Source organism: Dipodomys merriami, unplaced genomic scaffold, assembly GCF_024711535.1.
Source record: "Dipodomys merriami isolate MVZ:Mamm:240054 unplaced genomic scaffold, mDipMer1.0.p SCAF_1, whole genome shotgun sequence".
Lineage (NCBI taxonomy): Eukaryota > Metazoa > Chordata > Mammalia > Rodentia > Heteromyidae > Dipodomys > Dipodomys merriami.
The window spans coordinates 32,707,762-32,851,940 of record NW_027202270.1 but is presented as its reverse complement, the minus strand read 5'-3'; the positions used below and the strand labels follow the sequence as shown (position 1 = coordinate 32,851,940).

General features: G+C 35.4%; 1 protein-coding gene across 2 annotated transcripts; it reads left to right on the top strand.

The window, feature by feature from the left end:
* The first annotated feature begins 46,692 nt into the window (after positions 1-46,692).
* Fsip2 (fibrous sheath interacting protein 2) lies at positions 46,693-123,788 on the top strand. Of its 2 annotated transcripts, XM_070019540.1 has the most exons (23): positions 46,693-46,889; positions 47,140-47,265; positions 51,355-51,516; positions 52,199-52,288; positions 53,111-53,238; positions 54,535-54,676; positions 55,294-55,404; positions 58,932-59,055; positions 61,245-61,319; positions 67,179-67,279; positions 67,986-68,031; positions 71,301-71,407; positions 73,794-73,869; positions 76,362-76,416; positions 78,193-78,229; positions 86,491-95,239; positions 98,537-107,934; positions 111,041-111,538; positions 112,633-112,733; positions 118,477-118,523; positions 120,147-120,190; positions 122,310-122,379; positions 123,592-123,788. In XM_070019540.1, the coding sequence occupies exons 1-23, from the start codon at positions 46,791-46,793 to the stop codon at positions 123,726-123,728; spliced, it is 20,523 nt and encodes a 6,840-aa protein (XP_069875641.1). In that variant the 5' UTR covers positions 46,693-46,790; the 3' UTR covers positions 123,729-123,788. The 2 variants fall into 2 exon arrangements, with proteins under 2 accessions (XP_069875641.1, XP_069875651.1); XM_070019550.1 differs by lacking the exon at positions 47,140-47,265.
* The last annotated feature ends 20,391 nt before the right edge of the window (positions 123,789-144,179 follow it).

Here is a 144,179-nt window from a genome sequence, read left to right as displayed (position 1 = left end):
ATCTACACTTATTAGAGAATGTTGTTCTAAACTTCATTTAAAACTAATGTGAATCAACTACTTATGACATGCAGCTTGAAATTATAGGACTTTCAATTTTATGCCCAATAATAATTTAAATTTGAGTGTTCCTATTTAATACTTATAGAAAATAAGGTTTAAATATCTTTTTAACTATTTTAAAATATCTTGAAGCTAGTATAGGTTAGATTCTAAACTTCATTTTTCTTGAGCCACCTTCCCAGGCCCTAAACTTCATTTTTCTATAACTCCCCCTCTTTTTTTTTGTTTCTCCAATTTCTGCTCTCTAAAATTAGCATTTCCTTAAAAAGCCTCCAATTGGTTGCATGAGTCCTCTGCAGCTGTTTATAGACTGAGGCTTCCCAAGTAGCCCTTCAAAACTAGACAAGATATTCTTCGTAATCTGTGAGCTTTATCTCTAGATGTTTTGCTGAAACACATGCTAAATTATAAGAAATGAAACTTTTTTGTTCTATTTGTTTTCCACTACCACTAACGGCTGCTTATATCTGGATGTCAGAAACTGATTCAGCTTAAAGAATGATAATATGAACCATTAGACAAGAGGATCTCCACAACCAAACTGTATTACTGCTTAGGCAGCCACCAGAGTGAACGGTCCTGGTAAAGCCTGGAACCTATTTATGCCCTCTAGGGAGGGCTGTAAGGGACATTGGATATCTTTGTTATGAAATATTAGTGGATATCTGGAATTGTATAAGGAGAAGAAATTCTATAGTTTTCTTTTTGTTAATTGTCTCTTTGGAAACCAGAGAATACATGAAGAAAAAAAATTAAGTATAGGCAGCAAATTGTGTGAACACCAGGGTTTTGATTATAGGTAGGTGTCAAATTAAGCATTTTTTGTTGTTCAGTGCTTGGAATATTGCAATGTAATTGCCAATGTTGTGCATTTAGAAGAACAATTGGAATATAAAGGTAAATGCATTCTATAATTGCACACAGTGGACACGATTACCAATAAATTATCTGACTAATAACAACTAGGCAAAAACAACTAGGTTAAAATTTAAAAGCCCCAAATTATCCTGATTATCTTTAAGAAGTAAACTAAAAGATGTTTTTACTGGCTCTGTGATTTAACTAGCAGTCCCCCAACTATGTACCTGTGCCCTTTAATCTGAGCTTTTCTCTGCTGCAGTCCATTTGTAATTACCTTGGGTTCCAGAAGGAAGAAGCAGATCTATCATTTTCTACCTGCTATATTTGATTAAAAAAAAACCCTGCTTTTTATTTTCTGATACTGATCAGAAAATATAGAAAGAACAAAATCCAAAATAGTAGTTTCATGTACATTTCCTCTCCTTTCTCTTTTATAAAATAGGTTTAATTCCTAACTAGACAAATAGAACTTTGGAGTTACATGGAAATTAAGCACAGCATACATATGTTGAGAGTTTCATTATGATTCAATTTGGATTTTTGAACATGATTTTCCAAAGTTTCCTTAGTTTTCCTACTATAGGAACAACTGTATATCCACCCAGTTAGAAGCAAGAGGGAAAATCCTAGTGTAATTTCATCTATTTGCTTATCGTAGACCTTTAACTCTGCTACTAGAACTTTCAAATCACAAATAGAGTAAGACAAACGCAATGTGGGTGCTGGGTTACTTAGCACTTAATGAATAACAATTTCATCTTGTTTGGGCTAGTAATCTGACTTAGTCTTTCTCCTGAGTTTTCATTTATGTTATAGTCTTTCATGCAAATGAAGAAACTACAGAAAAACAATTTGATGCGGCAGCTATCTCTGCAGCAAGTGAGAGGAAAGGGGCTTTTACCACGAGTGGATAACAGATATATTTCTTTCCTTACCAGTAATAGTCAAAGGATCCAGTTCAGGCAGATTTTTAAACGTTTTTCTTTCCATTGCTTCTTCCAAGCCAGAAGAGAATGTAATACAAAGTGAGTGTTTTATTTTTTTAATGAATTTGTGTGTTTTCCCTGCTTTTATTTTTCTTTGTGATTAGTTGGAAGCCTGAAGTCCTAGGGGAGTGGCACTTCAGAGTTTCTGCTGCATCCAAGGTCATTGTGGTCCCCTGGAACCCACCACTCCCCATCCACAGCCCAGTAAGCACAGCACATTGTTTCCACCTGCCTACATGATTTGACGTTAAGCCCTCAGAAATGAAAGTTGGACTCTTCGAATAAAAATAAAATGTGTTTCTACTTCTTCAGCAATACTCTCCTCAGACATAAATAGTGCCTGCTTCATGCTGGCTCCAGGTGAAACTGGGAACTAAGCAAAATTTGTCCAAAGCTGTTTTAATATTTCTCCCTGCTGCAAACTTCTTTCCAAGGAATTCAATTACTTTAGTTCAACATTAACTCATTTTGCATGTATTAAATAATTTAATTCTTTCCATAACTCTATTAAATAAGATTAGTGAAATCAGAAAGTTTAATTTAGACAAGATAAGTATATGATAACAGATTGAACAGTGGAAAAAAATGAGAGTGTTAATTTCATAAGAGGACCCATGATGATGACATTGTGTGGCAGACACCTGGGTTTATCACTAATTCTTGAATACGGTTATATGATTGGCAGTTTGCCTCCAGGAGACCAAGTTTTAAAATTGGTCAGTATGTATCCTATAACCTAAGAATGACTAACAACCAATGTTAAGCTCTTCCTATGTATATGTAATATGTAATATATTATATGTAATATAATCTCAACCCCAGAGGAGACAGGAAGAATGGATTTGAGGCTGGCCTGAGAAACATCGAGAGACTTTGTATAAATATAAATAAAAGTAAAAATATATTTTAAAAAACAAGAACAAAAAATTTCACTGTACTGCAGTTGCTCTTTGGAAATAGAGCATTATGTTAGCATCAAAGGGAATGATTCCTGTACTTTCAAACGCTTTTGAGTCCCATAGAACACTAGACGTTGAAGAATGTTTTTAGAATATAACAAATGCCAAGATAAAGGTAATCAGAAGGTCTGTGGAAGAAGAATCAAATTTTCTCCATACTCATAGAAAATGTTTACTTGTTCAACTCTGGCTCCATGCCATAATTCTTTTCAATATCCTGTAAACACTTTTTTAGTGACACAAAAGGGAAATATAGTAAGTACTTGGCTTTTGATAACTACACAAAAACAAACAAAATAAAGCAAGATAAAATAGTATGTCTGATTCTGAAAATAAAACATAACTAGGTAAAAGAGAGGAGAAGTAGAATTTAACTCAAATCAAAATGAACATGAATCAGTCTGCACATCTCTGTCTTTGAGCGTTTTTTAAGCATTGCTCTACGCTCTCCTCACTACTCCCCATTCACTGCTTCCTTCTCCTCTCTCAGCACCCACTCTTCCCTGCACTCTCTGACAATCAGAAGCCTAAGAATTTATTTCTGTGTGTGTGCACGTGTGCGTGCGTCCGTGCGTGCATGTAAGTATGAATCGAGAGCTCAAGATTTACCTCCAGCAAGTCATATTTCCCTAAACAGGAAACTCTTGCTCCCTGATAGAAATGTTGACTAGAACTCTTGAAGTCATGCAAGAAAAGATATGCAAACAGAAGATCAATAACAATTATATAACGATCGTTCTGAAAGGAAGAAAAGACTAAACATCAACATAATAGCTGAGGCGCTGAACGGGGTGGGGACACGCCTATGGTGCCAGCACTCAGGAGGTCTCAGTGGAGAAGCACGAGTTAGCCAGCTCAGGCTAACTAGCAAAATCCTGTAGAAATAATAATGACAATGACAAGAAGAACTGAATTCCAGGAGAGAAAAATCTTTCCAGAAGGAAAAGTGACTGTCAGTGTCAGATGCCTATGAGATGAAGAACAAGAGAGGAAACAAGCGATCGCCTCTGGCAACAGTGCAGTTAGAGCAAATTGCTGACTTCAGCAAGAACAGATCCAATATCATCTGTAATGCTGACCCAGTCCTCCATAAAGATTCGTCCTAAAGCACAAGCACAAGTACTTCTCACTCACAATGGGAAGGTTTCCTGAAAATCTCCAGTTAACAAATGGACAAATACTTTCACATAAAAATATCTTAGGCTCATTACCAAGCTGCTGTTTTTTATAAATAAAAATATTGCTGTTTGGATTGATATTTTTCAACAGATTAATGTGCACAGATAATCCCTTCGATTTGAAAACAGTTCCAGGACTTAATAATAACTGTTACATTTTTAAACAATTTGTTTTTTCTCTTCCCCTCCACAAATTATACCAACATCAAATACAGTGAAAACAGGAGTTATACAATGGGGGAGGCACATACAAAGCAACAAAGAAATCATCTTATAAATATGTTCGAAACAATCACAAGAAAGAAAAAACATTTGAAAAAAACCTTTCATATAATTGAAACATGAAACTCTCGTCAAAATTTTCATACATACAAATTACAGCAGGGAATATGCATATATTTCTACTTTGCTCCATGAACTCATCTAAGATTTAATCCCCAAGTTATATTTAATGGTTAGGAAGAGGTAAACATGAACTCAGTAGTGCTGCATGGTCCAGCAAGTGATGATGGTTAGATTGGCCATTGGAGTAAGCACTTCTGTAATTGGTAGAGAACCACACAGACATATACATGTTTGCACCTCTCTGGCTCTAGCCATCCATGGCATGTGTTCCCTTTGTGCTTCACCTGCAAGAAGACTATCTGTCATGACATGGTGAGATGCTTCTCATCATGTGAGAGCCCCCACTAGAAACTACATAATGAGGCTCAGGCTGAATACAGCTCTCCTCTTGATTAAAGTCAGCCTTCCTTATTTATTTCATACAGTAGCAGTAGGATAATAAAGTATCAAATAAGTTAACAAGATGATTCCCAATATAAGTATGACATTCCTGATTTACTGTCATTCTTAGGTATAATTCCAGATGCGTAAGCATCAGAAGCTTTGGGAGTGCAACTAGAATAGATAAATATAATTCAATTAAATCCTCATTTCTTTGTGAAATAATCTGTTCCCATATCTGAACTAATTGTGTTAAAATTAATCTATTCTTTGCCTGTTCTACTACTTTAGTCAGTTTATTTCTCGACTTTTATTTTCAATTTTTGACATAAAATTAATTATACAAAATAGTGGGTACTATTTTTATATCTTATGGATATATATATATATATATATAGTATATTTTGATTATATCCACTCCTCATTACCCTCATCTCCCACTTCTTTCCCACTTCTCTCCCATTCTCTTGATCCTCTTTTTTCATTTTTGTCAGTTATGGGGCTTGAACTCGGGGCCTGAGCCCTGTCCCTCAGCTCTTCAGCTCAAGGCGAGTCCTCTACCCCTTGAGCCACAGCACCATTTCTGTTATTTTTTTTTCTGAGTGGTTTATTGGAGATAAGAGTCTCACAGACTTTTCTGCCCAGGCTGGCTTTGAACCGTGATCCTCAGATCTCAGCCTCCTGCGTAGCTAGGATTACAGGTGTGAGCACTGGCGCCGACCTCTTCTTGACCCTTTTTATATAGACACATACATACTGCATAAACACATATATGTGTATGTATACCTGTGCATATACAATAAGGTAAAGGTCAGCACTTAATCAATTTAATATATTTTCTTTCAATCCAAAAATTCATATGGAACAATAAAAGACCCCGAATAGCAAAAACGCTCCTCAACGGAAAGAACACTGCTGGAGGAATATCAATACCAAATTTCAAACTCTACTATAAAGCCATAGTAATCAAAACAGCTTGGTATTGGCATAAGAACAGACCTCAGGACCAATGGAATAGAATTGAAAACCCAGAAATGAACCTACAGACCTATAGCCATCTAATCTTCGATAAGGAAGCTAAAACAATAGAATGGAAGAAAGACAGCCTCTTCAGTAAATGGTGCTGGCAAAATTGGTTAACTACATGTAGAAAACTAAAGCTAGATCCTTATATATCACCCTGCACCAGAATCAACTCCAAATGGATCAAAGACCTTGAACTCAAAGCAGACACTCTGAAAACATTACAGGATGGAATAGGAGAAACCCTAGGTCTCCTTGGCTCAGGTCGAAATTTTCTGAATAGAGACCCGGAAGCACAACAAATCAAAGAAAGGTTGGACAAATGGGATTGCATAAAGTTGCAGAGCTTCTGCAGGGCAAATGACATAGCTGGCAAGATCAATAGAAAGCCCACCGATTGGGAGAAGATCTTTACTAGCCATACAACGGACAAGGGTCTCATATCTAAAATATACTTGGAACTCAAAAAATTAAACCACCCAACAACAAATCCTCAAAGAAACAACTGCCCAATAAATAAGTGGGCGAAAGACTTAAAGAGAAGCTTCTCTGAAGAAGAAAGAAGGATGGCCAGTAGACACATGAAGAAATGTTCAACATCCCTAGCCATAAAAGAAATGCAAATCAAAACAACATTGAGATATCACCTCACTCCAGTTAGAACAGCAAAAATCAAGAACTCTAACAACAACAGATGCTGGAGGGGATGTGGACAGAAAGGAACCTTACTTCATTGTTGGTGGGAATGTAAACTTGTCCAACCACTTTGGAAAGCAGTATGGAGGTTCCTCAAAAGACTTCACATAGATCTCCCCTATGATCCAGCAATCCCACTTTTGGGAATTTACCCAAATGTTTCCAAACAAGACCACACTAAAGCTACCAGCACAACTATGTTTATTGCAGCATTATTTACCATAGCTAAGATATGGAACCAACCCAGATGCCCCTCAGTAGATGAATGGATCAAGAAAATGTGGTATATATACACAATGGAATTCTATGCCTCCATCAGAAAGAATGACATTTCCCCATTTGTTAGGAAATGGAAAGGTTTGGAAAAAATTATATTAAGTGAAGTAAGCCAGGCCCAAAGAAGCATAGGTCCCATGGTTTCCCTTATTTGCAATATCTAGTATAGGTATGAGTGAAGCGGAAAAGCTCAGATAATGTGATGTTAGGAAAATGAACCCTTAAATATGTATTTTAATGTTTTCGTTTCTTTCATGCATGTGTTTCTAACTCATTTATAAGATTATTTCTTTGTTGCTTTGTATGTCCCTCCCCCGCAGTGTAACGCCCGCTTTCACTATATTTGATGTCAGTATAACATGTGGAGGAGATGGGGACAAACAAGTCGTTAAGGATTCAGGTGGACCTGTTGCAACAATGAGAAATACAAAATGTCATGTCAAAACCAGCTTTACAATGTCGGTGTGGGGGGGGGGAGGGGGGTATAATTGGGTGGGGGGAGGGGGAGGCGGGGAAGGGAGGTGAAGGGTAAACAAAGGAGGAGGCTGCAATGCTTGGTAAGAAATGTATGCATTATCCTGCCCATGTAATTGTAGCCCCTCTGTACAGTATGTTCTCAAATAAAATAAAATAAAATTAAAAAAAACTGGAAATGATTAACAGAATAATTAAATACATACATTTTGATAATGTTAAAAAAAAACCCTGAATATGTAAAGAATCTACAAAAATAAACCCCCCAAATAATCTAATTAATAAATGGGCAATTGATTTTGACAATTCTCATAGATTGGAGGTTCTTCCAAAAACAAACAAAAATTAAGCAGAGATACCATATGATGTTTCAATACTGGGTACATATCTGAGGGAATGTAAGTCAATATACACTAGAAATACTTGCAATGCATTTTTAGTGCAGCATTAGTCACAATTGCTTACCTGTGGAAACAATCTTGGTAACAACCAATTAATGCATAGAATAATGTGGTACATATACACAAGTAAGTGTTATCTAACCATAAAGGAAAATTAAATGTAATTAGTAGAAAAACAGATGGGTCTGGAGATGGTTATATTGAGTGATATAGTCTAAACTAAAAGACAAATATCACATATTTCCACTTGTATATTAACCTTGACTTTAATAATAATAATAATAATAAAGTATTATAAAAAGTGACTGGCTGATGGGACCAGTGGAAGAGGAGGAATGAATAGGTTAGTAGAGGTTAATACAATTATATATATATATATATATATACATATACATATACATATATATATATATAGTTTGACAAGAAATATACTTACTACTTTATGTAACTGTCACCCTATGTACATCACCTTGGCAATAAAAATTTAAAAACCCAATTATATAATAATATGTAACGAATATAACAGAATAAAACCTAGTGACAATGCTTTAAAAAGGGAAGAGGAAGTATGATTGAGAAAAAGAAAATGAAGTGGGGGCAAATTTGACCAATATTAATTTTATGCATAGAAATAGCACGATGAAATTCCTTTGTACAAATACTTCATAATAATAAAAACCTAAATGAAATCAACTATATTACCAAAAATTGCTAATAAAAATGGCAAGCTGAATCTCATTCATTCCATTAGATAAATCAGTTGGTTTTGTCTAAAACCAGATGGCTACAGATGCATGATTTATTTCTGAGACTTCTGTTGTATTGGTCTATGTGCCATTTTCTTATGATTGTACTGCACTGTTTTGGTTAATGTAGCCCCAAGACATGCTTTTAACTCACATATTATTATACTTTTAGCTTATTTTTCTATTTAACCAAGATTGCTTGGAACATTTCAGTTTTGTCACAGAGAAATGATATCATTAATTGCCTATTTTAAAATTACTAATATTTTTAAATAACTAATTTATTGAATACTGCAAGAAAATTAATAAAATTTTATGCATATTTATTTTATATTGACTGATTTTACACATTTAAATTTATTAAATAACATTTGATCAAATGAAGAACACAATGAACAGCCGTATTTTCCTAGCATGCTTCTCATTGGTATTCAGAGAGCATGTTTGGATGGTTGGAGAGACGTAGCATGTTTCAGTGGAGAGATGGTTATACCAGAAATTATGAGGCTCAAACTGTAATTTCAGCCTTCCTTCAAATTTATTGTGTGCCATGTAAAACCATTTCCTCATAAATGCATGTTTTACTTCTGTAAAAATTCAATTTTCATCATGCTTGAACTTCTGTATCATTGCACAATTCACCTTACTATTTGCATCAGTGGCCTGTAGTGTATTGTAATATACAAGCTTTGCTTAACTGGCTATCTGAAGCACTAGGCTGTAGTTTTCCTATCAATATTTTATGCTTTCTGTTTTGTTTTGTTTACTTTTTTTGTACCTTTGTGTGTTCTTCCAGCACCACATCTGTGATTTATATTCTTACAGCTGGGTGCAATATTTTCCTTGGTGTAGCAGCCAACTCTTCTCCCTGAGCTGCTCTCACAGGGGCTGAAGGCTAGAGGGAAAAGGTGGGCAGCCTGCCTCCAACCTTGGCCTGCTCAGAGGTGCAAGCTCCCAGAGTCTTTTGTTTGCTTAACTAATCTTGTAGCAACAAATTAAAACAGCAGGCCAGACAAGCCTCTACCCTCCCCAGGGTGCTATGCTCACATTCACATATGGGCACATGCTCCATTGCCACCCTTTACAGTTTACTAATGACATCATTTTACTTAGTCTAGATGCCAGATGTGTTCTAAGCCTTTATGACCAAAATTCAAATTCTCTTCAGAATATTAATAAACTCATCTACTCTGAAATAATGTAGTTTTTAATCATCATTTCTTGCTGAATGAAAGAGCTACACAAGGGTAAATTTTCAGCCCTCACATTCTGGTTTTAACTCATTTCCTTCAATCCATGCTGAGAGCTGCATGGAACAAGGCACAAAAACAAAGATTTCTTCTATTATTTAGTTTACTTATTTGTAGAAGGCAGTTAAAAATGCTTTTTATAAGTGAATAAACCACAAAAATCTCTACAGTATAATAATGAATCTAAATAATAATAAGTTGATTTATCATTTAAGCCCCTGATAATCTCACCCCTTCCCCAGACAGTGATCTTTATGGCTCATTAAATAGTCCTCAGGTGAAAGGAAAGTACACAATGAGATTTTACTCTTTTGTTTCTGACATAGACAACATTCTCTTGTCTAAGTAACATTATCACTTTACAAATATCTGTTAAACTAGAAATGTTGTGAATGGTGATGTGTCTGAGCTTTTACCTACTTAAAGTTATCAACTTTATGGATGCTGAAACATAACTTGAAGGTAGTAGGTCATAGATAGGGCTTATTATTCACAGTAAATAAGACTGAACCTTGTTTAGACTTAGGACTTAGGATATCTAAGTCCTAATCCTCCAAACAAAGCAGAGGATAGAATAAAAGCATGTTGAAAAGACATCCAATTTATGCTGCATCTGCTTAACCCTGAATTTAGAGAATGCAAATTTATTCTAAAAGCTTGCAAGCTACCTGCTTAGCCTAAACCTGGATAAAGACAGTGAGGGTTTTGGCTGGAGCACATGTGAGGTCATTTTTCTTTTCCAAACCTTCAACAGTCATTTATGACTTCTGACATCTTTTATTACTAGGAGGAACCAGGCCTAGTTTCTTTTTCTTTTTAAAAATAATCCTTTCCTCAATTTTTCTCTCTCTACTCACATTTTATTATATGAGAAAGACAAACTATCAGGTAGCTGCTTCCACACAAATTGCTAAAAATGTCCTAACCATATATGTGATTTGTTACTGACAAGTTCTGATTTGCAGGACACACTTCCACTAATCTCACTGCACTGGATAGCCACCATTCCCCCTTTCCCACGTTTCACTGGTTCCCAACAGTTTAAACTATCTGTTTAATGCAATGTAGGCTTTCTCATCCACCCTCCTCCAAACTTCAAGCCTCTGCCCACTGCTAGATTTGAAGCCAGAGACACATTTTTTTAAAAATTTGTTTAGAGTACCACCCACTTGCAGGTGCCAAAATCTGTATTAGTTTTTCACTTCTGTATAACAAAATGCCAGAAAGTTAGAACTGAGATAAATACATGGGACAAGTTATCCATAGGTTAGCTCATTCCTCTTCTCAGGGATTTACCAAGCAGAAAGAAATCAAATGTGCGCCAGGATGGCACGATCATCTCTATGTCCTCACAAGTTGGCAGAATTCATTCCTGGAGGTTTAAGTCTCTGGGTTTTGATGATTATTGGTTGAGGACTTTTTCTGAATTTTAGCAAATATAGAAAAAATTAAAAGTAACAAATATAAGTCATACAGAAAAATGTAGAGAAAAGGTTAGAGATAACACAACACCAAGCAGAAGCTGCAAGGAGTACAACTATTTAAATATGAAAGATAGCAAGAATGCAAATACTCTTTGAAGTTCAATAGTGTAAAAATTATTTTTTCTTAGGATCTTATCATTTTGGTTAAAATCTGACAAAATAATCCTTTTGGCTTTCTTGGGAGAAGTATTTGTGTATTAAACACTCACGTATTAAAATGATTGCACAAGGATATATTTGTTTCTTTAAAAATAGTAACTCAGCTAACTGAAAAAAACAACAAAAAAGAAATTGAAATTGAAGGTGGGGAAAAATCATAACCAGGTTTAAATATTAAAAGTCAAAGGAATGCCATAACTGGCTTGCAGATAACTTGTCTCCCATGATGAGGGAGGTGAGTATATTCTTGGCAAGTAAAGAAGGAAGGTGATTGAGTGTAGTATCTTCAAATTATATTTTTGAATAGTAGTTGGAAAACAAATTGTTTTAATGGAGGAGTTTTTACTTAGAGAATGCATTTAGCATTATGCTCATGAACTGATTGCTTTTGGTAAATAAGCAACAAAATTTATATAGAGGCACAGAATGTTATCTCCCAGCAAAATTTCAGATAAACATCATAATTATCTGACTGTAACATGGGAACTTGTTCTATGTAAGTAGAGTAAACTAGCGAAATCATTTAGGAACCTAAAGATGAAGCAGGACCTTGGGAAGAGATAGTAAGAATTCTGGACAAATCCTGCTTCATCTGTGCTCTTGATTTCTTAGATATTTGAAATTTAATCAAAGCTTCTTCATGCTCACTAAATCCTACATGTAGTTCTGACTTAGCTATCTACTTCTGTGTCTAAGTCCAGAGACCCTGGAGGATCATTAAAAGTGCAGATAATTTAAATTTTGTTTCAAAAGGCTTGATGGAATTTTATCATATTTTATTCTGAGGGGAAAACATCAGAGGGTATGGGAGAAAAGCCAAACTGAATATAATTAGATCAGCATGTTACAAGTTAGAAATAGGTTTTGTATACCAAATGAGTGAATTTTGAAAGACTCCAAAAAGAAAATGGAAGAAGCGAAGGCCAATGCAGTAGCTTCTGGGTCATTTTTTGCAATTTCATAAACATGTATTAAACAATGGGTTTACACATTATCTACAGAAATAAGTAAAAATGATATTCCCAGGTGATATCTATTCTCCCAAATTTATTTTCTTCCTCCTCCCCCCTCCTCCTCCTGCCCCTCTTCCTACCCCCTGGCCCTTAAACTCAGTGCCTGGGCACTGTCCTTGAATTTCTTTTGCTCAAGGATAGCACTCTACCACTTGAGCTACAACACTACTTCTGGACTTTTCTGTTTATATGGTACTGATGAATCAAACCTTCCCAGTCCCCCATTCTCCCAAATTTCTTTTTTTTAATTTAATTTAATTTTTTTCCCCAAATTTCTGATGTTAAGTCTGAGTTTTGACCAAAGACACTCATTATGAATTAGCATTTGAGATGATACTCATGTAGTAAGCTCATAGATTGAATTTGAATATTAATACATTTTCATTAATACATGAAGTATTAAAGGAAATCAGGATTCTGTGCTAATAGCTATCTACACTGTTGTAATTGGTAATCTTTGTAGGCTAGTATTTTGTAAACATATTTGTGAAAGTGTAGTTTATTTACCATACAACTCCTAATTAAGTCTGCTTTTAGTGGGTTAGGGCTTTTAATATACAGACTAATATTCAAATAATACATGTCTGCCGGGCGCCGGTGGCTCACGCCTGTAATCCTAGCTACTCAGGAGGCTGAGATCTGAGGATCGCGGTTCAAAGCCAGCCCGGGCAGGAGAGACCGTGAGACTCCTATCTCCAATAAACCACTAGAAAACCGGAAGTGGAGCTGTAGCTCAAGTGGTAGAGCGCTCACCTTGAGCTGAAGAGCTGAGGGACAGCGCCCAGGCCCAGAGTTCAAGCCCCACGACCGCCAAAAAAACAAAACAAAACAAAAATCAAATAATACATGTCTGCTTTATTTTTATTTATTTTTAAATTTAATTTTTATTGTAAAAACCACATTTGTTTTAACATCCTTGTTAGAGAGGGAAAATAGATATGATAAATAAAATTCAGTCATATTTAAATATTTTATTGTTAAATTTCCATAATAAACTATATATGTATCATATAATAAACTATATGATATATGATACATGCATGTGGCTCAAACTTCTAAGAGCTTAGATCTCTCCTATTAGCTAATCACACAATTTATATCTTTATTAGTAACTTTTATTTCTCTATTTCAATTCATTGATATTATTCCAATTGAGCCTCAGAGTCTATGTACAGATGCACTATCCTTGGAGGTGTGTGAAATTTTTATAACTGCAAATGAATGGAGAGAATGGGCAGAAATAACAATATATTGCTTCTCAGGACAGGTCAGCAATATGGTTTCCACTTCAGAATCCTACAACACCAATTATGAACTCTGACTTCATTGAGCCCGACAAGCTGTGAGGAAGGTCAAATGTACTTCAATATGAACAAGTCATATAACTAAATAAAAGGAAGAGGAGTTGTCCGTTGATACACCTCATCTCATTCTAGCTTCAGACCATCTGGCAATAGTGTCAGGAAAGTGTATAAGATAGAAGAATCCATCCAAAACTTTCTTCAATTGTCGACTGGAGAAATCATAATAAATAATAAAATTAAAACAGGAGTGTGGCTCAAGTTGTTTAGCACTCACTGCCCATGCCTGTGGCTCTGGGCTCAATCACTAGTATGAAATAGATAAATGTATATATATGTCCATACATCCAAACATACATATTAAAGTAATGGTCATGTTTAAGAAACCAATTTTGTCTAGTTATGTTGTAATATCAGAAGATGAATCAGGAAATCTCTTTTATCCTCAGACTAAGCTAGTTATCACTTGGATAAATGATCATTGTACTAAGAGCAGAACTTAAATACTGCATCTTTGGTTGCTCAACTAGCCAGAGGTTGGTAGCAATTTGGAGTGCAATGAAATAGACTGCAGTTTGTCTGTGCTGGAGCTGATAACTATTCTAGACACTGGATTGTATTTCCCCAGAGGGCTCATGTCAGTATGACATTCTGAAGGCCTACTGATGCTCCATTAGCAAGCCTGATATCCTCCAGTTAGAAGTCTGATGCCATTGCAAAGATGATGCAACAATAAGCATATAAACTAAAGATGTGTCATTATTTCCATACGTTGAATCACTCACACAGCTAGCCTAGTAGGACAATGGTAAATGGTCTGCTCAGAAATGATAACTTGGGAGTGCTGTCTTTTAGGATGTGATACATGCAATACTAAATTTATGATTGTTATGTTTGGTGCTATGCACTTTATATTTAGAATGCACAGGTTTTGTACTCAAGGTTAGGAATAAGATTGGATTCCTCTCACTTCCAGTCACCAGTGTGTGAAATTTATGTTTGCTAGGTATGCAATTTTACACTGTGCCAGATTAGATATCCCAACTCATTAAGAGAAATATGCTTCAGCTCTGAAAACCTGTGAAGTCTGTCCCACTTCATAATGACAGCGAATTCAAAATGCATTCCAACTCAATTAATCTTCCCTAAGCATTATTGAGCATGGGTTTATATCTTAAAATATTTAAGAACAGTTCAACTCTACAAAGACATATTACCGTTATTCCTTCTTCTTGAAGCAGGCTAATAAATCTGACTTTAATTCCACATGACTCTGATGAGCTGAATCTATGGAGATTACTAACATATTTGAGATTTTTAATAAAAATCGGCACCTGGAAGGCATAGGGGGATGTTACCTTCTCCAGCTGGTGCCTAGGAATCTTGGGTCACACCATTTGAGTGAATAGTTTTGCCTGTAAATAAAAGCATACGATTATACCTGAGCATAGTTTACATACATCTGGAAATTCCACTTTTTACTAATTGTAAATGATAGTGATATTCATACTATGCATATCTAATATGACATTATCTGAAAAAGTAATTCTTTTGTATGTCGAGTGCTTTTTAGAACAGAACTTGAAGAATAACCACTATACATCACTTTTAAACTGAATAATTAGCACATTTTTAGTTGAAAGCATTTTTGGTGCCATCTGCCTTACTTGTGGCTACCACGATCGATGAAGTATCATCTGAACAGTTCCTCCTACAAAAACCAGAAAAGGGCAACAACAGTAGCAGAAGCAGCAGGATGAATACCAGCTGTTTGTGAGATTTGTTCAGACTTTCCTGGGGGGTCTGAGACACCTCTGCTTTTAGAAGTAGCTGTGATTTTTCCAGTCCCCTGAGAATTTCAAGGGACCGACCAGACTATCGATACTTATTGCAAATCTCTAGCATTTCTACATTATACACACTTTTGGTGATAGAAAGACAAAATAATCACACTTAAGCCATGTTCATAATTATATTTGAAGCATTATATTTGGAAAGTTCCAAGTTTGGGGTTTTTTGTAGTATAGGATTGCAGAAAAACATTAGAGTTAAATGGATTTGTACAAAATCATAGAGAATTTGTACAAAAGCATTCAGAATTCTAATTCTGAAAAAGTAAACAAGCTGGGTATGGTGCTACATTTGCTAGAGGACAGCAAATTTGTGATGGGGCTACATTGTGAGACCTTGTCTCAAGAAAAAGAAAAGCCAGACAAATATTCACATTGCATTGAAAAGGTTGACATTTATTCATAAATTCATGTTTACTAATAAATAGTTGACAATAAAGTATAAATGTACTTTTACTTACTTCATACAGTCTTATTTTTTTCTTTTTTTTGCATTTAGGAAACCCAATCAGTAAGATATGAAGTAACTTTTAAGAAGACATGTACCACATTAAGCTATCTGTGTTTGTACGAAATATGTGTGTTCTCTTTCCATATTACTACTATAAGTTATCAAAATTTTAATAAGTGAAATTAAGTTATAATGAATATATCCAGTGTCATCTAGAATTCTACTTTTGTCTCTCTGATTTCTGTTATGACCATAATGAAGGCCCGGTTTTATTTTGTACTTTCTCTTGCTGCTTTTGTACATCCTAATATGGGAATAAAAAAATCTCTATGAGGAATTTAATTTTGATCTTTTGTAGCAATAGTATAAACAATACGTTCTGAGAAAGGTAAATTGACCATGACTGTTCAGACAACACATAGATTCACACCAACTATCACCACTCCAGGAGTCAAACATCACATTACAGAGCTGGTATAAGAACAATGAAGTAAATGGAGTGAACAAAGATAAATGTCAACTTCATTTTTTGTGTGTGTGCTATCCTCTCTGGTAGTATCCAGATATTTAAGTAAAAATCAAGTACTGAATTATTCTTGTGGATTTTATACTAAGTATATACTCCATGTTGAATCATATCCTGACTATATAGAAGATATATTTCTAATGATAAGGGCTTATTTTCTACATTTGAAGCAGTGATTTTTATGGGTGTCAAATAAGTGTTGTACTAAGAAGTGAATTCAGTTCCTCTATGTATAAAACTTATTATCCAAAAAAATGTGTTACCACATTTTACTTAGATGGAATGTCAGCTAATAAAAATGTGAACACTGTCATTTTATCACCAATATATATTTTGAAATCTACATTACAATTTTATTGATTTGAAGTGCAGGGATAAACATTGCATAGGAATTCAGGGGGAAGTATTGTAGCTTTGTGTATACTAAGATAAATATGTATAATTATTTTATAATTAACCTATAAATGTTTATGTGATATATTAAAATGTATGAGCCATGGAAACATATATCTATATCTATATATATAAAAGAATTTGTTATCACAAAACTATTAGGTTAGGATAATGAATTTTTAAATTTTGTATGTAAATAGTTAATAAAACTTTAGATAGTAGTATAAAACTACTATTTTTGAGTCATTTTATTACTTAATCCAAGATTTAGCTTTAAAATTTTGAAGCTAACAAGAATTTAAAGAATATTTTAGGTGGGTAAAATTGGTTATTTTATGTTTAGGCTCTACAAAAAGGTAATTTTTGCCAAGATAATTTCACGAATTAAGCCCAAATTATTCATTTGGGCTTAATTTTAGTAAGCCAGGAGTTCACACTTAATAATCTCAGGCCAATAAGTTCTACCACATGTCTGTTGCTATCCTGGTTCACTGGGGATCATCTTTGAGCAGACACTGCCAATTCACAGATATATTCAATCACCACATAAATGGCAAGGGTGCAACAAACTAACTTTCACCCTAAGCTTATAAACATTTGCAGGCTCATGTAACTAATTCTGGGGATGGTGAATTCCTTTGGAGAGAGTATATTTTTTCTAATTAAACTTTTAGAAAAATAATTTCATTAAGATGGATTTCCATATCACTTTATATTGCAATTCAACCTGCTCCATGGGCCTCTAAGACCTCCCTCTCCAGTTCTGTAGGTGGATCACTCATTTGCTTTGTGGGCTCTCACAAATGCCTCAAATTTAGTATTCCAGGTTGACCCATTGTAACAATGAGTACAAGACACTATGTTGAAAACAGACATTACAACTTGGGAGAGGGATGAGTAGGGGAGGTGGGGAGGGAAGAGATGGCATGGGAAACACAAAGGAGGGAGTAACAATGCTCGATAAGAAATGTATTCATTACCTTACTCACGTAAGTATAACCCTTCTGTACAGTATCTTTACAGTAAAAAAAAATTAAAAGTAGGTGTTTCCTGATAATCATAACCCTCTCTCTAAATAGACACATATAAGTCAATTTCAGTCAATATTTTCAGGTAACTTCACTTACAGAACACATTTCTTGGACATACTGCTAATTTTTATTCAGCCGCAGATAACACCTTCTTTGCTTCCTATAAATCAATACCCTTATAAAGTAATTGTTCACACACACACACACACACACACACACACACACACACACACACACACACACACACACACACACACACACACACAGTGCTCCACATCCTTATTCCTGTAGTAAACACAGTGCTTCTAAGAGAGGAGTATGTCCTCAGAAACAACCTCAGGTGTTTTTCATGAATGCATACCATGTAAAACCAGCATCTTTATTTCTAAATATGGTTTTAAAATTCTCCTTACTAACCATATTTTAAAACTTTCCATTTAAATATTTGCTTATATCTTTCTCTGTATTGTTTTTAAATATCTATTTGCTTCCTAATGTCTATACTTACTTCTTTTATTGACAAATAACTTTAAAACCAAGCTGAGAGTTATTTCACTCTAGTCCAAGTACGTTTTCATTGTGAGAAAGGGTAGTATACCCTATTGTGTATTAGCCACAAGATTTGTTAACTCTTTACATTTTCTGCAGACTATGTCATCTTTTAAAATTTTATTGTAAAGGTGATGTACAGAGGGGTTGCAGTTACATAAGTAAGGTAATGAATACATTTCTTCTTGAATAGTTTTATGTCTTTATATTACTTTATTTCTCCATTTTTATTCATGTTAGTATTTACTGGATTTATAAAAGTTAATATAACATAAAATTTAGTCATTTTTGTCTCAATAAGATTATGTTTCTGCCTGAAATTTTTGGTCTTCCCAATATTTTGTTTCATTCCTTGCTTTGTTTGGAGTCCATCGTGTTACATTTTAGATGAGTTCTTGTCATAATCCACAGTATTCTAAATCCCTGTGTTTCCCACTTGTATTACTTGTAGGAGCATCCAGTAATCAGTGAAATTACCCACTTTTTCTGCTTTATATGTGGAATGTTTACTCCTAATTATTAAGTTAGAGAATGTCTCAGGCTTTAATTTAAAGTTGTACTTCAAAACTGCTTTACTATGTATAAATATTGAGCAATTGCTTTGAAAGTTTTTTCCCTTTCTAGCTTCTTGTTGCTGATAAACTTTCAAGTGTTTTATTTGACAATATGCCTTACTCTACGGGTCTCTATTTAATTTATTTATATCTCAAGTACAATCCCATAGTTCACTGTTACCCATTACTTCAGCAATAGGCTCACTATAAATTCAGTTAGGTAAAGTCTGTACATTTAAATAATAAAAAATTGTATTTTCAGATACATGTTTAATGGTTTTTAAAGTGTCAGTTGTAGTTACTGTTATAAAATTTACTATTCTTATTAATATGCTTTTATTGGTACCTATTTGTTCATATATTGGGGTATAGTTGATCCAACATTTTCCACCAAAGACATACAAAAATGAAAAAGTACATGAAAAAAAAGTTCAAATATCATTTAATGTACTTGATGAAACATTAACAGTAATTGATTTTTATTAAACCTTAACTTTTGAATAAAAATAATTTTAATTGTCTATGAAATAAAGTGAAAATTAGAATGAGACCTCTTTCTCATATGGAAATATGTTAATTGTCTCCAAGGGGGGAAAACACTTAAGAAATGAACTAACATGAATCATTTTTTTCTTTTTATTAGGCAAACTATGGTTATTTAAACCTAGACATTGATGAAGTGAGCCTGACACTTCAAAGGAATCAATGAAGCTGTTTTGCTAGTAACATAATATAAGCTTTTAAACAAAAACAAGAACTTTGGAAAATATGTGCACTAAGACTTTGACAGCTTACTTTTCTTAATGAGACTGTTTTGAAGAAAACAGTAGTAATATTAATGAATGTGGGTTTTGACACTGTATAATAAAATATGCTAATGATTAGAAGGCCTTCATTAATCACTGACTCATTATATTTCAAGTGATCAATGCATTATGTTATAAAATCATTCATGAGTAATGCATACATTAGCATTATAAAATAGGCCAGTAGAATTCAATATAATGTTGATATGGTTTTAGAATCCCCGTTGTGAGTATCCTTCAAGGAATAACCACTTGTTGTATTTGATGAATCATATCAAATTATTATATATGCATAATATCAAAAGATTACCAAAATAGCCTTCATTTATTCTCCTACCTTTCTGTTTAAATATGTGTTCTTAGATTCAGCTGAAGCAATATATTTTTTCAAAACAGTGGTTCAGGGAAGGTAGAAAATTCAGCTATCATGAAACCAAACATGAGAGCAATTTACAAAAGTATAAATATTTTCTCTTTAGTATTGTAAAATTTTCACATAGTAGTTATTTTTATAAGAATATATACATGATGTGGATAGAGAATGTTTCTAATTTTTAAAATTATTGAATACAGAATTTAAAAACTTTTCAATTTGAATTTCATTGATAGTACTTCTCATGCAGATAGTTTCATGGTCCTTAATTCTTTGTGAACATAGGTTCATGGATATTTAAAAAAAATCAGTATCATTGAGACTCTCTTAGAGTTCAGAAAAATAACTTAGGAATTATGAATCTAAAATAAAAAATGTATATAAGAGGAAATATATAGGGATATGTATGAAGAAATGATAGTTGGTAAAAATTAGCCAATATTCTATATTTTATATGTATTTATTTATACTCAAAGGTTATTTATTAATAAATAATATAGCAAGTAATATATTTTATAAAATATTCCAAAAGCATATCTGATACAGTTATGTTCATCTTGTTTGAAGCTTTAGTAGAACTATACAATTTATGTAGGAATGAATAGAGAATATCTTAGATATTTACCCCATTCGTCTCATTCATGTAAAGTTTATCAACCAATCCCATTCATAACCATTACATATAATAAGATGTGTGCTCAATGTTCAAACAGGTTAAAGAAGGATTTCGTTTATGTTTACTGAGAAGTAAGGAAGATAAGGTGCTTGCAGCCCTCATGAAAATGTGAGGTGCAGAAAGAAGGAACCTGGGGAAGAATCCTGCAAGATAATGTATCGTTGATAACAAAGGTCATTGTCGATTGAGCTACACTCAAGAGTCTTTGTAAAAGCAGTGACATACAACTGAGATATGAAAAATATTTAGGAAGGGTAGATATAGAGAGGGAAAATTACAGATACACCAGAAGTAAACAATGCTATTAGAAAGTTAGAGAATTTTTAAAGAATCTGTAGAGAAAAAAGTTACAGTGGCCAATAAAAACGTTGAAGAGTTACCGTACACATCATGAAATTTTATCAGTTACCAAATGGAAACCACTAATATAAGGTGTAATTTGAATGGAATCTATATTTAAAACAAAACAAAAGAGTAAAACAAAAGAGGCAAAGAGAACTTTCTCTGTCTTCTTTATTCTATTCGATCTCTTGATGGATTTGGTGATGCTCATACACATTAGGAGTTAGATCTTTACTCAAAACAGAGTGCTTCTCTTTCAGAAACACTGACATACACAGAACTAATGTTTTACCAGGCATCTTTGTCATTACTTATCTTCAGAAAGTGGATGCATACAACTCTCTGTGCTTTAGTGGAGTCAAAGCATGACATTAGAGTGATTTTGTTGGAGATTCGTAACTGAGAAACTAAACTGACCTAGAATAAATCAGGTGGTAACAATGAAACATTAAAATGTGAAACATCGGATAGTCTTAAAATATAAATATAAAGGCCCCATGTGTAGAAAAAAGGAAAACAGGAATGCAGTATTTTAGGATGCAGAGTGCCATACTTGTACTGCATTCAAGAAAAGTTAACTATATTACTTTTCTATTGCCTGAGAAAATACATAAGCAGGAACATTCGGGTATGAGGGAATTGAAAAAAAATGTTTGGGAGGTGATTTACTGGAAAATTCAAGGACTCATTGCTGGCAAAAAATGAAAGTTAGATCTCTTGATTTTATCTAAGAGGTGAGAATAAGCACTTGGACAGGAAGTTGTCATTGGTAAAGAAATACTACCCATTCATTTTAGCTAAAGTATAAAAAGATTATTTTATGGTAATAGTCAATTTTACAATCAGATATACAATGATCAGGTAGATAATGGTCTGGTTAAACATGGTCAGCTAGTATGATGGTCAGGTACACAAGCGTCAGGTATTCAATGGTCTTGTATTTGTCTTTTTCCACCAGTCACAAAAAGATGTCTAATTTATCTTGATACCTGTTTAGTAGGAAACACAATAGTCTTCTTGATGAATGTCCTCAAGCCCATTTTGTTCTCACTTTTCAGTCCTCTCATTTTTTGCAGAGTATAGCAAACTTAGGGTCCAGTTTTGCATCATCACTATTTTCTGTTAATCAGAAGGTTCTCTGAAAAATGTGAATTATAATCGGACTTAAGTCTTTCCCTTCTGCTTGTGTGTGTGCATGTGTGTGTGTGTGTGTGTGTGTGTGTGTGTGTGTATGTGTGTGTTGGTCTGTGTGTGCTTAAAATTTAGATGTGATAATTGTTAAAAGGTAGTATTTGAAATTCTTGTAAGAACTCATCAATCAACTATAATTTGAACAAAAATCAGAAACAAAATTATCAGTCTATGTAATTAGCTTTCAGTGTCAAAGCCCTAACCTTAGCCATGAAATTGTTTTCAAAATCTGTCTAGGTCTCTTCTAAAGAGCTGTGGTCTTTTTTCATTATCCCTGGAAAGCCTATGAAAGTACAGGATATGACTGAGTAGCTGAGTACAGCTGATTATATATTTAATCTAAAGTAAAAGAGGAGACCAGAGAATCAGGACAGACATTTGTGTTTACAAATCTTCTACTATGTGTTAGAAGGTTTGTGCTTTGGTTTATAGACTATTGGAAACCTTTGTACATCACCCTTACAATAATAAAAAGTAATATATTGCATTTAATGAAATGTCTTCAAAGTTTTCATTAAGAGCTTACAGTAATGGTAGAAGCTTGCTGGGAAACAAGATAATGTTGAAGTGTACAAACAACCTGGAATTTCATGAAATGAAAAGATGTCAAAATGGGATTACTGATTAGCGTTTTAATCTGCCATCGACATGGAAAAATGAGTGTATTAAGTTTGTCTGTTATTTTAGTTATCTTCAGGAATAATTTAACTTTACCTTATCTAATAGGAATAGAATAATGAACATGATAACAACTAAATACTAACATATTTATGTAGAAAAATAGTGTTAATAATAAAAGGATAAAGGCCAAATACATTTGATATAGCTATCTGTTATGTACTAAATTTAAAATGCATATATATAATAGTAAAATAATTTTCTTTTGTGTAGTATTTTACTTCTAAAATTGATGCTAGGTAGAAGAGACATGCTGTGGAAGTACCAACAGTGCCGATAAACTAAAAGATAGAGAGGGATGGGGCAATGTCATTCTTTCTGATGGAGGCATAGAATTCCATTGTGCATATATACCACATTTTGAAAGACTTGGAAAAAATTATATTAGGTCCCATGGTTTCCCTTATTTGCAATAACTAGTATATGTCTAGGACAAGCAGAAATAGATAAGTTGATGTTAGGCTAAATGAACCTCAAGATAAGGACTCAAATGGTTTTTCTTTCATGTGATTGTTTCTAACACATTTAGAAGATTATTTCTTTGTTGCTTTGTATGTCCCTCCCCCACGGTATAACCCCTGTTTTCACTGTATTTGATGTTGGTATAATTTGTGAAGGGGAAGGGAAAAAACAAATTGTTTAAATAGAGATACAGGTGGACCCATTGCAACAATGAGATGTACAAGTCATTATGTCGAAAAACGAACTTTACTGGAAGGACAGGGATGGGAAGGGGAAACAAAGGAGGAGGCAACAATGCTTGATAAGAAATGTACTCATTACCTTGCTCATGTAATTGTAACCCCTCTGTATGGTATTTTCACAATAAAAAAGTCTCTGAAGGAAAAAAAAGAGAGAGGGATGGAGAGAAAACAGACAAAGAAGTAATTGCCTTCTCAAGCATTTGATGTTAAATGTTTAGACTTTATTACATTGTTTTTGTTCATGCTAATTTTTGTTAATCTCCTAATCAAACTGATTTTTATGGTCATAGACTTGACTAAAATTTAGTCAAGATAAATGATGACATCTCTCTATCCTCAAATACATTTCTTATAAAGTAGTGAAAACTTAAGAACATCATGAAGAATATCACAAGCCCACACAAAGTTTGCTTTAGATCTTATATTTTGGCACAAATTTAGTTTTAAGGAAAAAGCAAATATAACTCACATTTGCTTTTTGAAATATCACACTTATTTCTTGTTCAGAATGATTGTAGATGAAGTCCAATTCTTCACAGGTAAAGGAAGAATTACATGGCAAACATCCAAAATATCTCATGTGACTAAAATAAAATTCTCAGTTTTCTTCAACACCATCAGCATATGAAAAAATTTCAAATTAGCCTTAAAGAAGTTCATCTTTCATATATATGAAAAGACTTCTCCCATTGTCCTAAATATCTTTTGTTTGTACACTTAATGACAACATTCTCCAAGAGATGTCCTTGAAAGTGTTCTTTCAATATTATACAAAGCAACACTTCCCCTCCTCTTACAAGCAAATAGTACACACATTTTGTGTTGCAGATGTTCTGTATAAACAACATTTGTGTTGGTGCCATGAGACCTGCATTCAAATAACATGTACTCACATTGCTGCTAGTTGTATGACCTTAGTCAAATCACATCATTCTTATATCTACAAGTTTTATTCTTCCAGAAAATGAAATAATGTTTCATATAGTTGGTGAGAAACATGAAAGTGATAAAATATTTGAAAGCATAAAATACTTTTGTCTTAATGCAGATCTTCAAGTATAGCTAATATATTATGATTTTGTTTTTTGTTACCATTAATTCTCTAGTTTATAATGTGAAAATCCAGATCTTTCTGAATTAAACATTTAAGAATGTTAATAAGGTTTATTTTCAACATGGCCATGTTTTTTGACCTCAAAAATGTTTCACCTGACGTTTCCAAAGTCAACACACTATATGAACTATCATGTCAGAATAAAAGCATTAATAGATTGAAGGAAGGACACTATATGTAAGAGGACTGTATATATGGGGTAAGTGTTCTAGATATGTGATCTGTAGTATATCAGGATGAAAGAAAAGGGATTCTTGCTTTTACAGAGAGAAGCAAATACTAAGTTAGAAATATATACAGGGGAAAGTAGTAAGCAAGGGGTTGATCAAGGAACTGCACAGACAATTGTCCTTTGCAGTTAGCTGATTTTTAGTAGAAGCCTTTAGGAGCCATTATGCCTTAGCCCTGTGAACAAACTTTGGGGTAATATGAAGTTCAACAGTCTAGGAAAAGATAAAAAAATTGACTAGAATTCAATTAGTTATTTGGTGAACACTTGTACCAATACAAGAGTAATACTCATTACTTGGACAAAATAATCTTTTTTTATCATATTGAATACCTACAACATGAAGTTTTCTTCCTTGCAAGATAGCCTAAATGCACATGATCTCTGAAGTATAAAAATAAGCAAGTATGATTGCTTAATTTGTAAAAGTATTAATAAAATATAGCCAAAGAAAGCATTATAGGAAAAATTAGATTTTAGTTAAGGAAAATGGAATAAAAGATAACAGCATTAATGTGCCTGTCTGAAGTATTTTCCAAAATTGAAATTTCAGTTATCTTCCACTCTTGATCCATGAAGACATGTCCAGACTGAGAGATATAATGAAGACAACTATTCCAGGAAACTTTTCTCTGGTCTTGATAAGAAACTAGAGAATAAAGTAAGAGATTCACAGGACCAGTATTTAAAAACTAGTAAATCTCATAAGGGAGAACCACTGAGGGCTCAGGTCTTAGAGACTTCTAAGGATGTCCTCATACTTCAACATTCCAAACACCTTAAGATTTTCTAAGGATGATGGTTTCATTCATGTACCATAACTAAAGATTGGTAGACAGCACTGAACAATGCTGTCTATCTCCTTGTGATCTGATTGAAGCTGACAGAACTGCCAGCAGCTATGGTCAGATTCTAGGACCAGAGTTTACTCAGCCTTGAATCATGCTGAACTACTGTAACTTCAGGCCGGTAGGTAATGAAATGTGGTTCCTGTGCTGAAAAAGCATCTAGTAGCCAGCAAAAGAAATAATAAACAGAATAATTAGTAGAGGTTTCTAACTCAAAAGAGCTGTTGAGCTTATAAATAACAAATTTTAGAGATCAGTTAAAGATGTCAGTGGATACAACAGAACAATAACAGCAGCATCTATTCACAGCTTTATACACTTTAAAACATCTTATACCTTTAAGAAAACCTTTTTGAAGATGATCTAAAGAAAAAATAGTTGCTGAGATACGAAGAAATGTCCTTAAGGCCACATGGAATAAAATATGACAAAAGTTCCCATAAAAATACAAATGTGTACACCTATACCAAGAAAAGACTTGTTCAACAAGATTAGAAACATAGTTTCTTTTGAACAGGCAAAAATAGTGGGAAAGAGTTCAATGATATTGATTCTCATGTATTATACTAGGGAATAGAAACACAGTAAAATCATGTTTATAGGTGATTTAAAGAATAGAACATAAATATGAGAATCATTTATCATCCAGGAGCTGGTGTGGCTCAAGCCTATAATTCTAGCTACTCAGAGAGCTGAGGCACAGAGGATTGTGGTTCAAAACCAGTCCTTCCAGAAGAGCACTGGAGATTCTTTTTCCAATTAACCCACCCACTCCCCGAAACGATGATCTGACAGATAGGGTGGGTCAAATAGTAAATAGCCAGTTAAGCATATTTAAAAACTGGTAAAGAAAAGAGAATTGTTCATTAGAATATAATGCTCTTCACTTGCTAGGTACTCATTCCAGGTATTGCATAATCCATAAAGGCCAACAAAAGTAGGTGCTTGAGAAAAGATTTACTCAACAAAAGACAAAGGCAGCAATTGAAGTAAAAGAATATATATATATATATATATTTTAATTGTATTTTATTTTATTTGAGAACATACTGTACAGAGGGGCTACAATTACATGGGCAGGATAATGCATACATTTCATACCAAGCATTGCAGCCTCCTCCTTTGTTTACCCTTCACTTCCCTTCCCCGCCTCCCCCCTCCCCCCACCAAATTTTACCCCCCTCCCCCCCACCCAATTATACCCCCCCCCACACCGACATTGTAAAGCTGGTTTTGACATGACATTTTGTACTTCTCATTGTTGCAACAGGTCCACCTGAATCCTTAAACGACTTGTTTGTCCCCATCTCCTCCACATGTTATACTGACATCAAATATAGTGAAAGCGGGGGTTACACTGTGGGGGAGGGACATACAAAGCAACAAAGAAATAATCTCATAAATGCGTTAGAAACACATGCATGAAAGAAACAAAAACATTAAAATACATATTTAAGGGTTCATTTTCCTAACATCACATTATCTGACCTTTTCCGCTTGACTCATACCTATACTAGATATTGCAAATAAGGGAAACCATGGGACCTATGCTTCTTTGGGCCTGGCTTACTTCACTTAATATAATTTTTTCCAAACCTTTCCATTTCCTAACAAATGGGGAAATGTCATTCTTTCTGATGGAGGCATAGAATTCCATTGTGTATATATACCACATTTTCTTGATCCATTCATCTACTGAGGGGCATCTGGGTTGGTTCCATGTCTTAGCTATGGTAAATAATGCTGCAATAAACATAGTTGTGTTGGTAGCTTTAGTGTGGTCTTGTTCGTAAACATTTGGGTAAATGCCCAAAAATGGGATTGCTGGATCATAGGGGAGATCTATGTGAAGTCTTTTGAGGAACCTCCATACTGCTTTCCAAAGTGGTTGAACAAGTTTACATTCCCACCAACAATGAAGTAAGGTTCCTTTCTGTCCACATCCCCTCCAGCATCTGTTGTTGTTAGAGTTCTTGATTTTTGCTGTTCTAACTGGAGTGAGGTGATATCTCAATGTTGTTTTGATTTGCATTTCTTTTATGGCTAGGGATGTTGAACATTTCTTCATGTGTCTATTGGCCATCCTTCTTTCTTCTTCAGAGAAGCTTCTCTTTAAGTCTTTCGCCCACTTATTTATTGGGCAGTTGTTTCTTTGAGGATTTGTTGTTGGGTGGTTTAATTTTTTGAGTTCCAAGTATATTTTAGATATGAGACCCTTGTCCGTTGTATGGCTAGTAAAGATCTTCTCCCAATCGGTGGGCTTTCTATTGATCTTGCCAGCTATGTCATTTGCCCTGCAGAAGCTCTGCAACTTTATGCAATCCCATTTGTCCAACCTTTCTTTGATTTGTTGTGCTTCCGGGTCTCTATTCAGAAAATTTCGACCTGAGCCAAGGAGACCTAGGGTTTCTCCTATTCCATCCTGTAATGTTTTCAGAGTGTCTGCTTTGAGTTCAAGGTCTTTGATCCATTTGGAGTTGATTCTGGTGCAGGGTGATATATAAGGATCTAGCTTTAGTTTTCTACATGTAGTTAACCAATTTTGCCAGCACCATTTACTGAAGAGGCTGTCTTTCTTCCATTCTATTGTTTTAGCTTCCTTATTGAAGATTAGATGGCTATAGGTCTGTAGGTTCATTTCTGGGTTTTCAATTCTATTCCATTGGTCCTGAGGTCTGTTCTTATGCCAATACCAAGCTGTTTTGATTACTATGGCTTTATAGTAGAGTTTGAAATTTGGTATTGATATTCCTCCAGCTGTGTTCTTTCCGTTGAGGAGCGTTTTTGCTATTCGGAGTCTTTTATTGTTCCATATGAATTTTTGGATTGCCTCCTCTATTTCTTTGAAGAATGAGGGTGGAATTTTGATAGGTATCGTGTTGAATTTGTAGATAGCCTTGGGAAGTATTGCCATTTTCACGATGTTAATCTTGCCAATCCAGGAGCATGGGAGGTTTTGCCATTTTTTAAGTTCTGTGTTGATTTCCTTTTTCAAGATTTTAAAGTTTTCATCATAGAGGTCCTTCACTTCTTTGGTTAAGTTAATTCCCAGGTATTTTATTTTTTGTGGGGCTATTACAAATGGAGTTGCTTTCCTAATTTCAGCCACACTTTTCTCATTGTTGGCATATAGAAAAGCCATTGATTTTTGGGGGTTAATTTTATAACCTGCTACTTTGCCAAAGTTTTGAATCAGCTTGAGTAATTTGGGAGTGGAGTCTATGGGATTCTTTAAATACAAGATCATGTCATCTGCAAAGAGGGAGAGTTTTATTTCTTCTTTCCCTATTTGGATCCCCTTTATGTCTGCATCTTGTCTTATTGCTGTAGCTAGGCATTCTAATACTAGATTGAAGAGAAGCGGAGAGAGTGGGCATCCTTGTCTTGTTCCTGAGTTAAGAGGAAATGGCTTTAGTTTTTCACCATTGAGTATAATGCTGGCTGTAGGTTTGTCATATACAGCCTTTATTGTATTGAGGAATGTTCCATGGATTCCTAATTTTTCCAGAACCTTCATCATAAAGGGGTGTTGGATCTTGTCAAATGCTTTTTCTGCATCTATTGAGATAACCATGTGGTTCTTATTCTTGCTCCTGTTGATGTGATGAATAATATTAATTGATTTGCGTATATTGAACCAGCTTTGCATCCCTGAAATGAATCCTGTTTGATCATGGTGTATGATTTTTTGGATGAATTGTTGAAGTCGATTGGCCAAAATTTTGTTGAGAAGTTTTGCATCAATGTTCATCAAAGAAATGGGTCTATAGTTCTCTTTCTTTGATGAGTCCCTGCCTGGTTTTGGGATGAGGGTTATGATGGCTTCATAGAATGTGTTCGGTAGTGAGCTTTCTCTTTCAATTTCATTGAAGAGTTGGAGGAGTATTGGTGTGAGCTCTGCTTTGAAGGCCTTGTAAAATTCCGCTGTAAAACCATCTGGTCCTGGACTTTTCTTAGCTGGGAGGTCTCTTATTGCTGTTTCTATTTCAATGCTTGATATGGGCCTATTAAGCTGGTTTAACTCGTCTTGGTTTAGTTTTGGCATGTCAATATTTGCTAGGAAAAGGTCCATTTCTGTCAAGTTCTCAAACTTATTAGCATAAAGTTTTGAGAAGTATTCCCTTATAATGTTCTGAATCTTGGTTGTTTCCGTGGTGATGTTTCCATTCTCATCTCTGAGTTTATTAATTTGGGTGTGTTCTCTCCTTTTTCTGATAAGGTTTGCTAAGGGTCTGTCAATTTTGTTAAGTTTTTCGAAGAACCAACTCTTTGTTTTGTTGATTCTTTCTATAGTTTTTTTGGATTCTAATTCATTTAATTCTGATTTAATTTTGATTATTTCTTTCCGTCTATTGGATTGGGGTTTATCTTGCTGCTCTTTTTCAAGGAGGTTTAGATGTGTCATTAAATTGTTAGTTTCAGACCTCTCCAATTTGTTGATGTAGGAGCTCAGAGCTATAAACTTGCCTCTGAGTACTGCCTTTGCTGTGTCCCAGAGGAGTTGGTAATTTGTGTGTTCATTTTTGTTGAATAGCATGAACATTTGAATTTCCTTTCTAATCTCTTCCATGACCCACTCATGATTCAGCAGTGTGTTGTTCAGCCTCCATGTGATACCGGACTTTCTTTGGTGGCTTTTGGTGTTGAGTTCTAATTTTATTCCCTTGTGGTCAGAGAGAATGCAAGGTATAACTTCAATGTTTCTGAATTTAGACAAGTTTGCTTTGTGGCCTAAAATGTGGTCTATTTTAGAAAACGTTCCATGTGCTGCTGAGAAGAATGTGTATTCTGATGCTGCTGGGTGAAATGTTCGGTAAATGTCTGTTAAGTCTAGTTGATCTATGCAGCTGTTTAGATCTGCGGTTTCTCTGTTGAGTTTTTGCTGAGTTGATCTATCTAGTGGGGAGAGTGGTGTGTTAAAATCCCCAACAATTAATGTCTTTGGATCTATATGGGATTTGAGGGAAAGTAGTGTTTCTTTGATAAATTTGGGTGCTCCATTGTTTGGCGAATAGATATTTAGAATTGTAATATCCTCCTGAAGGAGAGATCCTTTAATTAGTATGTAGCGACCTTCTTTATCTCTTCTCACGAATTTTAGTTTGAAGTCTATTTTATCTGATATTAGGATTGCAACTCCCGCCTGTTTATGAGGGCCGTTTGCTTGGTAGATTTTTTTCCAACCTTTAACCTTGAAAATGTGTTTGTTTTTACGGGCAAGATGTGACTCCTGCAGGCAGCAGATAGAAGGGTCTTGTTTTTTAATCCAACTAGACAGTCTATGTCGCTTAATTGGAGAATTCAGTCCGTTAACGTTAAGAGATAGGACTGAGAGGTATTTGGGGGTTCCTGCCATGTTATCCACCTTCTTGGGGGCTGTGAAAACTGGGTTCTTCCTAAGGTTCTTGGTTTCTCAGTTTGGGTGCAGTTTCTTGGCCTTTGTTGCGTTCTTGTTGGTTTTCTATGTGTAGGACATCTTTAAGAATCTTTTGCAGGGCTGGTTTGGTGGAGATGTATTGTTTCAATTTTTCTTTGCTATGGAAGGTTTTTATTTCGCCTTCAGTTATGAAGGAGAGTTTAGCTGGGTACAGTATTCTTGGTTGATAGTTGTTTGTTTTTAGGGCATGGCATACGTCATTCCAGGCTCTTCTTGCTTTGATTGTCTCTGCTGAGAAATCTGAGGTAATTCTAATTGGTTTCCCTTTATAGGTGATTAACCTTTTCTCCCTGACAGCTTTAAGGATCTTTTCCTTGGTCTGGGTTGATCCTGTGTGGATTATAATGTGACGGTGGGATGTCCTATTCTGGTCTGGTCTATTTGGGGTTCTAAAAGCTTCTTGTATCTGAATAGGCCTATCTTTTTGTATGTTTGGGAAGTTCTCTGCTAGGATCCTGTTAAACAAATTTCCTAGACCATTAACTTCTGTTTCTAGGTGCTCCTCTACACCCATTATCCTTAGATTGGGCCTTCTGATGGTGTCTTCCAGGTGTTGGATAGACCTATCATATTTCTTGGACTTGTCTTGGATGGTTGTATGTTCTTTCTCTATAATATCTAGGCTGCCTTCAATCCCTGAGATTCGATCTTCTGCATGGTCTAACCTGCTGTCAAGACTCTCTACTTTGTTTTTTATCTCTTTACCTTCTAATTGGTCAGCTTTGATGGCTTCAAGTTCTTTGTTGAAGCTCTGTTTTAGGTCTTGTATGAATTTCTTTACTTCCTTAATTTGGTGTTCAGTGTTTGTTCTCAAATCACTTAGTTGATTGGTTATGGTTTCTTTGGACTCCCATTCCTTCTGTTGGGTTCCATTCAGCATTCCCTTTGTGGTCTCCCTGACTTCCTTCAGCTCTTTGTTAATGGATTCCATGAATGCCTTTAGTGATCTTTGTGTATTCTCTACCTGGTCTCTCAATTCCTGAATTACTCTTTGATTAGCTTCCTCCGGTCTGTGGGATTCCTGCAGTTCTCTTTCTTGCCGTTCGTGGGATTCCTGCAGTTCTCTTTGAGTGTTCTCAGCCTGCTCACGCCATTCCTCCCTTTCTCTTTGAGTATTCTCAAGTTGTTCACGCAAATCCTGTATCAGTTTTTGAGTAGCTTCCTCACGCTTATGATATTCCTGTATAAACTTCTGGGATGCCTCCTCTCTCTCCCTATCACGCTTATACAGAGTCCTTTGTACATTGTCAAACTTCTCATTTATCATGTTTGCTATTAGTGTTTGTAGAGCTATTTGGGAACTCTCTTCTGGATTATTCTTTATCTGTTCTAATCCCTGATTATCAAGATTGGGAATTGAGATACCTGAATTTGCCATTTTTCTTGTGTTTTTCCGGCTTACTCGGCCCATTTGAGATGAAGATTGCACCAGTTTTGTGCTAGAACACTATCTTAAGGCAACCATCAACCAAAGTTTGCATTTGTACAGTCAATAGTCTACAGATACAATCTAGTTCAACAGATACATCTATTCAACATCAAACAACTATATGTTAAAGGACTTCGAACCGCAGAAAAGAATTTGGAAAACCAGAAATTATTAGGATTAGGGAGAGATGTGGGTAAAAAATAGGAATAGATTGGTGTGGGGAGGCACAGGGAGAGTTAACTATGTCCTAATCACAATGCAGGAAATGGGTTGGGTAGGATGCAAGTAGAGAGAGAGAGAAAAAGAAGAGACGGAAAGGGGAATAAAGAGAGACCAGAAAAAAATAGAAATGTAAAAATTAATGTTATTATAGAGGTTAAAAGACCGTCTATTTAGAGAGGAGTGTGAATATGTTCAGAGAAGGGGAGGGACATAGAGGAGATGTGAAAAACTTTAAGGATGGGAAAGGGAGAAGAAAAGATCAGAAGTTCAGTAGAGCTAGATAAAAAACAAAAAGATAATTAAGAAAGAAAGAAAAAGAGAAAGAAGACAAGAAAAGAAAGGAAAACGCTCATTCACGTATTCCTAAAATAAAAATTATAAGATGAGGAAAAAAAAAAAGTTACTGGAAAACGATTTTTTTTCCAGAAGAGGCAAAAATTAAAGATTAATAAAAGTTTTAGAAGGGAAAAAAAATACATATATATATATATAAGGTAACAAAAAACAAAAAACAAGCAAAAAAAAAAAAGAAGAAGAAGAAGAAAAAAAGAAAAAAAAAAGAAAAAAAAAGTCTTTTGATTTTTTTTGGGGGGGGGGAGGAGTGGGAAGAATCCTGTATCTCCCTTTTGTCTGCAACCAGTCTCTTGTTGGAGTCTCTGGTCAGCTTGAGGTCCTGTGGCTTGATTGGTTTCTTAAGTCGGTTGGTTGGAAGAGGCAGAAAAATGCTTTGCTTTACCCAAGATTTTGAGATCCCCCTCCCAGGTTAGTTTTCTGGGAGGGTGATCTGCTTTGAGAATCACAAAGGAGGGGGATGTGGTGGTGAGGCTAGGTTCTGGGTAGAGTTGAGGCCTTTCAACAAACAGTAGCTTTTCCCTGGGGCTATTTTGCGATAAAGCTCACAGCGCCCAGCCTGGAGCCATTCTCAGGGTTTCTGTTTTTCAATTGATTGTGGTGGCTGCTAGAGGGAGGGGCAGCCTCTGGCTCTGGTTACCCAGTGAGGGAAGGCACTCCGATGGCTGGCGCCTGAGCGGGGTGACTTTTCCCTGGATGGAGCTGAGACTGGCAGGTCACTTCGCCGTTAAGTTCTTGTGACCTGCTAAATGACTCGTTTTATTCCAAGGCCTGAGCTGGAGCTAGCAGCTCCTCCGAGCTTTGTCGGTATCCAAGATGGAGATCACCGGTGCTGGGGGGGGGGAGGGGTGGCCTTCCTTCCTCTGCTCCCTGAGGAGTGAGGACGTCGGGCTTGTACTCACGCCGAGTCTTGGATCCTGGGTCGTCTCAGGTCTGCAAACAGCAGGATGAAGATGTTCGCTCCTTGTCAGTTCTTGTTGGTGTTGAGTAGAATCCGCTCGTCCGCTGTGTCTGGCTCCTTCGTCCCCGACTCTCCGTCTCAGGTATGACCCCGCGGCGGTGGTCGCAGCCGCGACCCTGCCGCCGCAGCGACCCTGCCGCCACAGCGGCAGCTGCTGGCAGGCGCTCAGATGTGTCTTTTTGCCTTGGCTTCCCCTCTCTTGTCTAACTCTCTGTCCTGTGATGGCACACTTGGGGTGATTCTCTGGCTTAGGACTGTTCACTGGAACTCTATAACTGCTTTCTATGCGAGAGCTTGTTCAGATTCCAGCTTCTCCTCCGCCATCTTCCCGGACAGGGTTTTAAGTCTTATCCAGTAAATAACTTGTAAATTGTTTCTATTCAGTGGTTGTCCTTTGCTATATGCTGAAAGCTTTTTCATTTGATGCAATTCCATTGACAATTCCATTTCTTGGGCAATTGGAGTCTTATTCAAAAAGCTGTTGCCTGTGTCCATTTCTTTAAATATTTTCCCTATACTTTCTTGTAGTAGTTTCAAAGTTTCATATCTTACATTACAAACTTTTTTGGGGGGAGGGGTCTGGTCATGGGGCCTGAACTCTTGGCCTGGGCTCTGTCCCTCAGCTCTTCAGCTCAAGGCTAGTGCTCTCCCACTTGAGCCACAGCGCCACTTCGGGCTTTTTTTCTTTTTGCTTATGTGGTGCTGAGGAATTGAACCCAGGGCCTCATGCATGTAAGGCAAGCACTCTACCACTGACTCACCTTCCCAGCCCATACATTACAAACTTTAATCCATTTTAAGAACACTTAACTCTGTATTTCTCTCTATTTCTTTTATGAAATAGAGCCACATAAATATAACAAACTAATCTTTGACAAAAGGGAATAGTCTTTACAACAAATTGTATTAAATATTGAAAGCAAAACAAAAAGAGAATTTAAGCCTAGCTTTTACAAAAAAATTCAAGGTGATTATACATAAATATACAATTCAAAACTCTGAAACTCTTAGAATATAAAATAGGAGAAAATCTAGATAACTTAGGTTTGATGATGAGATTTTAAATGTAGCATCAAGTCATGATTCATGAAGTAAATAACTGATGCGCTGGGGATAGAAGTCAATTTTTCTGCTCTGTAAAAGACACTATTAAGAAAATAAAAATCTAATCTACAATAATATGGACTAGGAGAAAAATCAGAAATTAGAATGCTATTGTACCATTTGTAAAGAAATGGAAAGACCTGGAAAAAAATTATATCAAGAAAAATAAGTCAGGCCCAGTGAGACAAAGGTTTCATATTTTCTCTCTGGATTTAGACTATCAATTATAAGTAAATGCATTGGGTGGTATGCCAATGTGTACAAATGTATCAACTGAAATATGATAGAGTCAAGGGAGAACTTAAATAGTGTAATTCCTTAGGCAAGATATTTCTGTCTTTTTGTTGGTTTGGAGGAGGATGGTGGAATACAAGGATGATATTGAGTGTGGACATGGTAACATTGTTATGGTGGCCTGTGTTAATGATATCAATAACTATGTTACAAATCACTGAATTGCTTTTTTTGGGGGGGCTCCGGTCGTGGGGCCTGAACTCCGGGCCTGGGTGCTGTCCCTCAGCTCTTCAGCTCAAGGCTAGCGCTCTACCACTTGAGCCACAGCACCACTTCCGGCTTTTTTTTCTTTTTGCTTATGTGGTGCTGAGGAATCGAACCCAGGGCCTCAGGAATGCAAGGCAAGTGCTATACCACTGAGCCACCTTCCCAGCCCCACTGAGTTGCTTTTTTATCCTGAATAAATTATATGCTATGTAAATTATATCTCAGTAAAACTATTAAAACAATAAATTACTAGACATGCAAATAAGCAGCACAATTAGCATAACATACGAGAAAAATCATTTACTAGAAACACAATTTTTAAAAGAATATGAAGTTACACCAATTTAAATTTTTTGAATATCTTTAAGAAATTATAGAAAATTGTGAACATTCAGAAAACAGAAGTTAAAAGTATAAGACAATATTCAGCTGATAGGCTTGACCAGCCATCTTCCTATCTCTGACTCTAACAGCTAGGATTTCAGGCATGAGCAGCTACAACGACCCTAATGTTAGCACCTGTTGAGTTCAGTGAACATAGCCAATTAGCTGCTTTAATAATTTGGCTTAACAGTTTTATCCTTAGAGTGTTGAGCATTATAGACTGTATAGGAGAGTCTAGAATATAACACTGTTTCAAACAACATAGAGGTTTTTTTATTTTTTGTCTTAACAAGATACTAACTTATAAAAGTTAAAGTACTGAGTTTCTTGCCAGTCCTAAATGGCAGTTCAGATTCCCACTTAGTCTTTTGTTGCAATTTAACTTTCCTCTCTCTAGTTCAGCAGTCATTAGGTGATTTGGAAAGAGTTTGTGAAAGAATTAGGAATTCCTCCGGCTTTCTCCTTTTTGAGGACTCTTCCAATACATTCCATTAAACAAACAAACAAACAAACTCTGCAATATCACCATACTACAGTTCCCTGCTCTGAGATCCACTCTGCCTTCACCCATACTATTTCTATTTCTCTCCCTGGAGCTCCTTGTTTTCTCTAGCTTGGAACGCATGATGTGCGTTTTTGTCTTCTGGACTCAGAAGGTTCACTCTTTTAGCTTTGACTATCTTAGGAAAAAAATGTCACAAGACAGTGGGAATTACTTCATGCTGCTTGATCTTCCTGTCCCCCTTCCCCTCCCACCACCAAAAATTCCAGACTTATGAAGCTGACAACTGAGTTTATTTTGTTTTGTCTTTGCCCTGAAACTTCTGACAGATAACTTCTTCACAGTAGGATTAGTGCATTAGGTACTAATTTGTCTCCACCAGATACCAAATACCTTTAACTGTGTGTGGCAAAAATCTCTGATACTTCAAGTATTGTAAATATCGGTTGGTGACCAAAGGAAAGGCCTTATTATATGGAATTCTTGTGATATTTATCATCCACTTAAAGTTCAGCACCAACCAATATCAAATGGATGCAGGACATTTCTCCATTATCTGTAATTAACAACTATTAATTATTTTAGTTATCCTAGTAGCCTCTTTCATCTCCACCACTTAAGAAATTTACAACACGTCATTCAGAGCTAGAAATTGGGAAAACCAGCATTGTTGTAAGTTGGCAGCATATTGTATTATCCTAGAAATTACCCCCCAAATAGTTGGCCCTCCCTGTGCTTATCCTGGGTATTCAATGGCATTACAAAATGCTTGGCCTTACTGAATGTTTTCCCTCATTTGTAACAACTAGAATGTGCCTCTAAATCTACAAGTAACTACACTAAATGACAAAAATAAATAAAACTGAGACATGATAAATTATGTAAGACCCTAGTCATTAACATACAGAGACCAAAGGAGCCTATGATAAGATTCATGGACTTGGTCTCAACAGCTATGGACAGGTGACCATACATAATGATATTCTATGAAATGAACTCCAAGAAAAGGAAACAGGAGACATTCTTTAGTTGCCATGTTGCTGTTTTAATTTTCTTTTCCTTTTTTCTTCTTAGTTTGTGTTTGGGAGAGGAAGGGAGGTCACAGAAAAGGTGGAACAAGGATCAACAAATACAACAGTGACCATCACTAGACACCACATAGAAAATGAACTGGGCAGTGAAGGGAGGGAAAGAGTGGGAGAGAGCAATGGAACGGGAGAAACGGTTTAAAAAGAATTGTACTGATTGTACTTGATTTATATAACTGTAACCCTTCTGTATATCAACTACAAATACAATTAAAAATAAAATTATTGATTAAGAAATAAAAACAAAAAAGTCTATCAGTTGAGCAACAGTAATTTTTTTTTTAAAAAACTGAAGAAATCTTGGTCTCTATTAAGAAACTTTCAGCCTGTTCCAAGAATGTTTTTGTTTGTTTCCTTGTATGTTCTTCCACCAATGGCATATCCCCTGTTGCCACTGTACTTGATTTTGGTACCCTGCATCTTGTATATACATTTGTCTAATTTGGGGAGCAGAAGGGCTTGACAAAAGGGTGAAACAAGGACACAGGATGACCCACTGCAACAATGCTACCCACAGGACAGTATATTGGCAACGAACTTGACAAATTTGAGTGAGGGGATAGTGCGAGAACAAGGGAAGGGTAACAATGATCAACAAGAAATGTACTCATTATCTCACTCATGTAATCATAACTTCTCTGTGCAGTGTCTTTACAATAAAATGGAAATTTTAAAAATGAAGAAATCCATCTTCACTTAATGGTCAAAATTTTTAAAATTACATAGTCATTTGGTATTTTTAGTCAATTTGAGAGACAGAATGGGAGAGAAAATGTGTTTAAAATAAGCACAGTACATGAGGTAATTTCCATCTTCAGAAATAATTTGAAGATATGTTTTTCTCCATCTAGGTAATGTGGAATCAAGAATAAATATGTCTTAAATTTTTATGTACAATGATATTTTATAAGCTTTGTTCAAAGGTTGATTAAAACCAATTTCTAAAGCCAATTCTCTTTTCTTTCATATTCACATTGTTAATTTTACATCTTGTGTAAAATTACATCTCAGTTACATGCCTATACAAGTATATATAGTATTAAACAATAACTCAAACCTTAGTCTTTCTGTGGTTATTTTGCAAGTGTATATTTTTTTGCCACTTACTTTGTGTCAGATTGAATGAAAAAGATATAAATATTCATTAAATTTTTTTCACTTGTATTTTAATACACTGCAACTTATAGTAAACTTAGTACCAGGATAAAAAATTATTTTACATTTAATATAATCTAATCATTCTATGCTTTGTTCTTCTTCATAAGGCCTTTCCCACATCCTCTCACCTCTTCTGATGTCAAATGGCACCAAAAGTAGTTTTACAAAACAGAAACTAGTTGGTGGGGAGGCTGAGGCAGGAGACTGGAATTTATGGCCAATCTGGGCTTGGGTCAAATCATAAAACCCTATCCAAAAGAGAAAAACTTTCTTATTCTCACAAAGTCAATACTCATAGTTCACATCATTATTCCTGTTTGATTAAAGACCTCAAAGGAAGTTAGAGGAAGGATTTATGAATGAATAAAACTCTTTTTAAGGCTGGAGAATAAGACAAAAACAGAAATAGACAGCTAAAGAAACTTAATGTAGGACAAAATAGTTTGAGGATGACATACACAGTATGAAAATCAGTTAATTTATTGCCTTAAAGGAAATATTTCTAATTATTTTATGAAGCAAAACCTAAAAGTTTTCTGCATGAAGAAAATGTAACAAAGGAGGAGGCAACAATGCTCAATAGGAAATGTACTCATTACTTTGCTCCTGAAACTGCAACCTCTCTGTACAGCATTTTTACAATAAAAAACATATAAAAAATAAAAAATAAGTATATGTACAAAACAAAAATATATATAAAGAAAAGTATGATTTTTAACTACAAAGACTGGAACTAGTACAACACTAATACACACAAAGGCTCATACCACAGGAGTGAGCTCCTGATCTCAGATAAGGTAAAAAACAGATAGAAAAGCTTTAGGAAGGAGAGAGACCAGTGGATGGGAACTTGTTTGGTTTAGTTGAATTGGTTTCCTGAGGAATGTCTCCAAAGGTTTTTTTTGTCTCACCTTCATTACCTTTGAATCTGAACAAAAGATAAAGCTTTTCTTAGACTGTTTGGTAATTAGGTAAATAAAAAATTAACAACTAAGAACCATAACTGATAAGCAACCTCCTGAAATAGCACTCTGGTCCCTCAATGTTAACATAAACAACCAGCTGCTGGAAGATGATAAGGATTTAGTAATATTTTTAATAGGCACTTGTTCTGAGCACTTACATGAGAGTATTTATAACACAACTACATGAATAAATGACAATTATTCCATGTTAACAAAAAGTAAATGTCCTTTTAATTCAATAGTATGAAGATTAGAAAAGTAAAAAAAAAAAGGTAACTAAAATTAGAGGCTCTTTATTTACAAGTATATAAATGAATATTTATTCTTTTTAAAGTGAGAACACTCATATCTTTGTGGCAAAGGTACATATGTGTTTATGTAAAAAAGAAAAGTGCCTCAGTACCAGTTTATATATTAAGTGGAATAGAACTAAAGTTATGTGCTTGGACAGTGAGCTATATGTTACTAAGGATCTATGAATTGATGGAAAATTGACAGAAGACCTGAGTTATAACTTCAAACCCTTAAAACTTTTTAGGATTTTGTACATTTTTGCTTGTTGAATAAAAGTGTTCAATTAAGTGATATTATATAGCAACTTCTATTCTGACACTTCCAAGAATTTTATGAAAATATACTCAAAGTTCACCACCTTGTTTTCTTTCATGAAATCATAATATACTGGGTTGGGAAGGGGCTCAGTGGTAGAGTGCTTGCCTTGCATGCATGAGGCTCTGGATTGGATTCCTCAGCACCACATAAGCAGAAAAAGCCGCAAGTGGTGCTGTGGCTCAAGTGATAGAGCACTAGCCTTGAGCTGAAGAGCTGAAGGACAGTGCCCAGGCTCAGAGTTCAGGTCCCACGACCAACCCAAAAAAAAGTCATAATATGCTGCATAACATATGCACTAAATAAGAGTATACAAATGACAGAATCGTAACTAAGGTAAATTTGTGTAAAGTAATATTCTCAACAGCTACAAAGTGTTGTTTTTTTTCTCTTTTATATTAATTTTTTTTAAAAAAACTATGAAGCCAGGCAGAATTTCTTAAACCTGTAATCTCAGCTCTTTATCAAGTTAAGATGGAGAGAATCACAGTTCCAGAAAACCTGGGCAAAAACTAGCAGAATATTAAGAATAAGCCAGAAGTGGTAGTATATGCTTGTAATCCCAGCTAAACAGGAGGCCGTAGATAGGAAGATTGTGTTCTACTGCCAATACTGGGAAAATGTTAAATCCTACCTGAAAAATAAATTTTAAAAAAAGTTAGGGTCAGTACACATTTGCCATAAGTAAGTTTAGATGAGAACGCACATCTACTCAAATCATCTGTAGAAAGTGGTTCTCATAGAAGTCAATTACATTGTAAAGAATTACTTGGTGTCATTTGGGGTAGGATTCAGTTGCTCCAAGGCTGTTGAACTGAAGACCTCAGTTCTTTCGTGGGAGGCCAAAAGCTTGCCCATATTTCCTGTCACAAGAGTCTGTCTACCTTTAGCTCACAATTTACACCAGCTTCATTTAGAACAAATGAACGTGAGAATGAAAAAAAGGGAACTATTGGAAGTGACACCCCCATAAGTTCTTTCATATCTGTTAGCTAGAAGCCCAACTCACTTATTACATGAGAGTATGAATAACAGAAGTCAAGAACATTAGGAGTCATTTCAGAGACTATCTACTTGACCCTCAGCTATAAACTAAAACTTGCTCACATTCTTGTAAATTAGTTACAATGATATATAAAATCACTATAGTAATTTTTATATTGCTTAAGCATAAGTGAGGTTGACATTTTTGAAAATATTTTGAAATATTTTGATATTTAATAATGAATTAAAGATAATTCATTAATAAAGCAAAATATTGCTTTTTCAATGTAACATTTTCTATTTTTCAAATTCATTTCCCCAAAATATATCTAATGTATAATTATAGTGGCAGACTGTGAGTGTACAGTTCACCAATAAGTACAAGGAAAAGAAACCCATCAAATGTCATAAAAGTTTAAATTTATTGTCTCAAGTGACTCTAACTCCAGCAAAATGATGCTAATAACAAAACTATGATTGAATATCTAAATAAGTCATGGCATTTGTTAGGTGTTCTAGGTGGACTCATTCAATAACTAAATGAGATAAGGATTATCATTATGATAATTTTGCACAGGAAGAACCTAAGTTTAAAAGATGAAATATAAAACATATTAGCCTGGGTGGTCTTCTTCCTGAATAAGTGCTGTTGCTACTATACTATGCATCCTGAATGCCTCTTCCACCAAGAGGTTTGTATCCACTTATGATCTCCTTTAAATTTCATGCTTAAAATGGAAACATGTTCATGTCCTACTAATTATTTTGTATTTCACTCGAGCTACAGTGTATCCTACATCTCAATTTGATTCTTGTGGAGTTGTGTATCTCTGTTTCATACCATTTATTTCCTTTTTAATAATTTTTAATTGAGATCAATTACATAAATTTCACAAATTTCACGGTTTGGGGGGATAGTGACACTTAGGTTAAGTCATACATTTATGGCTGATTTTGGAAATTCATGGCATTTACTCAGATTAAAAGAGTTATAGCCAGGTACCAATGGCTCACACCTGAAATCCTAACTACTCAGGAAGCCGAGATTAGAGGGTATGATTCAAAACCAGCCCTAGCAGGAAAGTCTGTAAGACTCCTATTGCCAATAAACCACTCAAAAACAAACAAACAAACAAAAAAACCCACAGAAGTGGCACTGTGGTTCAAGAGGTAGAGTGCTAGCCCCATGCAAAAGAAGCTCAAGAACAGGACCCAGGCCCTGAGTTCATGTACCAGGACTGGCACAAAGACCAAAACCAAGAATTGAGGGTTATAGATCCTCAATGAGACCCTGATCATTCACAGTGTTTTCAAGGATGGGTGCTGAGCTATGCTTTGATGGCCGCTTTGCAGGCTTGGGATGGACGCCAGAGCTCTGCACACATGGGACAAGGGCAGCTATGGGCGGCATTTCCAGCCTACAGCTAACTTATAATTCCTACTGTTCTCCCAGGGAGGAAGCCAGATGGTTCAAAGAACTACCGCTGCCTCCTGACAGTGGAGAGCACTCCCAAACACCAATGGTGTCTTAGCTAAAACAAATCCAATACATTACATACCATTTATTTCTTCAGCATTGTTTACTTTTAACATCAGAACCATGATTGAACCATTCTAAATAGAGTCCTAAAAACTTTTCAAAATTTGTCTTCTTTTGGGGGCTTAGTTCAGTTCTGAAAATCTATTGGATCCAGTAAGTTCTGTAAGTACAAATTATATTTGTAACTGTTGAGCGAATTATTATTACTGCAATGTAATAATAAGAGCCTTCTGAGTAGCTAGGATTCACAGGTGTGAGCCACTGGCACCCAGTCAAAGGAAATAATTCTTGATAAAACTTCTGAATTTCTAATGAAAATGTGACTTAAGAGATATAATTGTTATGACTGTCAGTATACCAACTATAAATAAGTGCTGTTGCTACTGTAGGTCATGCCATTTCTTAGGTATTCTAGCAACTTAAAAGGAACATTATAAAGAACTAGCAGAGATGTAGAGCAATGGTAGAGTACTTGCCCAGCACATGTCAGATCCTGGGTTCATTCACAAGTAGTGTAACTCAAAAATAAAACAAAGAAAAAGAGTTTTCCTATCTTATTCAAATTATATATCAGACTAGATGGAAACAAAACAATCGAATGAATCCTTAAATAAATACTAAATATAATTAATGACTAATAATAACTGGAATCAGAAAAGCCAGTGTCCAGAATGAATTCATGTAATACTAAATTCATCACTTTGAAGAGTATGACTTAAGTTGAAATGCATCTTCTAAACTGTTTTCTAGCTTCTAATGAAAAGAGATGGTTAATTCTGTAAATCAAATTGTCTGGGCCTTGATGTTGTTCTGGAGGTTTGTCTAAGGATATTTGTTAGATAATTATGACCTCTAAAGAGCAAGAAAATCCATTGAAGCACAGTTAAAGATAACAAGCAAATTTATTTACACTATTTACACCAGAAAGGTTGCCTGCGACTACCTTGTCCTAGGCTAGACACCCAGAACCAAGGGCAGCCTCGACCACCAAACCTCCAAGCCTCCAACAGGCAGCCTCCAACCTTTATTAGTTGGTCTGCAAACCACCAATTAGTCAGTCTACAAACCCCCAAACCTCAGACCTCCAAAGCTCCAAAGCACCAAAGGGGAAGGCTTTTCCCTTCCTCCTTCTCTGCAGGCCTCTCCACTCTCCAGGCCTGCCCTGCCCTGCTCTGCTCTGGGATGTACAGAGGTACAGGCCTCTCTAGAGGAAGGTCCCAAATGGCTCCTCAAGGAGGCCCCAAATGACCTCTGCAGGAGGTCCAAATGCCCTTCTGGGGAGATCCCAAATGATCTCCGGAGAAGACCCCCAAATGACCTCTCGGATGGCCTTTCAAGGAGGCTTGTCCTTCTCTCCACAGGTCTATCCTACTCTGCTCTGGCAGGCTTTCCCTTTCTGCTGTCCCTCACTCTTCTCTGTCTCTCTCTACTCCCCTAATTCAATGGGACTACTCTCCACCCTGCTCCCCTGCTCTCTACCCTACTCGCAGGCCTCAGAACTGCACCCCTCCCCACTGCAACAGCATTAATGGATTCATCTGCCTAACGGTTTCCAACTGCCATTCATGCTCTTTCCCCAAGCTGCCCATTGTCCAACCACTTCAGCTATCCATGTGGGGCTCAACGCCCCATCCCCTCCAGTAGCACACTCTGCCCCTTTAGGTAGCACGCCCATGGCCCATGGGGAGGTAGCCTTAGCCTCTCGATGCCCCGCCCCCTCCGGTGGCCTGGTCCTTGGAGTGGTGAGGCTTACCTCTAGATACCTGCCCCCTCTAGTGGGCTGGGCCACAGGGCCACGCTGATTATCAGGGCCCCCCTGGTTATTGCATCGATTAGTATTTAAATTATTACACTTCGAATAGATTGCCCTCCATAATATGAGTCACTCACATATTATCTCAGGTTTTAACTAGAACAAACAGGGAGCAATGCAATTCTGTGAGTTCAAACTACAATCCTTCCTTAGATCTACAGCCTGGTGGACAGAGACTTTGCAACCAACCATATTCTCTCACTCTCCTATTTCCTCTCCGTCTCCCTATTTTCTCTCCTTCTCCTCCTCAACACACACACACACACACACACAAATAGGAATAATAGGCAAATGCCAACAATTTGTACCTTCTTATAATTTAAAAATGACACATATATATGTACATATATACATACATATATATACATATATATGCATATATATATATATATATATATATATATATATATGGGATAGGAAGGTGGCTCAGTGGTAGAGTGGTTTCCTTTCATGCATGAGGCCCTAGTTTGGATTCCGCAGCACCACATAAGCAGAAAAAGCCCAAGATGGTGCTGTAGCTTAAGAGGTAGAGCACTAGCCTTGAACCTAAGAGCTGAGGGACAGTGCCTAGGCCCAGAGTTCAGGAACCACGACAGACCAAAAAAAAAAAAAAGGCATCTATTATATGTCATTATATTAAAAATGACAAATATGTAGAGAAATTGGTAGTAGAGTACATGAGGCAGAGTTTTGAGTTGAAGAGATGAAAAAAGGCTTATCTTGGTTGAAAAAAGAAAAGATTTTACTGGAGAAGTTTAACAAAGGTTTGATTGCCAAGTTGAGAAAAAGGAGAACAAAAGCCACAAAAGAAGAATCCTCAACACAAAAATGGAATAATGACAGAGTAAATATCACAGCCACTGGAGTCAATGTTTAACAGTGATTACCATTTTCCTAAATCTTTGAAATATTTTCATTTGGAAATAACTATTGAAATAGTTGTTTTAAAAGATGTTGGTCACAATATCGGACATTAGTAAAATTTTAATAAATGGCAAGTATTATTTCTAAAGGACACAGAAATAACAGTAAACAACTGAGAGATAAAGAACCCATGAGGCTAAATCCCAACTCCTGGTAGAGCCAGTAAAGTCTCTTGCCCTTCAATTCCAGGCAGTTCGGAAGTCCGTGTTCAGCACACTGCCAGTCTTGTGGCATTTCATTTAATCACTAGTGAAAAGAACTGGGAATTTCAGATTTTGAGTGGATGGTTGAGATGAGGATTCAGGGAAATAATAAAGTAGAACACACACACACACACACACACACACACACACACACACACAGCAAGAGAGATGAAGACAGCTAAAAGGAAAAGAGGAAGACGCAGAAGCTGTGAGAGACCGGAGGAGGAACGATATGGGGTGGATATGGGGTGCTCACAATGTCTATAGAACAAGAAAGCAAGCCTCTGTCCGAAAATAGATGTCTTAGATTCTTCCCGGATCTCTGCTCTCAGATTTTAGCCAGTTCTCACCAGTAAAGTTTATGTGCATTGGAATTGGGATTGTCTGATGGAAGATAGTTTCAGAAAGCAAACAAGTCTGGACTGTGAATCTCTTCGATTATACCTCTAGAGCTAATAGTCCCCAGTCAGCCCACAGGGAATGGAATCAGGTCCCCAAGTTCCAAAGGCCCTGGATGGAGACCACGACCCCGCCCCCTGGCCCCATGGCCTCCAACGTTTCCGGTAGGAACGCGGGGGTGAGGCCTCGGGGACAGTGGGTCCACTGGCCAGTACTGGTCCGGTCGGGACAGAGAAAGGACGGGGAAGGGAGTCTAGGGAAGGGTCAGGGCAGATTGGCGGTGAGGCTCAGGACACAAGCCAGCCATGGAACTGTACCTCAGCTCCTGCTCCAAGGCTGCCAATGTCGCCGCCAACAAAACAGCCACCAGCAACGTGGCCACGGACAGTCAGCAGTGTGGAGACGTGAGTGGTCATAGCCTGGCGTCGATGTTCTCGGTGGGGCCTGGTGGAGACCCCCACGCAGTGGGTCGCGTGGTTCTAACCGTCCAGCTAGGGAGTGGGTGGATCTAGGGGTGTCTTGTAGAGCGGGCCCTTCAAAACTCTGAATGATTCTTGGGTTTCTTTGGTTGGAGAGGGTGGAGAACGGGAGGAGATTAGCCTAAACTAAATGAACATTACCTAAAAGACAAAAATCACCAATTATATCTGACAGGGAGCCCACAAAACCCAGTTTCCCGGGGTGGGAGCAGCTCAGCTACTGGATCTGCCCCTTGGGGTCAAGCTACCTGTGATCCCAGGAAGTGATTCAATATATTTTACTACGAATATAAGTGAAAAGGTAAAAATATGTTTTAAAATTGTTTAACAGTAGTTTTCTTTACCCTTTTCTACTTGCTCTAAATTCAGAGACGTTAGTATCTAAAGGACATTACAGGAATCCAACATTCACAACAACAATAAAGTAATGAAAATAACAATAACAAAAACAACCAAACCAGGTCATACTGAAGATATTATTTAGAATGCAGATTAAGCAACTTCACTAGGGTTTAGACTAAATCTTGAGCCAGAAAATTTAGGTTCTCAAAGAGAAGTTTATATGAAAGCATGTAGACTTTTTAAAATAATAAAACTTCATGTCTATGTAGTGATTTTTAATTTACATAGAAATAAGATTGATTGAAAGGTGAAAAATTGTCAATGTTGACTGGCCTTTCATTAGTCTTTGCATTTTAACCAACAATAACAGGGACTAAATTCTCTATAAAGTATTTTTCTGTGGTTTATGGGGTATGTCTTTTTTCACGCAAAGTGAGGAAAGGTCAATTTGCCATTTTTCTGGCAACTCACTTTATTAGATGAAAACTCCAACCTCTGTTTCTAGAAGACCTCAGCATTAGCCCAGTCTTTGTTCCTAAAAGAGACTCATCTTCAGATTCCTATCTTCAATACCCACCTCTCCTCACCATGAAAATACTTATGTGTTTTTATGTACTTTATCCTCAAACCTGGAGAACTCCTTCTTCTCCCAGTGACTGAATCATGCATCAAGGGTCTTTGTAAACTATCACTGATCCCAATTACCCTCTCTTTGCTCAGAGGTCACATATTCTTGCCTTGAATGTTCTTCCCTAACAATTACATTGTAGATTACCATGTTTTTTTCCCTTAAACCCTTTCATCTTAAAAAAAATAGTTTTCAACATTGATCTTCTATCTCTAACTCTACTCTTTCACTGTCTATGATGTCGTTGGAAATAAGTAGGGTTCCTTGATATTTGACACTGGTCAGGTATCTTAGTCACTTGGGGCTCCTATAACAGAGCAATGTAGACTACATATCATAAAGCTAAGAAATTTACATATCACAGTTCTGGGAGCCAGAGGTCTGATATCAAAATACGACAAGGTTGGGTTCTGATTATGATTCTCTTGTGGCAGAAAGAGAACTAGTGAGCTCTCTGTGGTGTTTTTACAAGGTCATTTGTCTCATTTGTAAAGCATGACCTTCAAGACTTAATTACCACCCCCCCAAAGCTTCAACATCTGATGTCATTGGGAATTAAGAAAGTAATACATAGTGAAAGTGGAATGAGGACTGTTCAGTCTATAACATTTGGAAAAAAATTTCACATTAATAAAAAAACCCAGGCTATTCTACATGCTAATTAAAAATATGTCAAATGCATTCTTTTTAATCTCTCTCTATTCCTCCCTCCCTCTATTTTCCCTCTTAATAATTATTAAGTTACAGTTAGATAGGATTTTTTAAAGTTCTGGTGCTTCATTACACTGTAGAGTGAATATAATAATGAAACTTGAATGTTACCACTGTAATGAATGGTGCTTATTGAGAAAATACAAGTCTACTTTGATTTGAACATTGCATAATTTATATACATATTTAAATTTCATATATTCTAGAAACATGTATAAATAATAGCTCTAAGAAGCAATTACTTTAAATCATAGTAATTTTTTTCTATTCTTTTTCCAATGATTGAAATATAATGGTATTATTCCTTTATCTTTTGAATATGGTGCTTTGATTCTGATAGAAGGTAAAGGCGATAGGAGAATACTAGAATTGGCTTTATTGCTTAAATTATTTATCAGTCCCCTTTTTCTTTTTCAGTTTAAAAATAAACTGACCTCACAAAATTTGAGTCACATGTATACAAACTAAGTTTGCCAAAATGTGCATGACATACTACTGATATAGTGACACAAATCTATTTATTGTAAGCTGTATTTTTTGCAGTTTCTTGAACTATGCTCACAGCATTGCCCTTTTTGTTTCTGTAAAAATCAATTTTTCTATTACTTTTCAAATAATGGTCTATTATATACTTCCAAAATACATTTAACTATAATTACTTACTAGTCCTAAAGCCTGTCTTAGTGAGAAAACTTTTCCTGTAAAAATCGATTTGTCTGTTAATGTTCAAATAATTGTATATTATTACATACTTCCAAAATATATTTAACTATAATCAGTCAACAGACTTAAGGCTGACTTTGTGAGACTATTTTTTCTCTCAGTCTGATATCAAATCAATCAATATTTCTAATCATTTATATATTTTAAGAAAAACAAGTAACATAAATTGCTAATGGAAGGGTTATCCTGAATTTGTTCAACATACTTACTCTTCACAAATGAGTTGATCAGGCTTCAACTTAAGAAACATACCTATCGTAGATAAAAGTAAACATAAAAACAAAAGTTGACAAAATGTCACCATCCAAGTGAAACAGAATCAGTCCCTTCCTTGACTTACTATTATTGATTCTCTCCTTTCAGGAATATAAGTGGACATCTAATCTTGTCACACTGAGTTCAAGATTTTATGCTATAGATTTCCTTCACTTGTTTCCTCAGAGAAGTACTTATTAATCAGTTTTCTGATGAGCCGAATTGGAAAGGATTGGTGTTCAGTGTTGAGGTCAGAAACAACAAAGAAACTTGTGCTCAAAGCTAGTGCTCTACCACTTGAACCATAGCTCTATCTCCACTTCTGGCATTTGGATTTTCAATTGGAGAAAAGAGTCTCATGGACTTGCCCTGGCTGGCTTCAAACTGCCATCCTCAGTTCTCACCCTTCTGAGTAGCTAGGATCACAGGCATGAGTCGCTGGAACAGTTTTAAATATAAAGTGTAACTACACTATCATGTACCTCCTGTCTATTCGCTTTGCTACTAAACAAAGCAATCTATCTATGTTTGTAGGGTTCCATATAATCAGTCTCTTGAGTATCCATGCATTAGACTCTAGTTATATCCAAAGACAAATTAAACACAGAAATCATAAGCTTATGACTGTAGGGATGTTGGAATTGGTACAAGTCTTTCATGGAAGGGAAAATTCTATGTGTTTTTTTCCACCTCCCAAACAGATTCCTATTTATTTTCCCCCTGGTTCTTGATTTGTCATTGCTATGTGCTAAAACTTGTGTTGCTTTTGCAAAGCAAACTCAAAACAGAAGAAATGCAATATTAACACTAGAATAACTTATATACCTGCTTCCATCTTCTGCTTTTCCTTTAACAGGTACTCACATGCTACTTTTGAACAATTAACCAAGAACTTGTTTTGTAATGTTTTAACTCCTCAATGAGTTGAAAATTCCTATAAAGGAAAAAATAAAGAAACATTAACACAATTGTCTCTTCCTTCCTCTCTTGGTTAATTGTTATATGAGGTGATGTTTGGTCTTTATTCATTGAGGAAGGACTCATTTCTTGTGAGTAGGTTCTAAAGCTCGTTATTCATGTTCTGAAACTATATGATGCAAACATTGACTTTTCTTCTGATTGACATTAAATTTGTTTCATTAACTCAAGACTCAACCCCAAATTTTTAACATCTATTGGCATCAACTTTTACCCATATTGAAAGATTGCTGTTTTCCAATGAAGTATAACAATTACAATTAAAACTTTATCTTATAAATATGCTAACATATAAAATATAAATACATTATATAAATATAAATATGGTAATATACATAGTGTTGTATATATCTATGAATATATCTCTTTATATATATATATGTATACACGTACACATTATCTTTTAAATATGGTGTACTGACTTGGAAGAGTGAGGGCTTCAAAGGGACAATCCTTCCTTTGGCTTTATTCCTTTGAAATTAGATACCATTCCCTCTCTTTCCCTTCTATTTTCTTCAACTAAGGGTCAGAGGCTGAAGCAGTTGAGGTGAAGAGCTAACAGTGAGGCAGCCATTCATTGTAAGCTAAGAAAAGAAGAAAGGCAATTCTCATGTCCAAAGTTCTGTTGGTGGTTTATCACCCAGTTCAGTTTCCTCCTGCAATGGTTTGTTTTATACTCATTCCAATAGGTTATTTAAAAGTGAAATGTCATTTATTTTACTTTTGTAATACTGTAAAAATCTGTGTTTGCAGCTTTTTCGACCTTCCTATGATTTTAACCTGACTGATCCTTACTGTCGACTTTTGGAAACCCAGTACAAAAGTCTCCACGATCCACATTTAAGGGAGTATTATAAACGCAAAGATATCCTCAGGAGATTAAAGAAAGGTGGCTACATCACCAGCAATAATAAAGTAGGTTAAAAATTACAGTTATGTTATTTTTTAATCATTTATTATTTTCAATGTTTGGTGTTTGCTTCTACCTCAATATCATCTTTAAACATTTAGCTTGGTTATGAGATGATACTTAGAACCCTTCTACCAAATATTCAGGAATCAGAAAACAAGTGGAGCTATTTTTTTTGCCTTTATGTTCATTGTAAATATCAAAGGTTATGGGTAATTTGAGGGACAAAAGCTATACAAATTTTCCCAGCTGAATCACAGTACTGTGCCTAATTGCCCTCTACAATTTTATCCTATACACTTTATAGAACCCCGAGACAAAATAGAAAGTAAGAAAATTTAGCTTTTTTAAATTCTGCAAAAATATTATTTGGGACTAGAGAATACTTATATGTACAACAACAATCTGATTATAATTATTTGAAATTGTTATTTTAATAACTAATTGTGAATTCTAAATTTCTTACAATGTAAGTCACAATAATCAAGTCAGATTTTGGAGAGGAATTTTCTATGGAATAACAAATGTAAAAAGATACCATCCATGATACCATAGTAAATTGTTACTCTTGATAACAAAAGTATCATAAAGTTATACGTCATTGTTATTTTTTCTCTGGAGAGTTATTGTTAATTTCTTAATATTTTCATGTTTATAATATTTATAAACTTATATTTTTGCTTTTAGATTGTATGTACCTTGAAAGAATTGAATAAGTACAGACAATATCTTACCAGCTTGAAATTAGATTTTGAAAGAAACTATTTAAGAGAACAAGTAAGTTAACACACTTAAACTTTGTGTAAGTAAAGGTTAAATAAAGGCTTATTGATATATGGAATCTTATTCTAATATTTCACCTTTTAATGATAAAGCAATTAAATACTTTTCCAAGTGAAAACTTAGAACAGGATTAAATATTTGAGTGGTGCTATATTTGATCAAGGAGAAAGGAATATGAGGTCAGATATCAATCCCTGCATAGGTAGCTGAATTAATTTATTCAGTAATTAGTTCATTGATGACATTGCTATTAAGAATCTGATGCCAGTAAGAATTATCTATTGCGATAGCAATATTCTGAAGCTGTAAATCTAATCAGTTTCACAAGAGGAGATGTTCACTTCCATAATATCAATAATGTCTTTCAAGAAACTGAAATAACAGGTGCCCTGAGTGTTTGAATCCACACATCAATCACACACATTGATGGTAAATGAGGTGTAATGTTTGGAATTACGACAATAAGTAGTGACTTCTTTTTCACTCAAAAGTTTTATATAAGATGAATGTGAGAGTGTAAATTCAAGTTTAAGTATATTTTCACAATTTTATGTTCTAAAGTTAAGATAAAAGGAGTACTGCTGTTCTCTGTGCTTAGACTTTTTATATTACAGAGCCCAGTATCATAGGTTTATCATAGGTAAACAAATACAATGTTTGTCATATTCAGCGTGATGACATGTTTATTTGGATCATTTGTACATGCCTTTAAAGAATTTAAAATAGACTTGCTTGCAGTTAATCATTTATAAAATAAAGGAATTTCAATGACTTTCATTTCTGGAAAATGTAAATAATTCATTTTTTTCCAAACAGGAAATGATTGCAAAACAACTCCATAAGCTGCAGCAACGCAATGAAACAGATGTTGCACAGTTTCAGAACTGGTTGTTACAGGAGAGCCCCCAGTCTGTTAAGGACCAGGAGCGGTTAATAAGGCACAGGTAAGGTGGAAATGAGTACCTATTTTGCAAATCTATTGTGTATTCAAATAAATTTGAAAATTCTGGAAAGCATTCAAGGCAGGGTTTGCTTGTTTTGTTTTTCATGTGGTAGATATTACTCAATTCCTCTGTACTCAAGTGGGAAGGAGAGAAAGAAGACCAAGTACAAGATTCAGATGGTGGGATTATGAAGGGAAATTTCTGAAGTCAGTCATTCTAAAACACAAGACATAAGCCACACAGAAAACTGAGGGAAATCCAGATCTAAAATCCAGAGAAATATTGACAGCAAATGCCACCAAAAATAACACATTTTTACAACCTGTCATTAAGGACTAACTATATTAAGTTTGAGGAAGTTTAGGGCAAGTTCAGAAGCAGGACATTTTAAAACTTTGATGCAAATATAGAATGTGTATCATCTCCAAAAAAGGTAGATTCATTCTGATATTAACTAAATATACTCAGTCTTAACATTGCATTCTCAAGGTCATTTCTTAGGGTATAAAGGGATGATACTTTCCTTTTCCTTCATTGGGGTAAGATATTAGTTTGCATTGTCTCATTTTTACATTCTATGGTTTCATTTCATCTTAATGCCATTTAAAATCTAATATGTAGCCAGGTGCTGGTGGCTCATGCCTGTAATCCTAGCTACTCAGGAGGCTGAGATCTGAGGATCGTGGTTCAAAGCCAGCTTGGACCAGAAAGTCCACAAGACTCTTATCTCTAATTAACCACCAGAAAACTGGAAGTGGTGCTATGGCTCAAGTGGTAGAGTGCTTGCCTTGAGCTGAAGAGCTCAGAGACAGTGCCCAGGCCCAGAGTTCAAGCCCCAGGACTGACAAAAACAAACAAATCTGGTATGTAAATGACTAAAGACAATAAGACTTGTAAATAAGCAAGAAATAAGTCCCCACTTTGTTCTTAAGAAATGTGAATCTGTATTTTTTGTCTATGGAATAATTTCTTCATTGATCTGAGCCTTCCTTGCAAATTTAGTATCCTAAACCCATTTTTAGGAATATTTGCTTATTGGGCCAATATTTTTAATTAGATTGCTTTACGTTTCCCCATTGCCCTGGCCATCCTAAGAGCTGGGACTGTAGTAAGATTTTTAACATGAGCAAAACATTATGAGTCAGTATGGCTTGAAGGTCCACGAAAAGTCCTAGGAGATAAAATAAAGTAAAATTCTTTCAGTTCAGAAAATGAAAATGAATAAGAACATGGTTTGGAACATTAAGTCCGTGGGAAGAATTCACCTCCAATAATATGTGTACCTTTGTGCTCCAGGTACTTAGACATGATAAGTAAGGAATTAGAGCAAGTGGAGCGCACGGCAGAGGAGCAACGCCTGCTCCGAATGGATAGAGAAGAGAGGCGACAACGAGAATACACAAGAAAAAAACTGAATCTGCGCAGAAAAATTGAGGAGGTGATGTATAACATTTAAAATAGTGACAAAAATTACCTGCCATTTTTTGATTTGTAAACAATTATTATCTCTAGTCCATATTGATTGAAGTCTATTCAACTCGAAGTAATTTTAAACCCACACAACTTAACTTCATGGCTAGGCCATCTAGGTTTGTACATAAAAGAGTAGGGCAGACAACATATTTTCTGCTCTTAAAGACCACTGTGAGGTGAGTGGAATTTGGGATCAATGGAGGGATAAATGAAAAGATGACAGTGGTCAAGATGCACACCATACTAGTAACCTAACCTGTTGAGATGAAACTATTGTGTACAACTACTTAAAGATTAAAATAAAAACCAGAGAGGAAGTTACTGAACCTTATCTTACTAACAATCCTGTAGAGGATTTTTTTAAGTTTAATTTTAGTAACATAATGATAGTAATAATAATCAGACTCACTTTCCCGATGTCACAACCAAAAGACTTCTAAAATCTCTCCATGGCTTTCACTATGCTTGACCATTTTTCTGTTAGGCCATTGGCTCCTGTCATTTTCTTAGCAGTGAGACCAAACAGGAAGGTGGTACTTGGATGGGAACACATAGGAAACATGGTAACATTGTATCTTCCAGGAGTGGAAGACAAAGGAGATGTTGCTCCTGACAAAGATTGGAGAAGACGTTAAAAGAGAGCAGAGAGTAGAAGAACAACGGCGAAAGAGCAGAGAAGAGAGTGACAAAAAGGTAGGACATAGGACAGTTTCACATTTACATTGAACTTGCTGAAGAGCTTTTGTTCAAGTTTTTTTTTTGAAGGTAAAAATCATTTTGGGATGGGACTATAAACCATAAATATGCCCTAAATGACATGCATTATACAGAGCTGAAAGTTATAAACTTGTTTTTTATTTGTTGAGTCCTTTTGTTTTCTGTTGTTATTTCTTTGATACTGGGTCTTGCTATTTTCCAAGGTTGTCCTTGAACTTCTCTGGGCTCAAGTGATCTACTCCCTCAGCCTCCTAAGTAGCTGAGATTACAAGTCCCAGAGCCAGCTGCCAGCCACTGCCACCCCATTGAGCTCTGGATAATTTTACTCTATTTTTAACGACTAAGATTTTATTTATTTTTTAACTTAAATTTTATTGTAAAGGTGATGTACAAAGGAGTTACAGTTACATAAGTCAGATAATGGGTGCATTTCTCTTTGAACAGTGGTACCCGATCCCTCTTCTTCTCCCACTTTTTCTACTCCCAACTTCCCTTCCTCCCAACTTGTAAAGTTTCCAAAATAGTGTCTAGTTAAGCATCACTGTTGAATTGGTTCACCCTTTGGCCCACTACTTCTGTGATTCTCCTTCTCTTTCCAAAATCAGATAAACTTACATGAAAGACAAATGTAAGAAGTACCATCCTTGGTGCAAATACTTTGGACTCCATTTTCATACTATATACCACAGCTGTAATTCCTTTAAAACTTGTCATGCTTTATTTCCTTTGAACCTGAAATTCTTGAAAAATTTTCTTAGCTTTTACCCACCAATAATATTTACGTGTGTCTAGTACCATGTACTATTGTGTGATTTTGAGTGTGAATCAGAAAGTAGAAAATGAGAAAACCTGTGTCTGTTCTCACTGCCTCATTGTCTCCACTGTCCACACAGCCACACATGTCCATGCAGCATGATTTTATCCATGTTTTCTTTCAATAGGGAAACACCTCATATATTCTTGTAAAGTACCTGTTGACTAAAAAGCCTGTATTTACAACACTGAATGACAATAAGCATGGATCTAATGCTATTAATAACAGTTTTATAGATAGTTTTGCTCTGAAAAAACAGGAGTAAATGTAAGAGTTACATAGTTGGTATTGCAATATAACAATATAGAGCTATTTTGTACAAGTATTAAAACTGAAGTTCATGAAGTACATGTATTTGTCTTCCACTCAGTTTGGTACATTATACTTTTTAGTTCTTTCTGAGACTCATTGCTCATGTGGCAGGCTCAACTTATTCCAATTTAGGGGCATTCGTATTTTATGGTGCTTTCATTTTCAATGTTATTTTAAGTAGAACTGGGTTAAACTCAGGATATTGTGTATGCTATCAAGCAGTCTTCCACTTGACCCATACTGCCACCTCTTTTTCTTTCTGCTATTTTTCAAATAAGGTCTTTGATCCTTTCCATCTCCACCTCTCAAGTAGTTAGAATTATAGAAGTGAGCCAGACTTTTCACTGCAGTTTTATCCGGAAGATCTCACAAAGTTGGCTTCTTTTTTATTTCCAGAAAACTCTTAAGAGTATCTTTTTTTTTCTGTGTCTTAAGAGTATCTTTTTTTTTCTGTGTCTAATACAGTGCTCCAGATTCCTCTTCATTTTTCACTCTATGTCAATTTCTTTTCAAAGAGCCTTGGTTAATTTTGGTTTTGACTTGGATAAAGGATGAACATACAACCAGGAAAGAACCAGCCATTAGACAGGTCCTCTGACCATAGGCTCCCGATTGATATGGGTAATCTGATCCACACTAGTGATAGAGTCACTGAAGCCACTGAAGCATAGAAATTGCTACTGTTTCACCAAGAGAAAGATATTCACTAAAGTCTAAACTGAAACAAGAAATTAAGCAGAGCTAAATCCGTGAAGAGACAGACCTGATTCTAGCAGCAGAACCTTGATATTCTCAAGAGAGCAAGTGTGCCCAGACTGATTCAAAGTATTATTACAACTTGAATGAAAATTATAGGAAGATTTTTTTCCATAGAAATTGATAAACTAATTCTAACTTTTTATAAAAATTCATTAAATTGAATTGGCTAAAACAACTGAAATAGAAGATCAAACTTGCAAGGCTGAGTTTAATCTAATGAAAGAACACCACCACTCCATTTGTTAGGAAATGAAAAGGCTTAGAAAAAATCGTATTCAGTGAAGTAAGCCAGTCCCAAAGAAATTTAGGTTCCATGGTTTCCCTTATTTTCAATAATTAGTATACATATAAAATAATCTTATCAGATGAGTTGAAAAGCTCAAACACTATGTAATATGGTCATATAAGATGATGCTAAGTGAAATGAACCCCAAGATATGGACACAAGAGGTCTATCTTTGTTGTTGTTGTTGTTGTTTTAAATGTACTATGTGATTTTTTTGTTTCCTCTGTGTGTTCTTCCCCCTATGATATGTCCCCTGTTGTCACTGTACTTGATTTTGGTACCCTCCAACTTGTATATATATTGTCTAATCTGGGGAGGAGAAGGGGTATAACAAAAAGGTGAAACAAGGACACAGAATGACCAATTGAAAAAATGATACCTACAAGACAGTATATTGGAAACGAACTTTACAACTTCAGGCAGGGATTGGGGAGGAGTGTGGGAGGTCAGGGAGACAAGGGATAGTGGGACAGCAACAGGGAAGGGGTAACAATGATTGACAAGTAATGTATTCATTGCCTTGCTCATATAACTGTAACCCCTCTGTACAGCATCTTTACAATAAATAAAACAAAATAATATAAAAAATATGCTAAAGAGCAGAAGATGCCTCCCAAATAGACCGACACAAATTGTTTTGCACAAAAATATTAAGGACAAAGTATTTTGATAACTCTAATCCTACACATTAAGTACATAACTTGAGATGACATAGATAAGCATTTGTGTATATGTTTATATATATGTATATATGTGCATATATGTGTATATATGTTTGTATAATCTCAAGTGCTGACAAAAACATTGACTAAAACTCCTGAAGCAAAAATGATAATAGACAAAAAATAAAGAGAAATCTGTGCACACTGTTGATCTCAGAAAAGTTACCCCTCTATATTTCTAGGAGCGAAAGAGGGGGTAAATTTTGAGAGAGTTTCCTCCAAAAATGTTTGGAAAAAGAGATTTATAAACAAACACTGGAAAATACAAATTAAGCTCATAGCTAGTGGATGGTTCACACATGCAATCATAGCAGCTCTGAAGGCTGTGATCTGGAGGTTAATGTCTTGTGGTTAGTGTTGGGCAGAAAAGTTTTCAAATTCATTCTCCAAAATAACCAGCAAAAATCTGTGCAGTAAAATAAATTACCCTAAGTGTCAAGAACTTTCTTTATATTTGTATAGAAATAGAAACTTATTCTTTTCTACTTTCCTGTTTGTTCTCTATGTAAACTTACAAGTCAGGAGACACAATTGACAGTTTCTAGCGTGCTTTTCTGGCTTTTATAATGGCAAACTGATATTAGTTAATGTGTTGTCTCTAATATTTTAGAAACAAGCCATGATAGAGAAAAAAATGGCTTACCATTTACAAAAAATGCAAGACACAGGATTTAAAGAAGATACAGGAAAGAACTCATATGAATACGGAGGACAAGATGGAACAATCTATGAATGTGAGCATAGTAAGGGGTGGCGTAGCTAAATGGATATGCTAATCTATGAAAAACTTCTTCATAATACATAGTGCTGTGTTTCTACCTGCTTAGCAACAACACTTGATCTTACTATTTCTGATAGCATGAATGCTGAAAAGTATACATATATGTAAACAGCATAAGAAATATTTTAGCTGAGGGTTCAAGAAAAATGTTTGTCTGTATTGCAATTTTTACTCTTTTCTCCACACATAAAATGATGTGGTTTTTACTAGTTAGCTCATGCAAATTTGTTACAGAGCAGCACAGTGTTCTGCTATGTTGTCAATAAGAAGGGGCATTATTAGGACATAGAGGAGGGGAAGGAAGAAGAAGGGATATACAGAAAATGGGGGAAGAAAGAAAGAAAAATAAAGATGAAAATCTAAAAGGAGAAATATAGAGAGCAATAACTGTGATACTCAGCTCATAAACACTTCATTTGAAAAATTTTAGTGAGATATCAGTAGTTAATGGCTAGAATGTAAACAGTACACTGGTTTTGACTGTGACTCTATAACATTGGGTCAGCACATGACAGTCAATCCTGTTCCTTCCTTATATGTCCTATCTGCACCACTCCAGAAGATAACCAACTAGTCTCACTTCATTTCTACTTTGACCTGACTCAAATCCATTTTTATAGGCAGCTCCTTAGTTAATACTCCTCACTTAGTGATGCTTTCTTCTTCTGCCCCACCCCCAAACTATTACCTGTATATTGTGATTCACACTGCTTGGGCAAATGATCAGCAATACACAAAGTTCAGTCTTACTCTAACTTTTCTATTTGGTTACACACTGTACCCTGGAAGATGGCACTAATAGCCTAGTGGCAAAATGACCCACATCTGAAGCTGACTACTAAATACCACTCTGTGTTATCTTTCTTGCCATCCAAATAGGTGAGGCAAATGTTTTAATTTTTCCATGAGAATTTCTTTGTCTAAAACCAAAGATAATAACTTACATAAAGATCCTCCAAATTCCAGCACTTATTTCATTGCTCTGATCAAATGCCAGTATTGATCGTTCCTAAAATACAGGTTAAATGTCCCACTTTACTACTCTAATCAATTTTCTCAGCCTACAGTTTTCTGCTCCCCACATCTACCAAATCATGCTCTATATACACTCCATTAATCTTTCTTCAGGTTCCTAATTGGAAGGTCTCTCTCCTTTGAATCCATTTAATAAGCTGTAGCATTCGTAATGTATTACATCTCTTAATGTCATAACCATTTGTAAAAGTTTCCACATTTGTGGTGATACATGTTTAAAAAGTATGTATACTAGATACATGTTTGCTAAGTAGAATTGATTAAATACATTTTTCATTGAGGCAATGATATTAATCTCATGGTTCAGATTGAAAATTACTATAGTTATATGCATCCCAATATCTTAATAATGTCATGTAGTAAAAAATATTGAATTAAGTAGCAATCTGAAAAAGTTGGTTTCACATTCTCTTTGGAAAAAAGTAACATATTAAGAATTTTAATTTGCACTATTGAAGTTACAAAATATTAAAATGATATATTTTGCTAATGAAATACCACTATAATAATGCACAAAAGTTCTAAAGAGAAACAGAAAAGGAGTATTAGAAAACTCTGCTTCAGTGACCAACCAGTAAGGTGATAGGGTCTCACATAAATGAACATTGAGCATTTATGTAATGAGAGTATTTCCCACTAACATGCTTAAAAGAAGCTACACTTCCTCTATCACAAAAAGGGATAGATATATGTATACAAAACTAAATAAGTTGTTTCTTTAGCTATTAAGATAAGAAACTCTATTTGCTTATTCCAGGCTGTAAGGAAAATCCAAGAAATGTAATAGCCAGCCAGCTAGGAATCTTCAGCCCTGTTCTATGCTGGTATACAAGTCCATAAGCAAGAGATTTATTACATGTTTTACTAGACCATGACATTTTTTTTCTGTTCTACCAGGAGAAATAGTTGAATCTCCTGTCTTCTTTAACTTGAAAGTATAGTATTTTATTTTTACCATTTCCCATCTCTCCATCTTCTCCTATCTCAATCCATCCTGCAGATTAGCAGGTGTTTTGCCACCTCTCAGACTTGAAAGATAAGTCTATCTTAGGAAATTCAGTTTCCATCACCATGAAAATTAAATATTTTATTATTATTTCTTTTAAGTTTCTCCAAAGAAGAAAAAGAAATCTGATGAAGTTAAATTAGTTGGTGAACAGAAAGCTTCCAAAGAATTGAACGGTAACTATTTTCGTAAGAAATACTAAGAGTAAGTAGACTAATTGTGGGAAAGACTCAGATTGGGATGATGTGCTGTTTTGACAAAAGGTCAACTATGACTATGCAGATTGTTGTTTTCAGAATTTAATACCTAGCTAACCTATTGCAGTTTTCAAGCTCCCACTATACTTTCATTTTAGAAAAGGTAAAAGAAGGAATTATTACTTGTAAGTACACACTGTAGAATGCAGAGCTAATTGATAATACATTATTTTTCAATTTTTAATTAGCACACATTTCTGGTGTGAGGGGCTTTCACTGTGTCATTGTCAAATGTTTACGTAGTACACTTGGAAGAAATTAACCTCCTTAACCACATTTGTCTTTTTCTTCCTCTTCCATTTTGCAAAGAGCTTTTGGTAGATTTCACTATACTCACTTTGTGTGTGTGTGTGTGTGTGTGTGTGTGTGTGTGTGTGTGTGTGTGTGTATGTGTGTGTGTGTGTGTGTGTGTGTGTGTGTGTGTGTGTGTGTGTGTGTGCGCGCATGCGCACTGCATTTTTCAGTCTTCTTGACTCCTTAGTATTCTTTCATTTGTCCTTCCACTGATATCCTTCAAAAAAAACACTTTATGTTTACAACTCATTAATCATCACTATCTTCATAATCCTCCTCATATCAACATCACAACTTTAAGTATATATCTACAAATAGGGGAAAACATTTGATATTTGGATTTTTGAGCTTATCTCACTCAACGAAATGATCTCCAGTTTCATCCACTTGCCAGTAAATGGCATTGTTTTTTTATGAGTGAGCGCAATATTCCTGTAATATAGGTATACCATATTTCATTTGTCCATTCATTGATTGTTGCACAACTCAGCTAACTCCAAAGTTTGGCTACTGTAAACAGTGCTATAATAAACAAGTGTGCAAGTGTCTCTTGTGTATTGAGTTATACTACTAATATGTTGAATAGTTGTACAGTGGAATCCTAAGATAGATCTATTTCTACTTTTTGGAGGAACCTCAATACAGATTTCCATAGCAATTCTACAGTTTACATTTGCGCTGTAAGTATATGAGGGCTGCTCTGTCCTTACTTCCTCCCTGGAATTTGTTGTTTGTTTCCTTGATTGCTATTCTGACTAGGGTGTGATGCGATCATTTTTTAAATGTATTGTGTTGTATTGTATCGTGAAGGTGATGTACAGAGGTGTTACAGTTACGTAAGCAATGAGTACATTTCTTGTTGAACAGTATTACCCCCTCCCTTGTTTTCTCCCACTTTCCCTCCCCCCAACTCCCCTCCCCCTCCAAGTTGTAAAGGTCATTTCCAACATAGTGTCTTGTGAGTGTCTTGTGAATATCGCTGTTGCATTGATTCCAATCTTGTCCTTTGTCTCACTAAATCAGATAAACATATATACAAGAATCCAAGATATGGAAATGAGGGTTTCTTTTGTTGTTGTTGTTGCTTTAATGTACTGTTTGAAGTTAATTCTTCTTTTATTTTCCCCCTTGTGGTTTATCTATCCCCTGTAGTCACTGTTTTTTATCTTGGTGTGTTCTTTTTTGCACTGTTTCTTGCTAAAGATATTGAACTGTTTTTCATAAGTTTATTAGCCTGGGAACTATATCCAACTTGTTTATTAATTAGATTTTCTCTTTTGTTTAACTTTTTGAGCTCTTTGTATATTATGGATATTAATCTTTTTATGGGGAATAGCTGGAAAAGATTTTTCCATTATTTGGATTCTGTATGATCTGAAAAATGTTTCTTTTGATGCATAGGATTTTCTTGTAATTTTATACAGTTCCATCCATCAGTTCCCACTCTTATGCACTGGGCAATTAGAGGCCTATTCAGAAAATAATTATGGTAGGGTTTGCCATATATTTTCTTATAGTAGTTTCATTAAACTTTTTGACCATTTAGGACTGATATTTGTACAGAATAAGACATAGATTTGTGCTAGTTCCATCTATTTTCCTGCAAATGACATTATTTTATTCTTTCTAATGGCTGTGTACAATTCTGTTGTGTATAGGTACCAAATTAAAAAAAATATTTAGTCATCTATTGTGAGGTATCTTGGCAGTTGTGAATATGTTCAGGGTAGATGCCCAGGAGTGATATGGCTGGCTTGTAAGGTAGGTCTATGTTTAGTTTTCTGAGGAACCTCCAGACTGCTTTCCAGAGTGGTTGTACTAGTCTACATTCCCACCAATAGGTGCAGTAAGGTTGCTTTTTCCCCACATTCCCACCAACATTTGCTGTTGTTTGAATTCACAATGTTGGCCAATGTTACTGGGGTGAAATGGAATCTCAGAGTTGTTTTGATTTGCATTTCCCTTAGACTAACGATCATGAGCATTTCCTTAGGTGTTTCTTTGACATTCTTACCTCTTCTTCTGAGAAGCCTCTCCTTAGCTCCTTAGCCCATTTAGAAATTGGTTCATTAGGTTTGGGAGGGGTTTCTTGATCTCCTTGTATATAAGGGATATTAGGCTTTTGTCTCATATATTTGTTGGCTTTTTCATTTAGTAACTGTGTCCTTTACTGTGCAGAAACTTGTTATTTTGATAAAATAAATCTCTTGTCAAATCTCTCTCCTATCAGTTGTGCCCCTGGGACTCCATTCAAGAAGTTTCTACCTTTACCTATGTTCTAATGTTTCTCCTACTCCCTCTTTTCAAAGTGTTTCAGGTCTGACATTGAGGTCTGATCAACTTTGAATTGATATTGGTGTATGGTGACAAACAGGGATCCACTTTCAGTTTTCTGCATATGGATGCCCAGTTTTCCCAACCCCAATTGTTGAAGAGGCTATCTGTTTCCACTGTATGCCTTTGGATCCCTTATCAAATATAACTGTAAGTATATGGTTTTATTTCTGGGTCTTCTAATCTATTCCACTGATCTTCAGGTCTATTTTTATGCCAAAACCATGCTGTTTTATGTTATTATGGCTCTGTAGTAGAGTTTGAGGTCTGGCCATTTTTACAATATAGGTTCTACCTAGTTCCATCATGAGGTTATTTACTTGAGCTGTTTCTGTTTTCTTTATGAGTGTGCTTAGAGCTGTAAAGTTTCTTCTCACCACTGCTTTTGTTGTATTCCACAGGTTCCTTTGTGATGTGTTTTCATTTTCATTAAATTGTGAGAACTTTCTAATTTCTTCCTTAATTTCTTCTGTGACCCAGGTATTATTCCGAAGTATGTTATTCGGTCTCCATGTATTTGAGTGTTTTCTGAAATATGTTTTGTTGTTGACAACTAGTTTGTGATTCTTCTCTGGCCAGATAGGCTGCCAGGAGTTACCTCAATCCTCTTGTATTTGCATGGGTTCTTTGTGGCCAATATGATCAATTATAGAGAATATTCCATGGTCTGCTGAGAAGAATGTGAATTGGTTCATTGTTGGGTATAATATTCTGTAGATCTTTGTCAAGTTCATTTGCATTATGGTGTCATTTAATTTAGAGGATTCTTTGTTTGTCTTTTATTTGGTTGACTTGTCCTTTAGTGAAAGGAGACTATTAAAATTTTCCTTTATTTTTGTGTTGAGGGTCTATCATATTCTGTAAATCCAAAAGTGTTCATTTAATGTATTTAGGTGCTCCATTGTTTGGTGCATATATATTGACCACTGTGATTTCCTCTGCCCTTTATTAATATGTAATTTCCTTCCTTGTTTCTTTGTACTGATTTTTTTTTTAAAATCAATTTTATCATATGCCAATTTGGCCACTCTTGTCTTCTTGCATGCATTTGCCTGAAAGATCTTTTTCTATTCCTTCACTCAGGAATTGTTTTTATCTTTGACTGTGACATGAGTCTCTTGGAAACAACAAACGGATGGATCTTGGTTTTTGATCCAATCTGCTGCTCTACTTCTTTTATTTGGGAGATGGAATCTGTTCAATGTTTAAGGTTACTATAGAGTAATCTTCCTTGCCACTTTCTTGATTTCCTGTTTATTGCTTCTTTCTTGTTCCTGTGCTTACTAGTCTTCTAATGATTTTTGTCCAAGGTGTTAGTTGAAAGGTTCTAACCACATATTTAATTTTTTTTCAAAAATATTTTCTACTTTATTTCAGAATTGTTTTTTTTTTAATTGTGAAAATACTGTACAGAGGGGTTACAATTACATGGGCAAGATAATGAGTACATTTCTTATCAAGCATTGTAGCCTCCTCCTTTGTTTCCCCTTCCCTTCCCTTCCCATCCTCCCAGCGCCCCCCCAACCCTCCCGCCCCCCCCCCCACCCCGCACCAAAGTTGTAAAGTTCGTTTTCGACATAACGACTTGTACATCTCATAGTTGCAATGGGTCCACCTGTATCCCTAGTTAAACGATTTGTTTTTCCCCTTCCCCTCCACAAATTATACCGACATCAAATACAGTGAAAGCAGGGGTTATACTGTGGGGGAGGGACATACAAAGCAACAAAGAAATAATCTTATAAATGTGTTAGAAACAATCGCCTGAAAGAAAAGAAAACATTTGAATACATATCTTATGGTTCATTTCCCTAACATCACCTTTTTAATCAGTGTAGGATTCTTTATACTACCTGATTTTCAATGAAAAAATGGTAGTTTATTACTTCAAGGAATTTAGCTATTGCATGAAATTTTTATGTGTACAATTTTCCTTATATTCTTTTAACTAATTATCTCTAGACTCTGTTGTGTTGGTTTCAGTTCCTTAGTCAAAGTAGTTGCTCATTTTTACTTAAGTTTTTAAAGAGCTAGTTGTCTGCATCATTATATTCTCTTGTTTATTCTTTATTTAAATTTAACTTTGATCTTTCTTGTTCCTATAATTTTGCTTAGTAATTATTACTAAGAATATGCAAAACAACTAAAGTATAGATGCATTTTTTTGGGGGGGGTCCGGTCATGGGGCCTGAACTCTGGGCCTGGGCACTGTCCCTCAGCTCTGCAGCTCAAGGCTAGCGCTCTACCACTTGAGCCACAGCGCCACTTCTGGCTTTTTTTTTTCTTTTTGCTTGTGTGGTGCTGAGGAATCGAACCCAGGGCCTCATGCATGCAAGGCAAGCGCTCTACCACTGAGCCACCTTCCCAACCCTAGATGCATTGTTTATTGGTATATGAAATGTTCTGATCATTTTGGAAAGGGCATAAAATTTCTTTAAATATTTTCTTAAATCCTCCTCCCCCCCTCCCCCCCACCCAATACTCCTCCCCCTCCCCCCCCACCAAAGTTGTAAAGTTCCTTTTTTGACATAATGTCTTGTACATCTCATTGTTGCAATGGGTCCACCTGTATCCCTATTTAAACAATTTGTTTTTCCCTTCCCCTCCCCAAATTATAGGAACATCAAATACAGTGAAAACAGGTGTTCTTATACTAGATATGTACCTGATTGAAATGGGGAAAATGTCACACAAGATTTATGTACTCCTGTAATTTATAAAAAGTTTATTTTATAAAATGACAAAATTGAAAAAAACTCAACTATCTTATCAGCTAATGAGCAAATTTTAGACATATATCAACATTAAAAAGAATAAACTCTTGAAGCATGTAGAATTTTGTTGAATGAATGACACAAAAAGAAAAATAGTGAGAGGAATAAGAGGAGGAGAAGGAGGAAAAAGAAGAGGAGGAGGAGGACTATATGGTTCAATTTAAAAGAAATTCCAGAAAATGCACTAGTCTTGTGTTATAGTTGTCATTGGATGATTCAAATAGAAAAATGGATGAATCTTAACAATTCCAAAATTATGTATGTATTTCAAAATTAATGAAATAATTGTATTTGAAGAATGAAATAATACAGTTAAAGAACAATTTAATGTAATTGAACTGTTTAACATTATCACTTTTCTTTCATTTACTTTCAGGACACACAGGAAATTCTGCTCATCATTCTCAAAGTATAACAAAAAATATTACAAAATCAACAACTTCAGTAGATGTACATAATACTGTCTCAGAACAAAAGGTAAAATGTTATATTTTAAACTTTTGTTTAATGTTTAATTCTTTTGGCTATCTCTTTTGCTAGTATGGGATTGATTAGTGAGGAATGTTGATTCTACATGCTTTACATAATTTAGCATGAAATAACCCAAAACATATTTATTCATAACAATGATATTGTGAGCTAGTGTCTAACAGATACTAGACCAGGTACTCTGATAAACCAAAAAAAAAAAGGAGACTAGAAAGCAAAGATGAGTCCCTATGAGGAATTATTGTCCACTGAAACAACAGACACAGAAAAATGTGATTGCAATAAAATAAGTGTGCAATGATGAAAATTTTTCCATTAGGATTATGTGGTTACTTTCAGTAAATATTGTGCTGAGTTTGATAGAGTGTGAATACGTAGCATTAGATTTTCTTAGACTTAGGTTTTTTTTTCCAGAACCATCCATTGAATGGATCATGATGTCTTTAAACAAAATATAAAATATTGAAAGAGGGAGTTAGTTGGAACAGTGCTATGTATTAAGCTCAAGTTTGAAATAAATTTGAGAGCCCATATTGGATAGCATGGGTGACTGAGAAAAGGAGGTCTTGTTCCTGACACAGATTCAAGTACTGGAAGGGAAAAATGTATCTGGGTTCATCTGGTTAACTGAAAGGAAATCCTCTTTCAGAACTATAGTTACTTAATTTTTTTCTTAATTTAATGTGTCATACAGAGAAGTGGATCATATAATAAAAAAACAAGTGCTCCTGATGATAAAGGTAAGATCATGAAATATTTACAATTATCTTGTTATTAAATGCATATTTATAGTTTTAAGGTTTTTTTACTTGATTATAAAAATATGGCTTATTTTATGCCTCTGGCTCACACCTATTAACCTTCTACTTGGGACTTGACACCAGCTTAGGTTATAAAGTCCCTGAGACTCTTATCATAAAATATGTGAAAAGGGAAGCTATAGCTCAATTGGTAGAGTACTAACCTCAAGCAAAATCTCAGGTACAGCACTCTGGCCCTGAGTTCAGGACATAAGACCAGAAGAAAAAAAAAAAAAGGCAGGCAGGAAGGAAGGAAGGAAGGAAGGAAGGAGGGAGGGAGGGAAGGAGAGAGGAAGGAAGGGTGAACCCATTGCAACAATGAGATGTACAAGTCGTTATGTAGAAAAATAAACTTTACAAATTTGGGGGGGGATGGGGATGGGGGGTGAGGGAGATGGGAATGGATAGGAAGAGGAAACAAAGGAGGAGGCAACAATGCTTGATAAGTAATATATTCATTATCTTGTTATCTTGCCCATGTAATTGTATCTCTTCTGTAAGGTATTTTCACAATAAAAAAAAAAGAAAGAAAAAGAGAAAGAACTTGGGGTTAGCTTTGGTTGTTTATAGAGGTGAAGAGACTACATTACTGACATTCTATGGCTGAGGAAATTTTAGTATAGACAATTGTTACTATGGATAGTCTCATATTCCACTATCATTTTCAAATGATGGTTGAATTTTCCTTTTTTCTTTTATATACATTACTTACAATTTTTGCACGTTGTTAGGATTTTGAACATCACTAGAAGTACACACTCAGGAAATGAAACATATCTCCATTGATATGACAAATGACCACCTCAAATTCAATGAAATTCATCATCTTTCTGACTTCTAATATGACCAGTGTACAAAATCTGACATGTCATTTTCTTTATTTTTTTACATCTAAAAGTTAGAAAATTTGGATAATCTCATATATTTTTTTCTTGTTTGTCATTCAGTAGATGTACATAGTGTCTCTATTCAAGATGTCAATTTTTGAGTTCTATGCATTTGAGGCAATATCACACCTTCCTGTATTTATTTTAACTGCTTTTCCTCTTGTTTTCTCTGTTTTTCTATTGCAGTGAGCTTCTTTCAATCATGTTTCCTTTTTGTAATACACCATATATTTTTTCTATGAAGATAAAGTTCCTAAAATAAAGTTTTATTTATTCCCTTGTATAAATGTGAGTCATCTTTAAATACCAAAAATATTTTGGCAGTGGACTGTGGTGGTTTTATAAGATTAACATGGTATAATAATTTTTCCAAGTCCATCCATTTTCCTGTGAATGACATACTCAATTTTTCTTCATGGATGAATAAAATTTTCTTGTATATTCATATACCACATTTTCTTCATCCATCCATTTACTTAAAGGCACCAGGGCTTTTCCATAACATGACTCTGGCAAACAGTCAATGGACATTCATGTTCAATAGATATGCAACAATGAACATGTATGTCAAGTGGCTTCACTGTATTATATTACTAGTACACTTTTGGATAAATGCCCAATTGTTATCACTAGATCATAGGGAACTTCTGTGTTTAGTTTTTGAAGGTATCCCCAAACTGCTCTCTTCATATTCCTACCAACATTGTTTTAGGGTTCCTTTTCTCCCTTATCCATGCTGATCTCTGTTATTGGTTGTATTCTTGATGATGGCCATTCTTATTGGGGTGAGATGGAATCTCATTGTGGTTTTTATTTGTATTTCCTTTATGGCTAGCAATGTTGAACATTTCTTCATGTCTCTATTGGCCATTTTTATTTCTTCCTCTGAGAGCTCCCTATTGATTCTTTGAGGGTTTAGTTTATGAGTTCTTTGAATATTCTGGATCATTCTGGTCATTGTCTTACATATAGCTGGCAATGATGTTCACCTACGCAAGTAGGCTATATTTTTAGCTTAGTACCTATTACTTTACTGTGAAGAAACATTTTAGTTTAATGAAACCCTGTTTGTCAATTCTCTGATTTTCTGAGCCCATAGAACTTTACTCAGAAAGTTTCTTCATATGTCAACAAGCTCTCATTCTTCTACAACTCCTCCCTCTAGAAGTTTCAAGCTTTTAGGTGCTACATTGAAGTCTTTGATCCATCTTAAGTTGATATTAGTAACAGGTGACAGACTAGAATCCAGTTTCAGTTTTACGTATATAGATATCTATTTTTCCCAACAACATTTGTTGAAGAGGCTTGTCTTTTTTCCAACGTATATGTTTTCTTCCCTCTCAGATAACAGATGAATGTAGATATGGATTTATTTTTAGGTATTATAATGTATTCTATTGGTCTTCAGGCCTATTTTTGTTCCAGTACCAAACTGTTTTTGTTATTATGACTCCTTAGTAAAGCTTCAAGTGTGAAATTGTGATACTTCTAACACTGCTTTTCTGGCCCAGATTTCTTTTGTAAATCAGAACCTTAACTTACAAAATTGTAACCTCTTTGCACAACTATTTAATAATTTTTAAATTATGTTAGGTCAAGTAAGTCAGGCTCAAAGAAACAAAGGATGAATATTTTCTCTCTGTGTGGAAGTTCAATCAAAAATTTAAATACATTTGTAAACATACACAATGCCATTTGCACAATACATAAATGATTTAATAAGTGCTCAGGGGAGGACTCCAAGAGTACAATTCCCTTGCACAACTAACTTGTAGTTTCACAAAATGAATAGCAGAAAGCTGGAACAGGAATTGTTGTGAGAAGTGAGGTCCAAGGGAAGAAGGGTAGATGAATGGAGAGATGAAGAGTGGGAAAATACAGTCATAATATTTAATGTACTTATGTGAATATATACCTAGGTAAATTTAGGGGATGGTTAGGGTCAGGTAGATGGGAAGAATGCTTAAAGGAATGATACTGATCGAAGTGCATTGTTTTTACAAACTGACATGCTGAATTGAAACCCCCTTGTACAACTTACTTAATGATAATATAAAATAGTTTAAAAAGATGGTGTTATAAACAGATTGTTTCAGATGGTAGAAGTCTCACTTTGTCTTTGAAACAGTACAAACCACTGAAATTTGTAGGCAGTAAATATAAAAAATTCATTTTGTTTTGGCAATACTTCCTTAATTCAAATAAGTTTCCATTGTAGTTATATCAGTCATTGTGACAGATCAACACAGAAAATATTGGAGCAAATTAATATTCATTATTTATTCTATAAAATTTATTTAAATATATCTCTTCTTTCTCTAGTAACTACGAATATATCTAATCCAGATTCAAATTTTTCAAATCAAAATTCACCCACAAGAAATTACTACAAACATTCACAGTTATATTTGAGTCCTACAAAACAAGAGGTATGTATCATTTCATTTACTCAAAATACAAACACACTAAATGAGCTATGACTTTATGGTCACTGTTAACATGTGATACTGTCTTTCTTTAACCATACAAAACAGGTTTTATTGACTGGAGTTAATTCAACCCTACTAAAAATTTAATAACTCTAATACAGTATGACTAAATGTATGTCACAAGATGATAATTTATAGTATGTAACAGAAGCCCTCAGAAGAATCAAATCAAGCTTCTTTGATTGAACTTCTGGTAATAGTACTTCTGGTTTAGTATTTTTTGACCAGTGGTCAATTACCTGCTGTAGAAAAATTAACAAGGATTCACAGTACAGACTTCACATAGGTTTTCCTTTGTAATATGTCAACTTATTGGTTTCCTCAGCTAACCAGTTAATATAGCATTAACTGCTTTATTGCTCTAAGAAGTTACCATGGTTTGAATAAGATTTCTATAGGCTAGAGATTTCCTGAGTTATTCCAAAATGAATTTTCCCTGATTAGAATAGAAAATGCTATCTTCTTCTCTTATCCTGAAATATATAACAATTGAGAAATTAAATTATGCAGAACTAAAATATTCTTTGCTTACATAATGTGCTGCCTTATACTACAGTTTATATTTATATATAAAGAAATATTTGTCTTCAGTACTCTTGTCAGAGTGCACTCTTCTTATGTATCAGTAGCCAGCCACATGAAATATGCTTACAATCAGAAAAAAAATTAACACTGATATTTTAAAACCATGTTCCCATCATATTTCAAAGTATATATCCTTAATTTAAAATATCAAGACAACCTCCCCAAAAAACTATGTCTAAATTTTATTATTTTCCTTTTAGGGGAATATATGTGTTACTAATTTAGTCCTTCTCATTAAATTCAAATGGGTACCAGGTGTTAAAAAATAAAACTAATTTATGTCAAGGAAGAGAGTATTTAAGTTATTATAATATATTCTTGAACATTACATACAGCCTACCATTGTCAGAAAATACACCAGGTTACCTGTTTCAGGATTCTGATCCAGGCAAAATAAGGAGTATATTACACTGAATTTGCTTCTCAAAGCAAATCTGGTTTTTGAAAACATCTAGAAAACTATATTAACATATGGAGAGAACTAATTTCCATTTTTTACTTCTTCCTACACGTTTTTTTCTTTTTTCTTTTTTTTCTTTTTTTTGGCGGGAGAGGGTCCAGTTTTGGAGCTTTAACTCTGGGCCTGGGCGCTGTCCCTCAGCTCTTCAGCTCAAGGCTAGCACTCTACCACTTGAGCCACAGCACTACTTCTGGCTTTTTTCCTTTTGCTTATGGGGTGCTGAGGAATTGAACCCAGGGCCTCATGCATGCAAGGCAAGCACTCTACCACTCAGCCACCTTCCCAGCCCCTACACGTTTTTTCTACTGTTGGTTTTGTTTAAAGACACAGCTCTTCTTCTTGTTGAAGTGATTAATTTTATTTCAAAATTACTGCATTCTAAGACAGCTAGCTTTGAGTTTCTAGTGGATGCTGTGGTACAGGAATTCGGTAACAGAGCAACCTAAGACAGCTTCCTTTAAATGCATCTTCATGTAAATTCTGGCTTTGGCTGATGTGTAGGAATGAGTGAGGTAATTTTTTTCTATTCCTTTTGGATACAAAACAAGTTGTCCACTGTATTTAGACTATTAAAACTATTTGATTCTTCTGAATCATACGCTTATCTTCTGAGAGTAAAAATTTGGAATGTACTAAGCAGAAGGATGTCCTCATGAAAAGCCTTCAACAACAATGTTGAGTTTCTAGTTGATGAGTGGGTTTCCTTGGACAAAAACATTCTAAATTCATTATTCTATTTTTTCTTGCTAGAGTAGAGAGAGATGAGAGGGAGAGAGAGGGAGATAGAATATAAGAAAGGAAAGTATATGGATTTCTCCAGACCCAGACTGGGTCCTTCCCCTGTTTTCTCCTGTTGGTATTATTTTATTGTAGTAAACCTTAGATTGAATATAATCTTGTGATGAATATTGAAGTCTTAAAAATTATCAAATGTGTGTATAGTATTGTGGATAACTTCTGTAATAGCAAAGACATTTTAACTATATCAATAATATATACAAAATAAACATAATAAAATGTATGCATTGAGATTAACATTCAAGTTTCAAAATGGTAAATTTCATTGTTTTCTTTATCCATTCTATTATTTATTTATTTTTGTGCCAGTACTGGAGCTTGAGCTCAAGGCCTCAAATGTTGCTTGGCTTTCTCATTTGAGACTTGTGCTGAACTTCTTGAAACATGGTTCTAGTTCTAAATTTCTGCCTTTTAAATATGAAAATAATAGTTGAATACTCAATTTCTCCAAAGAGGGATATCTTTTGGTTTTTGTTTTAATAGAAGGAGGCAAATGATGATGATAACAACAACAACAACGAAAGACCAAGCAAGAAATCAAGCTGGGTCGGTGACTCAGGTCAGCCTCAGAAGCAATTATTAAGTAAACTGCAATATTCTAAACTCATTATCTAAATTAAATATTTTCAACTCTCCCACTTCATGCTGTGTCAGGTGGCATGGTAGAACATGCAAGGGATAGAAACCCTTATTTATTAAGCTAAAGCTATTACTGCCTAAGGTTGAAATAGCCATAGAAGTAAAACACAATCTAATACTATTATAAATACAAAAAAGAAAAAATAAGAGGGGCCAGGAAGACAAGGCCAACGCCAATCTAGGGCCATCAAGAAAACACTCTTATTTCATTCAGGAAAGAAGAAGCTTAGAAGTAGAGAATTCAAAGTTGGCACCTACAATGAGAATAAGGTTTTAATAGGAAGGAAGAGGATAGGAGAATAGAACAGTATGAATAGTCCAAGGTATATCATGTTAGGAGACTAGAAAGGAAAGCAAATAAAGTTACTAGAGGGAGTAACTCGTAAATACAAAAAATAAATAAAAACATGTAGAAAAAGTATAGATAAAGTTATACTGAGAAAAGTGAAAGGAAGGAACATATACCAACAAGCAATCTGGCACTTTCTAAAAGTAAAAGCAATAAATAAAGATTGTGGAAAAGAGAATGTATAGAGAAAAGCAAATGAGAAAGCGCTCTTTATTGTAGACAGAAAATGAAAATGTGAGAGTGATAGATACAATTGAAAATCAGCAGTGAAAGTGGGTGTATGGTCCACATATAGTGACTGCAAAAAAAAAAGGAAGAATAAAGCAGAACTGGAAAGAAAGTTCCTTTGTTAAATGGACACTTCTTTGTACAATTAAAACAATTAAATTTTTAAAAGACAAACAATGAGGACAAAAATACCAAAAGTAACCATTGGTCTTTTCTTCATTGCCCTCTGTCTCAGCCTTTTTGTTTTTATCTTCTCTTTTCAAATTAGAACGTACCGTTCAATGGAACAGCCAATTTGGAATCTTAGCTTGTCAGAAGTGTAGCTGCTCTGAGCCTCGTGCTGATTCCCCATTGAAGGAAGATGGACATAGAGCTCTATTTACAGTTCAGGCTCTCAATCTCTAACTTGTAGCATCCTCAGCACCCAAGTGCCACCAATTCATAGACACTTGTTCTCTATACAGGTGGCTTTGGGTTCCCATGTAAGATACTGCAGTGCTGTGCGCTGAGTTTGCTTGCTTTCTCATTCACACCACACACATCCTTGCTGCAAAAATGTTCTAGTTGGAACTGTGATTAGTATCAGGGCTCCACTAGTCTTTTGTCTTGTAGGGGTTGTGGGATATAGTTGTGTCTGCTTAGATTCCTCCACAGGCCAGCCTGACTGGATGAGAGACCTCTGCCACTTGCAAATTCCCTCATTCTACTCTCTCCTAACACCCTTTAGTATCAATGCAAGGGTCTAGTTCATATATTCCACAGGTCTGTGCCAACTGGCACTTGCCAGCAAGTGCATAAGATGCAGATGAAGTCAAACCTACTGGCTTCCTTAGCAATTCTTCAGAGTGTGGTGTGAAAATAACAGTTTAATGAAGTGTCTGTGAGGAGAGATACCCAGGTGATAGCACTCCACTGTCCTCTGGCTTGTGATGGAGACACTATCTCTCCAGAACTGAAAATGCACAAGACATATCTGCACAAATTAAACTTGAAAAGATTCATGAGACATTTTATTAGTACTTATTGATTGTTCACTATTTTTGAAAAATAAGAATTAAGCTGGATTCCAAAATGATTATAATTACTAACACTTTTTATCCTGACCAGAGCACGTTTATATGACTAAGACTTTCATTTATTTGTGTATTTTTACAATCAACAAACACAAATCCACACCAGTCCAATCCAATATACAGTAAATATATTCTGTATGAAGACTGGGCTATCTATGCAGAGTATCCAAATCAAAAACAGAATCTTGCATTCTGTACACAAAACAAGTAGATAATATTTCAACACATGATTGAAAAGATAGATCAGTAAATAAATGCTAGGGGACTCCATGAATAAAGTATGTTCCAAAAAATGAGCATTATTTAGCACTTAGTATGTTCACTGCAGAGGAAATTAGGTGGAAATTATATCATAGGGAAACACAAGAGTACACTTTTTATTATTGTAAAACCTAGCACTGGGGATGAATATTTAAGTAGGCTTAAAAGAGTTAATGTGAACATAAGAGATAACATAAAGATTTAAGGCAGTTAAAAGGGAGCACAGGGTACGCTAAAGGAAATGGGAGGAAACAGACCAGAGGCATAGAAAGCTTGATATGTTTAAGAAATTGTCATTTGTTGCTGGTCTCTGGAATGTAACATACATATAAAAGACTCACTATGATGGCATTAGAGAGAGACAAGCATGTTAGGTCATTTTACCGTGGAAAGTTCACAAGAGCCTGTAAACAAGGCTGTGACAACAGAAAATATTGGCACAGGGTATTATAATTTTAACAGCTTGTTGAGGATGGATACAAATTACAATTTTCTCTTTAGGAATTCATCCTCAGAATCCAGGGCCCCGTGTTGTTTCTTCTGTTTTTGCAAATATGTAAGTATTTAAACAATGTGAAATTCTGAATTAATATTTTTAATAATTGCATAAGAGTGCTACTCTCACTTGCTGAGAGTAAAATTGCCCTGAATTCAGGGTCTTTATTCCCTCCCATCTCCAGATCATTTCCCATGATCAGATTTTCTTTCTTTCTCTGAAACACTTATTATTCCTTATAGTCTGAAATTATTAGCTTCCTAAGAGTGATAAAAATTTATTATATAATATAGAAATGTATTTCCTTTCTAAAAGGAAGTGTCATCCAAAATAACAATCTACAAATAATAATAGTAATGATGTATTCCTCAGACACTTAGAAGAGATATTTTTAAGCCCCCAAAGCTTTTTATTTCTCTGCCTTTTTAGATCACTTGCATTGGTTAAATAATATAATACTTACATCCATTCTTGTTAACTTGAGAAGAAGGAGAAAATGTAATGGGGATCCAATACCACCATCTTAAGGAAAATCAACAAACCAAATCAAGTATAAGACTTTTCTAAACCAAGGTTCCTATGTCAACAAGTAAACACAGAGCTAATAGTCTTATTAAATGGCAGTATATTTATCAAACATTCATAGAAAAATGCCAGATGTTAGGCACATACCATCATTTCCATAATGTGAGTATGAGCTATTGTTTTTCAAAGATATCATGGAATGAAAAAGAAAGGATAAAAATAATCACTTCCTCTTATTATCTGTACTTATCAGACCTAAAGTAGATGCTTAATTTTCAGAATTCTGGAAATTATTCTGGAATTTTGATTCTAACCTTTGCTTTTATGGAAGAATCAGTTTCTACAGATCCTTACTCTGATTATATGATATGATTTTCTCTGATTATATGATTCTTCAGGTTATTGTAATTGCTTTCGTTTCTTTTTCCCTCAACTCTTCAGCTCAAGGTTAGTGCTCTACCACTTGAGCCACAACGCCCACTTCCGGCTTTTTTTGTTTATGTGGTGCTGAGGAATCCAACCCAGGGCCTCATGCATGCGAGGCAAGCACTCTACCACTGAGCCACCTTCCCAGCCCCCTGCTTATGTTTCTTTTAAGTTTTTCTTTGTTTCATTTTATTACTGTGGGATTGGAAAGCTCTTGAGAACACGTGAGATAACATTGGCCTACACAACACAGATACATTTAAGTGATAGTGTACATAATCAGAGATCTATGATTAAATCTATGAGTATTGAGTAATCACTCACACATTGTTTTCCTACTATGATATATGGGCAAATGGATACATGAAATTAAATTGCATAAATAAAGTGATAACAGAAAGTGTGATCAGAGCACTCCTGTGCTATCATGTCTACTAGCAGAGAAGAGTCTATTCCTTACCTTCCCTCCATATCTGCAGAGAATCAAGGAGCAGGCATAGCTAAAGTAGGTACAAACTATAACGATCAGTTCTGTTGCTAATGGAGGAGTTATAACTTCCCTAAGTAAGAAAAACAAAGGAGGAGGCAACAATGCTGGATAAGAAATGTACTCATTACCTTGCTCATGCAACTGTAATGTACAGTATTTTCACAATAAAAACTTATTTTAAAAAAGTACCTTTCTGAATCCAAAGGCCAATGTCTAAGGAAAAAAGTGAAACAAGACGTTTAGACAATATAAATAAAGTTTAGTTTCCTTTTTGGATTCTTGTAGGGAAACTCTCAGAAATAGAAGAAAAACTGATTCAGATATTAGACATTGTGGGAATAGTTTCGGAAATTCTCTATCTCTAAATAATTAACCAACTTTTCTTGGCTTTACAGACCACAGCATCTTCTACAAAATTGCGTGCATGAAAAAGTATGTACAAAAACCCATTCATAAGATAGCATATTACATGCTTTATATCGTGTCAGTAGAAACATAAGTGAATCAGATAATTAGGGATCATGTATTGATATTTATCAATCTTTTCTATTTTCTCATGCCTTTTGAAGTTTACATAATTCTTAGGTTCTGTTTTTATCTAAAGTTACTTCAAAAGATAATGCTTTCCCTCCAGAAAGAAGTTTTTCTCAAGCATATAAATTGTGAAAGCATGAGAGATCTCACCCTCAAGAAGCAGTATCAAATGCAACAAAACTGCCTACAGTGGGAAAATGTCTTTCATGGCTTTGCTGGCCTTGCTGATAAATTCATTAGCAGAGTCAGGACGCATAGTTCTCTCTCTAGCAGTGTTCAAAGGAACTAACGTACATCATCTCACATCTCATATAAAGGTGGCTGGTCACCTGTGTTTTGAAAAATCCAAGTCTGGGTCTAGTCATACCTGGCAGGAAAAAGAAAAGTGATGTGGAAAAACACATACTCATGGCATTTCGCATGCACACTGCTCAAATCATAGACTACATAGTAAATACAATGGTTTTTATTCAATGACTATTGCTCAATTTCTCTAATGGAAAAATGTTGAAAAAGATCATATTTACCTAATTTCACTACATTCAAACCTTTATGAATGTCTCTCTTTCTTACATTGAAATTGGAAATACCTTCCCCCAGACTTAGCCTAAGACTAATAATTTAGGTCTGCTGTTACCATATCTGGTAATAATAAAAATTATGTATTTTGAATATCTCAGCTTATATGTTCTGTAAATTTAGAGTAAGCATGTTCTCTATTAAATTTGAGGATTCTGCATAAAAATTTAAAAACTAATAGGGTATATTTATGAAAACTAAAAGTATTTTATATTTTATTTTATATTTATATTTATTATCTTCTCATAATTGTACAATGTATATGTATGTATGTAATATATACAAGTATATATGTAATATATGTAATACGTATATGTAATATATGTAATATATATGTAATACATACTAACCATTCACCCTCTTCAGCATTTCCCCCAATATATACCATTCCTCAAGGCTCTCAACAAGTCTCCTCGTATTACCACATGGAGAAAGAGAGGGAGAGAGAGACTGTTTTCACCCATAATTCCCCTCTCCTTCATTTGCTTTGTCCATTAGACCTCATTACCCCAGTCAAGATATGTTTCAGCCTCCTGAGAGTCATTTTGTTAAAACATTGTTAATTGTTCAGTAGGTTTAAACTATGGAATCACATGCTGAATGTTCCAAATATTAGTCAGTTATATATGTAAATGTATTCATATACATATATGTTTATCTTTTAAGCCTATCATCTCGATATTTAAAAAAGGAACATTTCTTTGACTTTCTGAGAAGGGCTTACTTTGTTCAATTTATTTTCCAGATATATCCATTTCCCTAATACATATATATCTCATGTGCTATATATGTAAGTGATATATACATGTGAGAGAGATGTGATATATGTGTATATATCCATATCCATATATATACATGTGCGCATACATATACACATATGTATAGTGTATATGTATATACGCATGTGTATGTATATCATGTATATATGTGTTTATAAACCCACACATATATACATACATATACATGTATATATATGTGTATATATATATATATATATATATATATATATATATACACACACACACACACATACATTTTCTTTTAGGGAGTTGGGGCTATTTCCATAACTTTAGTATTGTGATTAGTGCTGCAATAAACATTGTGCAGGTGCCATTATTATATCCTGATTTGCATTCTCTTGAGTAAATAAGTACCCAAAAGTTTTATTACTGCATTGTAGCTTATTTTTGTTTTTGAAGAATCTTCATTCTGACTTCCATAGTGGTTGCACTAATTTATATCCCATAGTGTACTGGGGTTCCATTTTCCCCCACATTTTTTTCCAGCATATATTTCTGTCCTTATTTTTGATGATGGCCACTGTGACTGGAGTGAGAGGGTATCTCAATGCTGTTTTTCCTATTTCTGAAATATTTCATTGATATTTTAATGCAAATTGCATTAAATTTGTGGATTTTCTTTGACAGCCTGGACATTTTCATATTGATTCTGCTAATGCAAAAACATGAAATCTCTTTCCATCCTCTGATGTCTTTTACTATTTATTTCTTTAAACTCTTATTTTTTCACCATAGGAATCTTTTACCTTCTGGATTAAACTTATTCCTAGGTTTGGGGTTTTTGTTTCTTTATAATTCTTTGTTTTTTACAGCTAATATGAAGTTGTTTTCTCTCATCCTGTTTAGTGTTAATGTACATTAAAAAACTACTGATCTTTGTGCATAGGTTTTGTATCCTACTGCAGTCCTGAGGGGCTTTATCATCTCTAGGAATTTGAGATGCAGTTTTTAGGGTATTGTATGGATAGCAAATGGAGATACTTTGACTTCTTCCCTATTTTGATCCATTTTATTTCTTTTTTTTGGTACTTGAAATTTGGGTACTATAACGAATAAGAGTATACAGAGTGTACTCATGTGTCTTGTTTCTGGTTTTAGAGGAATTGGTTTCAGTTTTTCTCCACTTAGCATAAGCTTAGCTATAGGCATATCATGTGCAGCCATTATTCTTTTATCTGTTTATGTGGCCTGTTGTACTTATTAATTTTCCTACATTGTACCAGTCTTACATAAGTGGAATAGAACCATTTTGATCATGGTGTAAGATTTTTCTATTACTTGTTGGATTTTGTTAGCATTTTTTTTTCTTTTTTTTTTAAATTGTATTTTATTTTATTTGAGAACATACTGTACAAAGGGGCTACAATTACATGGGCAGGATAATGGATACATTTCTTACCAAGCATTGCAGCCTCCTCCTTTGTTTACCCTTCACTTCCCTTCCCCGCCTCCCCCCTCCCCCCACCCAATTTTACCCCCCTCCCCCCACCCAATTATACCCCCCTTCCCCCCCCACACCGGCATTGTAAAGCTGGTTTTGACATGACATTTTGTACTTCTCATTGTTGCAACAGGTCCACCTGAATCCTTAAACGACTTGTTTGTCCCCATCTACTCCACATGTTATACTATTTAGCATATATTTTTTTATCAGAGATTAGTCTTTATTCTCTTTTTTTGGTGTGTCTCTGTTTGGTTTTTGAAGAAGTAGAAGGCTGACTTCATGGAATGACTTCAGTAGTGTTCTTTTCTTTTAGATTTCATGAAAAAGTGTGAGGACCATGGTTTTAATTCTTTAAAAATCTTAGCAAACCCGGGGCTGGGAAGGTAGCTCAGCGGTAGAGTGCATGCCTTGCAAGCATGAGGCCCTGGGTTCGTTCCTTAGCACCACATAAATAGAAAAAACCGGAAGTGGTGCTGTGGCTCCAGTGGAAGAGCGCTAGCCTTGAGCTAAAGAGCTGAGCGACAGTGCCCAGGCCCAAAGTTCAGGCCCCATGACCGGCAAAAAAAAAAAAAAAAAAACCAGTGCTGTAACTACTGGGTTCTGGGCTCTTCTGGTGGCTGATCTTTATTCACATTTATTAAATCTTTTAAGTAAGTTTTCAAGGAGTCTCAATTCAACATGTCAGTTGGAAGAGTCTTTATTACTGCTTCCGTGTTACTAAAAGAGTTTTCTAGGGACTGGGAAGGTGGCTCAGTGATAGAGTGCTTGCCTTGCGTGCATGAGGCCTGGATTCGATTCTTCAGCACCACACTAGCCAGAAGTGGTGCTGTGGCTCAAGTGGTAGAGCGCTAGTCTTGAGCTGAAGAGCGCCCAGGCCCAGAGTTCAGGCCCCACAACAGACCAAAAAAAAAAAAAAAAAAAAAAGGTCGTCTATTTTGGTGGCTGAGATTAGGTAAAATATAGCCTCACAATCTTTAGAGGTTTGCTTATTATCCTCATTTTCATCTCTGATTTTATGCATCATTAACTTTCTCTTTTTAATCAAATTGCCTAAAGATTTTTCAATTTTATCTTTTCAAAGAAGCAACATTTTATTTTGTGATTTTTTTTTGGGGGGGGGGGTCTGGTCGTGGGGCCTGAACTCTGGGCCTGGGCACTGTCCCTCAGCTCTTCAGCTCAAGGCTAGTGCTCTACCACTTGAGCCACAGTGCCACTTCCAGCTTTTTTTCTTTTTGCTTATGTGGTGCTGAGGAATCAAACCCAGGGCCTCAGGCATGCAAGGCAAGCACTCTACCACTGAGCCACCTTTCCAGCCCCTTATTTTGTGAGTTTTACACAGGATTTTTTTTGTCTCTGTTTTATTGACTTCTGCCTTAATCATTCATTATATTATATGTTATTTCTTCTGGTAGTGTTAGGTTTAGTTTATTCTTGTTTTTCAAGAAGTTTGAGATGTATCATTATGGTTTTAATTTGAAATTACTTTGTTGATATGTGCACATAATATATCAACTTTCATTTGCCTTTGACATACCCAGAAGGTCTAAAAATATTTTTATTTTTATTGGGTTCTAGCACATGCCTGATTTCTTTTCGTTCTTCTATAACCCACTTATCATTCAGCCAAGTGAGGCTCTGGGCCCAGAGTTTAAGCCCCAAGACCTTCACAAAGTAAATAATTTATTACCATGTCTTGATAGTCTTTGTGTGTGTGTGTGTGTGTGTGTGTGTGTGTGTGTGTGCGTGTGTGTGTGTGTGTGTGTGTGTGTGTGTTGGTCGTGGGGTTTGAACTCTGGGCCTAGGCACTCTCCCTCAGCTCTTCAGGCTCAAGGCAAGCACTCTACCACTTGAGCTACAGTGCCACTTCCGGTTCTCTAGTGGTTTATTGGAGATAAGAGTCTCACCAACTTTCCTTCCTGGGCTGGCTTTGAACTGCAACCCTCAGATCTCAGTCTCCTGATAGTCATTTCTTAACATGAAGTGACTTTTTTTTGTCTCTTCTGAATAATTTTGATTTGAAGTCTATTTTGTTGTATACAAGTATGACTACACTGACTGGAGGCTTTTTGTTTGGCAGACCTTTTCTACCTTTTCCCCTATACTAGTATTTGTTCTTGTTAGATAAATGTGTTCGTTATAGACAACAAAAGGTTGAGGCTTTCCTTTTGAGACAACTGTTCATTCTGTGTCTTTTAATTGGGAAATGGAGTCTAGATGGACTCCACTGTGTTAAAATGGAAAGGTTTGTAGCTGTTACTGTCATTTAAGTTTTGGATGTTTTTTGTTTTGTTTTTGTTTTTTGTTTTGTTTTTAATGTTAGAATCTTCCCTGCTCATCCTATGATTGTCTATACATATGCTGGAATTTGTTTTTGTCACCTTTCTCAGATTTACATTGATCTTCATTTCCACATGTAGAATTTATCCTGTAGTTCTGATTTAGTGCTGATAAATTGATTTATTTTTGGTTTATCTTATTTACTATTCTTTTCTGAATGATAGCTTCACTGTGAAATGTATTCTGTGGTGGTAGTTGTTAATTTTCAATGACTGAAGTACATCATTCCAACCCCTCCTTGCTTTTAACGTTTCTGTTGAGAGGTCTGCTGGTATTCTGATGACTGTCTTTGTTCTATGTGGTTATTCTTGTCACTTTATGTAATAGACAAGTTCATCTGGTCTTTTGGATATTTTTAAAACTGAGATAGGCTTCTATTTTTCAGATTCAGGAAGTTTTCTGTTATTACTTTGTTAGATATGTTTTCTATATCTTTTCCTATTGTGTCTTCTTGTTCAAGTATCTGCATTGTGCATAAATTTTTCCTTTTAATAGCTCTTCAAGTTCTTATAATTTTCCTTTCCTATTTCCTTGATCTTTTTACTCAGTATTTTTTTTTGCTACTTTTACTATGTGCTTAATGTCTCCTCTATCTTAAAAACCTGAAATTTCTATCTTCCATGCTATCTATAGTCTTCTAGACAGGCTTTCTATTTTGTCATCTGTAGGACTTCAATTTGAGGTGTTTTTTTCAAGATTTATTTCATGCCTAGAACTATTTATTGAACTCTCTTAGCTGTTTAACTGTATCCTGTTAGACATCATTTAAGCTGTTCATTTGTATTTGCTAGTCAGTCATATCGTTCTTTACATATATCTGTTTTATTATATAAACGTTTATATATTTCTAAATGTGATTTTTTAATTCACTGAACATTCTTACCATCATTCCTTTGAGATCCATGTATGGTGTTTCTTCTACTCGGCTATCATTCTGTCTTTTATTATGTGATTGATGGCCTCTGAGGATGTTGTATTATCTGATTTTCTTGCATTTCTTTTATTTCTATGTGGAATTTCGATCATTTAATAACATTTTGTGGTTTGCATTTTTCTGGTATGAACCCTCTTAATCTCTGTATTCATTCACATAGTAGTAGGTGTTAGTTGGATTGATGTGTGGTTTCTGGGTTTTGGTATGGGGATATATAACAACTCCACTGAGGAGCAAAAGCCATACATTTTCTCCTCTGACTTGAGTTCTTGCTGTGGAACTCAGTTCCAAGTCCATTGTAACAACTGATGTGTACATCTGTTTCTAAAACAGCTTGCCTTTTGGTCCTTGGGTATTGTTGCAGATGCTGAATTGTTCCAGATTGGCCTTTTTCTCCAAGACAAGTATTTTAAACATACTTTAAATCCATCATCTCAGTTTGTCAACCACTAATCTGTAAAATTAGTGAAAAATATGTGAGGTTTGAGTTTTGGAGAATAAGCTAAATAAAATACCTTTTAGTATTACCCATAAGGTCTATTATGTGGGTGCTACATAGTGACTGAGTTACCTAAAAATATGTAAAGCATAAATAATTTCAATGTAACTCAGACAATATTTTCAGTTTAAATAGTATATTTTTTGTTCTGGCCTCTCCATACTTAGCTTCCAACTTTGCTGCCATTTCTTTTATTTGGAGCCTAGATAGATGTCTTACAACTTGTAACAATTTTTTAAATAAACTGCTAATTAATTCTAGGCAAAATAACTTATTTAAGTTCAAAATGTAATTGCAGTAAAGCATAAATTCATTTAGTCCTGTAAGTACACTCTGTATCTGTCCCAAGTACAGTTTACCTAGAGAGTAATATTGGTGTAAAGAGGTCATTCATACCTGGTTTCTGGCCTTTTACTTCTGATTCAGATAGATGAATGACTTTATTTTACTTCCCCTGTGTAAGCCTTCCTAGATCTTTGAGTCCCCATTCTACTTTGTACTTTATTTTCTACCTAAAATTATTTTTCACTTAATAATATCATCTCTTCCTTTCTAAGACATTTGTGCTGATACTTTGCCAGGAAGAAAGCTATTCTCTGTCAATGCTACATTAGTTTGTTGTTGTTGCTTACTTTTTTTAGTATTGGATTTTGAACTCAGGACCTAATACTTGTTTTGCTGATACTTTACCACTTTAGCCATACACATTCAGTATGGTTTGAAGATGAAGTCTCATGGACTTCCCTGACTGGGCAGGCTTTTGAACCATGACACTGTGGTTCTCAGCCTCTTGAATAGCTAGAAATATAGGCATGGAAGATCAGAGTCCAGTAGCACATTACATTTATAATTGTCTTTTATATATAATTGCCTTTTTATTCATATTTTTATTGTCAAGGTGATGTACAGAGGGGTTACAGTTACATAAGTAAGACAATGAGTACATTTCTTGTCAAACATTTTGCCCCTTTCCTCAATTTTCTCCTACTTTACTTCCTTTCCCATCCCCCCTAAGTTGTACAATATAATTCTTAATAGTCATTCTAACCATGCAGACTACAGACTCACCATTGTAATAGGGAAAGGGGATGAGGATGATATATTTTCAATGCTCATATATTAGCTACATGGTAGACACCTTGGAAGACACATATTTATTTTTTACTGCATCTTTTTTGGGGAAATATTAATATTTTGAAGTACTTTAAATAGCAGGGTTATGAATACTAGTATCTCTCTTGATAAAATATTTGCATAGAATGTGCCTTCATAACAACATGGCCATTTTTAAGAAGGTAGTTTATCCTAGCTATGAATCATGAGGTTTTTTTAATTCAAAGATTCTGAAACTGTGAATAAAGACAAGTATTATGCACAAACTCTTTTTCTGTACTGTAGAATAAAAACCATCTTAAAACTAATCTGAAATTCTAAATAAAGTCATTACAATATTTTCTTTATAAACCATGATGGTATTCTGACTATGGAGTATTTGATGTTCAAAGCTGTGTGCTACCTTCATATCTCCAAACAACAATTACATAATTTCTTTTTTCCTTTTCCCAGGTAACCTCTGAAGAACTGAATAGCATAATTCACAATATAATGACGTGGGTTGTGGCTACAGTGACTAGTATATTATATCCAGCCATCACAAAGTATGAAGAAAGATTGAAACATAAGAGATACCCAGTGTCTGATGACTCTGACCTTTCTTCAGAGAGTTCAAGTTTCTGTAGTACATGCAGTGAAGAGTTCACATACAGACGCTTCACTCCCACTTCCGCTGTGGCCAAAACATTTCGAGAAGAGCCTGGTACACCTGTTGACATGTCAATGAAAAGACAGACTACACCTTTAAAACCTTCTTCTGACCTTGTCGAAAAGGCAGTTTTGGAGAAAACAGAACAAATTGAAAGACAATCTATGACCTCCCAAATCGCATACAACAGAGCCAGCATTGTATCTCCAATACCAAATCTCAGGACTAGTAAATCTGATAGCCACCTTTTCACACCACTTGACACAGACACAAAGATATCTAAGGATGCTACCACAGAAACAGAAACTTTAGAGCCTTCAGTGACCAGCGATAAAAAAACAAAAGCTACAGATGAGATGAAGAACTTAAAGAATGTTTTTGTTAACTTTAAATGTCACTTGAAAGAGGAAACTCAAACGATCTTAGAGAGTCTCTTTCAGGAAATAATGTCGGACTTAACTCAGGCCATTCCCTCTCTTTCTTCTGTCACTGCTGAAGTTTATGTGGATGCTTCAGAGACTGATAAAGAAGAATTTCTCTCAGATGTTGATATATGCTCAGTAGCTTCTGAGATTGTGGAAAATATGCTTGAGAAGCTCGAATCTGCTGTTGAGAAAAAGTGTGTTGAGATGTTTTCGCAAGAAGATTTGTCACTCAACATTGAAACAAGTTTATCCACGACTGGGGAATATTTCACATCAGTAAGTGGAAAACCTTCAGGAGAGTCTCTGGGCTTTAACTTAGAACCCATGCGTGACATTGCAGAGGACATGGTGCATGCGATTTTAGAAAAACTGTTGACTATTGCATCCTGTAAGAGAAGTGAACCTTCAAATGAAGACACAGTTAAACTTGTCGATCAGCAACAAAGGATGGACCCAACAGCTGCCAAGAAGAAATCCAGTTCTGAACCTGACATGGAAGCAAATTTAATTAAAGAAGAAGTACAAAATTTAATATCCAATATATTTTCCAGGCCCTCTTTGGTTGGTTATATAGAGGAAGCAATTAGTACTATACTAGGCTATGTACAAACTGAACTTAATAATGACAGACTTACAGCATCTGAAGAAACAGTAGTACTCCTTCAGTTACTCGATGATGTCCTAACTCAGCTTCATCCGGATCTAGTCAAAGCAGGCATTTGTCAAAGACGGAGACAACGCAGAAGGAGGTATACTGACACTGAAGAGAAGTACAGACCTACTGGCTCTGGTTTGTCTCAGTCTACTAGGTCCAGAAAACGACTCCCACTTGTTAATGTTCCAGGCATGGTCCTTTATTCTGACGATGAAAATGAAGAAATAGACAACATGGTAAAAAATGTACTTGAGTCGTCCTTCAAAGAAGAGGGAGTTAAATCACAAGAACCTATTCCTAATCCTTGGTTTGTTAAGGAAAATACTCGTTTTGAACACATGAAAAAGAGGAAACCATCTCCCAAGATTACCTCTGAATGCAAATATGCATTGGATGAATGGGGTAGTGATGAAGACATCTTAAAGGAAAAGCCATTTTTGAAAAAGGAGAATTCACTGTTCAGCCAAGATCAAAAGCATCAAATTGTAAAGACTTCAGAAAACATAGTTAAATGTATTTTAACAGACATGATCAAGGATCTACCTAGTGTTTCTCCTGATCATGTGGGTAATAAATTTAGCAAAAAAGTTTCAGTTTTTGTTTCAGAAGAATCTCAAGGACTGCCACATCAAGAAAGCACAGACAAGATAATTTCTGTGTCAGAAATTAATGAAGTAGCTGAAGAAATAATAGATGCTGTGTTAAATATACTTCATAAGTCATTAGTAAACACCCCCACTACCACTTCATCCTCAGGTCGCCCAACTTTTCTGGATAGCTGTGATATTCCCCACAAAGTCAAGGTAACACCAAATAAGCAGTCAATAAACATATGGTTTGACAGTGAAAAGAAAATTAAATATTTATCTTCACTCAACACAGATTCTTCAAAGCCTTCTTGGTTAAGATCAGAAGAAAAGGAACCTCAACATGTAGGTGACATTACTGAAAATATCATTAATGCAATTTTTAATAGGTTGAGATCATTTGTTTGTCAAAAATTGCAAGTGAAACCCAAACCTTCACTTACTGAGAAATCTTCATTCAAATCTCAACTTATTACTTATACAACTAAAATAGTAAATGTTGTTTTACATTCTATCCAGAATGAACTGGAGTTGAGCAAGGTCAAACACACCAAAACACATAAGAGTAAAAGAGTTTTTGCTGATTCTGATAAAACGGTAGAATCACATGTAACAGATCTCAGTGATGATATCACAACAAGTCCATTGCTGAATTTGATTTATGAGATACTGTCAAGTGGAAATGAAGATCAAAGAGGTGCCGTATTTGCTGTAGACACGACAACGTCTGAAACTTCATATGACTCTGATGTTGATAAACAAAACATGTTGCCAAATATACAGGACAAAAAGGCTTTTCGTGAATATTTGGCTACTCCCTGTATGCGCCACAGTATCATAAGTGGAAAAGATATCAAAGAGAATGCTAATTTACAAGTGTTGGACAGAATTGGGGAAACACTCCATGAAATGGTAAGCAAACTCATGGATGCCCATCCTGAATCTAAAGAACCTTGTAGAAAACAAGAGAGAGAGAAGAAAAGAAAGGATCATCAAATGAGTGCTACATTGCAATCCAATATTCAACTCACTTCCAAAACCATTTTGGAATATATTGTTGCAAAATTATGTAGTGTTGACACAAATACTGACGTTGCAAATTCAGGATGCAAGTCTGTTTTGGAATCTCTTGACATTGACAATTTATCATTTGGTTCAATTATTGAAGAAATGGCCAAGTGTACCAATGTAATATCTACCATACTTTCCAGCATGATGCAGGAGGATAATAAAGACGTGATTAAAAGCAAGTTGAAAGATCCTATTGTTGTGGAAACCACAACAAACATTTCCAAAGAACCGTACCCAACTAAACTGAAATCTGTTGCTTCAGATATTCTTACCACAGTTTTTGCTAAACTGGAAGGATTCACAAGTGGAAATTTGGAAACTCATGAGACTACTCATGATGACAAGAAAAAAGGCAATGAAATGGACTCAAAATGTGGAAATGACAATTCTATGACAGATACACCTGAAGAATCATTGCACAGTGCTTTATATGCCCATGCAAGGAAGATATCAGGTGCTATTTTGAAAGCTGTTCAAACAGAAATAGGTGAGAAATCATCAGATTTAAAAACAGATATAAACAAGCCACCTGAGACACAGACATTCATGAATTTGGTTAGTTTAATTTTAGAAGCAGTATCCTCAGATGAGTGTAATGAAACTGAAAGTAGAGACACTGAATCATATCACTACAATCCAGTTTATGGAAATTTTCTTCCTGGAGGAGCTGAATCAGATTCATTTTTCGACAATGATACCCATACAGAAGAAGAATACATTGGAGAAAGAGCAGCACTAAAAGAGAAAACTAAAACAGACTATCAACAACAGGTTCTAGAAAGAACCTTAAACAAAATTGAATTGAAGTTCAAGAAAGAACACAAGTCTCCAATTATTCCTATTATAAGAAATATTCTGAATGAAATTTTTCAAAACACTTTAATCAATCAACTGAATGAACTGTCTCTATCACCCTCTCATTTGAGTGCCATGCCTCACAGAGTTCAAGAGTCAACCACTCATGCATCTGACCCATTTGTGAATGAAATGATGGGTCCTTTAGTATCTGACACAGATGTATACATGGTGGCAAATGATGTTGTTAAAACTGTATTTCATAAACTTTGTTCTGCTGCCATCTTAGAAAGAAATATAAGCAAAAGGAGATGTGAGTTCATTGCTTTTTCAGCAAATGTTTCTTTTCATGAGCATAACTATGGAAGGAGCTCCTCTGTCACCATGTTGAACAGCAATCCAAGCACTCTTCAGTCTGGATTTAATGTTGACAGACAAACTACTGGAAATGTAGGTGAAGATATTGTAAAATCAATATTAACAAATTTAGAAAGTTTTGCTACCTCCAAAGTAAATTCTCTCTTTTTTCCCCAAGTCAACTTCACAGTCCCAGTGACTTTACCTATTCAGCAGGATAAGACTACCTGGAGTAAAGCATTATCAGACAAGGACTCACAATCAAATGAGCAATTTTCCTGTTGTAAGGCAGATCATGGGAAGTCAGACTCATTGTGCCAACTCTCTTTGTCCAAATTAAATATTTATGCCACACAAGTAGCTAGGAAACTTTTACAAGGAATCAAGCATGAGTTAAATAAAGAGAGAGAAAGTTCTTCCTTGGATCAGAGCATTGTGGTTTCTGAAAATATTGCAAGTCAGGTTGTTGACACGGTGCTAGATATTGTATCATGTCAGAGTAAGTGTACAACACCCATTTCTGATAAAGAGAATGATAAAAATATACAAAAGAGTGTTACTGGAAAACTGTTAGAAAAGACTGAATATCGAAAAAGTCTTTGCTTTCAAATACAAGATACCACTGAAAGTATCTTGTACAACATTTATGAAAAACTTCATAATCAAAGTAATGTCACACCTGCTCTGAAATGTAGCACAGCTTTCAAACAGGCAGAAGAAAATACTGAATTTTTAATTGAAGATGAAAACAAGTTTATTCCTAAACTTTCAGTTTCCAAATCAGATGTCATTTTGCTCTCTGGTGATATAGTAGATATTGTTCTCCATCACCTCAGTTCTGCTGTCACACTTGTTATAAATACAAAACTTCCTGATGCGCCAAGATTGACTTTCTGTGATATACTCCCAAAAGCAGAGGGACCACCATCTCTCTATATAGAAAATGCAGAGCATTTTCTGTATTCCAGAAGTAAGGAATCAGCTACAGATGAGCAAAAAGACACCAAGAGAGTTGTTCTTAGCCCATGTGAAGAAAATGCTAACCTCATTACTGAAGCTATTTTTAATCGTTTAGAATCTTTTGCCACTGAAAGAATAGGTTTGTTAACTAATCATGTTATGCAGCCTAAAGAAAAGTCACTTTTCAGCCAAGAATTAGAAAGCTGTAAAGAAGATTACAGCATTCTTCATGAGCCAAGCCAAGTAGAATCTCATATTAATATGCAGAGAATATCAACACCCAAAAGTAGTCTCAGACAAGGGCTTCCAGAGTCCACTTTTGCCAGTTACACAGTAAAACCTGCATGCACAATTCATTTATCACAAGCTAACCTGATGGATGATGCTTACCTCCTTGCCAATGCCATTTTGAAGCATATTAAAAGCGATTTTGACTTCAAAGTCCAAAGCATGAATCAATACCCAAACAGCATTTTATTTCAAGCAAATATTATAGTGAGTGAAACTATTGATCGTATCTTAAATATTTTGTGTAATAAGAGATCTACAAAGGAAAATCTTAAATTTTTACCATTAACTGTATCAAATGAGATAGGTCTAGGACAAATAGCAAAGGACAGAGACAGCACTGTGTCAGTGTTCACCAATCCACTACATCAGAAACAAGTGGCATTGGAACTGGATAGCCAAAGAATTGTTTTGGAAGAGATATTTATGAGAAAGAAAGAATCAAGACAAAAAGAGAAAACTGAATTGCTCAGTGCAATCAAACAAATTTTGCATACATTGGATCAGCGAGCCATGGAAGTTATGGGACATTTGCCTGCATTAAACGAAGCCCCTCACATTTCATCTAACTCTAAAACATCCGATACAACACAAAAACATTCCCTTCAACCACATTTTTACAATGTAGCAAAAGATATAGTTGAGAATGTTCTGGGGGAAATGTACTCTCTTGTTATGACAACAGTATATAAAAATACTACAATAGCGGAAGAAGTAGAAATTCATGAAGACGATGTTTCACCAGTGATGCACACAGGTTTTAGAGACACTAAAGAAGCAAGAAAAAGAAGTAAATATGCAGAGAGTAACAGTGCTTCTCTTTTAGAAGATACTTTTTTGCAATATTCACCAGTGCAAGTAGGAAAAGATTTAGTCCAAATGGTTTCCAATAAATTAACAAATTTTATCTCACGGCATGTGGAAGAGAGTTTATCCCCTGAAGCTTGCTCAAATGAGTTGCCACTTGTTAGACCACATAGTCATAAAGTTAGTCCGAAGGGCAGCCCTAAGCTAGGTTTTAAGACAAATTTAAAAGCAAAAGCGAAAGTCACCTCTTTGTCAAAATTTAAAACAAAAACCCACGTAGGACAAAGTGCTGGCAAGGTCAAAACCAAGATTAAGTTAGTTAACAGAGAGAAGACTCTGATAGATGGCCAATCCACGGCTGCAATGGGGCTGCCAAACATCCTACCAACAGGAGATTCCAAACACTTGCTGAAAACAAAATTGCCCACCTTGGAACTAATAATGTATGCCAAAGACATAATAAGTGTCATTTTGGAAACAATTCTAAAAGAACTTGAAAAGGTGACAGAAACTAGAGCAATGGCAAAAATGAAAACATTACCATCTGATCCAATCATGGAAGCAAGTAAAATAATTAACACAGTTTTGCAAGAACTGTATGCAACAAGTAACCACAGTTTGGCTTACCCAATAAAACTTTCTTCTCTGGATTCTCTCAAATGTTCACAGCATACAAGATCTTCTGCCAAAGCACAAGCATGTTTTTACTTAGAAAACGTTTCCTCACAACTAGAACAGATTTTTCCCAAGGAAGGTATATTAAAAAAAATGTTTGACAGATGGCAAATGGAAACGAATGATATGGAAAATGAAAAAGTTAAATTATTGATAATAGCTGAAAATATTTTGAAGAAAATTTCAGTAAGAGCAAAAGACTTAGAATATGCTATTTCACTTTTACATTTACCAGTTCTTGAGGATTGTGCAATCAGATTGCATAATCAGGTCAAAGATAGCTCTACCAGAGCTGAAGATACCAAAACACAAATTAACAAATTTGGAAGGGAAATTGTGGAAATGCTATTTGAAAAATTACAGCTCTGCTTTTTGTCCCAGATGTCCAGTCAAGATAGCAAAGAAACTCTAACAAATAGGAAAGAACACCTTACTGCTAACAGGAAACAGGGTTTTCCAAACAAGCAAGGCCCCGGCAGTTTACCAATCTGTTCCATGAAGATGAAAGACCAAATGTCCAGCAGCTCTAGACACCAAATTGTGGAAGAAATTGTCGAAAGGGTCTTAAACATGTTAGAGTCATTTGTGGACTTGCAATTTAAGCAAATCTCTAAATATGAGTTTTCTGATATCGTGAAAATGCCTATAGAAAATCTTTCTCAAATGCAACAGAGACTATTAGGTAAAAAACATTTGCCAAAATTACAACCACTGAAGAAGGTTTCTGATTTTTCTGACTCCAGTAGTATTATTTCCCAAGAAAACATACAGAATACCCTCCTCGAGGTTCATTTGTTTCATTCAGATTTACTTACATATGCTGTTGATATCGTCAGGGACATGCTTACTTTAATCAAGAATAAACTAGACAAAGAAATAAACCAAGTGGAACCCTCTTCAGTTAGCATATTGAAAGAGAATTCTGTAGCCAGTGAGATCATTGGCACACTAATAGACCAATGTACTAACTTTCACAAGTCACTGATCAAAAACCTTCCAAACAAAAGTTTCTTTCCAAAAAATGAAAATGTTTACATTGTTAATCAGATTGAATTTGCATCTAAAATTAAAAAACCTACATCAGCGCTACACAATGCTAGTTTGGAGGATAATCTTACACCAAGGAGTGGACCTGGTTTTGTGTTTAATTCAGAGGAAGATGCAGGGAAAAAATATGGACTTTCCTCAAGTTCACACTCATATGCCAGTTCCTACATACCAGAAACAATTAAAAGCTCAGAGTCAATGGAAAGGCCCAAATCAAAAACTATGGCATCACGTTTAACAAACAAATTACAGCACTACCACCTAAGGAATTCTAACTTTGGACTTAGTGATACAGCTATGAACACAATCCCCGAAGGCAGTGTCTTAAAAAAGCTGTTTAAGAAAGTGAATGACTCCTCAGATGAAGCTTTTAGACAAGCCATGTCATTCATAGAGTTGGGAAAAGTTGGAAACCCGAAAGTGTTTCACTATGAGACTCTAAAACCAATGGTTGAACCAAATGAAATTCAGACAACAGTTTCTCCACTCAGAATCTGTTTAGCTGCAGAAAATATTGTCAATACTGTGCTGTCAAGCTCTGGTTTGCCATATCAACAGTACATGAATGACAATATGGAATCAATGAAACCATTTTTCATATCCAGAGGAAGAGGAAAAAAGGAAGAGAAAAACATTCGTAGATTATGGTGTCAACCAATTGGCGGTATACCAGAAAAAGAAATTAACTACCCAGAAGCCTTGAGGAAAGATTGCTCTTTACTGCAAAAATGGCAAAAGAGGAACCCACAGATAAAAATAAAGACTTTGAAAGGAGTTGAAGTCATTGCTTTTGCTGATCATGAACTGGGTCCAAATGAAATTCATTTGGTAGCACGTCACGTCACTACATCTGTGGTCACACATTTGAAAAACTTCAAAACTAGAGGTAAGCATAACATCGCTTATTTTAAAAGCTAGTATAATTTGGGGAAAATGGAAAAAGATGTTTAAAAGATCTCTCTTTCAAGAATATGTATTCTCTGCTTTGCTGAACATAGCCTTGAAGGTGGGATGACTATTAATTGCTTTTTAGTTACTTATGCTGCCAAACAATGATTTTTAAAAAGTTAAGCATATCTAAAGTCTGAATATAAGCAGTAGGTTGTTTTGTATCTACATATTTGGAGATTGTTGCATGATTTTAAAGTGTTTTCAAAGTTCTTATCTCTGATTCTGCCATTACAATTTACACTAACCTTTCTGGAATTGCCACACTTCTGTTTTTGTTGGTTTTGTTTGTTTGTTTGTTTGTCAAGGTGATGTACAGAGGGGTTACAGCTACATAAATAAGGTAATAAGTACATTTCTTGTCAGTTATCCCTTCCCTCGTTTTCCTCCTCTCCCTCCCCTCTCCCCTACCCCCAAGTTGTGGATCATTTCCAACATATTGTCTCATGAATGTCGCTGTTGCACTGGTTTCCCTCTCGTCTTTTGTCTTAGCAGTTTATTGTTCATCTTTCCCTCCCTAATTCAGATAAATGTATATACAATACATAGGTACAGGGATGGTAGGGGATAAACAAAGGAGGAGGTAACAACGCTTGATAGGAAATGTACTCATTACCTTACTCATGCAACTGTAACCCCTCTGTACACTGTTTTTACAATAAAAAAAAACAATTTAATAAAAAGAAAAAAATACACAGGTACCAAAATCAAATACAGTGACAAGAGAGGATATACCATAGGAGGAAGAACATACAAAAGGAACAAGGAATCATATAGTACATTAAAAACAACAACAACAACAAAAACCTCTTGTGTCCATGTCTTGGAGTTTATTTCACTTAGCATTGTCTTACATGATCATATGTACATAGTTTTTGAGCTATTCTCCTTATCTGCTAGGACTATCCTAGACATATACTAATTATTTCAAATGAGGGGAATTATGGAGCCTATGTTTCTTTGGGTCTAGCTTACTTCACTTAATATGATTTTTTTCCAAGTCTTTCTATTTCCTTATGAATGAGGGAATGTCATTTCTTCTGATGGAAGCATGGACTTTCGTTATGTATATGTAGCACATTTTCTTGATCCATTCATCTACTGAGGGATATTTGGGTTGGTTCCATATCTTAGCTATGGTGAAAAATGCTGTGATAAGCATAGTTGTGCTGGTATCTAATTTAGTATGGCCTTCTTTGTGGTCAAAAGTGAGACTGCTGGATCATAGGGGAGCTCTAGGTGGAGTCTTTTGAGGAATCTCCATACTGCTTTCTAGAGTAATTGAACAAGTTTACACTCCCACCAACATTTGGCTACATGCCCTCCAGCATTTGTTGTTATTAGATCTTTTTATTATAGTCATTCTAACTGGGGTGAGGTGGAATCTCAAAGTTGTTTTGATTAGCATTTCTTTTTTGGCCAGAGAAGTTGAGCATTTCTTCATGTGTCTCTTGGCCATTCTTATTTCCTCTTCAGAGAAGCCTCTGTTTAATCTTTAGCCAATTTATTAATGAGGCAGTTGTTTCTTTGAGGATTTGTTTTTAGGAGATTTAATTTTTTGAGTTCTAAGAATATTTTAGATATGAGGCCCTTGTCTGTTATATGACTAGTGAAAATCTTGTACCAGTCTGTGTGCTTTCCATTGAATTGTTCATTATGTCCTTTGCCATGCAGAAGCTCTGCAGTTTCATGAAATCCCATTTGTCCAACCTTTCTTTGATTTGTTGTGTTTCTAGGTCTTTATTAAGAAAATTTGGGGGGCTGGGAAAGTGGCTCAGTGGTAAAGCACTTGCCTTGCATGTATGAGGCCATGGGTTCAATTCCTCAGCACCACATAAGCAAAAAGAAAAAAGCTGGAAGTGGCGCTGTGGTTCAAGTGGTAGAGCGCTAGCCTTGAGCTGCAGAGCTGAGGGATAGTGCCCAGGCCCAGAGTTCAGGCCCCATGACCGGACCCCCCCCCCCAAAAAAAAGAAAATTTTGGCATGTGCCAAGGAGTCCTAGAGTTTTTTCTATTCCTTCCTGTAATGTTTTGCTTTTACTTTGAGGTCTTTGATCCATTTGGAGTTGATTCTGGTGCAGGGTGATATATAAGGGTTTAACTTTAGTTTTCTGTAGGTGTTTAACCAATTTTGCCAGCACCATTTACTGAAGAGGCTGTCTTTCTTCCATCCTACTTTTGTGCCTTCCTTATTGAAGATTAGATGGCTATAGGTCTGTGGGACCATTTCTAGCTCTTCAGTTCTTTTCCATTGGTCCTCAGGTCTGTTCTTGTACACCAGTATCTAGCTGTTTTGATTATTATGGCTTTGTAATAAAGTTTGAAGTTTGGTATTGATATTCTTCCAGCCCTGTTCTTGCTGCTAAGGATTGTTTTTGCCATTTGGGGTCTTTTATTGTTGCATATGAATTTTTTAATTGATTCTTCTATTTCATTGAAGAATGAGGTTAGGATATTGATGGGTATTGCATTGAATTTGTAGATAGCCTTTGGCAGTATTGCCATTTTCACAACACTTCTGTTTTCATCAAAGTAATAGATGATTACAGCTCCAAAATAGCTTTTTTTTTTGGTCAGTTATGGGGCTTGAACTCTGAGCCTCGGTACTGAGCCCCAGCTCTTCAGCTCAAGGCTAGCACTCTACCATGTGAGCCACAGTGCCACTTCCAGTTTTCTGGTGATTAATTGGAGATAAGAGTCTCATGAACTTTTCTGCCCTGGCTGACTTTGAACTGTGATCCTCAGATCTCAGCTTCTTGAGTAGCTAGGATTACAGGCATGCATCACTTAGCACCCAGCTCCATAATATCTTAAGAGTAACATGGCATGACATTAAACAATTTAACTAGTGTGTTTTAAAATAATTATAGGAAATTATTAAATATTCTGACAAAATATTTTAAAATATTTAAATCAAGCCTCCAAATATCACTGTAGATGTTTTAGGCTTGGAAAAGTAAGCCTGGAAAACATTTCTCTGCACAAAGATTGTCAGCTTCTTAGAGTCTATAACCATTTAAGTAGGATCAACCTTGACAAATGACTATTTGAATTGGAAGAGAGATGATTATTTCCACACAAGAAACATGTATTTGAGGAAAATCCAACTTCTTTATTAGGCTTTCTCTTTCCTTTTCCCAGATGTTCCACTGGAAAAATTTACTTGTGCATACCAATATACTGACATTTCCATATTTTTTAATCCATGCCTAAAATAGTAATATTTTCTCTTTTAAGTTTCCACTGAAGAGAAGATATCCATTGTTTCCACACTGTCAAGGAAAAAATATGAATCAAGACATTCTCCAAGAAGCATATACAATAATTCTTCAATTTATCAATTTTGTGAATACCTCACTGAATCAGTCATTTGCAATTTAATATCAAGCATTTCTGATGGCACCAAAGAGTGCAGGGGAAAAAGCAACGCATGGGAAATCCAAGAAGCAGCATTTAACACAATTATTTCAATTCATTCTCAAGTATTTGAGACTAGGTCTCTTTGTATTGGAGATCTTGCTTTAAGTATTGCTGAAATCATTATTGACATTCTTTCTAGTGGTAACATTATAGAAGCTGATATTGCACCACAAAAGTTTTCCATGAAAATCAAATACACCTACCGTCCAGGAGTAACTTCTTCTGATTTTGATGATTTCTTTCAGGATATCTTAGCAGGTGTGATTCATGTAATGTCGAGAGAAATAGGAACAAATCACCACTTTGGAAATAATGCAAGAAACAAATCATTTTCAGTAGTTAGAAGCAATAGTATGTCCATTTGTAACAAAAGTAATACCACTGACAGTCAAACAGGCACCAAAGAACGAGAATCATATACTTATCAAATTGATCAACTTGTTCAAAAAAATAAATTAAATTATCTAGCACATAGGTTAGACAGCCTGATTGGTAGCCTAAAATCTCCCGAATCCAAAGAGGTAGTCAATAAAGTCTTTGATATTGTGTTAGATTTATTTTTACCAGATGAAAACCCTGGTAGGGATATGGACTCTGGTAAAATAGCAAAGAGTTGTTTCTCCTCTTCAAGTATTCAAAGTAATAGAATACTTAAGAATAACCTAGGGCTCTCCCCTAAGTCAGTTTTTCTTCTCAACATTGTATGTGAGAAGCTAATTAGAACACTTCTGGAGAAATACACAGGTACCTTCTCTCTTGAGAATAGGTCTTCTAGTGAAACATCAGCAGAAGGTCAACTTTTAAAAACACTTCAAAGTATGGAAGATGGAGATTTTGGCTATCTTAGGAGATCAGTGGACTGTGAACAATTTCAAGGAAATTACATGTCAGATCTTTTGGAAAATATGGCAGAAATTGACCAAGATTTATTGTCATCAGATTGTATACTTACATTTATTTCCCACAGCTTAGTTAAGTCATTGATGGAGAAATTATCTAACAGTTTAGTACAAGCTCCTAAAAGCCCACATTTTGAAAGCAACTATTTAAACTATCAAACGAGAGAAATGCAGTCAAAAAGGCCAGAGCTTATAGAATTAGAACACGTTAAGGGCCCTTTTGGAATCAGGACTTGTGACCGCAATCCTTCGGCCAGATCCTTAAATTCCAGTGTGGCTAGCTCTAAAATCAAAGTACCATGTGGAAAGAAAGCTGCAGTAAAACCTTTTTGGTCACATTGTGGCAAACAAGAAACAAAGGAAATGGATACAGTGCCCACTCCTCCCAAGCTATATCAAAGAAGCACCAACACAGGTATTTATTCAGCTACATTTTTGGAGGAAATCATTTCACAATTGTTTTTTAAACTCTCTACCTCATTGTGGAGAAAAAATAGAAGCATAATGGAAGCCCGGCTTAATATGGTAAACACATTATTTGTGAACAGTGTAGTAAATGAGTTCAATAATGCACACATCACTTTTCTACGGAATGCTGAAGAAAAGCTTTGTTTTCCACCAGTCCATACAGAAATTATTAGTAAAATTGTTGATTCAGTCTACTGTGATGTTTTACAACTGTATCAGTTAGAAGCCACTTACAATATTAATCTGACATGTGACAATACTCCAGTATCTGAACAAATATTCAATAGCCTACTGTTAGAAATTTTGGACTACCAACTCCCATCAAGAATCAGGCGAAGGTTCAGGCCTTGTTCCTATTACCCTCTCAATGCTGAAATCATACTTCGAAAACTTCAAAATAACCTATCAACATTTTTTTCCCAAGCCAGGTCTTCAGAAGTCTATAGCACTATGTTACCACACTCATTTTTAGAAGCTGTCATCAGAAAACTTTTGTCGCAGCTACTTCCTCCATCAATTTTATCATCTTTTTTGGAGAAAAAATATTTACAACATTCAGATTTTAATGAAATGTCTACCTACATAATAAATAAGGTTATGTCAGCCATTTCAAAACATAAAATCTGTTTAACTGTCTATGATAACCACAATCTATATACGAGAAAAAACCTTCAAAAGATGGTGGATTCTGTTTATAGTAATATTTTGCAAATGTCTGACTCTCTTGCTTCAGTACAGAAAAGTATAGTCAGCCGAAATCCAATTATGATTGATCAAATAGCCAGTTTCATTATCCAAGAGATAATTGAATGTCATCTCCAACCATTTTTGTGTGGAGAGGTTCTCTCTCGCTCAATGACACCACTAGATGCAGTATCTGATATGGTTAAGCAAGTTCTCAGTGAAGTCATAGAAACCCATATGTCCCAGAGCTCATCCAACTGTGGTATTTACCCTAAAAAATTTGTAGGAGAAATTGTTTCCCGGCTCTTGTCTAAGATTTTTACCCTAAAGCTTAGCAGTGAAGTTGAGCTGGAAAACATAACCAGAAAAATTGTAAATAGGGTGCATAACCATTTTGACAAAGCTAAAACTCATATTCCATGTAATGTCAAGGCACAATATTTTCCTGATAATGATACAGATATTGTGGATGAACTTGTCACTTCAGTTTATAGGAATGTCTTACAACAGCATGGTTTCAATCCTGATATTGACGCAGAGTCTGAAAGTAGTGACATTTTTGTAGAAAATGTTAGCAAATTAATTATAAAAGCTCTTTCAAACTATCTTCTTCATCCTTTGTTTTCCGGTGATTTGTCAGCTTCTTCCTATTCTAACTCAGTGGCTGAGAATATTATTCATGATATCCTTAGTAACTTCAGTATAACTAGCAAATCAAACCACAGTTTACCTCCATATAATACTTTACTGCCATACACATTTTTAGAAGATATGATTGAAACCTTATTATCAAGATTCTTCCCTTTTGAATCTAACATAGTACCAACCATGGAAAGTGCAAAGGATAAATCAAGAATGAATTATAATGAAATGGCTTCCAACCTAATCAGTGATATTAGGATGAAAATTTCCCAACATGAGATTGGTTTTTCAAAAGATGAAGAAGATACCAAACTTGCTTATTCAGAAAATGAAGTTCAACATCTTGTGGACTCGGTATTCAAAAATATTTTACAGGGCTCTGAGTCTCAGGAATCTCTACAGCAAAGTATTGCAAGCAGTAATGATGTCCTTATTGATAAAATGGCGGGTTTTATCATAAAATATATCTGTGAACAGCATCTCCAGCCATTTTTGGACGGAAAGTCATTAGCTTCTCCGTCATATACCTACAGTTATGATGAAGAAAGACAAAAGTCACTTTATGCCAGTGTTTATTCCTCAACTCTCTTGGAAGACGTGGTCTCTGGGGTTTTAAGCAAAATATTTCATAGGGTAGTAGGCATTGTTCAATTGCAAACCATAAAAAATTCAGATGATGAACTATTTGATAAAGCAGAAAAACTCATATGTTTGGTTATAGAGGAATTCTCAAAAGCCAAAGTTAGCGTTGTAGATAATGCAGAAGAACAGTTGTGCTTGCCTTCAGTGGAGAGAGATGTGGTCAGAAATATCATTGACAGGGTATACAGCAATGTTTTAGAAGAACATGAAGTGGAAATTATATCTGATGAAGATTTTCTAAATAATACAAAGTCATTGGCTGCAAAGATAACTAAACTCATCCTGGCTGAAATTATTGATTTCCAGATTCACCCAAATCTAATAGAAAATCTGCCTTTTAAGTCATATTCCAAACTCAGAAAAAATGTTTTGATAAACAGAGTCCAATATGATATTACTAAGTCAAGGTTCCGGAGACAGGCTTCAACAATCTATACTACTATGTTATCACATATGCATTTGGAAAAAATAGTCACCCAACTTGTGTCTCAAATTAGTACATTCGCTCCCAGTTCAGAACTTGCACATACTTCTAAATCAGACTTAAATAATACAGTTGTGGAACTGATAAATGAGATCATGTCAATAATTTCAAAACATGCAATATGTATTACTAAACATGGGAATGGAAAACAAAGTATGATTTCAGAAAGAGATATACAATCTATGGTTGATTCGATTTATGCTGATCTTTCTCAGTCAGATCTCTACCGGTCTCTCACAAGAGACAGAAGAGGTATAAATAGTATACCTGTTTCAAAAATAGCAAGTTTCATCATAAAAGAAATATTTAACCATCATCTACAGTCATTTTTATCTGCAGATAAAATACTCCTTTCAGCTTCAGTGGGTCAAACTCCCAAACAAAAAGTAGAAGAGATAAACAAGAGAGATTTGTCTTTCATTGTGAATTCAGCTGTCTTTTTGGAGGAAGTAATTTCTGGGGTTTTGTGCAAGATTCTTCACTCATTTGTATGTAACATCTTGCCTGACACAAATCCAGAGAGAGTAGAAGCCAAAATAACTGATATCGTTACAACATTAGTAAAATCCGTAGTTGTAGAGTTCATTGCATCAGAGATCTTGGTTGCAGATGACTTGGATAAAGATCTGTGTGTCTCAGAGGAATATAAAGACATGGTTGAAAAAACAGTCAACTCCGTTTATGAAAAAGTGTTAGATGAATATAAATCACTGGTTAAAGTATATGAGGTGATCCAAAGTGATGCTACCTGCCTTGGAAGGAAGATATATCATTTTCTACTGGAGGAAATTTATGATTATCATGTGCAGTCGTTAGTTTCAGGAGAATTAATGACTTCTTCCTACACTTCACCTCGAGCTGATAACATCATCAGAAATGTACTTAGCAAAATTTTGACAGATAACAATGCCCTACCATCCTGTGTTACTGTGTTTCCTCGCTGTCTTCTAGAGGATATGGTTGACAAGCTTCTAGTGCAAATCTTCCCTTCAAGTGACACAGCTCATGAAGTACAGAATAAAGCAGACACACCTGATGATGAATTTTCACATGCAGCTTCAAAATTGACTGAGGATATTATAACAGAAATTTTTGAACATGAGATCCGACTTGCCACAGCAGAGGAGAATGCAGAAAGTATGCAACTAGGAGCCATTGAGAGTTTTGTTGACTCTATATGTAGTGATATTTTGAAAAAATCTGAATTCCAAGCTGAAGTAAAGAAGGATTCAGACAAAAAAGGGGGATCTTTTCTTAGTAAAATGGCTGGTTTCATTATGAGAGGAATCATGGATCACCACTTGCAACCATTTTTATATGAGAAAGAACCATCTTCCAAGGAGGTACCTGCTCATCACCAGCCCACTGCAGTTAAAAAATCTAAGAAAGAAAAGACACAGCCTTCTCTGTTTTCAGCTACATTTTTGGAAGATGTAATTGTTGACCTAGTTCACAAATTTTGTTCTTTCCCAGCTCTTCCTGAAAGTTCTAAGAAAAAGGAGATGCCAGAGGCAGATATTGTAGGTATGGCGATCAAGTTTGCAAACTCCCTCATTGGAGAATTTAGGAAAAGTGAAATTAAAGTTTTACCAAATGCTGAAGAAATATTTTCTTTTCCACCAATAGATAAAGAGACAATTGATACAATATCTAACTTTGTATATGATCAGTTCATAGGGAAATTGAGCTCTAAGGACCTTCAGAAAGATAATGGTAACATTGTTATAGAAATGATTGCTGGTTTAGCAAAGAAGGCAATCTCTGCTTTCAAGATTCAACCATTATTCTCAGGAGACTGGACTTCAACCTTCTTTTCATTTCTAAATCCAGATAACATCACTCAAAGGGTTCAGCTGCTACCACAAAGCACATTTACACAGATAACTAGATATGTAAAAGGGAAACAGCGTCCTTCAGATCAACTGCATAAACGAAGTTCTCTAATCTTCGATTCAAAAAAAAGGGTGCACAGTTTAGAAACCATTACAGATGCAATGCATAGAAAGAAAATTTTTGACACTAAAGAAGCCTCAGAGAAGAAAGTAGACATCCCAGATCAAATACTTAGCTCTTTAGCTGCCATTATGAAAAGCAATGTGATTAACCTGTCAGGGCCAGCTACAGGTGTTGTGAATAAAAAGGATGGAAGGAAACGGGAAATTTCCATCCAAAAGAATAATAAGCCTGTGTCAAATATTATTTCTACAACTACAAACAAGAAAATGCAGGAGACGCAGGAGCATTTGAGTGAAATTGAAAAGACAAAATCAGCTCCACAAAATGTACAGAGTCAGGCTGATGAGATACAGCAATATTATTCAGGAGCAACTATTGACACAGACTATAAGGAGAAAACACAAAGGTCAGATTTTGAAGTAGACATTGAAAAGAAGGTTGGCAGTCCTGGAAGCTCAATAAAACTAGATGGCAAGACCACTGAGTTACATTCTTCAAAGAAGATAATTGAGCCCAAGACAAGAAATGTGGGGACTACAACAGAGAAAACTGCAAAAATAACTGAAAAGGCAAGCAAAACGGAAAGAAGAAACTTTCAGGGTCAAACAGGTATGGATGAGGCACCATATGCAGATTATGGAAGTGTTCAAAATGTCATTGAAAATATTTATGACAATGTTTTACAAATGTCCTTCCCTGAAGAACAATTGGAAATTACAAAACTCAAATGTAAAACAAGCTCCCTAGGGGATAAACCTGGCAGAGATTTGGCATGGTCTGGCTCTGTTATAACAATGGACTTACCCCCCTCAAGCCATCAAAAAATCCCTGACAATGAGAAAGAAAATACAGAGAAAGGGAATGAGGAAAAGAAAGAAAAAGAGAAAGTAAGTGAGAAAGAAGTGCAACGTAAGCTGAGTAATGAACTAGACGCCCAAGACAATAAACCTGGAGTTTTTCCTGCTAAATTTCTAGAAGACGTTGTTGTTGAATTGGTTAACAAATTAATCTTCTCTTCCTCACCCAAAGCACAAGTAAGTGAGAAGTATCCAGATGTTAATAACAAGCAACATCAGGCTTCTCTCTATGACATAGCTTTAAAACTTGTTGATTCACTGTTGAAGGAGTTTTCAGATGCGCAGATTAAGGTGTTTAGGCCTGACAAAGAAAAAGAGCTTTTCTCATGTGCAAGCAAAGAACATTTGACTGATGTACTACCTCCAAAACATAAAGAACCAACAACAGAAGAATCTAGCTTTGAGATGAAAATGGAGGGTAAAATGCCACAGATGTATAAATTGACTCCAAAATCCTCTTCAGATATGGTATCTGTTGTAGATAAGGTACCAGAAATGGATAAAACATTAGTTAACAAAGTTGTTCACTCAACACTTTGCAGTGTTTTGAAGGAACATAGTTCTCAAGAATCTATTTGTGAGAATATCAATCATAATGGGGAACATTTTGCTCAAAAACTAACTAGTTCAGTGATAAATGAAATTTTTCAGCAGCAACTTAACTTCCTATTTGGTGATGGCATTCCAATTTCAGCATTTTTGCCTCTGGAATCTAAAGAGATTGTCAAAAAGATCCAAAGAGTGGCTCAGACTGCCAGTAAAGAATGTCAGACATCATCGCCATATACCATACTTTTGCCCTACAAATTTTTAGAGGATGTGATTTCTGCTCTTCTATTTAAAATCTTCCCCCAAATACCTGACACTAGCACCAGAGAAATTTCTGAGGACAATGCATACACAGAACTCGAATTTTGTCAAATGAAGTTAGTAAGTACAATTGCAGAACAGATTGCCAAAGATGAAGATATGATTATACAGTATGTCGAGTCATTACATCCCAATGATGATGAGATTACTCAATTAGTGGCACAGTCCATTTATAATAACCTTTTGCCTCAATTTGGATCAGACGAGGTCATAAAGAATTGCATCACCAGTGGATGTAGGCTCCTTTCAGACTCCATAGTTGAATTAGTTGTACGGGAAGTGGCTGGCAATCAGTTGCAGAACTATTTCTCTGGAGAGTTAACTCCCCATCAGTGCGCAGAAGTTGACAGTGTTATTGAAAATATCCTTGAAAATGTCATCCGAACTGTCCCACCTCCACCCCCACAGGCTCACAAGCTCTCTTGTAACGTAATAGAAGAAATTGCAGTCAAATTTTTATCAAAGCTTTTTGCCATGTTTCCAAAAGGGGATAAGGAAATAACCAAATCTCTAGAAATGGAAATGGAAAAAATGACCTCAAAAATATTAAATTCATTCCAAGAATTTATCTGCAAAAGTAAGATCAAATTTGTACAACCAGATAAGGAATCACCTGTACCTTTAGCTGACAAAGCAATTATTGAAAAAGTAGTTAATGCTGTTTATACCAATGTCTTAAAACACTCTGGCTCTCCTACTTCTATATTTAAAGACTTGCTGGGGAAGGGCAATGCCCTTTCTGATATAATAGGTTGTTTAATGGTGAAGGAAATCTCTAATTCTGAATTTCAGCCTCAGGAAGAGGAAGAAGTATCAAATACAGAGTTAGTTCTGGAAGCTGTCAAAATAGTAGAAAAAGTAGTCAAAATTATCAATGAACTGAAATCCCAGAAGTCCTCATCCAGTAAACATTCTCTGTTAGATGGCCAGATTTTAGAAGAAGCACTGGCCCTGTTCTTGGCTAAACTACCAGTACTACCAAATGCTGAAAGCAAAAATGCAAGCATCTTATCAAAGCCTGACTTAAACAAAATTGCAACTCAACTGACAAAATCTGTATCAACTGAAATTGACAGAACTAATATTAGCCTTGTAACTGCCTATCCTGGGGAGCATTCTTTAACGCCACACGATATGGAAATGGTTACTCAGGTTATTGATTCAATATATAGTAGCATATTACAACAATCTGGAACCCTTAAAGAGCTTTATGATATGAGACGTGCAAATACAGCCTTTCCTATAAAGGTGGCAAGCCTGATTATTGATGAGGTCTCAAAAGTTCAATTAGACAGTGTTCTCTCAACTAATTCTCCCCGCTTTGGAGAGCTAGACATCAGTAGGATTGTTAAAAAAGCACAAAATCACATTGCAAGTGTGAACTCTGACTCTGATAAAGAACAACAGTCAGATGAAGAAACATTTGGAGACTCTTTACCAGTTAAAATAGTTCCATATATCAGGGAAAAACCCATCAAAATTGATCCAAACATTGTTGCACAACACTTAGCAGTAATCTCCATAAAAACCCAACCAATTGAACAACTTCAGATGGACTGTTTAAAGAGAACTGGACATAGTATAGCAGAACTGAGAAAAGCATCAGTAACTGGGAGAAATCACTCCTCCCTCTCATCTAATTTAGAAGAGAGGATAAAAGAAAGACGGACCTCACTGGATAAGACGGGACGACTGGATGTAACACCTTGTGAGGTAAGTGCAAATGCAGTAGTGAAGATCAAGTGGTGATTGCCTTCCTCAAATAAGCGCAGGGGAAAGCATGTTTGTTGTTTTTGTCTTTGCCAACAGAGCTTGCTTGCCTCATTTCATTCAAGCCCACATATGAACTACAAGGACCTCCTGTGTCAATTCAGTAATTCATTCTAAAGGTCTCAAGCTAGGATTTTAGATAATTTACTTCAATTTCTCCCTTTTTTTGAATAATGAATATGTGTGTGTGTGTGTGTGTGTGTGTGTGTGTGTGTGTGTGTGTGTGTAGAGAGAGACAGAAAGACAGACAGACAGACAGATATAAATACAACTATATCCCTAACAATTACACCAGGCCGAATGAAGGTAGTATCATTTGAGGATTTAAAAGAAATGCAATCATGTGTAATTCCTAAACTTCTAGGATTCCTTTTGCTCTTCATTAGAGACATCTAAACGTATTCAAAAAGGCTAATTAGTAGAACACCAGGGCAAGTGAACTTGTCTAAAATAGTTTTAATTCTCAAATTTAAGATTCCATAGTAATGCTTTCTTTTAGCAATATTCTTCATCAGGCATTAAACTACAAACTACATAGGTTACAGGTGTTCTTAAATTTTCACTTAAACCTTGATTTTTGTCATTTAATCTCTGCTTTCAAAATGAGCACATTTTCTTTTTAATGCTTTGTTCTAAACCCAGGCACCTTAGGGCTCCTATTTTCATCTGGTATAGGCAGAAAATTCTGTCATGTAGCCAACATATTAAACTGAGACTCTGAAGTATGAAAGAATTAAAGGTAACCATAAATAAACACAACAGAATTGGCTATGTCCATTTAGTAATTCAGTCTGTATCCTGGAGAGTGAATAAAGTTTTATAGAACTCTAGTGTTTGGAGCATAAACATGGAAGGAATTTTTTTTCCAGGACTATTCTGCAATCCATTGAATTAAGTCTCAAAGCTTATGATTAAGTCCACAGTACTTTAAGTTTTCAAATTCAAATACTGATTATCATAGACTGATACTCCTGTAAACCTTTTCATCCTAATTGTTTTGGAATACCATGAGCTCTTTTAGTTAGTTTAAAATGTTCCCTTCCCTCTGAATTCTCATTACACTAGCACTGTTTCCTGGTATTTATTTGTAGATAAGTAATCCATTGAGAGTAAAACTTGTAAAAACTGACTAGAGAGTAATGCCAGTTTTTTACTTTCAGTTACCTACTCTCTCTACATAGATCACTTATAAGCTGCAGAAAGAATTAGACAGTTAGGTACACCAAAACATATTATCTGTGCCCTTTTAAATTAGAAAGAAGGACATCCTAAGAGCTCTTTTTTTTAAAGCGGTAGTCAGGAGTCAATCTGAGGATGAGTTAGATTTACCTTCTACAAGCAACAGAGAATATAAAGAACAGTAGATCAGACCAGATATGGAGACAATGTGGCTCTACATCAAGCGTAATTCTCCACCATCCACTGTCAGTTCACCATATTATTATTATGTGTTAATATGAATATTAATACATAGGCAAGAACAGATTCTCAAATCAAATATCATGATGTGGGGATTTTCCTATCCAATCCAAGATGCTTATTTTGGTTTTATGAAGTTGCTTTAAATAGTTTATTTTCATATAAACAGTCAGACTCAAAGGTTGTCTTGCAAAGTTACAGAGGAAGATTAAATCTAAGATGATTATATAATTAAGTGGTATGTAGCATGGTCAAAAGCTAAGGAAATGGGTTAATTCTTAAAATATATTTTGTTCATATGCTAGGATTGGGGCTTCAACGCAGGGTGACAGGATTGGGATTTTTGCTGAAGACTATGGCTCTATTACTTGAGGCACAGCTTGACTTCTGGTTTTTTACTAGTTAAAGATATGTTTGTTTCAGATCTGTCTTCCCAAGCTGGCTTCAAATATCAGTTTTTCCTTTTTCAGTCTCTTGTGTTGCTATGATTAGAGTTAGGAGACCCTGGAACTGTTTTTAAAAATCTCTTTTTTCACCAGGAAGGTGAAAAAATAGGACATATATATATATGTATATATATATATGTATATATATATATACATATATATATATATATATATATATATATATATATACATGGATTAAGGATGGAAAATATAGAGTAAAAGTCCAAGGACTAAAAGTTTCCTTATAACCTCTCTCTCCCTCTCTCTCTCTCTCTCTCTCTCTCTCTCTCTCTCTCTCTCTCCCTCTCTCTCTCTCTCTCCCTCCCCTCTCTCTCTCTCTCTCTCTCTCTCTCTCTCTCTCTCTCTCTCTCCCTCCTCTCTCTCTCTCCCTCTCTCCCTCTCTCTCCCTCTCTCTCTCTCTCTCTCTCTCTCTCTCTCTCTCTCTCTCTCCTCTCTCTCTCTCTCTCTCTCTCTCTCTCTCTCTCTCTCTCTCTCTCTCTCTCTCTCTCTCTCTCTCTCTCTCTCTCTCTCTCTCTCTCTCTCTCCCTCTCTCCCTCTCTCTCCTCTTTTTTCAGTCATGGGGCCTGAACTCTGGGCCAGGGCACTATTCATCAGCTCAAGGCTGGCTCCCTACCACTTGAGCCACAGCACCACTTCTGGCTTTTTTCTGCTTATGAGGTGTTGAGGAATTCAACCCAGGGTCTCATGCATGCAAAGCAAGCACTCTACCACTGAACCAATTTCCCAGCCCCCTCCTCATATCTTTTAAAGTAGACATTAGATGATTGCTTTCTTTAAAATACATGCATTTACATTTCTCTATGATTTTCTGCCTAAGATTAAAAATAGTTGTCTATTTTTTCATGAAACCTTCAAAAGAAATGATGAAAAATGATAGCAACAAAATTATTTTTAACAAAATGCAAAATTTAAGAAAGAAAATTCATGTTAGACATATTTTTAGACTAAGAGTAGATTAATGTGAATTCAATGTAAAGGAAATAATAACACTAGAAACTATTATCATTTTCATTTGGTTCATCCTGTTGCAATACTATTTTACTGAAAAGCAGCATCTGAAGATATTAAAATAAAAATAAAAATCCCAAAAAAATAACCATATTAAAAAGAATTAGAGGAGTAATGATTAAAACTTATTTTTGTTGTTGTGCTTTCAATTTCAGGCTGTTTGCAGAAATTCATTTATGAATATGAACAAGCCTGATATCACCAAGATAGAGCTTTTAAAAGATGTTCGAAGCAAAAAAGATCTGATCATTCGGTTAGTAGCTCATGATATTAATCAAGTATCTTCAGATACAAGCAGAGACGATGAAATAGGTTCTGATGAAGAAGAATTGGTTTTAAGAGAGTTTGTTGCCGAAGAAGGTTTAAGAAAAATATCTGAAGCTCAAGAAAGCCAAGTCCTGAAGTCAGAAGAAAGCAATGTAGCATCACCTAAGTCAACAATAAGTGCAAAGAGCCTGAGGAAGCTTTTATCGCTAAGCAATTGTTGTCAGTCTGAAAGTAGTGTGGCCATCAGAAAGACTGAAGCACCCATAAGCCGGGCTGTAGAAACTGATGAAAGAAGTGTTAAGAGATCTCTTGGTATGCTTGACATGGTATCTTCAAAAAGCTTGCCTGAAACTAACCTTCCTCGAGGGAAAAAAATGCACTACAAGGTGAGTAAGAAAAATGATTGTGAGAGACTAAAAAAGGTAGAGAACTTCACAAATTCTGTGCTAGAATGTTCAGAAAAGCATCCTACTAAAACTATAGTTACTCACAATAACAAGGCAAGTAATTAATAGATAATAGCACTGGGTTGAGAAAGCGGGTAACAGAATCCTAGATTAACTAGCTAGCAAACAAAAAGAGGAGATGGAAATAGTTAAGAGAAAGGAATAAACCAGAAATTATTGTTTCACATACATTCTAGTCTTATTATATCTAAATTACGTTTGAAAATTACCATTAGGCATTTCTTTCAGGGAGATGCATGCCAGTAGGATGGGACTGGAAGCATTGAGACAAGTCTGGTTGAAAGGTTTCATAAAAAAGCAGATCATTGCCTAGAATGTGTGGGACTCTGGGTTTAACCCATAGCACCGAAAAGAAATATCCAAGTTTGAATGTTGACTCACTCATTAGCTATGTGACCTCTTCAGACAAATATTTAGCTTTCTTCTTTAGAAAGTTTTAGCAAACTTGCCCAAACTTAACAGGTTCATTGAAAATATGCTTACTATCACCAGTACATTGAGCCAGTATACCCTACTATCATCCTGGTGACTACTTCCTGTTACTTCTTTCAAATGCTGATTCTCAATATTTTATACTGTCGAAAAATTTTTACTATATCCGTCTGGGGAGAATTTATGGTGTAGGATTTCCTAATGAGACCATTCTCTTGAGTCATAAATTTGGCAGCAGTTCCCAAGTTATCAAAAAAGAAACCTAAAATGAACCATGAGATGTGAACAGATACTTTTGTCAATTTAGAAGCACATGATCTTCCAAGAAGAGATTATTGTATGTGTTAAGATGAGTAACTTGTGTTAAGATGAGTAACATCAATACCGTAGAACACCTTCACTGAGTCATTCTAATACTGGAAGAGACATTTTAATTACAGCTATAGGGCTTATCTTTTAAGTAAGGTAAGTTAAGATTTAGGTCTAAAATTTTTCTCAATAAGGTATATATAAGACAAAAAAAAGGTCCAGTAAGATGTCAAACTTTATTTTGTATAACACCTGATTTGCATTTTTTTCAGAAAAAAGAATTAATCCCAATTAATGAACCACCACATTACCTAATACACAGAATTATGAGTTCATCTTCATACAATCAAGAAGATCTTATTTCATCTTCCAGGTACATTCAATTAATGTAATATTAATATAGAAATCTTCCATTGCTGCAGGATATATAACAAGTACAGAACATGTGGGAGAGTGGTCATTGGCCAAGTATTCAATTTTAGACCTCCTTATTCCCTTCTTTCATTCTCTCCCCACTGTGGAAAAGTCCTCATATTTTTTCCTTCCCACCTTCTCCTTTCTAGTGACCTAACCTCTATATTATTGAGATCTGCTTTTATATGTATTAATATCTTGGATCAAGAGCATGCTAGTATGTTGAGGCAGTTTTTTTAAATCTGTGAAATAGCCATTGGGTCAAAATTAGAATGTATATAATCGGAACAAAAGGATCTCTGCTCATCTCTCAAGTAAGTGAACCATTTCAGTGTATAGCATTACTATAAAAATAATACAAAGATAAAAGGAAAAATGTAAGATGAAACATCTAGAAAACAATTGTTGGATATGGACCTTTAACAATGGGTACCTTTACATGACAGAAAGACAATCCAAGTTTAGATTATTATAGGAGAAAACATGGGCAGAGTGTCCTGTAGACTCAAAATCTGATCAGCAACTCTAAAAACACCCAGCATTTTGCAAACTAAAAACAAAATTATGACCTGGAAAAGATGACTTTCCTGTATGGGGAAGAACTGAGACCACAGAGGAAAGCTTAGTTTTACTTCCTCCCCCATTTAACACACTGGGATGGTGTTGATATGAATGGGACACTACTTTGGAGTACCTGTCTAGCCTCACATTGGATATTTCTTTATGCAAAATTATTTTAATATAAATAGTATTAATGCAAGCAACTCTATTATTTGCATAAGTAAAGGAGAGGAAAGTGATACAGGTAATAACTCAATACAAATAAATTTAGAATAAGATGGAAGTTCTAAGCTATTGCTTTTCAGTGAAAATAAAAAATAAACAACTACAAATTCACTAAGACAATTTTCTAACTGTATGAAAGCCTATCAAATATTCACAACAAATATTTAAACACTTAATCAAGAAAAGGCAACCTTGAAAATAGTAGAGAAAACCCCTATGGGCTTCTACTTATTCTTACCAAACCTCTTGTCACCATAGCACAATGTAGTTAGGAGGAAACAGCCACTACCTTATGACCCACTCCCCCAGAAGGCACTAGTTTACAATGCTTTGAGCCAGTGCTAATTATCCTAAGAAAGTTATTTAATAGGATATATAAATCTCTGAGAATTAGAGCAAAATTCTAACTTAATCTTTCATTCAATCCAAGAACATTGGGAAGGTAAATCATATGTAGGGACCCAGGAAAGCATATGCTCAAAAAAGATATGAGATATTAAGACTCCACTTGAGAGACTCTTCTCATGTTTATTATCCCACTAATTACTAAAGGATACTCATATCAGTCTACAAAAGCTGAAAGGAGTAGTTCTTGTTTTTCATCTCACAAATGCCAAATTTCTACAAATGATCATTAGGAATTTTCAGCAATAAGGGAATATGGCAGAGTCAGAAGAATAAAATAAATCTCCACAAAAATGAAGAGTCTCTGAATTGGATGTGATCACATTTAAAATATAACCTTCAATATGCACAAGGAGTCAACATAAAATTAAGGAAAATGAGAAAAATATGAAATCTGAGAACATTTGTATGCATTTTATTACCTCTAAGTAGTTGTACAAAGGAGTTGACATTTAACAAAGCAGTTTAGGAATACAATGTATCTTGATAAAAGAAATTATTTTTAAAAGAACCAAACAAAAATACTGGACCTAAAACCAATAGCTGAAATTGAAATTTTTTACTTGACAGAATTAACTACAGATTTCAGTAGTCTGACAAAAAGAATCAATCATTTGAATGTAAATCATTTTAAATGTTCAAATCTGATTACCACAATTAATTTTTTTTAAAAAACCAAATAAGAAGAAAATTCAAAACAACAGAGCCAAATGTCTTGGGAGAAGGGGGGATTATCAGTCAAATAAAGCCCAGGATTGGTATAATACTAGCTATTCAGGAGGCTGAGATCTGAGAATTGCAGTTGGAAGCCAGCTCAGTCAGAAAATTCCATGAGAATCTTATCTCCAATTAATTACAAAATAATTACAGAAAAAGCCAGAAGTGTCAGTTGAACTCAAATGGTAGAATGCTAGCCCTGAGCAAAAGGAGCTTCGGGGCAGCACTCAGGCCCAAAGTTTAAGGCTCAGGCCCAGGGAAAAAAGAAAAAAGAAAAAAACACCACAACCAAAAACAAAGAAAGCAGTTAAATATATATACTATGGGGATTCACATACAAAAATTGAGAAACAGACAGGGATTAATTGTGGAAATAAGTATGCCTATAAACTCCCAAAATTTGAAGACACAGGTATACATGAGAAAGAATCTCAAGAAACCCCAAGCAGGCTAATAAACCAAGTAAAGACACATTTTAAGCAAACTATCAAAATACTGAGAGTATATTTAAGGTAGAAAGAGAAAAATTCATTCATCATATATAAGGAATTTCATGATAATTAGTAGATATCTCAGAAGAAATATGGGAGGCTATAATGACATATTTTCAAGGTAAAAAGGTAAAAAGACAAACTGTCCAGTTGGTAAAAAGTTCATAAATAAAAAGGGAAAAAATCAAAAGAGTCTGTCATAGGGCTTTAACTTTGGGCCTGGGTACTGACCTTCAGCTCTTCAGCTCTAGGCATGTGCTCTCCCCCTTGACCCACAGCACCACTTCTGGTTTTCTGGTGATTTATTGGAGATAAGAGTCTCAAAGACTTTCCTGCCTGGGATGGCTTTGAACCGTGATTCTCAGATCTCAGCCTCCTGAGTAGGTAGGATTACAGGCGTGAGCCACCAGTGCTTGCTTTAGCCTTGCCCATTAAGAAATACTAAAGAAAATTTTCCAGTTGCATTTAAAAGATAATTAGTAGTAACTCAGACTCAAAAGGAAAATATACAATTCTAGGGTTGGGAATGTAGCTTGCCTTGCATGCATGAGGCCCTGGGTTCGATTCCTCAGCACCACATAAGCAAAAAGAAAAAAGCCAGAAGTGGCGCTGTGGCTCAAGTAGTAGAGCTAGCCTTGAGCTGAATAGCTGAGGGACAGCGTCCAGGCCCAGAGTTCAGGTGCCACAACTGGACCTCCCCCCCCAAAAAAAGATATAAAGATGCAAACTGTGGCATCTGTAACATAAAGGAGGTATGAAGAACTCTAAAGCAGTATATCAATGTAAATACTTTATGATAGTATACATAACCCCATTGTAGTTACACAAAAATATCTGTAGTACACACATAAAAGGCAACGAAATGTTGAATATGATCTGTACAACTTGTGGGCATGTATAAGAGGGGAAAATTAGAGGAGCAAAGGAAGGGATGACACTTCCCCAAAAGAAATGTATTCATTATCTTACTTATAAAATGGTAACCCCTCTGTACATTAATGTTATAAAAACAATAAAAAATTAAGAAAAAATAAAAGGCAACAAGAATAGATTTAATGTGAACTTCAAAAGCATCAATTAAATATATCAGTTAACAGCAATGGAAAAAATGAGTTACACAAAAAATAGGACACAGAATACAACAAAATAGATGAAGTAGATCCTTACCTACATGTCTTTAATCACGGCATAAATAAATGAAGTACAGAAAGTGCAGGGCTGGGAGGTGGCTCAGTGGTAGAGCGCTTGCCTTGCATTCATGAGGCCCTGGGTTCGATTCCTCAGCACCACATAAGCAGAAAAAGCTGGAAGTGCGGCTGAGGCTCAAGTGGTAGAGCGCTAGCCGTGAGCTGAAGAGCTGAGAGACAGTGCCCAAGCCCAGAGTTCAGGCTCCACAACCGGACCCCTCCCCCGCCAAGGAAAGTGCAGAGTTACAGAATGGATATAACCAATAGGATAACGTTTATGTTGTCCATAGGTAACTCATTTGAGATCTTTGGAAGCAGAAGTATAATATCTCATTCAAATAAAATGAGCTATATCAACCAAGGGGGAGAACATCAAGTAAAGATAGCTATTACAAAAGAAAAGAAGAGCCCTATGTCATGAGAAAAAGAGCTAATTCACCAAAAAGATTAAAAATATATGTGCACCAAACCAGAGCTCTAAAGTGCATGAAATAAATATATACAGAATTAAAGGAGGAAAGAATTGATTGAACTATAATAGCATGCCACTTCAAAAGAGCGCTTTAAATAATGAATAAACTAGACAGAATGTCAATAAGAAGAGGATATCAATAACAGCATTAAACCAGTAGAACCTAGAGGATAGTTTTTGGAATCAATACCACAAAATTAATTCAATATAGGTCATATTTAAATATAAGACCTAAAACTGCAGTTTTTACTAATAAAAAATTAGAATGAAGGGGGTGGGGAGTAGCAGGTGGGAGATGGGAAGGGATGGGAAGGAGAAACAAAGAGGAGGCAACAATGCTTGATAAGAAATGTACTCATTACCTTGCCTATGTAATTGTAACCCCTCTGTATGGTATTTTCACCAAAAAAAAAAAAAAAAAAAAAAAAAAGGAATGCTGGGTGCTGGTGGCTCACGCCTGTAATCCTAGCTACTCAGGAGGCTGATATCTGAGGATCGCAATTCAAAGCCAGCTCAGGCAAGAAAGTCTGTGAGGCTCTTATCTCCAAGAAACCATTCAGAAAACCAGAAGTGGTGCAGAAAAAAATAGAATCTTCCCACTGAAAGGATGTAGAGAATCTGCATCCCTATGTACCAGTGGTGGGAATACAAATTGGTACAGCCACTGGGGCAAACCATGCTCTGCTTTCTCAAAAACTTAAGCATTGAATAATTATGTGATCCACTAATTCCACTGCCAATCATATACAAAAACAAAAAAAGGATGAAAGTAGAGATTAGAACAGATACTTGTACACAGAAGAGTGACTACAACTCAATTCTCCATCACTGAACAAATGAGCACTCTATGACATATATGTATTTATGTGTGTATGTATATGTTGTTTTAAATGTTGTTTTATATATATAAACCTTTATCTATTATATATTAAGTATATGTATCTTATATCATGTATATATGTTATATGGGTTGTGTGTATCATATGTTTGCATAATAATAAGCACATAATGTGTAATATGTAAATTTGCATTTTTGCACATATATTAGAAATTGTCAATATGTACATAATATATATTATGTACTACAGATATATACATAATACATATGTATATATAAACATATGTATAAACATTTAAAAGGAAGAAAATGTTAACACATGTTGCAACATGAGTGAACGTGGAAACATTTTTACACTAATTATTATATACCACTCACAAAAGGACAAATATCACATGCATCTACTTATATGAGAAACCAGAGTAGCTGAAAATCAGGACTGCTTACAAGAGTTGAGAGAGGGAAATGGAGTGTTTGTGTTTAGAAAGCATAGAATTTCAGACAAGAATGAAGCAACTGTAGGATAGGGAAGGTTGCACAACTGTGTAAATGTAGTTACTGGATCAGAAATACATGAAAAAGATGGATAACCTGGCAAAATTTATGCATACTTAATAATTATTTGAAATGGAGGAAAGTCCATCTAGAAACAGCAGTTACATCCTAACAAATGTAAAGAGTTCAGTTTCTCTTACAGTTTTTCTTCCATTTGAAGGATAATTGTGCTTTGGTTGTTTTTTTGTTTTGCTTCGTTTTTCCTAATACATGTGTTTTTAAAATAACATTCTTTTATCTTTTCTTTCTAGTGAAACAGAAGATTTTAACCCAGAGGCAAATGATAAAGAACTAACAGGTTTGATATTTTTCTTAAGTTAAAAAAAATCATTGAAAATTTTTTTATTATTTGATAACTTGGTTGTTTTCTACTTTTATAAGTTTTTATTTATCAACTTTGAAGTTAATTCTGTTCCTTTTTATTACTTTGAGTAAACAATTAGAATATAATCAATATTCCATAATTCAAGTGTTCCATTGAGCTGGATACTTTGCCTTGTCTGGTTTAGTGTGGGGCACTTATATTTACCACGTGATAAATTTTAAAAAGTGAATCATCATAAAAATTTATATTGGTGTCAGATTCCATGAGAATTGATTTTAATTATACCTCAGACAGATTAGACTTGCTTTGTTTCACAGCCCAGTCCTACAATGTACAAACTGTTTTTAAATGTACAAAGGGTTTTTTAAGCTAAATTTATTTGTTCATATTCATATTTGTGAGGCTAGACCCTATTTTGTTTTGGTTTTAAGGATCTATTTGTATGGATTGCTTCTATGTGTTAGAACTGTATATTCAGACACCTAAGAGGATAAATGTGATTTTAACAATGACAGCATGCACAAAAAGCAGTGTTCAGTATAATGCAGCTCCAACCCCAAGTTTGTCATGAGTATTTCCAAGATGTACTCAAGAAATGTATTCTCTCAACTTGGAAGTGGAAATCATTTTCATGAAGAAAATTCATGGAATACTAGTGAATCTAACATAATTCTAGGACCATACTACAAGGACCTCTGGTGAGATTTCTGAATTATGGCCATAAACCCTGAGACATTTTGCTTACTAGAATTCTTTCATTGGATGAATAAGGGAACTCTAGATGTACACGGGGGGTTTTGATGCATCCAACATCACTGTCACTTCGTTAGAGAGGTCATGCTGTTCACTCTCTGAAATTGAAACTTGTTTCTTATCATGGCCCTATGTAACATACATGCCCACAAGTTGTACCGATCATATGCAACATTTCGTTGCCTTTTTTTGTGTTTGGCTGTTTGTTCCTGACCATTATCTGGCCAACTGTAAATCCTAATTATTATCTTTAGTGTCTCTAGAGAGAAGGTAAACTTTGCAAAAGTGAAGACTTATGACCATTTCTACATGTATTCCTGAGAGCCTAAAGCAGTACAGTGGTGTATCATAGACAAAGGTCTTTAGTGAGCAGGAGAGCATGGGAAGAACTAACAGGGCAAGAAGAGATATATAAATAGCACTTTGGCAATGTTGAGACTGAGGCATCCATTAGACATTTAAGGTGAATGTCACATGAAAAATTGAATGTTTAAGTCTAGAACTCAGTAGATAGATTAGACTGAATATACATATTCCTAGTTTCAGAGAATACATGAAAAAATTCAAATGATTGAAGTCTGAATATCTGAGCCTCTTAAATACTAGGAATTTTTCTATCTCTTCATCAGAACAACTCCTCAGCTTGATCCTTTTCCAAGTTGCTCCTATTGCTTGCACACTAATAACAATAATAACTTTGTGTAATTCCTTGATATAAAAAATTAAAAAAATAATAAAGTCATGTGAGTCCTCCATTTTAAAAATATAATACAATTAGGTTTGCCTCAACAAATATACATAACTCATACATTTTTTTTTCTTTTTTGTTTTCTTTTCCTGTAGAAACTTCTCAGGAGCAAAAGCCAGAGAATGCAAACAGTGTTCAGGTAAGTGTTTTTCAATAGCCACTAGTTTGTTTACAATGGAGTCCACTTATACAAAGCCTCATTTTTAAAGTCCTATCAGAGACTGTGGTGGGACATGGGGAACATAAAGCATTTCTCTCTTCACAGTCCTTCACATTGGATCTCCCCAACTGGCTGAGAACCTGCCCCTAGTGTCTGAAAATCTTGTAATGAAAGTTTTCATTAGCTGTTAACTATCTTGTGGGAGGGACTTGGCCAGGTAGATAGCCCATACAGGATTTGGTAGAGGTAGGAAGGGAACAGTAAGGAGGGAGTGGCCAGATCTTTCTGCCTAAAGACTTTACTGACAGCTTTTAAATTTCCCCTGTGAACTCTCCTGTGAACTTAAAAGCTTTTCCTTTCTAAGAAGGATTAATCCTCAAATGAAGAGAGAAGCTATGGACTTTCTCTTTTCTTGACATTTTTACATTGTTTTGTTCTTAGTTGAATTAATTTTTTAAAAAGTCCACCCAACTTTGCATGTACACAACTCATCAATTATCCACGCATTTCTAAGTATCAAAATACAACTATAATTTCAGAACCTGTTCTTAATATCCTGTGACACACACTTAAGATATTTTGTTATCTTAAAATATTTTGCCAAGTTTCCAGAGAAATGGTTTTAGTTCTACACATAACCTCATTCTTACTTGTTAATGCAAACATCTATTGAAAGATATCTCACACTATACTTGAGCAATATTTCTCCAAAATAAAATCATATGGAAGTAAAGGGATGCAGTGAGGCTCTGGTTGGTAATCTATCTGCTCTAATCACTTCATAGACAATCAGAACTTTCCCACCATTTGCACTTTTCCCATTTGCTACTTATAGTAAAAAAAACTATGGTAATTTGGTACCCTGGATATTGTATATATGTGTAACAGAATTAGAGAAGGAAAGGGGAACAACAAAAGGTGAGACAAAGGACAAGGCAGGACACCAATGGAACAGGAGAATATGTTGGAAATGAACTTTTCAATTTAGGGGGAGGTATTAAAAGGGGGAGGAAAAGAGAGAGAAAAATGAGGGAGGAGGTTACAAGTTTGACAAGAATGTACTTATTACCTTACTGTAACCTCTCTGTACATCACCTTGATAATAAAAAAAGATAAAACAATGTTATCCAGCCCAATTCCAAGTAAGCTGTAGAAAGCTGACTTTTCCCTGTCTCACTTGTTACAATGACTGGATCTAAAACATAACAGCAGCAGGAGTTTGTGGAAGGAAGCAAATCTCAAAAAAGTAATGGATAACTTTGTGAGTTTCTTCACATATTTCCTGATTGGGAATTCCATAGAAAGAATGAGAGAATAAAGTTCTAAAAACAAAAATCAAAACAAACACACAACAGCAAAAACCCCACTACTGCTTTCTGACCTGAATTAAAAAATGAGAATCTGATGAGATGGACTCTATGAAGGGATCCCTGCGTTATTCCCCATTCCCTCACCCTATTCTATTGCCTTGCCTTGAGGAAAGTTTTAGTCACAAAGCTGAAATGTAGAGGCACAGAAGAGATTGCCCACGTACCACCAAAAATTCTGAGAGATAAGCCTTTTCTCTTACCAGAAGAATTAAGAAGACTCTCAATAGACAAAAGGTTTGAAGGATTTGAGTTCTAACTAATGACTCACATACTGCCTTTCTGAAATAACTGTTCCCTGCATTCACACAAATGATGCAAGTCTTAAACCAGTATGTGATCCTTGTTACCACCACAAAAACAAAGCACTTTTTTATGCCAGGGCCCACCGAAGGGCTATATTATGAAGTTAAATTAAGAAAGAAATTAATATGCTTCTTTCTTCTTTCATCTTTTTAAGTACTGTGAGAAAAAGAGTTGGTAGGTTACTCTAGGTAATCCAAAGAAGGAAGCAGCAAACAGACCTGACATCGTTGCATGGGTTAAGACTGGCTAAGTCCCAGCAATCAGGTTTCAATGCTATTATCAGCATCCACAACAAGGGCAAACCGTAGGAATAACAAAACTTATAAGCCTGGATGTCTGTAAGATGGTATAATGGCTTTACTATTAGATGTGTTTAAACTTTAGTGTTGGAAAAAAGACAGTCAGCATGTCCTTTTCCTTGGCAGTTTACCACCCTCTTCAAAGGAGTTAATGTTGATAGTGACACGGAGCAACTCTCAAAGGAAATTAACTCAGGTACAAAATATGCTAACTTATAGTCAGTATAAGAAAGTTCTCAATAACATCATTGTGAATTTAGAATTACCTTGTCAGAATGAGGAGCCTTTCCTGTGTACATTATCAAAGGGCGACTGAAATAATATTCAAATTGCTAGTCATCAGTATGACCAGCTAGCCGTCATACTGATGACTAACAATTTTTAGCTATTTGTAACTTTACACCAAAATGGCAAGAGATGCAGTAACTGAAATCATTAGGAAAAAATACGAATAATAGAAGAAAATTGCCATAGGTTATTCAAAGTCATCACACAAGCTAGTAAGCTACAAATCTATGACTCAAACCCAGATCTCTGCCTGATTATAAGGCCTAAACTCCCTCAACAGCCTCCAGTGACCTCTTGAGCACTCTAGGTAATATAAACAAGAACAAGAGGTCTGGAAGGGGGCTGTGTATATGTCTCTGGAGCCAGCGTACTCCACCTGAATGGGGCATTTCCATCCCTGACATGCTAGATTCTCCCAAGTCTTCTATTTCACTTCTTTCCATATATCAAGGAAAGCAGAAACTGAAAGCTTTATATGAAATCTCCTGACTTTCAAATATCACAAATGGCAATCCAAAGAGTATGGCGCTTTGTTATTATATGCTCTTAACTCCTATCACAACCTAAGATAAACCAAGATAGCATGTTCTCTTAAACACCCTGTGCACTGAATAATTGATAAAGAAAAAGCACACATGGAGATTTCAAAAAAATCATCTGTACAGATCCATCTTCACAACAACAACAAATACTTGGGACCTATCCACAAAAAAAAATTGACCCAATGGAGGCCTTTACTTGCATTCTGAGGAAGAAAGTTTCAGTGTATAGAAATGCAGTTTACTCTGCCCTTTAGATTTTGGACTTAAAGAGATGTACTTTGCTCACTTGAGTGAGTATAAACTGGGCACAATAATATCTGAGAGCCAAGCCAAGCTCTGGGGCCAGTTTGGACAGTTTTTTATGTATATAATAAGCAAGAGTTTGAACCTTGCCAGAATTCACTCTCTGAAGTATGACAGCATTCTTCTTATTCCCCCATAAGAGTATTATGAAGTCTAGTGAACACACTATACATGTTCTTTAAATTCCACAAAATATTGTGTGAATGTCAACTTCTGGATTCTAAGTCATGATTAAACTACTAACCATTATTCATAATATTTGTTATTTTTCACAGATAATTCCAAATCCATTATATCCGTACAAGGATCTAAAATGCTTGCAAGAGTATCTTCAACTCTGTCAAAGGTGTTTTCTCGATCTAACCCAAATATTCCTAAATCTTCCTCAAAACCTCACCAAGATGAAAACTAAAGCTTCTATATCTAATAAGAGTGGACTTTCCTTAGAAAATAAAATAATTTTTAAGTATAACACAGTGTCCTATCATTCTTATTACATTGACAATAATAGCAAAAGAAAATGTGATACTTGAGAAAAATAAAGTTTTAATAAATGCTTATTTTTCTATGAGTATTTTAACTGGCACATTAAAATACTGAAATTCCACATTTTAATGGAGTATCATATATCTCAGTATATGCATGTGATACATATGTTTAAAGTAAAGGTGTCCACCTCCTAAAACACCATTTCATCATGATACACTTTTTAAATCTTTATTATGGCTTTTGGAAAAGAATAGCACATTATTGCTGTCTGTCATCTTAATGTACATCTTATGATCCAGAAATTGACAACTGGGCATAATCATTGTTTTGGATAAGGATTTTTTAGGATAAGAGATTAATAAGCTATTGATATAGATTGATATATCAATATAATCTACTGATACAGATCCTTTCAGTAAAAACATTTGAGAAATACTTGGTAGGAAATCTATTGTAGAAGTACCTTCAAGAGAGAACTTTACAATAGTGTACGTTCTTTGACAGTAGAAGGAAAGTGTCTTTCCTTCTTGGTCCAGACTACTAATGTTTACCAGACTGAGACAACAGACTCTCATAAAGCCAACGTTCAGCATAATAAAAGATGTCACTATCAAAATTTAAAAGCATTCGGGTTTACATACATCTGGATGTAATGATTTATTATGTAAGAACTAGGTACTCTTTAAAGATATATTCATGGCAAAAGAGTTATGTTTTCTTCAATTCAGAATTAAGTTCACAATCAGCCATTCACATACTTTTGAAGAGAAATGGCTGGAATTATTAAGAACTGTAAGTCCTAAGTAAAACTTTATCTAAGAGGATTTACATTGGAGGAACTGGGTTATGTCCTGTATGCAGTTATTTCTAATTTTTTCTGTTTTGCTTTCCTGTACCCTTTGTCTTACATGTTTATCTGATCTGTGGAAGGGAAAGGGAATTACAGAAACAGCAAAACAAAGGATGATCTAATGCAACACTTGATACTGTGTTGGAAACGAACTATATAAGTTGTGGGGGAGGGCAGTAGAGAGGGTTAAGTAGGAGAAAATGAGGGAGGGCTAAAAAAAATGTACTGATTATCTTACGCATGTAACTGTAACCACTCTGTTCATCATCATTATAATAAAGATAAGAAAAAAGGGAAGGGATGAATAGGGTAGAAATGAGTGAGAATGTTGAAAGGAGTGACTGATTGGGACATACTCTGTTAATAAGCTGCTCTATTGAGCAATAGCTATTCTTTTGTACAACTGTTTAAAGATAATACAATAAACATAAATATTTTTCTTCATAAAGATTTAAAAGAAAACATCAGATTGAATTTAAAAAATGGGTGTTACATCATTTTTAAAAAATTGTCAAAACTAAAATTTCCAGAAGCAATATTAATCTCCTAAATGTTAGCCCATTGCTGTGAAACACAAAAGTCTTAGCTTGCTGCTTTTCATATATGTATATGTATATGTATCAGTGCTTGTGCTTGAACCTGGAGCCTGCAGTTAAAGCCCTCACTAAGCTTTTTTGCACAAAGCTGATGCTCTGCCATGTGTGCCATACCTCCATTTCCAGACTCTTATCAAGGGTTTGTTGCCTGGACTAGCTTTGAACCAAGAGCCTCAAACCTTAGCTTCCTGAAAGTTATGATTATAGATGTGAGCCTCTACCATCCAGCTTTAATGATTTTTTAAATTTTTGAACTGTAAAAGGAGTTGAAAGTCTTCTTATGAGCAGGACTAGCTAATAGGCATCTTAGGTTTTTTAGGGAGAATGTTTCTATCAAAACTGCTACACATACCATGGAACGTAAGAGTTGCCATAGCACATGCACACAAATGTGAATGGGATCTGAGGAAAAATTTATACATAGCACCAAAATTAGAATTTTATGTAATATTCACATATAATAGCATATTCTTGTTTTGAGCCTTTTCAACAATTAAAATATAGGGAAATCTTATTGGTCAGGAACAGGTTACAAGCAAGATTTTGCTTATGGGCAGAAATCTCTGCAATTGTGACCTTATCTCTTCTATCATATCCTTATTTGATGTGTTTGTAGAAAATCAGTTGCTTATATATGTTTGGTTCAGATTTCTAATATTAAGCCAGTGCAATACATTTTTAACTATTACTGCTTTTGGAATATAATTTTAAGTCAGACAGTTATATTTTTCACATGTTCATTGAAGCATTATTCACCATAGCCATGGCATTGAAATAATTTAAATGTGTCCAAGAATGATTTACTAAAGAAAATGTGGTCTATGTAGTTGAGGAATAGCATGGACTGTCCAAGGAGATCATATTGCCATTTGTCCAATACATATAGGATGAGCAATGAAATATATGGCATTTTCTATCATATGTGTTCATCTAAATTTTCAAATAAAAAAATATAAAGTGGTTAACATGGGTGGGGCTGTGAGATCTGAAGATATACATAATGAACAAATAGATCTGATATGTAATATAGGACGATGGTTTATAAAACTCTATTGTATAGGGGTTCTCTATAAATTGGTAGGTTTTATTTGGTCTTACCATATAGAAAATAAACTATGAATGATGCTAGGCATATTAATTTACTTCACTATAGAAACTATTTTACTACTATATACATTCAGTAACATCATGTTTTAATCCTAAAGTAGAGTACATTTATTTTTAAGAAAAAAACCTACAAAAAGGCCTTGGGTTTCTGAAAAGTAGTATGTTAGATAAATAATGCTTTAATCTTGACCTCATTTTATACTATTATTTACACACAAAATAAAAGGATTGTAACAAAGTTTTTATTAATATTTAGACCTAATACGTTTCTTTAGGTTCCTTTTAACTCAACTGTTCTTTCTTATTATAAAACAGTGTTTAATTTCTATCATCCTGGAAAAGTATAGTCTTTCTTAAGCTTCATATAAATTAAATTATTACTGGGTTGGGAAGGTGGCTCTATGCTAGAGTGCTTGCCTTGCATGCATGAGGCCCTGGGTTCGATTCCTCAGCACCACATAAGCATAAAAAGCTGGAAGTGGCACTGTGGCTTAAGTGGTAGAGCACTACTCTTGACCTGAAGAACTGAGGGACAGCACCCAGGCCCAGTGTTCAGGCCCCACAATCAAGGAAAAAATTATTACTACAATTTTGCATTTGGCCTTTTTTGCTCAATATCTTGATTTTGAGATTCATCTACTTTATTGGATACATAATTTATTCCTGACAAGCACTACTCACTAAATAAACAGCCCATACATTATTTCATCAATCTCTTAAAAGAACTCTGAACATTCTTGTTTAAATATTTTTCTAGACGTATGTTTTAATTCATATGGACAACCAAGAATGAAATTTCTGGGTTACATGTTGATTAAAATTGCAAAATAATTTTCTAAATTGGTTATACAGAGTACTCAAATCATACATAAATGTATATTATTCTTAAATTCTTCTCTGGAGAAGTAAAATAGTTCTGCATATCATGCTGAAAGAGAAATGATGATATATACAATCCAGGTAGTTTTAATAACAACTTTAGGAAGTACAAAATTCTTCATGTCAATTTTACACAACCTAAAAAATTGTATCCCCCAGTATTGAAGGGGTTTTATTGGTGAGAATACTTCCCACGGCCACCAGAGCTTCCTTAGAGAACACTGCCACTTACAACAAGGAAAAATTTCAGTGAGAGAAGCTAGAGAATGGTGATGACTTTTCATGTGTGTACCTAACTGCAAGTGTATAACCAAGGTCTCAAAAGCTACAACTAAATTACCCACCGGACTTCCTGCTTATGATGCTAGAATTACTAGCTGTGTTAGGGGAAACTATATCAAATATCAAATATTTACTGAGCTATGGTTTCAATGTCTGCACTCAGTGGGATGGTAAAATATAACTTACAGCCTTTAGCCCAATATGAGAGGCCAAGAACAGCCCTGCTAATCTCTGTGCAAGAAGCAATGTAACTAATGGACTCAATAATTAAAGACAGATGAAAAGCATACTTCAATACACCAGAACACATACTTTATAAAAATAAAACCCTTAGAAAATAAAAGCACAAATGTTATACTTTTCAGTACTGCATTTAACACAACCAATAGCTGTGAACTAAGATCAAGGAATATTCCACACCAAGAACTTTGTGTTAAACATTGAAACATAGTCTAGTCCAAACTCCCTCTTGTTTTAGCATAAAATGTGGATACAATTTACTATCAACTGCTCTAGGACTTATCCTACCAATCAACACAAGGAAAAGTGAAAAGTACATTTATTTCTTCATGTTGTGTGATATTACTATGGCTCTTTTTAAAATTTTTCCATTTCCTGCTGATTTAGGAATTGGACTGTAAATTGTCTTTTCTCTTTTAAGTTATAATCACATTATATAAGTTAATCACTTTCCACAACTTTGGGAAGCATTCACTTATTAACTTGTAACTACTTTCTTCTACTTTACAAGCTCCAGTTACATCACTATTAAACATCTCATATATTCTCGGGACCCTGACATATAATATAATGGTTGTTTTTAAAATTCTCTTCTGTGCTTTATCAGAAATAGTATCCAATACTATCTTAGCAAGTTAACTGAAGACAGAGTCTCATGGAATGTTCTGCTCTGGTTGTCCTCAAAGAGGAAACTAAAATTGAAGCACAAGTAAGCAGCTAGATAGCTAGGATTAGAGCATGAGTCACAGCACTCACCTCATATAATTTTTTTCTGAAGCTGGACGTGGTAGACACTCCTTTGTTGTTAGAGGTAGCTGACATGAATTCATAGCCAACTTTGATTACCTAGGATGTTCAATGTCAACTTAGGTTATATAGTGAAACACTGTCTCAATCGACCCCATCCCCTAAAAAAGTGTCCAGAAATTTTGTGAGATTGACCATTATACTATCTATCCTCTTTTATTAAAATATGTAATTTCTTAGGCAAAGATTTGTTCTATGTGCTTAAGGATTTTAAATACATAGAGTAACCCTCCCAAGTATATCCTATTAAGAATGGATCATGTTTACGACATGTGTATGATTATTTTAGGCTTTACATCTTTCAAACTGTCAGTTTTCCCTATTATTCTTGAACAAACATATTGCTGTCATAACAATTGCAAAATGGCATGTGAGTTTATAGTTGGCAATAACAGAGTTTTCAGAATGGGACAAAAAGTGTAACAATTTTGAAACCAAAGAGATCATTTTATTTATTATCCTTATTTTATTCATCATGAAACTTATTTGATTCATTTTTCTAAAACAGAAGCCTTTTGCTCATGAATTAAATTTATATTTGTGGTCCTGAATATATATATATATATGTATATGTATATATATATATATATATATATATATATATATATATATATATATATATATATATATACACACACACACATATAGTTTCAAGGCTTTAAAATATATGCATAGGAAAGAGAGGAAGATGGCAGAGGAGAGGCTGGAGGCTAAGCAAGCTCTCCTGTAGAAACCAGTATTAGTATTCCAGTGGAAAAATCTAAAGCTAAAGAGTCACAACAAGCGTGACCAAACAGAGTTTGGCCAGAGAGGAAAAACTCAGACAGCTTAGTTAAGGACACAGATTCAAGCACCCCCTGTTCATGGCAGTGGAAGTGGCCTCGGCTGCTGCATCTGGCAACCATATCAGTAGAGAGAGTCCTGACAAAGGCATCGAGGTGGTATGCCAGCAGATTCTACTTACCACCAGCAAGAACTGACAAGGAGTGGAACTCTTCTTCGGGCTGACCACAGACTGTGGATGTGGATGGCCCAGAAACCAAAAGAAAGCTGTGAGTATGCCCAAGACACCCTCACTCATCTGACAGAGCAGCAGTGGGAAGGTAGCCCCTCCCCCACCACCAAAGAAAAACTCCATCTTTGATACTGACACAGACCCATCTAGAGGAGTTAGCATAACTCAGGCCTGGGAAAAAGACAATAGGAGCCATTCAACAGGTCAAAAGGATCTGACCTGCAGAGGGGCTCAGATCCACCCCTGGGGAGAGTTGCTCCTCCCAAGCAGAGGCAGCTCAGGGTAAACAGAGCCAGAAGATTCCCTACCCAACTGCTGCACAGGAAGCAACTCCAGCCTTAGAGCAATTGGAAACTTTTTTTTTTTATAGCCATCTAATCTTCGATAAGGAAACTAAAACAATAGAATGGAAGAAAGACAGTCTCTTCAGTAAATGGTGCTGGCAAAATTGGTTAACTACATGTAGAAAACTAAAGCTAGATCCTTATATATCACCCTGCACCAGAATCAACTCCAAATGGATCAAAGACCTTGAACTCAAAGCAGACACTCTGAAAACTACAGGATGGAATAGGAGAAACCCTAGGTCTCCTTGGCTCAGGCCGAAATTTTCTGAATAGAGACCTGGAAACACAACAAATCAAAGAAAGGTTGGACAAATGGGATTGCATGAAGCTACAGAGCTTCTGCAGGGCAAATGACATAGCTAGCAAGATCAATAGAAAGCCCACGGATTGGGAGAAGATCTTTACTAGCCATACAACGGACAAGGGTCTCATATCTAAAATATACTTGGAACTCAAAAAATTAAACCACCCAACAACAAATCCTCAAAGAAACAACTGCCCAATAAATAAGTGGGCGAAAGACTTAAAGAGAAGCTTCTCTGAAGAAGAAAGAAGGATGGCCATTAGACACATGAAGAAATGTTCAACATCCCTAGCCATAAAAGAAATGCAAATCAAAACAACATTGAGATATCACCTCACTCCAGTTAGAACAGCAAAAATCAAGAACTCTAACAACAACAGATGCTGGAGGGGATGTGGACAGAAAGGAACCTTACTTCATTCTTGGTGGGAATGTAAACTTGTTCAACCACTTTGGAAAGCAGTATGGAGGTTCCTCAAAAGACTTCACATAGATCTCCCCTATGATCCAGCAATCGCACTTTTGGGCATTTACCCAAATGTATACAAACAAGACCACACTAAAGCTACCAGCACAACTATGTTTATTGCAGCATTATTTACCATAGCTAAGATATGGAACCAACCCAGAAGCCCCTCAGTAGATGAATGGATCAAGAAAATGTGGTATATATACACAATGGAATTCTATGCCTCCATCAGAAAGAATGACATTTCCCCATTTGTTAGGAAATGGAAAGGCTTGGAAAAAATTATATTAAGTGAAGTAAGCCAGGCCCAAAGAAACATAGGTCCCAATTGGAAATTTTTTACACATAAATCCTGAGATTTGCTCCAGGCTCATTGATTGAGTCTCTCAGGAGCTAGCCCATCAGTGTAAACCTACTTATTGCTGACAGGCCACAGCCCTACCTACAACCTACAGCCTAACCCTCTTCACAGCAACTCCAAGCTAGAGGAAACAGCCACCTTGCTCTTTTGTGATACTCAAAGCACAGCATCCTCCCACTGAACTAGCCTGGGAGGAAGGTAAGATAGAATTTCCTTAAGCCTGCTCAAACAAACATTTAAGAAACAAACCAAGTCACAGGACAACCAAACACAAGCAAACCAGAGACGCCACCACCAAGAGACTTGTTATGGACACAGGGGAGACACAAGATATGCCCCTAATCTCACCCAAAAAAAAATGCAAAGAACTTTTTTCTACCTAATATTTTTTAACTTATTTTTTTATTTTTACTTTGTTTTTTGTTTTTGTATTTTTGTTGTTGTTCTTTTTTTTGTTTGTTTTCTCTTTAGTCTCTTCCCTTTTGGTCCTTTTTGCTTTTGGGGGGTTTTTTTTTTGGTTTGTTGGGGTTAAACTCTGGGCTTGGGCACTGTCCCTGCACTCTTCAGCTCAAGGTGAGCGCTCTGCAGCTTGAGCCACAGTGCCACTTCCAGTTTTCTAGTGGTTTATTGGAGGTAAGTCTCATGGACTTTCCTGGCTGGGCTGGCTTTGAACGTAATCCTCAGATCTCAACCTCCTGAGTAGCTAGGATTCCATCATGAGCCACCCGCGCCTGGCCCTTTTTGTTTTTCGGTTTTTTTTTTTTTTTTTGCCTTACTTAATTGCTTATCTGTTCATCCAAAGATATATACCTGTCTTCAAATATAAGACTTTATCCTTCATTGTGTGCATACTTAATTCAGATATTGATTATTCACTTCACAAACTCCCAGCCTTAACTCCATTAATTGTAGAATTATTTCTTTATACTTATATAATTTTTAAGTATTTCACTTTTCTTTTTTCTTTTTTCTTTTTCTTTTTCTTTCTTTCCTCTTTCCTGCTATCCTGCCCTTTCTTTGAATCACTCTTTCACTTTCCCTCCCTATGTTTCTCCAATCTTATTTTCTCCTCACAATTCTCCCTAAACCTACTAATTTCTGGTCCACTGACCCCTTCTTTCTTTTTTCTTACTCCATTGATCCCTAGCTGTTGTTGTTGTACAAGATTGTATCTGTTGAACTACATTGTATCTATACCCATTTTGTCTGGATCAAACAATCTGTGCAACTACAGGGCTCTTGTTGATGTTTGCTTTAAAATAGTGTTCTAGCTTAGCATCAGTTTGGCTATAAAACCCAAATGGGCAGAACAAGCAGAAACACAATAAAAATGGCAAGTCCAGGTATATCAACTTCCACCCATGACAATCAGGCAACAGAGAAGTCAATGAATAACCCAGAGGAGAGTTCCCAAAATGCTCTACAAACACTATTGATAAACATGCTGAATAAAAAGTTTGAAAGCCTGCAAAGGTCTCACTGTGAGTGGGATAGGGAAATGCGTGAGTGTGAAGAGGCTAACCAAAATTAATACAGGAATATCGTGAGTATGATGAGGCTAACCAAAGATTAATACAGGAATATTGAGAGTGTGATGAGGCTAACTAAATTAATACAGGAATATTGCAAGTGTGATGAGGCTAATCTAAGATTAATAGAAGAATTGTGTGAGTGAGATGAGAATAGACAAGGGCTAATGGAGGCATTCCTGGAATCCACAAACAGACAGTTGGAAGAATCCAGGGAGGCCACAAAGGGAATGCTGAATGAAGCTCAACTGAAAGAAAGAGAGTCCAAGAAAACCATAACCAATCAACTAAGGGATTGGAGAATGCACAGTGAAGACTAAATTAAGGAAATAAAGAAGTCCATATAAGATCTAAAACAAATCTCAAAAAAAGAATTTGAAGACATAAAATCTGACCAATTAAGAGGAAAAGAAATAAAAACAAAGTAGAAAGTCTTGACTTTCTGCTAGGTTAGATCATGCAGAAGATTGAATCTCTTGGGACTTAAGACAGCCTAGATATTACAGAGAGAAAACAACTATTCAAGACAAATCCAAGAAATATGATAGATCCATTCAACATCTAGAAGACACCATCAGAAGGCCTAATTTGAGGATAATGGGTGTAGAGGAGCAACTAGAGACAGAAGTTAATGGTCTAGGAAATTTATTTAACAGGATCCTAGCAGAGAACTTCCCAAACATGTAAAAAGATAGGCGTATTCAAATACAAGAAGACTTTAGAACCCCAAATAGACCAGAACAGAACAGGACATCCCACTGTAATCTGTACAAGATCAATTCAGACCAAGGAAACGATGCTTAAAGCTGTCAAGGAAAAAAGATCAATCACCTATAAAGGGATTAGATTAACTTTAGGTTTCTCAACAGAGACAAAGCAAGAAGAGCCTGGATTGATGTATGCCATACCCTAAAGACAAACAACTATCAACCAAGAATACTGTACTCAGAAAAACTCTCCATAATGAAAGTTAAAATAAAAAACTTCCACAGCAAAGAAAAATTGAAACAATATATATCCACCAAACCAGCCCTAGAAAAGATACTTACAGATGTCCTACACATAGAAAAGCAACAAGAGCACAATAAAAGCCAAGAAACAGCCCCCAAACAGAGAATCCAAGAGGCATAAGAAGAACTCAGTTGGCACAACCCCCAAGAAGGTGGATAACATGGCAGGAACTAACCAAGACCGCTCAGTCCTAATTCTCAATATTAATGGACTTAACTGTCCAATTAAGTGACAAACTGTCTAGTTGAATCAAAAACCAAGATCCTTCTATCTTCTGCTTTCAAGAAACATACCTTGCCCACATACACAAACATTCTGAAAGTGAAAGGCTAGAATAAAATCTACCAAGCAAACAGCCCCCATAAACAGTCAGGAATTGCAATCTTAATATCAGGTAAAATAGACTTTAAATTAAAATTAGCAGCCAGGCACTGGTGGCTCAAGCCTCTAATCCTAGCTACTCAGGAGGCTGAAATCTGAGGAGTGTGGTTCAAAGCCAGCCAAAGCAGGAATGTCAATGAGACTCTTAATCTCCAATATACCACTCAGAAAGCCAGAAGTGCTAGAGTGGCTCAAGCAGTAGAGCTCTAGCCTTGAGCTGAGGAGCTGAGGGACAGAATTCAGGCTCAGCATTCAAGCCTCAGAGCCAAAAATAAATAAATACATAAATAAATAAAATAAACATTAAAATTAGTGAGAAGAGATAAAGAATGTCATTATATACTAATTAAGTGATCTCTCCTTCAGGAGGATATTACAATTCTAAATATCTATTCACCAAATAATGGAATACCCAAATTTATCCATGAATTACTACTTTCTCTCAGATCACACATAGATCCAAAGACATTAATTGTTGGGGACTTTAACATACTACTCTCCTTGCTGGATAGGTCAACCCGGCAAAAATCAACGGAGAAACCTCAGACATAAACAACTGCATAGATCAACTAGACTTAACTGACATATACTAAATATTACACAGAAGCATCAAAATACACGTTCTTCTCAGCAGCTCATGGAACATTCTCTAAAGTAGACTACATTTCATGTCAAAAAGCAAATTTGTCCAAATCAGAAACATTTAAATTATGCCCTGCATTCTCTCAGAACACAAGGGAATACAATTAGAATTCGACACCAAAAGCCACCAAAGAGAATCCTATAACACATAGAGGCTAAACAACACACTGGTGAACCACAAGTGTTCATGGAAGAGATTAGAAAAGAAATTCAAATATTCATGATAGTTAACAAAAATGAGCACACAAATCACCAGCTCTTCTGGGACACAGCAAAGGCAGTACTCAGAGGCAAGTTTATAGCTCTGAGTTCCTACAACAACACATTGGAAAGAACTGAAACCAAAAAGTTAATAAGAAAATCTGAAGCTCCATTGAAAAGAGCTATAAGCTAAACTCCAGTCCAGTAGATGGAAAGAAATAATTAAAATTAAATCAGAATTAAATGAATTAGAGTCCAAAAAACATGGAAACAATCAACGAAACAAAGAATTGGTTCTTCAAAAAAAATTAAAATTGGCACACCCTTAGCAAATCTTATTAGAAAAAGAAGAGAACACACTAATATAAACCAAACTCAGAGATGAGAATGGTAACATCACCACAGAAACAACCAGGATTCAGATCATTATAAGGGAATACTTCTCAAACCTTTATGCTAATAAGCTTGAGAATCTAGAAGAAATGGACGAATTTGTAGCCAAAATTGACACGCCCAAACTAAATCAAGATGAGTTAAACCAACTTAACAGACCCATATCAAGGAAATAGAAACAGCAATAAGAGACCTCCCACCCAAGAAAAGCCCAGAACCAGATGGATTTACAGGAGAATTCTACAAGGCTTTTAAAGAAGAACTCACACCAATACTCCTCCAATTCTTCAATGAAATTGAAAGTGACAGTTCACTACCACACTCTTTCTATTAAGCCATCATAATATTCATCTCAAAACCAGGCAGGGACTCATCAAAGAAAGAGAACTATAAACCCATTTATTGGATGAACCTCAATGCAAAATTCTCAACAAAATATTGGCCAATTGACTTCAACAATTCATCAAAAAAAATCATACACCATGATCATACAGGATTCATTTTAGGGATGCAAGGCTGGTTCAATATATGTAAATCAGTTAATATAATTCATCACATCAGAAAGAGCAAGGATAAGAACCACATGATTATCTCAGTATATACAGAAAAAACATTCAACAAGATCCAATACCGTTTTATGATAAAAGCTCTGGAAAAACTATGAATTCATGGAACATTCCTAATATAATAAAGGCTTTGTATGACAAACCTACAGCCAGCATTATACTTAATGGTGAAAAGCTAAAGCCATTTTCTCTAAATTCAGGAACGAGACAAGGATGTCCTCTCTCTCTCCACTTCTCTTCAATTTAGTAGTAGAAGGCTTAGCTAGAGCAATAAGACAAGATGCAATCATAAAGGGGATCCAAACAGGGAAAGGTGAAGTAAAACTCTTCCTCTTGTAGATGACATGATCTTGTATTTAAAGAACCCCATGGACTCCACTCCCAAGTTACTTGAGCTGATTGGAAACTTTGGCAAAGTAGCAGGATACAAAATTAACCTTCAAAAATCAATGGCTTTTCTGCCAATAATGGGAAGAGTGGCTGAAATTAGGAAAGCAAAAAATAAAATACTTAGGAGCTAACAACTAAAGAAGTGAAGGACGTCTATGATGAAAACTTTAAAAACTCAAAAAAGTAAATTAAAGCATAACTAAGGAATGCTGCTAGATTGGGAGGATTAACATCCTGAAAATAGCAATATTGCCAAAGGCTATCGACAAATTCAATGTGATACCTATCAATATCTAAACCTCATTCTTCAAGGAAATAGAAGGAACAATTCAAAAATTTTAATGGAATAATAAAAGCCTCCAAATAGCAAAACCAATCCTTAGCAGAAAGAATAGAGCTGGAGGAATACCAATACCAAATTTCAAACTCTACTACAAAGCCATAGTAATCAAAACAGCTTGGTACTGGCACAAGAATAGGCCTGAGGACAAATGGAATAGAACTGAAGACCCAGAAGTGAACCCACAGACCTATAGCCATCTAATCTTTGATAAAGGAGCTAAAAAAATAGAATGGAAGAAAGACAGCCTCTTCAGTAAATGGTGCTGTCAAAATTGGTTAACTACATGTAGAAAACTAAAGCTAGATCCTTATTTATCACCCTGCACCAGGATCAACTCTAAATAGATTAAAGTCCTTGAAGTCAAAGCAGACACTCTGAAACCATTACAGGATGGAATAGGAGAAACTCTAGGGCTCCTTGGCACAGGCCAAAGTTTTCTTAATAAAGACCCAGAAACACAACAAATAAAAGAAAGGTTAGACAAATGGGATTGCATGAAATTGCAGAGCTTCTGCATGGCAAAGGACATAGCTAGCAAGATCAATAGAAAGCCCATGGACTGGGAGAAGATCTCCATTAGTCATACAATGGACAAGGGTCTCATATCTAAAACATACTTGAAACTCAAAAAAGTAAATCCCCCAAAACAAATCCTCAAAGAAACAACTGCTCGATTAATAAGTGGGCTAAAGACTTAAAGACAGGCTTCTCTGAAGAGGAAATAAGAATGGCCATGAGACACATGAAGAAATGCTCCACTTCTCTAGCCATAAAAGACATGCACTGAGTTTCTACCTCACCCCAGCTAGAATATGTATAACAAGAAAGATTCCAATTCACCCCATGAAATCTAATAACAACCGATGCTGGAGGGGATATGGCCAAAAGGGAACCCTACTGCACTGTTGGTGGAAATGTCAACTTGTTCAACCACTTTGGAAAGCTGTATGGAGTTTCCTCAAAAGACTACACATAACCCCTATAACCCAGCAATCCCACTTTTGGACATTTAACCAAACAATCACTAACAAGGCCATACTAAAGCTATCAGCAAGCATAACTATGTTTATTGCAGCATTATTAACCATAGGTAAGATATAGAACCAACCCATATGCCACTCAGTAGATGAATGGATCAAGAAAATGTGATATGTGTGTGTGTGTGTGTGTGTGTGTGTATGTGTGTGTGTGCATGAGATGAAATTCTATGCCTCCATCAGAAAGAATGACACCATCCCATTTGTTAAGAAACAGAAAGACTTAGAAAAAATTATATTAAGTGAAGTAAGCCATATTCAAAGAAACATAGATCTCATGGTTTCCCTTATCTGCAATAACTAGGACAAGCAGAACAGTTCAAAAGCTATGTACAAATGACAATATAACTTGATGCTAAGCGAAATGAACACCAAGATAGGGACACAAGAGATTTTATCTTTCTTGCTGTTCTTGTTAATGTACTTATAATGTACTATGTGATGTTTTATTGTTTCTTTATATGTTCTTCCCCCATGGTATAACCCCTGTTGTCACTGTATTTGGTTCCCTTTTCCTGCATCTTGTATATACATTTTTCTAATTTGGGGAGGGAAGGAAATAACAAAATGCTGAATTAAGGATACAGAATGAATCATTGTAATGATAAGATGTTCAAGACAGTATGTTGAAAACGAATGTTACAACTTTGTAGGTTAGTGGAAGGAGGACAGGGAGAAGTTCAGGAGGTGCTGAGGAAAAAGATGGTAGGGGAAAAATAAAGGAGGGGGTAACAATACTCAATAAGAAATGGACTCATTACCTTGCTCATGTAAGTGTAACTTCTCTTTATAGTATCTTTACAATAGCATATATATATATATATATATATAAAGAACAAAGAAAACAAAATATATGTATATTTAAGAAATGTATCCAATGATGCAGTGCATTTCAATGCACTTTAGTATTAATACTTTAATGTTATAATTTAACAATGAATTTATAGGTCCAGTATGAATTCTTAATCGAACCAACTATAATTTGATACTAGTTTATGTTTGCATCTGAAAGAATTTCATATAATTCAATTGTCAATTTTACCCATTTTACATGGATTTTACAATCTTTACCTTTCAGAAGGTCTCTAACTACCTTAATTGCATCTGATGTCACTTTTTATAAAATTTGTTTGGTAGATTTATTGCATAATTATTTCAGAACCATACAAGAATTTAGAGATTTGCACTTATTTTACAAGCATCTTTTTCTTTCCTTTTTATTTATGGTTGAGTAGGGCACTGTAATTCTGTACCTCATGTTTTATTTGGATATTAGATACTATATTAGTTTGACTGAAAAAGTTAAAAACTCACAGCCATCTACATTTAAGACACTTTATTTCCATCTTTTTGGTGATTATGCATATTCACCATCAATTCTCCAAGCTAAAAAAGGCCTAACTCTCCCAGAGTGTGTAGGAAGGCTTTATTATCCCAGAATGAGTAGGAAAGTCAAACAAGAACTTCCTCTCTTAACTTCTGAAGAATCTGACTCCACTGCAGATAAGCTTTCCTCACCCAATTCCATGGACCTCACAAGGCAACGTAACTGTGGTGACTCAGAAAGATGAGGATTATGAGAAGAGAACAATCTGAATCTTTGGACCAGCAAGATCCTATCTTATATGTAATGGACTCTTAAGAGCCTCTTGCTGAGCTAAGCCAGGCTTTTATTTGCATTAGAACTTGAGCTTTCTATGACACAAAGAAAATTCCAGCAGTATCAGCAGCAAAGGGGACCTTTCTATGTATGCAAATCATTGAGCCTATCATAGAACTATTAAATCAAATATTTGGGGAATATAAGAAAGCATATCTGTAGTCTCCCCTTTATGACATGAAGTATAAAATATATTTTTAAAACCTTAGAATTGTGAACAAGTTAACCAAACATTATGGACAACTCCAGTATATAGTTATACATATTTTTAAGTGTGTCCTTGAAGAGGCTGCTTGCTCCCATCTCCACACCCACTTCTAAGCCAACCATCCTTGCACCTGTCCCAGCTCATACATACACACACACACACACACACACACACACACACACACACACACACACACACACACACACACACACACACACACATTCTACACCTGGTCACTCCTACACCCAGCTCTCAACACATCCTGAATTTAACCCCAGCCATCCCTGTCACCTGTTAGTACTCAAGCCTACGGGCTGAGTGTATTGACTTACTTCAAGCAAATAGGACAATGCAAAAAGAAGAAGAAATGTGACCTTTCATTTAAAATCAAAAAGACTGTGGCTTTTGATTTTGAAATTCTGTCTCACTTCTCTCAGTTTGGGGGAGACGAGATAGCATGGCATGCAGCATTCCTTTCCTGTAGCTAAAAGCAGATCTCCTGAAGCATGTTGGGATCACAAGAATAAGCTTGAATGTGAAATATGTTTGGTAAATACAAGATGATTGGAGTCACAGCTGACATTTTGATTTCAGTTTCCTAAGGGGTCATTAAGGCAGAAACACCAGCAAATCTGTTCCTGGTTTCCTGACCTACAGAAACTGTTTGTTTCTTCAACCACCAGATTCTGGCATATTTTATTAGGCATAAACAGATTAGCAATTCAGAATTTAGTACCTGAATATTGGGATTGCCATGGCAACAACCCACAACATGAGAAAATTGTGTAGTGATCTTTGAGAGGCATGTTAATAAAAACACCAGTGCCACAAACCCCCTTTTGTGACATGTTGGACTTTGAGTATGCTGTTACAAGAGCTTCCAGAAAAGTGAAAAAAAAAATCAAGGTCTTTTCAAACTGGAAAAATAATAAAGAATCCTTATTGTTTACTAGCAGAACTAGCAATACTAAACAGGATTTCATAAAATATAAAACCATCTGTCCAACGAACTGTGTGATCTTTCTAAGAAGATGTCTGAGAAAAGAGTTGAAGTTGCTTTCTTTTTTCTAGTAGTGACTTGCAACCATAAAGACATAAATCCAAAGAAAAGTGATGTTTCATTTACATTTATACTTTAGATCTACCTACTACACAAGAGAGAAAATATGTTTTCTTTGTCTCTTTGAGTCTGACTTCACTTCATGTACCTTTTTCAGGTGCATGCATATATACACAAACAAACTCACCAAACTATACTCTCTGTCTTCAGGTACATTCCAATAGTGTAACCCTTTTGAACAACTAGCATACAGTTTAACCAAATAGATGCCAGGAAACTGAAACACATTTTGTCAGAGCAAGAGGAAGTCAGAGGGGGAGCAGACAAAAAGGAAGAGAAAAAGGATGGGAAAATACAGTCATAATATTCAATGTTCGTATGAGAAAATGGAACTAGGTAATTTGAAGATTTCAGTGGGATTGGGACAGATCACAGAGAATGATAGAAGTGACACTGATCAAGATTCATTCTACTCATAAACTGACATGTTGAATTGAAGCCCTCTTGTATAACTACTTACATAAAATAAAAATAAATTAAGAAGCCTTAAAAAAGAAAAGTGATGCTAAAAGAACTAAGATTTAATTACTTAAAATTTCTCAAGTGGAAACATGTTTTTCCTCCACTTTGGTTAGGAAAAGAGAGGCCTACAAATGTAGAGAAGGGTGAATAAAGGCAGTCTTTGTAAAAAAAAAAAAAAGACACTATGTAAAAAGTAAACTCTCTAATGTGGGGGTAAGGATGGGAGAGGGAGAATGGGAAAGAGCAAAGGAAGGAGTGACATTGCCCAAGAATCATTATACTCACAGCCTGAATTAATGAAATTATAACCTCTTTGTACAACTCCTTAAAAATAACAATAAAAATATTCCTATTTCTCCAAATTGAAGTTTTTGATAAACTTAAAGGAGTACAAAATGAAAAGCGGCCTTTTGAGTTCCAGATTCCATTTATAGAAAGCAGACATCTGCTTAACCGAAAAAAAGTGTTATCTTTCATGAAAAAAGCACAGTTCATAAGAGAGAAACAAGGGACCCAGAGAGCAGAGATGAATACCATGGAGAATTAGCTCAGCCTTGATGCTCAATTGAGACTCTCAACATTTAAACAGATTTTAGAATTCTGAGAGACAATAACTTTTCTGTCTCTGGTGACTTTCTCTTTTTAAAAACCAGAAAGATCTATTCCAATCATTTGGGGGTAAATACGTTATCTTCTTAATTTCTTAGATTGAGATGGAATATACTTTAAACTGCACCTGAAGAACTCCATCCACATAGAGGACTGATAAATATAATGGGATTCTAAGCTTTGAGCAGGTAGTAAAGGGATAAAACTTTGGGGAACCTTGTTGTTTGTTGTTGTTGTTTTGTCAGTCCTGGGACTTGAACTCTGGGCCTGGGTGCTGTCCCTCAGCTCTTCAGCTCAAGGCTAGCACTCTACCACTTGAGCCATAGCACCACTTCCAGTTTTCTGGTGGTTTATTGGAGATAAGAGCCCAGGCTGGCTTTGAACCCAGAACCTCAGATCTTAGCCTCCTGAGATTACAGGCATGAGCCACTGGTGCCCAGCAACCTTGGGTTTTTAATATGTAGGAGAGACATAAATCTTTCTATCATGACCCTTAATGTTTTGCCTGCTGAGAGTCACACTCCTTTGTAATATATTCACTTTGCATATGATTCTCTTCTAATGAACAGTGTAAGACAAGAGTGATGTGATGCCACTGAGATAAAATTATAAAAAGCTTCTCTCTGGGGTGAGTACTTAGCTTCTGTATCTTGAGATAGGCCTGGATTTGGAGCTACATTTGCAGACTATAGAGTCTGAAAAAAAAATCTGAGGCTTTCGAAAACCACTGAATGGATTCTAATTGAACCATTAACTAACCAAAACATGAATCTGTGCTTTGATCATAATGAGAGGCTCTCAGGTGGAAAATAATGCTACTTAACTGTTCAGGTCCTCAATCTGAAGACACTATGAGGTAATAAAGGTTTTTGTTTGCCTGCTAGATTTTGGAATGATTCACTGAATAGCAGCATAGAAGTCAAACAATTCTAATGAATCATGAATTGAAATGTATTTTTTCAACATACATAATTTTCTAATACATATGGAAATAGCAAATAATGAAGATAACAAATAAAATATTAAATTTAAATTAATTGAATCAAATTAAATTAATATAGAGACAAAATATCCATTGAAGATTTTATTCTGTAGTACTGTGGATAAAACTCATAACCTTCTGGTTTTTTAGAAAAGTACTCTACTACTTGACCAAATTCCCGTCCCCCACTAAGGCTTCTGAAAATTATTTTTAAACTGGTTGGAGGTATTTATGTGTATGTGATACTCTGAATACATTGCATCACTTCTATTTTACAACCACATTTTTCTTCCACTGCTAGTAGCTTCTATTTAAAATCCCTGTGGTCTTAGAATATAGTCATGTATTTTGATTTCCTGGTGAAAATCATATTATACTTTGGAAGAATATCTGAATAAATTTTGAGAATGTTTTATTTATGCTCCATTTTACTCTACTTGCTAAGTGTACATTGTAAGTAAAAGCTTCATGCCTGTTGGTAAAATGATAACACCAATCAATTAATATTGAACCTGAAATTACTATCTCAGTTTGAATTCCAGTTCTAACATTGAACTATGATTTAACAAAGCCATATAAATTTATATCTTCATATTAATTTTTCATATGCTTAAAATAGAAATATTGTTTGTTTTTCATGTGATAATTTAAAATAACCCAAATGTTTTAAATTTGGCATAAATGTTACATAATGAATAATATTTTTAGCATTTCTCTATTCTTTACTAATGTATGAGTAAAATTCCAGTGTGCGTGTGTGTGCGCGCGCGCGTGTGTGTGTGTGTGTGTGTATCACATTTTCTTGACATTCATCCATTTGAGAGGTATCTGTGCAGATTCATTCCTTGTCTATGGTGCCTAGTGCTGCAATGAACATGATTGTGCTGGTGGCTTTACTATAACCTGTTTGTGTTTATTGAATAAATATTCAGGAGTAGAATTGCTGGGTCATAGGGTAGTTAGTTCTATGTTTAGGTTTTTAAGGAACCTCCATGCTGTTTTCCAGAGTGATTGAGCAAACTTACATTCCCATTCTTCTGGCTGCACCTTGCTAGCATTTGTTGTTGCACTGGCCATTCTAACTGGGGTGAAGTGGAATCTCAGTGTTGTTTTGATTTGCATTTCTTTTATGGCCAGAGATGTTGAGCATTGCTCTATGTATCTATTAGCCATTTTTACTTCTCCTGAGAATTCTCCTTTATGACTATGTTTATGTCTGTTAGATCTTAGATCTATTAGTGAAATAATTATATTAAATGTGACTTTCTTTGTCCATTTGTGTATTTCTTTATGTATATATTTGTCCCTATGGTTTAAGATAAATATATGATGCATCATAATTTGGCATAAACCAATATCACATCAGAAAAAGTTAAAAGAATATGTGATTTAATAAAAATAATAAATATCATTAAGTTATGCTGATAATAAAACAAATATAATAGAAATGAAAATACAAAATACAATAATAATATCTAATGATCAGCCTAACAAAGAAAACAGTAATATTTGCAGAGCAAACTATTATATGAAAAGAGAATTCAAGTAATGGAACTGTACACTTTCTTTATGAATAGAGTAAA

Coding starts and splice junctions, on each gene's coding strand:
- Fsip2 (XM_070019540.1), top strand. CDS start 46,791: ATGGAACTGTACCTCAGCTCCTGCTCCAAGGCTGCCAATGTCGCCGCC. Junction 78,230..86,490: donor AAAATTGCGTGCATGAAAAA/GTATGTACAAAA, acceptor TCCTTTTCCCAG/GTAACCTCTGAAGAACTGAA. Junction 120,191..122,309: donor AGAATGCAAACAGTGTTCAG/GTAAGTGTTTTT, acceptor TTTCCTTGGCAG/TTTACCACCCTCTTCAAAGG.